The sequence below is a fragment of the Scomber japonicus genome, chromosome 3, assembly GCF_027409825.1.
Source record: "Scomber japonicus isolate fScoJap1 chromosome 3, fScoJap1.pri, whole genome shotgun sequence".
Classification (NCBI taxonomy): Eukaryota; Metazoa; Chordata; class Actinopteri; order Scombriformes; family Scombridae; genus Scomber; species Scomber japonicus.
Window position 1 is genome coordinate 28480002 of NC_070580.1, and position 122655 is coordinate 28602656.

General features: G+C 39.0%; 9 protein-coding genes across 12 annotated transcripts; 5 read left to right on the forward strand and 4 right to left on the reverse strand.

Moving 5' to 3' along the window:
- Positions 1 to 40634: 40634 nt before the first annotated feature.
- Positions 40635 to 41591, reverse strand: LOC128356159 (olfactory receptor class A-like protein 1). The gene has a single exon (XM_053316611.1). The coding sequence runs from the start codon at positions 41589 to 41591 to the stop codon at positions 40635 to 40637; it is 957 nt and encodes a 318-aa protein (XP_053172586.1).
- A 3658-nt stretch (positions 41592 to 45249) lies between these two features.
- LOC128356160 (olfactory receptor class A-like protein 1) lies at positions 45250 to 46191 on the forward strand. Its single transcript, XM_053316612.1, has one exon. It carries the CDS (start codon positions 45250 to 45252, stop codon positions 46189 to 46191), a length of 942 nt encoding a protein of 313 aa, XP_053172587.1.
- Positions 46192 to 48085: 1894 nt separating this feature from the next.
- Positions 48086 to 59685, forward strand: phtf1 (putative homeodomain transcription factor 1). The gene is made up of 17 exons (XM_053316603.1): positions 48086 to 48369; positions 48575 to 48721; positions 50840 to 50896; positions 51012 to 51081; positions 51386 to 51544; positions 52255 to 52438; positions 52699 to 52819; positions 53653 to 53850; positions 54021 to 54260; positions 54496 to 54624; positions 55499 to 55768; positions 56270 to 56401; positions 56534 to 56620; positions 56883 to 57038; positions 57191 to 57286; positions 57914 to 58039; positions 58868 to 59685. The coding sequence occupies exons 2-17, from the start codon at positions 48692 to 48694 to the stop codon at positions 58886 to 58888; spliced, it is 2076 nt and encodes a 691-aa protein (XP_053172578.1). The 5' UTR covers positions 48086 to 48369; positions 48575 to 48691; the 3' UTR covers positions 58889 to 59685.
- Positions 59686 to 60513: 828 nt separating this feature from the next.
- Positions 60514 to 69334, forward strand: pfkfb2b (6-phosphofructo-2-kinase/fructose-2,6-biphosphatase 2b). Its single transcript, XM_053315576.1, has 15 exons — positions 60514 to 60633; positions 61299 to 61424; positions 61904 to 62000; positions 63016 to 63082; positions 63311 to 63385; positions 64065 to 64121; positions 64267 to 64391; positions 64608 to 64815; positions 65084 to 65233; positions 66176 to 66280; positions 66510 to 66639; positions 66755 to 66817; positions 66904 to 66968; positions 67771 to 68013; positions 69269 to 69334. Exons 1-15 carry the CDS (start codon positions 60549 to 60551, stop codon positions 69332 to 69334), a joined length of 1662 nt encoding a protein of 553 aa, XP_053171551.1. The 5' UTR covers positions 60514 to 60548.
- A 2714-nt stretch (positions 69335 to 72048) lies between these two features.
- Positions 72049 to 77854, forward strand: yod1 (YOD1 deubiquitinase). The gene is made up of 3 exons (XM_053316613.1): positions 72049 to 72076; positions 75553 to 75765; positions 76759 to 77854. Exons 2-3 carry the CDS (start codon positions 75558 to 75560, stop codon positions 77454 to 77456), a joined length of 906 nt encoding a protein of 301 aa, XP_053172588.1. The 5' UTR covers positions 72049 to 72076; positions 75553 to 75557; the 3' UTR covers positions 77457 to 77854.
- A 6540-nt stretch (positions 77855 to 84394) lies between these two features.
- On the forward strand, positions 84395 to 86214 carry zgc:158258 (uncharacterized protein LOC791186 homolog). The gene is made up of 3 exons (XM_053316607.1): positions 84395 to 84530; positions 84769 to 84964; positions 85079 to 86214. Exons 1-3 carry the CDS (start codon positions 84426 to 84428, stop codon positions 86212 to 86214), a joined length of 1437 nt encoding a protein of 478 aa, XP_053172582.1. The 5' UTR covers positions 84395 to 84425.
- Positions 86215 to 88773: 2559 nt separating this feature from the next.
- kif17 (kinesin family member 17) lies at positions 88774 to 95849 on the reverse strand. The gene is made up of 14 exons (XM_053315577.1): positions 95619 to 95849; positions 94817 to 94963; positions 94500 to 94601; positions 93670 to 93859; positions 92620 to 93072; positions 92370 to 92464; positions 92119 to 92284; positions 91886 to 91999; positions 91671 to 91803; positions 90435 to 90663; positions 89721 to 89979; positions 89549 to 89610; positions 89344 to 89467; positions 88774 to 88964 (listed from the first exon to the last, which is right to left on the reverse strand). Exons 1-14 carry the CDS (start codon positions 95847 to 95849, stop codon positions 88774 to 88776), a joined length of 2496 nt encoding a protein of 831 aa, XP_053171552.1.
- A 1591-nt stretch (positions 95850 to 97440) lies between these two features.
- Positions 97441 to 105435, reverse strand: sh2d5 (SH2 domain containing 5). 3 transcript variants are annotated; one of them, XM_053316609.1, is made up of 11 exons: positions 105361 to 105408; positions 105235 to 105282; positions 104291 to 104356; positions 104105 to 104185; positions 103951 to 104025; positions 103723 to 103869; positions 102374 to 102574; positions 100788 to 100971; positions 99672 to 99777; positions 99414 to 99573; positions 97441 to 97974 (listed from the first exon to the last, which is right to left on the reverse strand). In XM_053316609.1, exons 3-11 carry the CDS (start codon positions 104339 to 104341, stop codon positions 97765 to 97767), a joined length of 1215 nt encoding a protein of 404 aa, XP_053172584.1. In that variant the 5' UTR covers positions 104342 to 104356; positions 105235 to 105282; positions 105361 to 105408; the 3' UTR covers positions 97441 to 97764. The 3 variants fall into 3 exon arrangements, with proteins under 3 accessions (XP_053172584.1, XP_053172583.1, XP_053172585.1); XM_053316608.1 differs by lacking the exon at positions 105235 to 105282 and having other exon boundaries at positions 105361 to 105435; XM_053316610.1 differs by lacking the exon at positions 105235 to 105282 and having other exon boundaries at positions 105366 to 105431.
- A 2980-nt stretch (positions 105436 to 108415) lies between these two features.
- Positions 108416 to 120291, reverse strand: hp1bp3 (heterochromatin protein 1, binding protein 3). Of its 2 annotated transcripts, XM_053316604.1 has the most exons (13): positions 120207 to 120291; positions 119618 to 119699; positions 118184 to 118376; positions 117323 to 117385; positions 117027 to 117183; positions 116789 to 116932; positions 116601 to 116660; positions 113767 to 113906; positions 113420 to 113510; positions 112423 to 112582; positions 112210 to 112321; positions 110917 to 111063; positions 108416 to 109946 (listed from the first exon to the last, which is right to left on the reverse strand). In XM_053316604.1, exons 2-13 carry the CDS (start codon positions 119679 to 119681, stop codon positions 109418 to 109420), a joined length of 1860 nt encoding a protein of 619 aa, XP_053172579.1. In that variant the 5' UTR covers positions 119682 to 119699; positions 120207 to 120291; the 3' UTR covers positions 108416 to 109417. The 2 variants fall into 2 exon arrangements, with proteins under 2 accessions (XP_053172579.1, XP_053172580.1); XM_053316605.1 differs by lacking the exon at positions 117323 to 117385.
- Between the last annotated feature and the right edge of the window lie 2364 nt (positions 120292 to 122655).

Below are 122655 nucleotides of genomic sequence, written 5' to 3' on the forward strand. Positions count from 1 at the left end.
CCCTGTTTAATTTCATTAGCATATTTTATGTAGATATTTCCAGGGGACAAACAATGTCCCTCAAATACATGATGGACTGAAGGATGGATGAGTTAGACACATGGCAAAGAATGGTTGATGTGCTTTCTGATTTCTTGTTATAGTTATTATGTGATGTATGTTATTTTGTGTAATTCAGGGTACAAAATGTGCTAATTTAGGAAAAAAACAACCTTTTTTAAAAAATCTCAAAATAAAGACACATCTTTAGTGGGGGTAACACAGGCATTGTAGATAAAGTGGCTTCACATACACAGTTGCTTCATCGAAGTCCATTAATGGAGTAATAAAACTGCCTCCATAGGAGGATGGACCATAAATTAAGACACCTACATCACCCTAAATCCTTTCTGTGTCTCACCAGAAGCTTCTCCAATCTGTCTCCTAGTGGCTATAAAAACCCCTTTCTATCTCCCCCTTTGTCCTCGACCAGCAGCTAGCAGTCCCTTCACACTCTTCTGATATCTTTTTTTTTTAATCATTCAACCCCCACCAGAGAAATGCATCTAAATTCTCTAAAGATATCCTGCCAAATGCTAGGAGGCTTTAGTTCAAAGACAACTGTCTTTTTTGGCTGGAGTCAAGTAAACAGGGTGTTTTCACAGTGAGACTTCTTGGTATAAGTAAAGGTTAAATGAAGACAGCCATGTCAGATCCTAATGCGGGGGTCATGATGCGGTGGGTGCTCTCCATTGGCTGACTAACAGGACGTCCGGCTGAGTTGAGCGAGAGCCAGGGATGGAAGCGGATGGACTGACACTGAGCTGGCTGGGATGACTCCAGCTCCACTCCAGCATCTCCTGTCCATCTGTCCCCATCACGCTCACTCCAGAGGAGAAGTCACTGAAGTGTCTCGACCTACTCTGTTCAATTTGGCAGAATGACTGAGAGCAACTCTAACAGTAATTGGCCACCGAAGACTAATATCTGTAACACGCTGTTTTGCTACGTTTAAATCTGAAGTTCAGTGTTTGCTTTTTTTTATTTATAACACATGACATTTACACAGACCCATATGGATCAATCTTAGTCACAGTCTGCTTATCTCTATCTTTATCCCTCCTTTAAATGTTAGATAACAGAAGCTTCCTTTCTTTTCTTGACCATTTTTGCCTGACTGAACATAAAAACCATGTTTGCTTTTATTAGTTCTCAGAATGCGGAGACTTGGCAGGACATGTTGGCAATAATATTTTCAGCTTTTTCATTTTGGGCAAATGGTGTCCAGCAAATTCCTTTCTGTAAAATCCCTCAAATCATCTGCTTTAGAAACTGATGAGTGCCTGAACCATTTTCTGTATTGATGTCACTGTGACTTTCTATCATTTGTGGATACTTGGTGAAAAAAGTTTTGAAATGTCTCAGTGGAAGCAGATTAATTTCTCTATTTTGGTGGCCTATGGGTTAATTATCATTAAGATAAACTCTTTACAGAATTCATGCATTTGTTTTCAGCAAACCAACTTCCCTAAACCTTTACTTTCTGCATTGCAAACCTTTTTGTAAGGCTTTCTTTTGCTTTTTGATGTAGGGTGTTTTGGTGTGAAAGTCGATCTTGGAATGGGACATTATGCAGCAAAGGGCTGTTTGAAAGTGGGCGAGTAAGAACAGAAAAATCTGACTCAGTCCTTTGTGTATGTTGTTGAGCTGCCACAAAAGGGGGCAGAAAAGTAATTTAATGTTTACCTTCCTTGTTTACCAAATTAACTAGGGTGGTCTCTATGTAGAGTCCAACAAAATCCCATTACTTTGAATTTCTTTTGTTCAAATCACACCACAGACTTCCAGGTGGAAGTCTTTGTTATAATCTGCTTGTAATCTCATCAGAACTTCAAACGTTGTCCTTTTTAACTTGACATAATGAATAAGGCAGCACTCTGGAGGTCTGACAGCAAATAGCAGACCAAATGGTATTTGCTTAAGCCAGGTTTGAATCTGGCATGACCTTAAACAACGGACATCAGGAGGTTAATTCAGTGTTGAGAGCCTTCTTTCAAACTCTCGGAAAAATTGCAAAATAGGGAAGAACAACAAGGAGAAAATAGGAAGTTCTGGTGGCAAACGCAGGCAGGCAGGCAGGCAGGCAAGCAGCAGCCTCGTTTCATCCATTTCTGTTCTTCCGGCTTTGGTCACGTCTAAGGCGTGCAGTCATGCTGCTCAGTGTTTACCCTGGATTATAGAGACAGCTCTTCACCCTGCGCAGTCCTCCCTGCTGAATACTCCGCCTCGCCACTCAGACACGCTCCAGCCCAGACGTGACTCATTCACACTCACACACAGAAACACGGTTTGCTGAGGCCCCTGGGGATGAGGCCTCTCAGTGGGCACCAATCACAGCGCAGAGCAGGGAGAAGCCAGCCTCTTGTGCTCTACAAACACGACCCTTTGACCTGGATTGAGATCAGTAGAACCAAATCCATCCTTAGGGTTCAACTTTTATCGGGGTGAAATGCTGTCATAGCTTCTGTAGCACCCTGTTAGGCATGATTCATGGGACAGAAGGGATGGTTATCTTTTTTTCCTTCTTCTTGTTTGTTTGACCCATCTGCCACCAGAGATGAAGTTGAGAAATGAAATGTTCATAAGGGGTATATCTTTGTGAGGCTGCCCATGTGCATAATTTTCACTGCTTGCTCAAGTTTGATAGCTTGAAGCCGTGACTAACAAAAAGTTATTTTTAAGGTACATTCACAGATCGTATCAACTTTAGCATAAATTAAAATGATCTGATGTGAATACTATTACTGATGGTATTTGAAAACTTCACAACATTTTTAAGGTTTTTGATGATTTGCACATTTTCTGTTGTGGTGAAGATGTCAACTTTATTATCAGAAACCTAATTAGTTCATAAAAGCCTGCTAAAGCCCAGAGGATAATTATTAAAAAGCACTATAATTAACTTAAAACTATCTGTATTTCTGAAGCATTTAAATTTGTGTTTTTAAACACCAGCAAGAGGTTTGTATAATATAATCCTTTCTTTTAAAAGGATCTTGTTTAGGTTTTGGATTACAGATTTGTGTGAGATCAGCAGCACTATCGACAGACTGCGCCATGATCTTTCTAAAGGTCAGAAGATGCATCTCAGTTCTCACACTTAGTCAACAATAGGAGTCATTGTCACTGGCATCAAAGGTGATGAAACATTTTTTATTGATGTTTTTTGTGGTCTAGATTAATAAGGCTGCACAAAGCAATAACAGCATAAGACCACTGGGGCAAAAAAAAAAGTGTCTGAACTACAGTAGTCATCAGCTTGTGTCCTCATGATTACAAGCCAGATGGGCAGAAATACACAGGGATTTTTTTTGTGTCAGAAATGTTCTAAGATCTGGTTACTAATGGAAGTTGAAAGTCTTTCTGTAAAGTTATTGCTTTGAAATTAAGTTTTAGCTGAAGCACTTTTTGGTACTGCACTGTCATGATGGCGCCTACACAATACTTACAGTATGTAAACTCACAAGGCCTGATTGGGTACTTTTGTCTGGGGTTTCCTGTAAAACCCACATGGACGAGTCATTGGGGGGAGGGCCAGCGTTGTACACATTACACATGAATGAGCTGGGAGGGCGCCAGCCGCAACAGAACTTGACTTCCAAATGAATAAATGAAGGCAATTAGTAGATCTGTTTACAATGTTGTGGAGACAGAAGTAGGTCAAACGTGGCAGAGACAGGAGGGAGGAGGGAGCCAGCAAGCCAGAGCCAGGGGCTGTCGCTGGTACCTACAGTGATGAGTAGGGGAATTAGGACATGAAAATGCCGTCTTTATTAACGATGACTTTTAAATGAATGTCATATTGAATCACAAGGGACCGGTGGGGTTTATTAGAAAAAGCAGTGTTTTGTGATCAGTCCACCGTGTTTTATCTGTGGCCGCGTTGTGGAGGGGGCAGCCCAGGGCGATGGGCTACCGCCTCATAAGGCCCCATGACAGAAACACAGACTCAGGCCTCAGAAGGCATAATGTGTAGCGTGGATGCTCACACTGCAGATACCCACAGGATATCTTCACTGTGATGCCGCATAGTGAAATTTTGTGACAGTTGGCCTGTGGTTAATTTTCATCATTATGTTCTACAATGTTAATTCAAACAGCAGTGTTTCCCCCAGACATTTCTCTCAGTGAGGGGGGAAAAACCTCTTATAACCAACAATTTGTGGGTATTCTCTGGAAACAATATGAATTGCTGTAAATTCATTTAGTTAAGTCGGGAGCATTCTGGCATGTTTGGGTTTGCTGGCATGATTTTATTTGAACAAAAGCAAACCGTAATTGCCTTTTTCCATACTTGTTTAGTTTATTGGTCAGCATTGATATTGCTGGCTTTAGGACTCTCCAGCCAGCCACTAATCTTGATGGTAGAGCAACGGAGGATGTCTTGTGGGAACAGTAAACCGGCACTATGTCATCGCAACACGCTCTGCTCCTAATAACTGCAGGATGCTGTGAGGGACCTGGGCAAAAGCAAATGTGACATGGGGGACCAATTCCAACACATCACCGCAACACAGTCAGCAGCCTCCTCTGCGATGCATGCCATTATCTCAGGGTGTATGCATTATACATGCAGATACAGTACTATATCTGAAATTGCTGTTAAGAGCAGGGACCAGATCAAGGGCAATGCTGCCACAGTCGGATTTAACCATGCATGCCTTTCTCCTCCCTTCCCTCTTCTCGGTTCTGTCTTCTCTTCCATAAATCTCATTGTCGGCCTTCCTGGTTAATGGTGACCTCAAGCAGGCTCCTCTCAACTGCCGAGGCCCTTATATTGCATATATGATGAGCATAGAAGGGAAAGTCAAAGTGACCTCTGGCGCTGTGATGAAAACCTATGCAGCCAGGGTGCAAAAGAGGGTCTTCTATAATTTAGTGACCGCATAAGAAGACAGAGCGCCTTACGTTTTCTTTGGAGCCACACAACATGTGCGTGTGAGCCGTGCTTCATCGGCTGCCCAGCACCCCTCATCCTTAACATCCCTTAAGTGCAAGAAGAAGAACAAGGAGTAAACAGAGGAGTCTGACCGAGGCCGGGAGTGATCTCTGGACGGTACAGCTGAAGGGAATAGAGAATGAGGGTGGTAAAATGTGAGCTCTAACCACCAGCCTGAAGATAAGTACAGAACAGCTCTCCACTTGTGTTTTTCTTGTACTGTAAGACCTTCTTTCTTGGCCATTTTTATTTAGCTCCATTGCTACCGGTCTGATACTCAGCGGTTTGGCTTTAATTTTATCTTTTAGCTCCCATCATCTGAGTTTCAGCTTCTTTTTTTTTCTTTTTTTGGGTCTAAGTTGACATTGCTCATTCTGTAGAACAACGCTATATTTCTGCTCAGACTGATTCGGTTACAGATGTGGAGGGCTATATTGCTTTTGCATGCATAAATCATTGAGACCTGACAGGGAAAATGCATTACATTTGGCAGAGTCTAGACCCCAGCGAGTGTATGAATGAGAAAAATAATCAAACACGGTGATGCAGAGCATCTATGTGAAGCTGTGAAGCACATATGTCCATAATTCCCACACCATTGCACACAGAAGTCAAAGAACTTATTCCAAGGAAGCCTGTATGTTTCCTCAGCTTCCTCCCTCTTCGCCCATATGGCTTCATGGGGTGGAGGATGCCAAGGTTGGAGGTAGCTGGCACGAATAATTACGATCAAAGAAATTACAATGCAAAAGGAACAGCTGCTACCTCCACTGCTGACAAATCACTGTGAGCAAGAGGAGACAGCGATAGACAGTGAACAAGAAAGAGAGAAACAGGAAAGAGGAGGAGAGACGGCGCATGTTCTACCATTCAACAACTTTCCCTCTAAGTATCTGCTGTTCCAAAACCCATTTAACATTTAATCCACAGTGCAAATAAGGCCTCAGTGGCCATTCACCCAAAAGCTGTACAAATAAAAGCATCTGCCCAGATTATCTCAGCCTGTCTCTATGGGCAGCTCAACCCAGCTTGTCCCCAATTCTAACCTACTATGAAACTCTATCCCTCTTCCCCAGTCCCGGACAGGGATTTTGGGCAAATATGTTGAAATGTCCCCAATATTCGGTAATAGAAATAGCCTGGTTAAGAGTACAGTACCCTAGCAGGCCAGAGGTCTACCAGGATTGCAAACACAGGTGAATTTTACTGATATAGAGACTTGCTGGAGGGCAAATGAGGCGCAGGGTTTTGAAACCTTTTTTTACCAAACCCCATACAGTACAGGGGCAAAATGGTGAAGAATTTACAGCGAATACACAGTGAGAACTTTTCCCATCACTTTAACCTGTCCCACTTGATAGGATTTGATTCTCAAATTAAAATTGAATTCTCCAAGTCTATTAAGTAAGTCCAGTCCCACCTGGTTTGTGGCTGCCAAGGGCTGAACTCTACAGCAGACTCAGATGTAGTTCAGGTGCTTTGGGCTTTTGGGACATGTTGTAGGTAACCTGATGGGGACAAATTTGCAGATACTCCAACTGAGTAACTACACTGGGCGTTTATAATGGAACCAATGACTTACTTTCAGCCCAAGCATCTCATTCAGCTTGTGTTTACGTGCTAAACTGTGACTTTAACATTGTCTCAAAGGCTCTGTGTCACAAGGGGAAAGCAAATTGATGGCTTCTGCAATTCAACACTTTTTCTTTTTCGTCATAATCTCAAACTGTCATAAATGCTATATTCTTGTGTGCTTTGAAGTTGCAGGTTTTGTGTAATAAAAGGGATGGGTGAAGAGATTGTTCAAAAGTTTTTGATGTTATTATTTATTGGGAACTTCAACTATTCTTGCCTACATCCCATTAAAGTACAAAGGTGTCATTTTCTAGAAATGTAAAATTATTGGAGTCTAAGGCATTAGATGAAATTCAAAGAAGTGGATCATTTTAAGTGGAGGGACACAGATTTGCCATGGCTCTACCACATTAAGTCCAATTTCCATACATTTTCTGTGAATATATCATGTCATAAAACACATTTTCCATGACGAATATTTGCATTTCTTTTTCTATATTAAAATGTCACATTTTAATTAATAGCTAATTTGAATGTTCCAAGTCTCATACTTTTTAGCTCCCTCAGCATAAGATGTATGAAATCCAAAATTATATTTTCAAAGGGTGCCACAATCCAAACCTGACACAAGGGTGTAGTTAAAGGGCTACTCCAGAAATTTAGTATTACACTTCCATAAAGTTAGAGACTTACAGGAGATAGATTTTTTTTGAAAAAGCGTGGTCACAATGGATGCAGCAGAGGCAGAAATATTCTGACTTTTGGTCTGTTATACGAGTCAAGCTCCAAAAACACAGCATCCCTCCCTTTTTATTATGCAGCTTAAGGGCATCTTTTTGTTAGATCCTCTCTGCCTGGTAAATTTCCATGTCTTGCAAACTCCACATCTCACATTTGCGAAGCACACATTCTGTTACAAATTTGTAGTCGCCAAGCCCAAGCCGAGGTAACCCTGAGGACAACACTGGGGTTATTTCCACAGACTTTAGAAGTCTACTCCGAGGCCACAGAGAAACATTAACAATGGGCTGAGTAATACTCCTCAAGTTGAGTACACTCATCGCCATGTGTAAAACCACTGGAGTGTCCCTCTAAGAAACTAAGAAATAAATATTACAACATTTTCAAACTTAAAATACATATGTCAATACTTTTTGACTTCCTTCAACTTTGCCATATGCTGCCTGCTTACACTGTGACGCACTAGAGCCAAAGAAAATCAAGCAAAACACACACATCAGCAAAGTTATTGCTCTGTTTGTATCTACAACGGTGTGACAATCTGGAGGCGATGCGCCATATTGCAAGACCGCCATCACTGCATGCTGAGTACTGCCAAAGCTGCCATCTGGCAGGTGAGTTGCACGCTTTCCACTTGTACCTCTCCTCCCTCCCCCTTCTCTCCTCCACTGTTTGTCACCACCTTTCTCCCTCTCTCTCAGTGATCTGTCTGTCTATTCCGGTCTTTATTAGTCTTTCTCACTCCTGCTACATATCTTTTTCCACCTTTATCACCCTGTATATCCGGCTTCCTCCAGGCCTGGATCACATACTGACATACGAGGCAGCCTGAGGATTGAAAGGAGGATGAAGGAGTGAAATAAGTCAGGACAACAGAGTATCAGCAGTGCTCTGCAGTATTTTGCTTTTTCTCTCTGTTTCTTTCTTTCTCTCGTCACTGTTGGTTTCACATTATTGTTTGTGCGTCTCTTCTGTTTTTATCACTTCCACTCCTGCTCCCTAATGTATGCACTCCAATGCTACACGCTACATGCTAGTAAATGCACACATATATAAAAAGCACATGAGTATGGACGCATACATGTACAGTACATGCATGTGCAGGCAAACACGAACACACACAATGCACACACTGGGGGCTCTCCTTCTTCCTCCTCCTCGGGCTGTAGCATCTGAACAGTCGTGTTTAATCAGCGTCTCTGTGGGCAACGGGGTAGCAGTGGGGGGAGGGTGGGAGGGTTGGAGGTTGGGGGGTCTCCAGCTATGGGTAGTTGCAGTGAGCTGCTGTGCACTCACACACCGTGTAATTGTGTTACATACACTAATTTGCCTGATGTATTATTGCGGTGACTGTGCATCGCTTTTGCCCCTGACCCACATCACGCTCCCTGATATTCAAATTACTTCAAAATCAATGTCACAGATTGAACTGGTGGTCATTTAAATCAAAAGCTGTTTTTCGCGGTGTAGTGCTGTGCTCCTGATTCCCTTTTCTTTTCTTTTTTCTATCCTCTCAAACATACAGTATAGCTCATTAATCTCTGTAGAAGTCTGAGATAACACTTAACTCCTGGCTCGTGGGTGAAAATGACAGAGACAGATGTTCTAAATTACTTCACCTACACTGGTCTGGTGTTGGCTCCAGGGTCAAAAGACTCCAAAATGATGCAGTTTCTACTACAATCTTTCTACATTCAAAACTACTGTTACAAAAACTGGTAAAGGTGAGGAAATTACAACCTTCAACAAACAGAAATCAGTGAGCGGTCCAACAGAAACCCATTTTTATGCTCCATGGAGTTGCGTCCTGGTTTATTACAATATACTGTGAATTAGTCTGACTCTGAAGATAGTATACATTTGTGTGATTTTAAAGAGTCTGCTTAGTCAAATTTAAAAAAACATTTCCAACCCCCACTAGTGTAGCTATTAAACTAGTATATCTGCCTCTGAAACCTCAGTCGCAGCCAAAAACAATGAAGGTGAATGTAACTTTGTTTGTGCCCTCAAACCACCAAAAATTACATTCAATGAACTCAACTGCAACGTGCATGTCCAGAAATTAATGTCCAACTTAATTCATAACATTTTTAGAGAATAAGAATCATTTCTTCATAGTTCCTGTGACAACTGGTCATAATGAGGTCTGCAGATAACCCACAGTAAGTGGGGAAATAGTTACTAAAAAGATGTAGATTTTGAGTTTTTCAAGTATAAATAGTCATTCAAACATATTTCCTTGTAATCGACTGATAGCAGAAATATCAGAGAGTATCGCAATGGCTTGAAACCATAAGAAAAAATATATTCTTAGTCTATTTACATACTTATAGACTCCTCAGACGATAAGCAATCATCACAACTAAAACCTCAGTTTCATTTAAAGAATGTTATCAGCTACTGCAAAAGATGGTAAATGGACTGCACTTACATAGCGCCTTTCTAGTCTTTCGACCACTCAAAAATAGAGAAACAGAAGTAATGTGGAGACTCATTTAAATTCTAAAATTAGCAGGCAACTGATAAAGTGCCGGAGCTGATGACTGGCATGAACACACCAAGAGAGAAGCCAATCTTTCTCTCTCTCCATGAGAGGCTTTACCCACTCTGGAGGGGCCTGGAGAATAAAAGCTAGTCCAACTGGCCGGCCAGATAAGCCAGACCAGAGAGAGCATACAGAGAGAATAGGGGTTCATCTGGTTTTCATGAGAGGTGAGAGTCAAAGAGCTGTGAATCCAACAACCAGCCCTCCTCACCCCCTCTACCATCACCCAAACATACACGCAGACGGGGGCTCGAACAAAGATGCACTTGGTCAACAGCATTGTTGAGGTTGGCACTGCTACAGCTGCGTGTGCTTTAGTTCTTTCAGGCTTAGCCTTATCACCATCCCAGTGGCTTCTGCTCTGCCCTGGCTGCCAAGGCTGCACAAGCCCTGGCTGCAGGAGGCAGGACAGCAGCGGAGGACTCACTATCTCCAGGCTAAATCCTTCACTCCACTAGTCTCCTGATGAGACTAGTGGATCTGATGCATTGCCCAGAATAATCCACATGTGTAAAGAGTTCTGGAAAAATCTGCACAAACAGGCTGCTACAGTAGGCTTTCTCTAAAGTATATGGAAATGTATCTCAGTGATAATGCAATTATTTGCACCAAACCTAACAGTGCTGCTCTGCCTCCTGTCCATGAACCTCATTGGTGCTGAAGCTGATGCATTTACAGTATTCTGGGCATCAGTTCGCATTTCTTCGTTATTACAGGTGCCCAGCAGAGACATAATTTAATACTCAACTCATGCAACATCTTAAAACACACCTTGACTCAGCGTGCACAATGTCACTGAACGTCTTTCACTGCGTCCGAGGCGCGCAAAGTCTACCCAACTTTACCTCTCTGCACAGTGCTGTGCTGCACTACAGGCTGCTGCTCAGCCTCAAACAGCGAAGGATAGACTACTCACCTTGAAATAAGAGGAGACTCATTCATGAGTAGCGCAGATCCGATTGTTTCGGTGGGATTTTTGGGGAGGGAACGTCCCGAGTCTCAGTCAGTGAATGTGCGTGAATGCCAAATGTACCGAGATAAACTGCCGGTTAATTTAGTCTATGCTCTGCCTGTGAAGTCATCTGGACAGCAGTGGGCATCTCTCTGTCAGCCGCTGAGAAGGAGACGGTATCAAGTGACCCTCCCGCCTCGTTCAGGGATTGATCGTTTTCTGTAACAGGCTGCCACATAACCTCCCTCTCCCTCTCTCTCTCTCTCTCTCCCTCTCTCTCTCTCTCGGTGTGGATGTGCCGGTGCTACATGAAGTCACACATCAGTTCACTTGCACCTCACGTACAGTGTGCGCTGTTAGACCCAACCTCCGTCACGTCATTCTTTGGCACAACTTAGCGCATTGCAATCACATTTGATGTCTTTTAGACATTAGGTGGATTCATCAAGGTGTTTGTATATTTATGCATGAAGACAGATGGCTATTAATCATTGCCAGTGTGCAGAAATAATCAATTTAACACAAGTAACTGGAATATATTCATAATATATGTAATTGACCTCCTGCCTGTTATCAGCAGCACACAGGATTAAGATAGTGTGTAAAAAAAAAAAAAAAAAAAAAAAATAGATCTATTTGTCAAATTATTCCTATATATATTACGTGCATGTAATCACTGCCTCCCACATGTAGAGATGTGGTCCGTTGTTGAATATTTTGAAACATGTATCTAGGCACCCTCTATGAAGTCAAATGTAAAATATGTTTTGGGGAAAGAAAAAAAACATGTGAAAGGAAATGATGCAGCTGGTTACGCCCACTCGCCAAGTCAGATAGAGAGAGTCTGTCACTCCTATTTCAAAGAAAGAAATACAACAATTCACATGTTTTTTCAATGAATTCAGATGTATTGTAGTTTTATACAGATGTCGGATACATTCGGCAGCTGCACTCTACATAAGTTTGCTTTGAAACACTGCCATCTGTAGGCTGAATAATGTAACCATGTAGCTATATAGACTGACTCCAGTGTCTTTGTTTCACAGGATGACTCATTATTTATTACTTGAGGTAAAAGTTTTAAAGCCCACTGTGATTATAGAGAAATAAGGTGTATTGTATGATAGCCCTGTACACATCCAGGTGAAACCCATTATACCACAAGAGACCCATGCTTACTTTGCTGAAAAGCTCAATAGGCACAGTTTTCATGGTGTTGGTGGGTGGGCAAACAGTGTCCATGGACCAGCTGTCTGCTCCTCATTATCTGCTGTTTGGCGGGTTGGAGATGAGTTGGAGATGTCAGACGGGCTACCTGTCTAGGGCTGAGCAGCTCTGGGTGGCCGGCGGACTCCCCGAGGGCTGACCAGATGGCAACTACTCCTCACTGGCCCCACGTCAGGTGCTGCGGTCATGAGTCCTTGTTACACTAACATATACTGTAACACAAAAAACACACAAGCCTGCAGATATTCAACATATACAAATGATGGAGGTCCATGCTCATTCACTGTGCTGGAAATAGGGATGAGCTCAGAATAAAGACACATTTTTGTGATTATGAGTGTCTCTGTATAGATTTGACTGGAGATTAGTCTGCTGTGTGACAGGTCTGTCAGTAAAAGAGCTGTACATCGTGGTGGAGAGGACATGATGATAGAGTTTAGTAAATACCAAGCTAAGTAGGAGTGATGATTCATTTTTTCTGTGAATGACACACAGGAGTTGTGCTGTTTTTTCAATACTGGTGAAGGCAGCAACATGCAGAGTGAAACTGTGCTGTAGAAGATTGTTATATGCACTCCACTGGTTGAATCACTCACCACTGTCTAATTCAAGGGCAGTTGCTGTGCTGCACAAACTCGTGTATCATTGTTCAAGAAGAGTACTTGTGTGTTCAAGAGTTTGGGGAAGGCTGGAGAGAGAGAGAGAGACAGAGACAGAGACAGAGAGAGACAGAGAGAGAGAGAGACAGAGAAATTGGAAAAGCCACAGGTTAGCCGCTCAAAAGGAGGTACATCTGACGGAGACTGCTGCAGAATTCTCTTTGAAACACCTCATTATATCATTGTTACTGAAAGGTGCCGATCTTGTTTTCCATCAAATTAAGACCATATTTGAATATCGTGTAACATTTGTCACTCACTGCAGCAAAGAGGATGCTTCTGCTCATCTCCATTTCCTCCACGTTGATATAGAAATATGCATTCTAGCATAGTCTTAAAACCAGGCACTTGGAATTGACTGGATTTATTTATTGATCGGTATTCCGATGAATTATTGTAGCTACTGACTTTAACATTCAGTCCTAGAGTCTGACTTTTAAAAAAATTGGCCAGGGGATATATTGATATATTGGGTTATCAGCTACAGGAGGACATCTCGATGACTCTGCAAAACTGGATCATGATTGATGACAACACTTCTTACATCTGGTGCCAACATTTTTTAAATTAAAAGAAAAAAGAATCCCTTTTCTGATTATGGCAGCTTGGGTATGGTTAATGTTAGAGAAAGACTGCAGTTATAGTTGATAAATTACAAGTGACAGCACCCGAACTCCAACCTCATGCATGAAAGTTGGACTTAACACACGCCCCATCCACTACTTTGACCTCTACTTCTTACTTTCCACCTAACAAAGGACACACTACTTCCTGCGTGGGCTCTGAATGTTGGCATTGAACATAAATCCTGACATGCAGCATTGTCCAGTATGAACTTAATTGCTTAGGTAATGGGCTGCGGCTTATTGCTGTTTTTTATTCACAAGAAAGAAAGAAAGAAAGAAAGAAAGACAGAAAGACAGAAAGAAAGACAGAAAGAAAGAAAGAAATAATTATTGGCATTGACCTCAAAACTCAACTCTAGTCATTACATTATATCATTACATTTCATTTACAGTTATTTGGCATACAAATGAGCTATTTTTTTTTGTTATGTGATTATTACACATACAGTATAATGGTGAAAAGCTAACCTTAGAAGTTACCTGCTTTGTGCCATAAGGCAATTCATATGTGCACAAAGTGACCCAGCAGATTTCTATGAGGTCCAATTATGTGACACACAGTAAAAGAAGCAGCGTAGAGGCCAGTTTTTCTTCAGACTTCCCTACTTCAGTCATGCTCTTAACAGTAATTGTTCTGATGTTAAAAAAGGAAAACATTAATGGCTTATTCATGTTAAATTGCTATGTAGCACTTGCACTTTTAGCACTGATCCTCTTGGGCAAAAACAATGGTTTGCTCTGTGATTTGCTCTGGTCGCTTAAGTGCCACTTGCTTTTTAACTTATATTTAGCCAGGATGTGACTGTGGTCTTAATGGGACACCCCCCCATGCTTCGTTTTTACCTTAATGTCGCACAACTGAGGCACCTCCGATAGCCAGAGGAGCATTTTATCGGTTGCCACTCTAAAAATGAACCCTGACTGTAAGCTGGCAAACAGTAGAGATGCAGAGTCTTTGTACGCCAACAGGCAAAAGTGAACTGAGTCAAAGTACAAACTGAGAGAAACAGCACCTGAGGGCAAAGCGAGAAATCTACAGCTTCATCAGGGTTTGTAATTACTTTGTTAACTGCAGTGGTCATTGAAACGGCTCTAGTGTGTCTGGTGCGCGTGGTATTTTGCTGTAGCATTGTTCTGATGTGTTCATTATGATTATTATGCTCTTGCTGCGGGCTTCTCTCACAGACAGGACCCAAGTGGAGCAGCCAGCTAGATGCAATCTACTTCATGAAAATTACCATAACAACACAAAGCTGAGGAAGGAGCCAAAGGGAGGTGCATGCAAATGGAACCGCACTGAAAGAAGACCGCAGGCCCAATCAAGCTGTCATAACACACAGAATAATAACAACTGAAAGCCATTAAAACCTTTCACTCCAAACCGTTACACCTCACTGTGCAAAGAATAGGACTGAGAGGCCCTCGTACCCTTCATTTTGCCTAAACAGTCACATATACATGCACCAGGCTTTACCCAACTCGCATCCATCATCTACAGATTATAATGAGCCATTCATCAAAAAGAGTCTGTGCCGGGAAAAAAAAAAAAAAAAAGAACATCCTGCGCATCCCCTTGTCAGCTGTTCCTGCTTTCTGTTTTCTGGTGTCCATATAAACATTTTCAGTCATCCGAGGGAAAAGAAAGTAAGAGCAGGTGTATTTTACAGGTTAGATGGATGGTCAGCGAACAGGTTAATGTGTCCGTCTGGCAGTTTCACATCCCCAGTGCAGCTTCAAAAGTCTCTATGTTGAAAATTAAAAGTGTTAGTTCCTCATCTGCTTCTGTGGTGCCTCTGATTGTGGATCTGAACTTAATGTTATATTTCTCTTACTGTCAACAAATCCAATGAAAAGATCAAAACCAACAATGAATTGAATCAGTGGCTGAAAATAGTCTGCAGCAAATGCTCAAATAACTCCTGTTTGAGTAACATTTGCTCAGAACTACAGTGACCAGCTATTTAAGGAGATTATTTGGTCTGTTTTTAACATTAAACTATTGTTTATGCATTATTTAAGATTTCCATCTTCAGTAGGAACAAATGGGCTCAGGGTTGAGAGCCATGGCCAGGATGGGGATGTCAGAAAATACTGACAGATGGACCAACACACATGGTTGATTTTGGTCTTTTCATGGGAAATATTTGATATTAACAAAAATTTAAATCCAACGTTACTCTTCAAATAACAAAACACCCTGCAGATAGATAAAGATTTAGAAGTCTGATCATTCGGTGGTCATTTTGGAAGCAAAACTTCTGACTCAAAATGTGTAAAACAAGCTGTGATCACAGACTGAACTGCAGTGTTTCTGAGAAGTGAAACAGAAAATGGTCCATGGGGTCCAGATTTACAAAATATAGAAATGTAGCCAGAATAATAACAGCAACACTAACATTATTAAGCATTAGGCTGATTACCAATTAACCTTCAATTCAGGTAATACAATCTCTACTTTTATGGTGTATGAGGCAACCAATGGTGTCTAAAAGAGGATAAATACAGTTATTACCTGAACTGCAGGTGTATCAGCCACAAAACCTGCTGTGATGCAACAGTGGAAACTGCCATACCCGCTAGACAGGCGGTGTTGCAAACAAGAACAGCAGTCAAAATCCAATGATCACCGACAGCCAGAGAGCCACTCTGATGCTAGCTAAAAAACCCCAAAGGTATACTCTTACTCTATTTGTGTCAACGTTGCTACAAAAGTTATAGCAAGAAGCCAAAAAACACTAACTGTGAGAAATTGGCCAAAGTACAGTGGCTGTTAAATTCATTTTGATCAAGAGAGAAAGCCTTGAGATGCCTTCAAACACTGAACAACGGTGGATCTGTGATTGCCCGAGCAGCCATATGGTGGAGGTCACTGGGTCACATGATCATGTTGTAGCGTTTAAGGATGAAGACCTCATTTTGCAGGGTCAGATGCACCTGAGATTTCAACACAGCTCTCTCATGATATTCCCATGTTTTAAGAAAATAAAGCCCACATTTATGAGGTTAGATGAAAACTCAAATTAACCTTCATCCTATCAACATATTTAACATCCAAGCATGACCAAGTGGGACCCCTGTGGACCCTGAGAATAAACTACTGTAGGAAACAACCATCATAGCAAAACTTATTTTTCTCAAAACATTATCAATTATGCAATAATATATATTTAAAAGCACTAATTAAAACAGAATCAGAAAACAATTATATGAAGTCACTGGAATGATAGAATAAAGCAGGTGCGAGATATGACAAAAAGTCTTCAGTACCTCTGAGATCTGCAGTAGGATTAAGATGCTAGATGCTAGATGTTTGTTGTTTTCTCCACCTCCTGTATATTTCATACTGTTTTCTGATGAAAAAAATGGTAGAAATTATCTTTTTCTGAAGCTGCAGACAACAGTTTCACTCACAGCTGACATCCAGTTCTTTAACAACGTGGCAGACACTTCATACGGAGAAGTGGTGAAGCAATTAACTTAAATTATGTATTTTTAATAATATTAAGTGCTACCATTAAAGATACAGTCTTCTGTTTTGTAGTACTATTAGTTCTGATGTTTGAAATCAAAAATCCTTCACTTTAATTTATAAATAACTCTACCTTTTATTGTTCCCCATGGGAAATTTGTCATGAGAATACAAGCACTGATGCTTTCACACAATCTCATTACATCAATCAGTTTGCCTGTTCAACAACACTGACTTGATACACTTAATTATTTTATTCATAAGTATTGCTCCAACTTCACCCTCCAGCAAATACACAAGCATCAACACACACACACACACACAACAGGTTGTTATCTTTTTGTTTGTTTGCTTTCTTATTTTGCTCATACTTTAAACATATCTTTGTGCTGATTGCTGCGGGTGTTTTTGTATTACACATCTTCAGAAAATTGCAGGAGAATCAAACAATTGATGCTTAGGTTCTATTCATGAAGTCTGAATTTCGGTAAACAACACTGCTGCCGCTTCTCATACAAACTATATTTTTCTTAAAAGTATTGATTATCTTATCTGAATGCAGAGACATATTTTCACATGCAGTAATTCTGGGGAACTTAAGATGTTCTGAAAGATAGTAAACCTGGTTACAAAAAAGAAAACATTATTTAGACTGAACAAGGAGACAATACGAATTAATATATTAAAAGCTTTTATTTTATCGGACATAATGTTTTAAAAGTAGTCCACCGGTTTTAACCTCACATGGTCTTCATTCATCGATTACAGTCGTTATTCTTTATAGACCGTACAATGGAGGTAACATTATAAAAAACAAAATGGTCACTGGTTTCCCTGTTAGATAGATAGACAGTATAGGCAGTAATGATCCATATTACAGCCTGCTTATCCTATACTTACTCTGTGATTACCTTGAACAAACCCTGAAGTTACACTCTATCTGTTATATTCACACCATATTTCAGATGTGCTTGTGATAGTGTACTGTCGATAAAAATTGACAGCAGGCTCAGCTTGAATTACTTTTACATGCCCTTTTAATAAAAGGCAAAACACATATAAAATGTACATTTGTGAGCAATGAATAGCAGAACACACTGCTCTTTATGTTGTCCAACAGACTGCAATGAAGTTTGTATCTGATGATACAAGTAAATAAGTATATGTAAGTTTTTGGTCTAATGATAGGACAAGAAATAAAAGCTCCAGGTTCCTCTCTTAAATCAGTTTTGATGAGATGGATCTTAAATTAGATCCCAAAACTACATTCCTTTCCCTGCCGTATTGTACTATAATTTTAACATAAGTATAGCTACCTGCCATCTAATGACAGCAGCCTTAATTATAATGCACACTAATATTAAACAGGACTTCATGTGAGTGCAAGTGGCTCCATGAGGTTACCGTTTGACACAGTAGTGCCTTGAGCTAAATGTTAACATGCTCACATTGAAATGTTTACCATCTTCACCATCTTAGTTTGGAGTGGCAGTATGGCAGTATGCAGATATGCATACTGCCACTGACTGACTGACTGATTGCACTGGCATTAGTTTTGGAGGTTTTTAAAGTCCTAGTGCAGTAATAGGTGGTCCTAATTGAGAGATTAGGTGAAGTTATTATACTTCATTCTGTGAGGTACATGAATGTCTGTTCTCAAGTTCATGGTGATGTATCCACTGGTAAGACACACAAATATAGACCTGATGGTGACGTCAAAGAAAAACTGCAAAAGACCGTCAGTAGGATACATCCTCTGGGAAGTATAAATGTGTGTGCCAATCCACTTCAATGTTTAAATAGTGACATAATTCCCTGTGTAAGCACCTCTGAAGCACAAAGTCATTACTGTCATTTATTTAACCTCTTGTCTTCTTTTGTTAAACATTAATCCCAGCACATGTTCCCAGTAAGTATTTAAGTAGTACATACAGTAGTAAATATTGTATAAATAAGTACAACTATCACAATGATATCATAGTATGATAATAAAATAAGATAATAACCATACTGATCACATTATGTAGTATGATGCTGTGTCCATCAGTAGGTGTAATTACAAATACTGTTTATGAGGGTTTCTAATTTACTCTGAATTTATACTGCTACTACAAATTGGAAATCATTTAACATTGTGCACCATTGAGTACGTTTTTGATGTTGAAACATCTGTCAGAGACCTAACAACAGTATAAACTGCCATACAGTTTGTAATGACTGGAGGTAAACCAAAGCAGTAAAATTAAATGGAAATACTAATATTTTAAGAGCCTTTGTAAGAAAGCAAATGTCAAGCTTCAGTCCAGACAACGCTCAGGTATCATGCATTTACGGCTTTGTGTTCGGTTCATATTCAGCCCTCAAGTCGCAAATTTAATTAACCTGCAAATTCAGACTAATGACAGAGATCTCTCTCACAGCTTCTTGACAGACTAGAAATAGGAGAAAAGACTCTGAATCTTATAAACAGTCCACCTCTACTGCTGATTGAATTGAAGGTAAATTGACCCTCTCCTCAGATACACCAGTGTGCAAATGAAGTTCTCTGATCTGTTTGTGTGGGCACAGTGTTTATTATCGCTTTATTACCCTCTTTGGCTCTGAAGGTATTTCGCCGGGTGCTGCATCTTGTCGCGGAAAAGGAAGGAGACAGTTGAGAGCAAATTGTGTGTGAATACGATGTGAAAACACACAGTCGGCCCATCAGTCATGCATTTTCATCAGCTGACATTTGCTGACATTTTGTGGCTTCCCATTTATTCCACTGTTTATAATGCTACAAATCAATACTGTAAATATTGAGAAAACGAAGCAGAAGTAGAAGACCAGAATAGTTTTGTAATTATGTTTGGTTCACATTAATCTAGTCTAAACTTTTAAGCGCACAATGTGGAATTAAATACCTCCATCCACATTCAGAGTCACTAGTGTTTATGTTTTCTGATCCCTTAATCATATTAACACTTTCAGGGGGGGAATAAAGCTTTTGACATCAGCTTCAAGTACGGACATATTTCACACTTTCTCAGAATAACCAGACCTATTTGAGAATTAATTTGGTTTTGTATACCATACCATTATTGGACAAGAAAATATGAAGAGAATGAGATGGGAAATTACATTCAACAAAGCAACAAAGGTTTCCCTCAGTGGTTCTCAAATGATTTAGCTTGTGACCCCTCTGACAAAGGAATGTTGCAACCATTATCACTGGTTGTAATCTTTTGTTATTTATGTTTTGATGCCCAAAAAGGTAAAATCATCCTGTAATTCACTAGAAAATAGTAAAGATTAGAGATAAGCAGCCCCACAGGTTTATCATATGATACATGATATTACATACATGTAGAAATTGACTGGAGAAATTCTGTTACAAAAGGGTGAGGGTGTTGAACAAATCATTAAAATCTGTGCAGCAACTGTGGCCTGAAAACATTCAAGTATTAGACACAATAAATAATGCAGGTATTTACTGGTAAGTTAATGAAGTGCAACAAAAGAAATGACTTAAAATAACTACTTAAGTTACATTTTACTAAAGTCCAACCATGTCACTAACCCTCCTGACTTCACAAGAGTCTGAGGTCAACACCTGAAATGTAAAATTTTACAAAAGGGGCTATTATGGGAACTTTTAACAGCTTCTTCGCCCATTAAAGGAAAATGGGACACAACCCAACTTTGATGCCACATGTTTCTTGAATCTCCATAACAACACACAAGGAGGGGCTACAACCAAGAGTGATATAGCTCATTTTGCTCACAACGACCATAATCAACTAATAGGCTAGTGAGAAACACCACTTCATGCACAAGCCTCACTTAAAGAATAGCTTCAAAATTTTTCAAGTGTGTCCTTAAACAGTCACGTGCCTGTATAAACAATGAAGGAGATTTTCCTCACTGTAATCATTCCTCCTGTTATTACTGGGTATTAAAAGATCTCCTTCAAACGTGTAAATGATGGGGGTCAAAAATCCACATTCATTTTGTGCAAAAATGCATTTAAAAGTAGATGTGAAGCTTATATAAGGCTTCAGCAGTCTGAGTTAGTCATATCAAGTGGATGTCTGCCATATTTACAGTCGTTTTAGCATCAAAGTGTGTGTTTCCCTGTTGAGCTGTGGTGGAAGTGCAGTAACAAAAAGAGACTTTGGCACTAAAAAGACTGTAATGTTGACAGATATCTACTTGGTTTGACTCATTTGGATGACAGATGAACTTTTAAATGCATTTTTGAACAGAAGAGAGGCTGTGGAGTTTGGTCCCCCATCACTTACATTGTAAGTATTCACAGGAATGATTATGGCAAAAAAAACTATTTCAATGTTCTGACTATTGTTTGAAGAAAGACTTGAACAATTGTGAACCTGTCCTTTAAACAGAAGGCAGGATACCAACGTCTCATATGCAATCTTCAATGCACATTTTGTCAAAACATGTCATTTCAGCCCAATCTAATTTCCTCAAGGATCTCTGTTATATGGATTATACATTTTACTTCCTAGATTTCACAGTGTTTCTAATCTGCCTCGTTTTTTTCCTCTTACTTAAATTTGAGTCTGATTTCAGGTTACTTCTCTTTTCCACGCTGCCTTTGTAGCTTCATCGACTCGACTGTGCATTACCTGCATGCTTGGCTTGAGTGGGAACTTTCCCTGCTGCGATGTCTACCTGTTCCTGGAGGTCATTCCTTCTGCGAACAGGTGGACAGAAGTTGATTAGCCAACTCAGCATTTCCCCCATATCCTGTAGAGCAGGATGCACTCTTCAAGCCAAATCGCTCTGGTAACCTGCCCACTGCACAAATTTTAGCCCTGTGAATGCAGATCTGAAAAATGTCTTTCTGAAGCAAATGAATTAGAGTTTTATTAATTTATTATAAGGTTAAGAGATCTCATATTTTGTTATTTAGTCAGAAAGTCCAAGGCTATTTAGGAATTTATTACAAACCAGCGCTCAGGGCAGCGTGCTCTTCCATATTTAGACCAACATCAGACCCTTTTCATTAAAGAGAGCTTGAAAAATCTTGAATATGTTTGACCTTATTTAGTGGAATTCATTTGCATTTGGTTTATTGGATGAAAGCAATTTTTGTGTGCCACGTAAATTGGCGTTTTCTTGTCAGAGGACGATACTGCATGTGTAAATATTCAGCAGAAATACACAGAAGCCTTCCCTCGGGCTGCAAATTAATGTGGTGAAATATAAAAATTGGGTTCTTTCGTTGTAAGATGGAGATGGTCGGTGTGGTCAGAAAAGGGGAAGAGGTGTGCTGTCATGAAGTTGAAAGGGAAAAAATGAAGAAGTGTAGAAAATGTCTATGACTGCCATTCAACCACCAGCTCAGCGAGATTTCAGAATTGCCCCTCTGCAGATGTTCCAGGGGTCGCCTATTGAAACCTCAGCACAAATGTCAAAGAAGATTTCGATTTAATTTGCAGCATAAGAAATATACAACAGACCCTGAGTGATAATAATTTTCAAATTGGCTTCTGAAAATAGCTGCTGATGAGCCCGTCTCAGGCCTACATTGGACACTGGCTCAGTACAATGTGTGGCGCTGATTAGATCACTGCAGGGTTTCTCTCACTTTCAGCCTTATTATTGGATTCTTTCACAATGCACCGGGAGGATGAAGCCTGTGCTCGGAATAGAGTTTAATGTGTGGTGGCTCTACCTTGGCACAGGAAATCATTGCACAGTGTTTGAGCAAATAAAAGGAAGCGAGGTAGAGGAAGAAAGTGTGCTTCAGCATCCATCCCTGATCTTGAAAAGGATTTAGGGGAACCATGTTGGCATTATTATCTAAAATAAAAGCTCCCAGTAACTATAAACTATAATAATTTAAAACGAGATATGAGTGAAAAAATTCAGATGAAATGAGGTTTCATAAACATGTTTTCCCCTCATTTGATTAATCATGATAACAATAAAAGGCTCTGATGTGAGAGAGGCATCCAAATGGCATTTTCATTCCTGTAGAAGAGTCCTCATAATATGAGCAAATGCACTCAAATAAAAACCTGTCCTGCAAATCATGAATCTCCTCCTGTATTCTGCAGGAGTAGCATGAATTAAAGAAACTCTAGAGGGGAAAAGGAATAAAAAAATCTATCAAGTGTAGATACATCATGCATACAAACATGTCTCTGTGCACTGATAGAGCTCAAATGAAAAATGATTTCATGAAATACATCAAAAACATAACCACAGATGTTTTTTCATCCTCTAATCTTTATTGAGCACTTTGCCATGAACGTGTGTCAAGATAAAAATGCCTGTGATGGACACGGTGTTGATCAGGCTTTTATTAAAGTCACCTCGGAATAATTATTTTTATTTGACGTAATGTAATGTCAGTTAGTGTCAAACCTATAGATAGGAAAAGCAAACACAAACACATGTCTTAGCACATCAATTTCAGCACCACTGACAGCTGCACTCAGGCATATTCCTCTGTGATGTGTTTCGAAATTGCCAGGCCAAAGCAATCACAAAAGTTTTGATGAGTATATATCTGCCTCCGTGAAGTTCTGATGTGACACATTTACCCACAGAATGTCCACAAAAACAAGAAAACACACACCTGGGGCCAAATCCATATTTCCTCTTGGTAGAAAATAATCACCGCTCTGACAGGCTTGTCCAGCCCTCTTATTACACTATTATCCCTGCAGTTCCTTATCTGCTTTGACGCTTGAATTACGTGGTGAAATGTGCACATTTTTCGGAGGTGAGGCCAGCTTGTGTTTGCTGTCACGCAGAGTCACTACGGGGAGAGATGATGACCCACACACCATGCGCCACTGAAAGCCCTAATAAGCGTAGCCCAGCAGCCGCCCAGAGCAAGATCTGCAATATCAACCATCTGATCAGCCAGACCAGAATCACGCCCGCTGGATCAGCAGGTCAGTTGGAATTTGAAGCCCGGGCCTTGTCTGATGAATGATTCATTTCCCCTCATCTGTCTCTCAAAATACAGTGTCCAAAGGCTGAATTGTGAGGAACATCAAATACAGACAGGGATGTGAAGGGAGGGGAAAAACATAGACACAAGGCTGTCATGAATTTATGAAAAAACCTCTTCAGGGAAAAACATGTTGAGGGAAAGAAAAATGGACTTCAAAGATTTTTTTTTTTTTGTGGGAGGGGATTGATGGAAGCCTACAGACATTATTTCAACTAAAGTGACAATTTAACTTTGTAACAGTGTTCTCTCTTTGTCTTTCGCTCTGCGTCTTTTCCCCCTCTCTGTCTCACTTTTGGGTTAATTTATTTTAATTAGGACCTTGAAGTATGTGCACTTTGTTCCTTGCAAGCTGAGTGATTTTATTTTTTTTGCTTGTGATGATGGCTTCCTGTGAACACGTTGGCTGCAGCTCAAACTGATTTCGCTGCAGTCCTGCTCAATGGGACATCTTATTAGACAAGCCCCCCCTCCTCCTATTCCTTACCCCACCCTGGTTCCCAATTGCTTCTAAATAATCATTACTCAGCTACTGTTGTTGTGGGTGTGGAGATCCAAAACACCCTGTAATATTTTATGACCGCAACTTCTTTATTGTCAAAGATAAGGTGATGTACAGATGGAGGACAAATTAAAGGAAAAAACAACTTGAAGTGTATAGCTTCAGTGCTCCTTGCCAAGTCTCTGGAGGGATGAACATCATTCCTCTACAAGATATCCCTTCATTTATAGATACAACCTTTATTTAATCAGATAATCTCATTGAGATCAAGATGTCTTGTGCAGGAGAGGCCTGAGTACAGCAGATAAAAAGGAAAACAAACATAGCCAGACATAACAAAAGGACATATAACATCAGATACAATCACAGGCATCACTAAACAGATTTGAAGATGAAAGTTTATATTTTATCATTTGGTCTTGTGGAGATTATGGTGGAGAGTACTGTCTTAACACGTTGGTCCAAAATCTTCAGTAGGTGTTCAACTGTGTGGAGATCTGGTGACTGTAAAAGCTCTTGCATTGAATTTCATTCCTCATCATTTTCATTCTCACCAAACTCATTCAGTGAACCCTGGTGCACAGAAGCATCTGCATTTGATATGTTTCTCCTCTATGTCATTCAGATTTTTCCTTTAATTTGTCACCCATCTGCATTTTTCTCACTATCAACAAAACTCATATAAAGACCAAAACCAACTCTGATTGTGTGAAGTATTGTCTGTGTGGCCAAAGCATGATACAATAATTCTCCTGTGTTATAGAGCTCTATCATTGTCCAAAAACTATTAAAAACGTGACAATGAGCCACATTGTCCTGCTGGGTCATTACCATGAACACACAGTTTATTTTAACCCTCACATACTGTTCATATACTGACTCGTAATAATTAGTTTCTACACCAATTCACATTCATAAACTCCCCCATCAGTCATGAATACATTTTTGAATAATCTTATGAAAGAAAGATGATGGATTTACAATCACTGTTTTATGGTCCACGAGAACATTTTATAGAATATGATGAATACAACATGATTGAATGCTGATTTTGGATTTTTTCTAATAAACGCAGGTATACCCTTGTATATTTGCATATATAGAAATGTATATAAGGTGCACAAAAACTTTAAAAAGATGCATTTTATTTCCATTTGTATGTACTGTGACTCACATTATGAAAAGTCTAGGTAAAAGAAATACAGCTCTCAAATGTGAAAAATTGGTCGAATTTGACCCTGAACAGTTTGTACGGGTTAAAGCAATCTCACACTTTCATGCTGCTGTAAAACCCTAGTATTTTCTACCACTTTCTCTATTCCATTTAAAAAAGGTTTCTATTCTTTTGATTGGCTTTATTAATTTCTCTCTTTTAAAAAAAATGTATTTAATGTGTTAATGCATTACATAAAGCACCTTGAATTGCTCTTGTGTACAAATGATGGCATACAAATAAACCTTGCCTAGAACACTAATGTGTATTAATCCGCAGCTGAAAATAGTCCCGAACAAATGCGCTATTTACTCCTACAGTGCCCAGGAGCTTTAAGAGATTACTGAGTGCCCTTATTAAATAAATTATACCATATATTTGAGACCTGTCTATTAGATGTTGGTCCCCAGTGGGAACAAATGTGCTTGTGCCACAGAAACAGAAGTTGGAGAATATTAAGAGATGGTCTTTTGTCTTTTTATAGCATGTAAAGAATAACACCAGAATCATCCTGTAAAGCACATTTGATATGCTTGGTTTGAAATAACAGTACATCCCAGTGAGTGATCACCATTTAAACATATGCAATTCCGTAATTAACATAGGATTACATATTTAATCACAGGATTTCAAGCTTCAACTGTCTGTATCTTGGTGAATTTACATTCATATTCCCCCACCTAAACAATGATCAACTTTTGATGCCGCTTTTCTCCCACAATAGCTTCCATGAGTCGACTAATCCCAGGTTTTCTCTGCTAAGACGTGCCGACATATTATCAAAGGTTAAGCTACCTTACAGACACAGGAGGAGCCCGTAGAATTCAAATTTCAGTTTAAGTTGTGCGTGGGAGCTAATGAGAACAGAGGGATTATCAGAGTTATTGGCCATGATTGGGTCAATTGGGAGGTAGCGAGGCATCAGCAGGCTGAGTTGGGCCATGATGTCTGTCAGAGTGAAGATGGGTGAAGCTGGAGAGGGAGTATGAGGTGGAAACAGCAGCAGAAGCCCCAGACTGTCTCAGTTACAAGCAGACACGCTCTGGGTCATGCACAGTGGTAATTCCCAGAAAGGTCACACAAAATGACACATACCAGCATTAAGCCAGGCCCTGCTTTCTCTCCTATCTCTCTCTTCAGAGCTATAATCTGTCTGATTCGTCTTCCTTGCGCCGATTGTGTCGTCTCTCACACTGCCTTTAGCCCCACTAATGCCACCTCTGACAACGAGAGGGCAAAAAGGGCAATCTCTGTCACATTCTTCAGTTGCAATGTTTCTCCAGCTGCATCCGACTTAAAGGCACAATCTTGGTGGTGTGTGTAACGCCGGGGAAATCAATGAAAATGGATTTCATGGTGAACGTGCATAACTTTCTATTATTTTTTATTACCTGAGGAGGGACTGTATGTCAAGGATTTATTATGGTGTTAGCATTACAATGCTAAAGCAATTTGGTCAACTCCAGCAGTAAATTGGCTTGTCACGTAAGATAGCATTACTGAGATGAACGGAAATGCCAAGGAGCACATTAAATTATGAATGATGGGAATTATATTAACATTTAAATGAGACAGTCATGGTCCAGTGGGATTACAAGTTTTCAGTGTTTATGGTGTGGAATGATGTATCACGAGAAAATCAGGAATGAATTTTAGTGTGTTATTACTCGCCAGTGGTTGTTTACACAACAGCAGTTTACTTCTAACTAGCATCCTGATGAAACTGATATGCTAACTAATCATTATGATAGCCCCATTAACAACTGGTATATTACCAGTGTGGTAAATAAATAAGGGTAAAGAGGAAAGAAGCAGCAGAGAGAGAGACTCCATAAGTTTACATTTCTTGTGTAGTCCATATATCTCCTTCTTATGTGAGAGATGTTGTCATCGTGTGAGTATTTCCCTGAAATCACAGTGCCTGATTCCCCTTGCTGCAGCTCTAGCAGGCTATAAGCAATCACAGCAAAACATGTCCAGAGGGGATGGGGAAGGAAAATGAAAGCAGCAAGTGCAGGCAATGACCTTTGCAGACTCCTAGCATGATAAATGTCAAAGGTTTTCTGTTTTTAATTTGTCAGAGTTTCTAGAGAAGCCTGACCTATGCCTACTTTCAGCCACAGCGTTCCCATCACAGCAGTCGCTGAAGCGGCACCTCAAAACCTATTACTACCCGCCTTTGCTGAGGCTGGCGCTGTCAAAGCTGCAAATTAGCCCATTTGCAACCTTTCATAATCATAATGCACTGTAGCAAGGAACAGCATGTTTTTCTCAGGGAGGGCCGACGCTGAACGATGTAATGTATTGCAAATGTGACACGTTGCAGACAGACCAGAGAATATACTGTACATTCAAATTTGGCAGGTGTCACTTTTGTGCTTTTCTGCAATCCGTTATGCTTTCTTAGCTTATTTTGACCCATTTCTTTGTACAAAATCAGCAGTATTATGAGTTTTGTTTGGCATTCACACATCGTTAAATTCCTTCCCACAACATAATCAATATGAATTTAATGTTGATATCTGACAAGTCTCCTGAAATCTCCTTAAATCTGTACAAAATATTGGTAAGAATACACTGTCTCTATCCACTGTCTGTATGTGTTTCTCCCATGGATGTATTATTAAGAGGGCTTCTATTAAGATAGCTCTTATAACGTGTGTATATATATATATATATATACTCTTATATATAATAAGTTCCTCCTGGTGCGTCTTTACCTTGATTTGACTCCAGGGACAACAGCAAATCCAGAGGTCAAAAAACATGGAAACACTGGCATTTAAGCACACTGGGATACAAATTTTAGGTCAACACCAGAACTGCCCAGTAATCCAGGGGACTTGTTTCCTGTTCAGATCAATAGCTGCTGTGCCGGTGCTGCACCTATACATTCATGTGAAAAACTGAGTTAAGGCAGCCTAATGAAAATGAGTTTTTCTATAATCATTTCACTTGTGCAGTTTCATTAAACTTGGATGATTAACCATTAATGTTAGAGATTAGCTTTTTAGCCACAAGCCTTTTTTTTAATGTCGGAGCAATGACACATGGCAGAAAACAATGAGAGACTGCGAAAATAGGAAAATGAATAAGTTTGCATGTGCTATGATTGAATGAAACAGCCTCGAGCACGTACACTAATACCTTCAAGAACATATTAAAATATAAGTAAACAGGAGAGTTTAAAGGCATGTTAGCAGCGCAATTCTAACATGCTAATGTTTAGCAGGTATAATGTTTGCAATGTTCAACTTCTTAGCATGTTAGCATGTTAGCATGTTAACATTTACTAGTTAGTTCTAACCACAAACTTCAGCCTACGTTTAGTCAAGCAGGTATTTGGTCAAAATTATTGGATAATTTTAAATTTTGACCTAAAGAGGGTGCTAGAGGAAAAAGGAATCCCTAATATTAAAATCTCTGTACAAATATACATAAGTCTTTGCAATTAAACCATAGTTGATGAGATATTTTGGTCTGAACTTGTTTTAATAACAAAATTAACAAAATTTGATGCCAATCCTGGAGAAGCGATATTTTAGTTTGGTCCAAACTGACAGACTGTCTGAAACATTTTAAATAATGTAAATAATGCATCAAATGAATGGTATTTCAAGTATATAAACTGTTAAATGTTTGGACATTTTAAGCCAACAGACATCTTAGGCTCACACTCACAGGTTGTATTACTGATTTCTGAAGTAGAAGCAGAGGGTTCATTCCCCTCAAAGTGTTCTTTGTTCCCGTCTTGGAGAACTTGATCAATGAATGGCTAGTAATCATTAGGCCCTCTGGTCGATTCTGCATTAGACTCCATCTTCCCTATTAATGGACTTTTCTTTTTCTGCCTACGCCTACTCTGTGTTTCAAGAGAGCAGGGTAGTGTTTTCAGATAAAAGTACGAACAGTGGTCATGCTGAGGTCTGCGTTAGCTCCCGGATGGAGTTTCATCGGTACAGCCAGCTACAAACCTTTTCATGTTTCAGAGCATCTCGAGGGAAACGCAACAGCACTCAATGTCACTTTAGATTTTGTATGATATCTCATAAGCAGTCCATAAATTATAAACCTGGGCTGAAGCACGAGCCTGAGAATTACTCTGAAGATTTGAATACAAAAAATGTGACCCATCAGAGCGTCAGGGGGATTCATCAGACGTTACTTTTTTCGTTAAAGATAGAAAGAGACAAACTAGAGAAAACTCATCCTGTCTCGAAAGCTGCAGCAGAGCTCGTCAGCATGCAGTGAGGCTGCGATGCGCTGACCTTCAGCTCATAACCTAAACCTCTTTCTCCTCCTGAGGCCCGATGTGCTGCTGGCTTGGACATTTTCCAAGGTCAGGTGGAGAGCCTCGATCCTGTGGGGAGGTGATGAGGTGATGTGTCCAATGCCCTCTACTGTTAATGAGAATATCTTGAAGGACCATAGGGGGTTAGAGGTAAGGCGGAGAACGTGAGGAAAGAGCATCTCACACCATCCACAAAATGGGCCAGATGTGGATGTGTGTGTGTCTGTGTGTATTAGATGCTGATGGGAGGTCGGTGGTGGAGGGCACATATACAGTAGAGGTTGAATTTTGATGTTATTGTTGTTGCACAGCTGCTAGATACACGTCATTTTAAATAATAATCAAAGACAAAGATCACTTCTCTGTAATTATCTGTTATGACAAACCTGCACACAATTATTGCTGTTTATTGATTTAAACAGAGCGAGATGGACGGGTTATATATTCATAATTTTTTTCATCATCTTCTCCTCTCTAAACTAATCTTCACTTGTCTCAGCTCCCAAGGATAGATCTGTATGTTGTCAACAGAATTAAAGTGAAGGCACAAAGCTGAAATGTGTCAAAAAAATGAAATAGTGGCCCATTTAAAATAAATTGGTATTTGGTGTGGTTGTACAGTATTAAAGGAATAGTTCAGATATTTTGATATTAACCCATGCAACATATCCTTCTTATAGATACACTGAAACTGCAAGAAGCCAAGGTCCCTGCATCAATATCGAGAATAGTCGAGAACCCATAAAAACACAGGAGAATGAGTATTTTGAGTACTTCTGCAAGGTCAGGCAACTTTTTAAATGTCAGTCGGTTTCAAATAGAAAAGTTTATTAGCAACCCCGGCTGGACTGAAATATCTCAACAAAACAAAATTTGAGTGGATGAAATTCCATTAAATTTACTGACATCGCTTTGTTCATCACATAACTTCTTACTGAGTACCACCACGAGGTCAAAATGTCAGTTCCATATTTTATCAAAAACCTGCAACACTAAAGATGCTCCAATCAGTCTCAGCTATACTGCTATATGTATTGATTAGAAAATGTTAGTATGATAACACACTAAACTAAGATCGTGACCTTGGTTAACAGTATACCTGCAAAACATTAGCATGTCTCTGTGAGCATATGTGCATACTGATGTTATCATTTTGTTCAAGGACTGCTGTGTGGGTCTGTTTAGCTATTTTATCAGATAAAGAAAGTTTCATATTTCATTATTATTATTATTTCACATTGCAATAGAAAAAACATCTTCTCCCTTTCCTCATCTGAGATTTATCACGCCAAAAGATTGTGTGTTCTTTACCTCAGAGAAAGTTGCATTATATATTTAGTTTTCCTGATGTTTTGCTATGTTGTAGAAGAGGGATGGAAAACTTTATATTGTTTCAATTCTTCTGATTCTAACCTGTACTAACAAATAAACAGGCTACTAATAATGTAGTAGCAGATATATCCTGCAGATATACAATAGAATTAATCTGCAAGAACAGATGAAAGCTATTCTTAAAACGAATAAACAAATACCTGTTTGATTGATGCTCCCTGCAGCGCACATAAAAAACATGATTTGACAAAAGCATTTCTTTGTTTTCAAACAGGTGTTTGTTTATTCGTTTTTAGGAATGAGACACTGTTAATGATGAGCACCTGCCAGTTCGTCAGCTCCCCACCAGGACATGAATTCATAAATTACTATCAAAACCGTTTTCTAATGCTACGATTAAGAAGACTGCATTGAAGGAAGAAGAAAAAAACACACAGGCAGTTCTTTAAAGATCTGCTGCTGTGCCATTGATTGGCTGGCTTACTGTGGTGCTTCTCCAGACAAATGAGTCAATACATTATTCAGTCCATTGAAAACCCTACAAAACCTGTGACACTAGAGATTTAATGTCCTCAGCTATACTTACCCAAAATGTCTTAATTATCATGAAACTGCATGCACTTCAATGGCCTTCTTACATGTGTCCATTTGCTTACATTTGAAATGGATTGGTTTTACAGATGTGTCCAGGAACATAGATGTCAAACATTAATACACTGTAAACATTTGTTCATAATCCAAGACAGATAGCAATGTGTCTTTCTTAAACCAGGATTTTATTTATATGCGTCTTTTAAACAGTCAAACACACTATACATGTACTGCACACTGTTGGTTAGCTGCCATTATCTTTACTTTAATTAATCTTCTGCAGCCGGTTTCCTTCTTTTCTTCGGATAAGTCATGGACAGCTGTGTACACTAGTTAATAATAATAATATTAATACTAGGTGTGATTTATATAGCGCCTTTCACAAACCCAAGGACATACTGTATATGGTGTCAACATAATAACACAGTGAGACATAATAATGTAAATGTTCAGTTTGCAGGTTTGTAGAAAAAATCTGATGTTCACCACAATCTTTAATATAAGATTCTTAAGTGGTTGATATGACATGACTAGGTTTTTTTGTCTTTTTCTCTTAGAAACATTATCCCTCCAGTCTTACTGAAGGGTGTCAGTGACGAGGCTGCAAGCTATAATTGTGTGACTGGAAGTATTTTAGGGTTTATTTTGATGAGGGAGACCAATTAAAGCAAAGTCCAGTCGTGATCTTAATAAGTGTGAAACTGAATGTCAAAGTATCATAAAAAAAAGAAACTTTGAAACAAGAAAAAGTTTAATTTCCATAAGTAGGGCCACATTAAATGAGTTCCTCAAACTTTTAGGCTCTTCTTAGTAAACCAAATGCAAAATGGGATCTTATTTTATAAAATCTGAGCTGGATATCCAGAATATTGACTTGATTGAGTTAGGCAAAAGTACATAAATTACCAAAATTGACCCAAACTCAACACAGATACACATAATATGACATACTGAGGGCAGATTACCCACTAAACACCGCAGTGGGTGACTGCCTCAAGGTTGTAGACCTCCAGATTTTGGTTAATTAGTGACTTGCAGATTAGCTTGTAAAGTGGCACCATTAAAGTACAATATCAACCTGGTCCTGATCCTTCCTTATCACGTCATCCTGTGGCCCAATCATCTAAAAGAGCAATGCACAAAACCCTGTTCAAAAACCTCTATTATTATATTATTAAATCAAAGTACCAAAACATAACTGGTGTTCTTTCAGCAGTACTGGGGGAAAAAACAGTTCAAGAGTCATAAAAACATCAGATAATGAGGCAAATGAAAGAATCTAATTTGAGAGCAGTTTGCAGTTCATTCCTTATAAAAGGTACATAGTCCCTGAAACCAGCTCTGCCAGGATTAGTGTCTATTTAAATGTATTACTAGTTTTGTCTTTAAAGTTATTTGATACCAGAAAGTCTATGTTGCCTCCTGCACATCGTTGACCTCTTGCTCTCACTTTATTAATGATGTCAAAGTCTTCAGACCCTCATCAGGTAGAACTCGTACAGACAGACAGAGCTAGTATCATAAACATTGCCTGGAGGGAAAAGAGCCAATCAGTGAGCACAGGCAGCATCTCTCTGACATCCATACAAATTAGGGATGCACCAATCCAACCTTTTCTCTTTCAATAGCGATACATCAACTGCATCAAATTCTTTTGTGTAAGGTATGAGATAATTGTCGGTGAAATGCAACTGATAAAAGAGACATTTAATTTTTATAGCGACACAGACAAAGAAGCTGTATTTAATGTGCATCAGTCACCTCATGATTAACACCTAGTCATAAAAATAAGTTCAGTATTGGAGCCAATACCAATGAAGCGTATCAGATCGGTGCATCCAAGTACAAATTACTGTCATTATGATCAGTAGGACTTTTTGTCTTGGGCTATGTTTATAGATATTCTATCAGTGCTGTTTATTTTACCAAATGAAGGTGCTTAGGACTTAAATGTCTTAAATGAGTAAAAGGGATGTGTAGGATTTATTTGGTTCTTTCCAAATCAGCAAATTCAATCAAGTTATATTTAAAAACCCACAATGTTTTCTGCTTTAAAAGATGCTTGTCTCATATTTAGCATAACAGTGCAACACTGTCAACATCAGCTATTTTACCTGTATTTATTCTGCATATTTTGCAAAAAGTTGTAATATCATATTGATTTCATCCATATTCAGATTCCATCTTTTCAACAATGTTTCATGCAAGTTGCCCCATAATTGTAATAACATAATGAATCAACAGGTGGCACTCTCTCCCCCTCCCATTTTCAAAAACCTAAAGATGTAAAGCCTGATTTTGTTGTAGCACAGAACAGTCCTCCCACTCTTAAAATGTCCTCTTCTCAGCACATGATTAATGTTTTAAAAGTTGCCACAAAACTTGAAAGTGAGCTCTGTGGACATTAGAGGGTTAAGGGGCACAATGAAGCAGCTATATCAAAACCATCGAGTGTGTCTTTAATTCGTGAGGTGGTCCATCTCAGCAGACCGTGGAAAGTAAAATCGTCTCAGTCTAAGAGTCAGTGTAATAAGCTTGACTCGTATAAACTCTGATACGGCCGCGTGAGAGCTCTACTCATGTCTTTTGTAATTACTCTGACAGCAGCTGTATGATACACAGAGGATCCATCAGATCTATTATTCAGCTTTAAGTGGGTGGAGTGACACCACTTGTTCTGAAAAAGCACAAGGAGACTCAATTTTTCATAGTTTGTTGAAGTAACGCTCCTTATCCTCACACTCGCATGTCAACAACTCCCCACTCAAGGCAATTTGTCATCTTTCATATATCCCATTAACAGTGAAGGACTGTGTGATTCATCTGAGTGGTCTCTGAATGTATATATGGCATACATAGATTTGGACTCTCAGACATCGTCCTGTTACAATCTGTCAAAGACGAGTATAAGTTTCACTCCAAAGATGCACAGTGTTCTCATAATTTTCTCCACACAAGTTATTATGAACTTCCATCACCTGTGTGAAAGGTGGTAATAGCAAGATGAGATATGTGTGGCAGTTATGTCAGCACATGCCCACGTTGTATAACTTAACAAGGTCTGTTGCTCTGAGGCGCAGATAGCAATCTATGGCTGTTTAATAGAGCAGTCGTAAATGTCTCCAACAGCTTTAAATTTAGAGTTGTGTCAAAGCATCCGGTTGGTTTTAGGGCTTTGGGGGAGTTACTTAGGTGGACAAACATATTGAACTTATTGAATGATGCATTGAAATTATCAGAGGCATCAAACTACTTACAGCAAAATAAAAGATAACAACATTCTGACTATATGAAGTGGTTACAGAGCCAAATCAGAGAATACAGACTCTTGAAATCAGTGGTGATAAACTGGCCCTTTGCATAATCCTCATGACAATCAACTGCAATAGCCAGTTACACCACAGGATAGAGTCATACTTTGAGTAATAACTTGCCCCCTGAAGGGAGAATTAAGGAGATGGACATGATGTGCACAAGCTAAGCATCTCAACATACTGTTACTGCCATGATGCAGTCCTCTGCAGACTTGCTCCATCTTGTCTGCATTCCAGTGAACTCGGGGAAGTGGCTTGTGGAAAATTCCACCTTTGTGGCATTCAGGTGAAAAGATAGGAAAGATAAAGGGCAGGATCCTGACTACTGCTACAGTGTAAGACAGAGCAAGTTACATACATATTTAATGTCTTTTGTCGGATCTGCTGGTTGATTTACAACCAATTCTGGCCAATTCCATCAGTGAGTGTTGGAAATACTAATACTTAAATATACAGCATTTCAGAAAATAACACTGCAGATGTTTGACATTATAAAGCCACAGCTTGACATTTTGGGATATATTCTTATTTGCTGTCAAATGAGGCATTTGAGGAAAAAGTGATACAATATCCGTACAATAAAAATGAATTTACCACCAAACGTCTGTTAGTTTAGCTAAGAACAAGGCGTTGAAAAGGGTCTCCGCTGGTTGCCTGGCGACCTTACAGTGATGACAGGACTTCAGGAAATCACTGCATGTGGCTAAGAAATAGTCAGGCACATAAACGCTCCCAAAACCACACCATGTCTATTTAACACTAAGGTCTTCATGTGGATTAAATAAACAGCAAACTGTCTCCTCCTGTTTACAGTATTCATGCTGAGCTAAGTTAACAAGCTGCTGGTGGTAGCTTTATATTTACCATACAAACTTAAAATCAATCAATAAGCACTTCCCAAAATGTTAAAAGTATTCCTTCAACCTGTTCTCACATGCATTGTTTGTGTTGTATGTTTGCCTCAAGGGCTAAGGTATTTAATCTACTTTCTACATCTGCAACAGTAAGAAGAGATAGCATCCACAAATTAAAAAGACAGTCCATGTATATAATTCAAAATCTATATTTATTCATATATAGGATGCAAGCTAAATATCTGAGCCGTTCTCAGGTAAGTGACAGGCCTTTGTAGAAACCTGGTTTTGATGTCAAAGTGTTGCCTGAGATCCAGGAATGTCACTGGGGTTTTCGAGTGAAATTCATTTGATTCAGTTTTCAGGTTTTTTTTAATTAAAAATGTTAAATGAATAAATAAATAAATAACACAGTGGCAGTTGCAGCAGATACAGCTTCACTATTATTCCTGGAGTTTAATTCAACTCTCAAACCTCCAGTTTGAGCCCCGCCGTGTTAGCTGCCTTTTAACCGCAATCATTTAAAGAGATTAAAATCTGAGCGCTGGGTTTATGCATTCACACAGCATTCAGCATGAATCAGCATCCCTGAGGGACACAGGATTGGCTCATCAAAGGATAAATCTCTGCAAACTGACATGTCAATGAAACCCATTCCTCCCTGATATACATTTATTCCTCCCTTGAAATGTGTCTTTCTATTTAAAAAGAGATCTTGATCTCAGTGAGACTACCTGAATAAAGATAAAACAAAAACTAATTCACCCTTGAGTGATAAATTATAAGCCACATATTGAGCGAAAACTCAAGGCAGGTCTCAACTTTTATTTCAGGCAATTCAAGCTGAAACTCTACCTTTCTGCTGAAAGATTATTATTATTCAATTATTTCTCAGATGTTCATTTGACAATCTCATGACTGTTTAAATAGGTTTTCTCCAACTCAGCAACCCAAACTTTTCTCTTCCACTCTTGCCTTTCTTCATCTTTTTTATTTCCTCATAGTGATACACTTTGGATGCATCTTTGAATGTCTTTCAAGTCTTGGCACAGCAGCGCATATCTTACCTGAAAGTGGTGGAGTTGCAGCAAGCTGCTGCCCCGAGGCCTCGGAGCACACAACCCCACCCTAGCCCCTTCACTGTGGTCTTTATCCTAACTCGTACACCGTAAATAGGCGTAATCTGCCATACAGCCTTCCTGTATAATCTATGTGTGTTATGGATTAAATAAATACTGTAGTGGTTATGTCATAGTTTCACTGTTCATGCTTATTTGCAGATATATGGTTGATTGATCCAGCTTTATCCATGGAGTATTTTTCTTTCTTTTGAGTGTTTTTTCACTTGATTCTGAATTAAAAGAAGCTTTGTTTTGTAGCTTTCCAATAAACCACTCTGATTGTAGATTACATTTACTATGTTGCCACTGGATTGTCTAGTAAAAATAAAGCTGTCAGAACTATAAAGTCAAACATTAAACCCAAGAACTTGCAGATTTACGATATTGGATATAAAATCTGGCATCTCAGAGGCTTTTTGCACAAAATAGCTGATAATCACAATAAATCAAGACTCATTGCTGTGTTTGTCGAGAAAGAGACAGGCCAAACTTTCACCTTAACTCTGTACAATGTCCTCTCACCATCTTGACTCCAGAGCTGCTTGCTTTTGTGCTGTGCAGCATTCCAGACAAGTTGAGACGTGACTGTGTGTGTCTGAGGGAATCAGTTAAACTGGGTGGATGCAAGGAAATGGGTGACACACATACAGCTCTGTAACTTAAGAGTGCAAAAATCTAATAAAAATTGTACTAAGCATGGGTCAACTCTCAGCAGATATTCTGAGGTAGAAGTTCAAGCAGGTTTTTTAATGTATGCCCAGAAGAATACGAAATGGGCACTACGATGAAATAAAACTGCTTTTTTTCCCTCTTTACAATCAGTCATGCTTTAAAACAAATAAATAAATAAATTAGTTGATTTACATTAAAGTAGGCTACAGTTTTTCTATGACATTCTCCATCAGCTGCCTCACTCACACAGGGAATAAATCCTCTAAACAACATGCCTAAAAAAACACACACACATCCCTTTGAAGGAAAGGCAAAGACGGTATCAGCAAAGTTAAAAAGGGCTTATTACGTCTGTCATTTCCATAAAATTTGGGTTTTGAAAGTACTGCAGGATGTGTTTATTACTGATACATTTTCACCGCAGTGATAATCCCCAAAGTTTCCAGTTGTTATAGTCAGTCAGAACTCTTCCTAACTGGAAAAAACACAGATGATTTTGATGGTACCGATAAATGAAAACTTAGAGGTAAAGGTCGATGGGGTTGTTAAAATGATGTCATGCATCATAATGAAATTATTTAGGACTGATTTGAGGATGATAATGTGTTGCTGAGTCATACTTGTGGCCACTTTTCTTCACGTTCTACGACATGATTTGCCGACGTGCCCCTGCATCATTATAACCAGCACAAATTCCTGCATTCTGCACACTGTGATTGTAGAGATTCAGATTTTGATGTCTGTGTAATTTTAAAAAGACTTTCTGTGGGGGAGGAGAAGGGGTTTGGTCGGACACTCAGTTCCTGAGTAAAAAGGCTATATTTGGGTGTGGACTGGCTTTGAGGCGGAAAGGGGGCGAGGTTTAAACCTGTTGCTGCATCGCCATTGGTGGAAACGAGGGACAAAAATGCCTCTACCAGGTGCAGGTAAACAGATTGACATCAGGCACAGCAGGGAAGGATCGACTGGCGGGATTTACTGCAACCCTTCTTTTAACCAACCACTCTAGACAACTCGACAGCTTTTTTGTTTGTGTGGTTTTTGTGCAGGTTTGTATTGTAAAAACTGTCTAACTGCAGACAAAGAAACAGAAATGTTAGCTTCTTTCATTTTGGTTGATTTCTTTGGTAAATAGCAGTTACTGGTGCTTTTTGTGTTATTTTTCCAGAAAGCTTGTGCATTTAATACATTTTGCCTTGTAAGCCAGGTAAGTTAAGGTTGTTGATTGAACAGATGATGATAATGCACATTTATCAGGCTATTCAAGTTCTGTTTTATATGCTGAATACTTTTGGAGGGGAAATGTATTAGCTGAAGGTTGTTGGAGACAGGCGAGTGAGGCAGTAATAGATGGTTACATTTATGTGTGCTTGGTGTCTACGTGTTTAACAACCTGCTTTCAGTGGGCTCAAAAGACTCCAGAAGGATGGAAAACAGTGAAAACAGGTCCTGTCTTGTGCAGGGAGAGGCCTGCCTGGCACACCCTTCACACGCACTCACCCGTGCACATACAGAAAGAGATGTGAACATGTGTACGCATGGAACCTGTTTTTCACGTATTTGCTCCTTTTAACTAATCTGCCACTTCTTTCCAACAGAAAAAGAAAGAGTGGCATCACTGGAAGCATTGAAGGGAATCAGCCGTGTCAACTGCTTCATTCCTAGTGATTCTTCACCAGAGGCGCCAGCACGCTCTCCGCTTAATGAAACCATCCATGTATTCTATCCTTCATTCCACCGGAGTCTGTGTAAAGTGTCAATCAGATTTCAGTGGTTTGAAGAGTAAGACACATGGAATTTGTCATCTGGAGAGAGCTTTGCAAGAAATACAATCACATTATAGAGGGTTTTTAATGGTTGAAACTTTTGCAATAAAGATGAATATTGCTCTGTTAAAAGTTTTTGCATGGCTTTTTAATATCCTTTTTGATGTCAACCTAGTGGTGAATGGTGAACAGTTCTGCACAAGCATAGAAAGAGGACTCCTCCTTACCTGCATTGCGACAGCTGTTGAATAGCACCGCACTGATTGCACTTTAGAGTTATTGCAGGATCACAGAGTGCTGGCAGCCCCACTTTATATCTTTTGGACTGTCACTCACAGAGGTTGTTATGTCCTCACCCTGTCTCTCTGCCCTTGCTTCTCGCAGACATGGCAATTACATAATGACTCCTAAATTCCCATGTTGCCACATTCACAGCAAACTCTCAGGGCTTCTGCCAAGACATAGCTTTGTGTCCCTAAAGTCTCCTCCTTATATGTGCAACAGTAAAACTCAGACATAAATTGTCAGCATCACATTGGCTTTTGTACAAAAGTAATTTAGTGTTGATAATGAACACCTTGTACTTCTTCTTTTTTTGTCTAAAGAATATAGTTTTTCCATCAGGTTTTAACCAATTCACTGTGGGACAATTAACCTGCCTCATTAGCACAAGACATTTCCCAGGTTCTATTCAATGCCTTAATTATAGCTAAATGGGCAGCTGGAAGTCATTTGACAGCTACATTGAGCTCTGAGTCACCCAGGTATAATTCTTCCAACCAATTAAAATGGAGGGAATACAATGAATAAACAAACAAAGCAACATAGTGCCAGATCAGCAGAGTTTCATTGAGACTAGTCTTTAGCAACTGAGCTTTTATGACAGTTTCTCTCTTTGATTATAGACAGTTAGATAGGTATCCCCTGCACACATGTACACCGTCTCATCCAAAGCTACAGCTGTTATTCTACAACATATTTGAAATGTCTCATAAAACAAGATATTTTATAACATACAAAGGGAAAAAGCAATGTAGAACATGTTATCTTTAGAATACATTAAAGCCACTGCAGTTGCAAGAAGAGTCTCTCGCCATTCCTATCACAGAACATAATTCATCCAATATATACAAAGACAGAATGACCCATGCATGACCCAAACTTAAGAAAAATTCAGTCCTCATCATCTCATCTTGCCCTTGATGCCCTGCAAGTAATCAACAATCCCAGCAGGCTTCACATAGTCGAGACACTTGTCGCTTTTTCCTGAACAGGCTTCTCCTGCGCTACACACCTCAATCTGACATTCACCTTCCTGTTTGATGCAATGATAACCACAGGGCTTAGTGCCGCATAGAGTGAGGAGAAGAATATACGCAGGTCAGAGATCAGTGAGGACCTCATGGTCTCTCTCACAGTGAGAGTGTACACCCAAAGCCCATTATCTACCCCGTAGAGAACCACATACAAAGTAACAAGCGCTACCACTGCTTTTGCAGCTCGTTGCTCAGCCCCACCACTGCCACCACTGCTTCTGCGGAGTCCCTTCACCTGCTGGCTGTGCTTGTAAAGAAAGACCAGGATGATCAGACTGGCTAGGGTCATGAGAGCCATGGGTACAACGTCTCTGCCCACCTGGGCTGCCCCGTTGGCTTCTTTGGACAACTTAGAAGGGAAGTACACGTAGCAAAATTGTACATTGATGCCATGATTCGTTAGGCTGGAGTCATTCTGGGTGCTAAAGGAGAAGAGTATGGCTGCTGAGCTCATGCAGGTGTTGAGGACCCAGAGGAAGAGGAACACAAAGCCCAAATAGCGGGCTAACAAGGCACGGCCAGACGCCCAGTGTGATCCAGGAGGGGCAATGCTCAGGCACTGGTAGGCGCTCAGGACAAAGGTGAGCCAAATAGAGAGGGAACGTGATGTTCGGTAGACAAAGATCACAGCTTTGCAGCCAGTGTCTCCAAAGATGTTGGCCAGGTGGAAAGAAGCCAGGGTCTCCAGCAAACAGCGTACACCCACCACCAGCAGGTTGGCACAGGCCAGGTGCAGCACTATGGCATCAGCTGGGAGGAGCTGGTTCTCGTTATAGAGCAAGAGGAGGAATGCCAGAATGACAGCCATGTTACCTGGGACTCCCACAACAGTGAGGGAGAGATAGAGCATCCCACGGACAAACTCCTCAGATGGCATTTCTGCAGGAATAGAAAGCAGCACAAGAAAAATGTATCAATCAAATAAAAAACAAAAGCATTGTTTTGTATTAGCTGTAATGCCCTTCTGAATGTTATGTGATATCTGCTATTTCATAAGCAACTCTTACCTGAGAACAGTCAGAGCTAAGAAGGTCTGAATTGGACCCCCCCTTGGATCTCTCTCTTGAAGTAGTCAGGTTGTTTGTGTTCTTATACTTGCAAACAGTTAATGGTTAGGGTCTGTTTTACATGGTCCACTGAGTCTAGACTTCTCTTACCTCAGCTTCCAATTACTTGAGATCAATTCAGATGACTGCTTCTGTCACTGAGTGTCAAACAGACAGGATAACACAGAGGAAGCTGTGTTAGGATTCATTTACAGGCTACAGCCAGTAGACAGAGAAAATGGTGTTAATGGTGCAGTAATATATATCAGCCTAATGTTTATACTCAAAAAAAGATTAAAACCATTTCTCAATGTCACTATTTAATACTTTTTTCTAATTACTGATACTATGTTTAGATTCCCCTAATCAGACCACTCACATTACTTTTGTGTTTTTCATTTCTGCAATCAATTTTAAAAGCCACTACCTATAAAAGAGACCGATCTTGTGTTGGTTAGTCAGATACCAACACCACAGTGTCCTCCAGTGGAAGAAAGTGAAAAACCAGAGGACGTTTCACCTCAGTCTACATGCTTGATCATCCACACTTTCATTTGTAGAGTGTGACACAGCACCCGATTTATGATTATATAATTCATCCAAAGCAATAAAACGTCTAAAAATAGAATTAAAACTAAACTGTGAGGATGTTGTAAAGGAAAATCACTGCAATGTGATTTAATTGCAACATGTCCCCCAGTAGGGAATTGGTAATGAATATTAAGCCCATTTCTCTTAAGTACATGATGAAATTAAAAGAGAAAACACTAAACCATTAATGAGATTAGCTATATGGACGATATCTTCATCAAATTTATGTTTTTCAAAACCATTTATGAAGTGTGTAGGTATTGATAGGGTTGCATTTTCTTGTTACTTTGTACTTTGTTACTTTTGCAGCCAAGTGAAAGAGAGAACATCAGCAATATTACTTATATGTCTTTCTTTTCTTTTAATTTCTTTGATTTTCATTCATTTATAGTAGTAGTAGTTTGTTTTTTTAGTTTTTTCCCTTATCTGAACCAAGGGTCTAAAGATAGACGGTGTCACAATATCCTCTTAGGCAAATTTTCAATAAGATAGATTTGATGTGATACAGGCAAATTCACTCTGACAGTGAAATAAAAATAGAATTTAAAGCTTGGTTGGCGTTTTTGACAGGGGAATTATGCATGATTCAGTTATTTTGCCTGTATGTTGAATATATATCAGAAATCATGTGTTGCACTGGCCAATCTCATGAGTTTAAGTTTACAAACGGAGACAAATAAAATCCAAGGTCCTCGGAGGTCACTTTTGCTCCCCTCCCCATGCATGCAAATAAGTAGTCTGAGGCCCATCAATATCAGCCTGAGAGACTGCTGAGCCAAAAGCCTCTTAAACCACTTTTTCTTGCTGGAGGAAAGATTAACAGGCAAAGTGAGGAAAAGCACTGAATATTCCCTCAATGCCAACCAAACACTGGTGCTCTCACCAGCATACTTAAATGTCCAATGGGTTAAAAATCTGACATTTATCTGAATTAACCTGAGCAGTAGTACATTATACTGTATATAATGAAGCAACATTAAAACAGTCACCAATTAGATGATGCCTTATACATGACTGTTTAAAATTGGCAAACTATTTCAAACAATGTTATTACCAGTATGAAAATGTTGACTTCCTGTTTCGATAAAGCCAGTATAATGAATAGTATTTTATTATTCCTGCAAAATTAATAAATTATAAGATTTTCACTGTATAGACATTCACCAGAAACACTATGGTGTTGCCTGCAAAGGAAAAACACATTGATAGTAAGACACTGTCCTTGTAGTGTTTGGCATGACCTATTTTAAATTCACCTCTAAGGGTATTATTGTAAAAGAATTAGTTAATTTAAATTTAAAATTGTATCAGTGTAAAAAATATTTACATCAACCAAAACCAAAAAAAACAAATCTCATGTCGGGAGGGGAAAAGCCTGGATTCTTAAACTTGCAATACACTGCACTCTACATGATGCAATCCCCGGGGAAGGACATGCTTGAACTTGCCATTTTAATTAGCTCTCTGAACATGTAAACATGTTTAAAAAAAAAAAAAAAGAAACATAGGGAAATAACACATCTTATGTTGCTTTATTCCAAGGCTTGTTCCCAAGAGAAATCACGCTTCTCAAACAACAGTTTCATCACAAAGACTCAGTCTCAATTTTGCAGTTGAGCCAATTTATCATAAATGACCTATAAAATACTTTAATGTAAGACACATTTGCCATTTGCAGATTATAAAGCAAGTGCTGGTGAACCTTCACAGGTAAGAATTGCAAACTTCTGTTGTAGCATATGTCAGCTCTGAGAGTTAAGATTGTAAATGAATAATGGCTGGTTGTCCCAATGCTGCCAATTAGTACAGACATGCATTGTTATATGGCTAATTGTCTTGCTCCTCTGTGTCTTTTAACATGCTCTCAGGACATGGTGGAGACAAGGAGCACAAATTAAAGCACCAGCTGTGCATGTAAAAGCCTCTTGATGGCTCATTCAAGGCATCATCAGGCTGCTTTTGCATCAACAATAACCACACACTGGTACCTCCACAGGGGTTGTTTAAACTCTGTTTCTTAGCTCCACGGGGAAATGGCGTTGTAAGACTGACATGCAGTCAGTTTCTTCAGAAATTGAAAACTGACATGTGGAATTTAAGTACAGGGAAATACCACTCGAGCTGAGAATACACACAAGAATCCACATATGTTATTCATGTGACCTAAGGCTGCTCAGTTACTATTTATGATGATGGAAAACATCTCAACACTAAAGCCTAAAATTAATCTGTAATGCTGTGTTGATGTGCAGCCTGCAACACCTTCACTCATTAAAAACAACATTGATTTGAAAAAATTACATCACATTCATCTTAAACTTGATGTACAGAAAAATCCGCTCTATGTCTATAGCTCATATAGACCATGGTTATATATAGATACTCCTGCTACAATCATCTTCACTTATTATTTATACATTGAGTTTGAAATCTGTGTGGCACATACATTCCTCCTTTGTTTCTGCTATTGAGGAAAAAGTGGTGAATATTGTGAAGGTGATTAGGATGTTACATTAAATTCAGTGGTATTCCCTGTGCTGTGCTGAGCTTGCCCTCTGAGACTATTATTATTTTGTAGCTTAAATTTTCCAAACTCTAGGCTGAACACAGCAATGGTGGCCAATGATCTCCAAGTGCATCGAAGACTATAAATTATATGAAAGCGGGCTATTAAACCGTTTGTGCGTAACAGACCCTTACGTTTCATCTGCAACTTCAGGTGAGCATCGTTTCCACTGACATCCAAGAAATGAAGGATAACATTTAGGCTATCTGTTCATGTAACTTAATGTGATCAACTTGGAAGATGTTTGTTCTGTGGTGTCTGTTTATTGTATTTATAACAGATTTGATTTTCTGTCTGCTTTGCAAAACATGATCGATGCAGGCCTTGGTGTCATGGATCTGTGTGTGACCATCAAAGGGGTCTCCTTCCTCTTGCAAACAGGTATGGGCATCTTGGGGAACACTGTGGTGCTGATGGCGTATGTCCACATCATTTACACAGAACCCAAGATCCTTCCTGTGGACATGATCCTGTGCCACCTGGCCTTCGCCAACCTGATGCTGCTGCTGACCCGCTGCGTCCCCCAGACCATGACAGTGTTTGGACTGAAGGACCTGCTAAATGATCCAGGCTGCAAGGTGGTGATTTATGCCTACCGTATTGGCCGGGCTTTGTCAGTCTGCATCACCTGTATGCTCAGTGTGTTTCAGGCAGTGACCATCGCCCCTGCTGGGCCCCGTTTGTCCAGGTTGAAACCTGCACTTCCCTCCTTGGTTTTCCCCACCTTTGCAGGACTATGGCTCCTCAACATGGCCATCTGTATCGCAGCCCCTTTTTTCTCTATGGCACCACGTAATGGCACCGTGCCTGCCTTTACCCTCAACCTGGGCTTCTGTCACGTAGACTTCAGAGACAATCTGTCCTACGTTATAAATGGGGTGGCTGTCTCTGGAAGGGATTTTGCCTTTGTTGCCCTGATGGTGGGCTCCAGTGGTTACATCCTGTTGCTTCTCCACCGCCACAGCCGCCAGGTGAGAAGCATCCGCCGCTCTCAGGGTGGTGGGGCAGAGACCAGGGCAGCCAAAACTGTAGTCACCCTGGTTATTCTGTATGTGGTCTTCTTTGGGATTGACAATGTGATCTGGATCTACATGCTCACGGTGGCTAAGGTGTCACCAGTGGTGGCTGATATGAGAGTGTTCTTCTCCTCCTGCTATGCCTCTCTCAGCCCGTACTTTATCATTTCTTCCAACAAGAAGGTCAAGGCAAAGATCGCGTGTGCATCTGAGCAAGACCAACCATCAGCGGACATGCAGGAGTCGAATGACAAATGACTCTTTCACTATCTTGACAGGCTGTCGACTGACGTGCAGAATTATACTCTCAGACCATGGTATCATTTTGAACACTGGCGCACAGATGATTGGCATTTAGCTAGGCAATGAACCCTTCAGAAAGTAGTGATAGAAAGTAGTATTTTGAAATGGTGTTACAGGGATTTTTCTGATACATATATACAGTATATATCCATCAAAACCATAAATATACAGGTATATGGAACTGCTGTGTGGCTTGTGGTCATTTTGTATTAGAGCAACAATACATATCATCTTCATCATTGGCAGAACTGACACAATTAGTCAATTAGTCAATCAAAAAATGAATGCTAATTAATTGATTATGATAATCAAATAACAGGTAAAGTCATACTCCAGCTCCTCAGTTATAGTATTGAATATTTTCACACTTTTGTTTGTCTTTTGTAATTATAAACTGAATATTTGTCAGTCTTTTTGGATTGTTGGTAGCCACAAAACAAGATAAGAAAATAAGTAAGATATGTATCTTCATTGATCCCCTTCATAGAAATGTATATTGAAACAGCAGTACAGTAGAAAAAAGAAGCAGTGAAGGGTGAAAGTGATGACATAAATAAAATAAAACAAATAAATTGCCACAATAAACCATCTCTGTGTAAATAAATCTGCTATATGAAAGTGTGACCTTGGCCTTTAAGCAAATATGATAAGGAGTTGTTTCACTGTATTTTGACTTTTGATCAATTGATCGAGAAAATATTATGGCACATAAATTGATAATAAAGTTAATGATTACTTAAGCTCTGTCATTGTCACTATCTCACCTCTATGCGCTCTCTCACACTGCTCTCTGATTGGCTGCAATGTCACTGACATTATGTCAGCCATATTTGGAAAGGATTATTTTCTACAAAAGGATATTGCTTTCACTTGAAAAAAATATTTAAAAAACTTTTTTTGGAGTATTTTTTTCTGAATTACCGAGATACTAATTGGCTATTAACCTACTGTTGCTGCTCCTCACCTACGAAAACGTATTTCTGTCACGCTAGAAAGAAAATAAAGCATCAAAGCTGAACATCTAATCACATTATAACATGAAAGTCATGGTTAGTCTCAGAGGTTGACTCTGTGATGAACTCTTGTACAACCTGTGCGCTTCTGTGTGTTAGCTTCTGTGCGCTTCTATGGAGGCTCTTCCTACGTCAATGAATGAATGCCACTACCTTAAAAGGGTCGATATGATTTATCCTGCTGTATACAGCTGGATCAATGTGATATTAAAAAAAAGTTTCATGTTATAATGTGATTAGATGTTCAGTCTGATGCTTTCTTTTCCTGGCGTGACAGAAATACGTTTCCGAAGGTAAAGAGCATCAACAGTTTTTAAGTATTTCATTAATCCAGAAAAAAAATTGGTCCGAAAAAGAAATTGAAGAAGAAGAAGAAAAAAAGAAAATGAATCAGAAAAACCAAAAAAACTCACAAAAACAGAAAAGGGAAAAAAAATACTCAGAAAAACAGGAAAAAATTCATCTGAAAAACAGAAAAAGAAAGGAAATTAAATAAAACAGCTTTTTTTATTTTTTTTAAGTGAATGTAATACACTTCTGTACAATACACATTGTAAAGTATTCCCTCAGATTAGCCTGTCAGGCAGCATTTCCCTCTGTTACTGGGCTACAGGCTTTAATATTTAAATGTTCACGAGACAATGTAGAGGGGAAAAAGGTTGAATTCACACTATGAATGATGGTAGCAATTTATTATCTAGCTATTTTAGACGCTTTAGATTAAAGATGCACACAAATTGACCACAACATCAACCTGACAGACATTACTCAGGGAAGTCTACCTTAGTTAAAGAGCACAAACCCCGGAAAAGGGAAGTGGAAGATTGAGCCAAATGTTAAACAAAAGTGAAATTAGTGAAGTATAGAGCAGAAGAAGTAAACACATCAGCAATTAGACATGTTCATATGAAGAAAACAGTCTATAAATGTAAGGTTTGTAAGGAGATGAAATCGCGTTAAAAGTGTCAGATGAAGTGAAGCAGACAGCAGCTAACAGTGTGACAACAAGACGCTGCAACGCCCCTAAAAAACTATTTATTGACCAGTCATCGTTTTTGGGATGATTACTTAAACGTGTCTTCCAGTTTGTGCAAAAACCAGCTATTCATTTTCATTCCAGGTAAGTCAATTAACATTATTTTGTCTATTTTTTGCTAAAAGGGGAAGCTAACTTTACCCTAAACTTTAGTTACTCAATGTTTTTACTTGCCTCACAGCTGTGTTATTGCAGCTATACGTTTAACATGTTAGTTTGTTGAGTGTAGTTTTGCAGTGTTATATGTTTTTTTTCATTTTAATGTGGCTGTGTTTCTCTGTTTTAATAGTGAACACATCTGGATCCCTGCCCAGCCCTTTTCCTCCTCTTCCTTTCCTGTGCTGCTCTCCTTGTGTGAAATGACCTGACTCTTGACTTCTCACTGGTTTCCAGCATCAAACAGACAATGGCCAGAATAGCCTGGTATCAAGAGAAGGTAAGACCAGTTCAACAGGTTAGTAGTTAATGGAAAAACATTATGTGTTGATATTTACTATGCCTGCTGCTGCTTGCCTCAGTGAATTGACTTTATGAGCCCAGCCAAGCGTGCCAGTAAGATCTGATGCCCGACACAAGCCAATACATGTCCTTAAACACAACCTGTAATGATGGGCATGTCTGAAAGGCAGCGGAGTGCAATAAATTAAAAAGTGTTTTTCTCTTGCTGAAGTTGTTGTGATGGGAATTACGTCTGTTTTTAGTGAGCCACATCATTTGGTTCAGTTCAGCAATGAAGAGCTCTTCAGTAATCGCTATAAATCACCCAAATTTAACATTTTTTGACCTATGATTGGTTTGTGTGCACGTACATCACCTAAGTTATTCAGTGTAATTATGCTAGACTTAATCATTTCCAGATTGCCATTATGTTTAGTATAAAAATATTAATGTAAAACACCAGACACTATTACAAGTGTGTTTAACAATTTATTTATATTCAATGTTGTCAATTAAAAAAAAAACTTCCCAAAACAAATCACACTCATTAATTATTAATTAAGACACTTGTTTATATATAATTTTAACCCTTACATACTGTTCATATTCTGACTTGTAATTAGTCTCTACACCAATTCACATTCATAAATTCCCCCATCAGTCATTAATACATGTCTGATTAACCTTGTGGAAAAAAGACTTTCACAATCTCTATTTTATGGTCCAGGTTAACATTGTAAAGAATATAATTAACACAACAACATGTCTGAATGCTGATTTTTGTGATTAACACAGGCAAGATGTGTATATTTGCATATATAAAAATGTGTATCAGCTGCACAAAAATGAAAACAATGAAGCGTTTTATTTCCATTTTTGTAGGTCAAATTAGGAAAGGTCTGGCTAAAAGAAATGTGTATAGGGTGTTTTTACAGTTCACACATGTAAAAATTGGTCAGGATTAACTCAAATGATAGTGAGGCAAAGAGAGAGACTTTCTCTTTGCTTTTGTTGCTTTCAGTTATTTAGGCTGGCCAGCTGTCTGAGTCTATTGGCTGCAAATATTAGTTCTGCCCTACAGCCTACTTTATATCGTTGTGTGCCTTTCTACTTAGATTTGAAGCAATTAAAAAAGCCAAAAAACAAGCAGCTCTCGGTCAGGTAACGGCTCAACCAACACATATTCGTATTAACATTATTTGTTAAAGGGCTATATATATATGTGAGTAAACGTAAACTGTCTCAAGAGGCTCATTTAACTAGATTATTGTTGCAAACAGAGAAGTATGAAATATAAAAGACCTGTCTGAACTGCTTCAATCATACAGAAATTTAGAGGTTTTCAAAGAGGGAGGTGAATAAAATATAACATTATAGTTATTACATCAAGTTAAAAACTACCTTGGCTCAATTGTTGAATATCTGTGGGATCAAATAACATAAATATGATCCTATAGGCGTCCAAGAATTGTGCAAAACCAAGCGAGTAAACTAAAGGGCGCCTTTATTCCAAGCTTTGTCTGAGAGGAGGCCCACACTCTCAGACTTTGAACACCCTTGCTCTAGATTTGACCTACGAGGAGTCATTAAAACTCAGCCAGAATACTCAGGCAGGAGGCGGCTGAGGGAAACAGAGATAAAAGCGTTTACAGCCGTGTGTTGAATGGGTGGCTCTTGTAAAATAACTTTATAATACATCTTTTTAATTCGCTCCAGTAATATTGTGTTTTCATAGCCGAAGTTTCTCTCTCTCTCTCTCTCTCTCTCTCTCTCTCTCTCTCTCTCTCTCTCTCTCTCTCTCTTTCTCTTCCTCTCTCTCAGTGTTTTGACCTTGATAGTCTCATTCCTGCTTTGTGTGTGTGTGTGTGTGTGTGTGTGTGTGTCATTAAACCAGCTTGCAGATTTTGCACCTGCGTTTCTCAGATGTTAAATTTAAAATGCAGTAGTGTTCAGTTATCAGGTGCTGCAGCTATTCATATACACCCCCCCCCCCCCCCATATTTTTGCACAGGAAAACAGTAACAGTTCATATATAGTGGCTGCAGATTCTTTCTAACTATCCTCTGAAGTGCTTATTTAAAGGAAGAAGATTTTAAAAGTGATGTTTTTTCTACAGATCGGGGCCTACGATCAACAAGTCTGGGAGAAGTCACTGGGCCAGGCGGATCTGAATGTAAGATGCCTAAAAGTCTTTGTAAAGAAATAAACCTCTTGATAATTATGTGTATTATTACTAAATTGTTATTATTGCATTATTACTAAATAAGTACTCTTTGTCTTTCACATAGGGTTTGGACAGCAAACCCAAAAAGACGGGTCACATCAAGTCAGACCTCATCGATGTCGATTTAGTAAGAGGTGAGAGTGAATGAAGTTCTCAGTTCTCCACCTGTCGTGACTTGTTTAGTAACACGCACATTTGCCAACATTTGCAAACACAGAAACACACGAAATAGCAAACTGTCTTCTTCCCCTTTTTTGCCCTAAACCACACCCAACACCAACATGAGCTTTATATGCCTATATTACCCACAATGCTCTATTTGTATGCTCAGTTTCATTTACTTCTTTTTCTGCTTTGCTTTAATGAAAGTAAAATATTTTGAGTATTTATATAATAGTTTGAATGAATCTGTTTGTCACCCCCCCCCCCCCCCTGCAGGATCCACATTCAGCAAAGCCAAACCAGAGAGTCCCTGGACGGCTCTGACTCGCAAAGGTCTGGTCAGAGTGCTGCTGTTCCCCTTCTTCTTCCAGTGGTGGATCCACGTGACCTCCAAGGCCATCTCCTCATGTATCCTCGTGCTCTACTTCATGCAAGGTTTGCTTAACTTTTCAAAGTTTCATTCACACTGCTGCTAAAAAAAGTAATTTGACTATAAATATACTATACATAGTTTAAATTAGAGTCATCATTCATGTTCACATTTTTACAAAGATGTCATTATGAAGATTATGAAGAAAAATCATGTCCTAATAAACCTAATCTGTGATGCTTTTAGCCAGCATGTTTAACAACCATGATTTAATAATGGTTTTCAAAGTAATAAAGTAGAAAGAGAAGTTGGACACTTTAAAGACAGTGGCTGCTTAAAAGTACTTTTATTGCAAACAGTGACATTTTGAGTGTGTAGTTCTTCAATTAAAACCATAGACTGAATATAAAGAGATTAAAACATTAGTACTGCTAACACTCTTGCAGTAAAAATCCTCCAAACTGGTGCTAAATGCAGATTGTTCTAAAGGAAACAAATATAACATGGTTCTTGATATCTTAAATGGGCAGGATGCTGTTCACATTCTTTGTTTTTCTGCCATTTGACTTGAATGTAAATAATTCAAATCCTTCATACAGCTTTAATCCTGACTGTGTCTCCATTTGTCAGTTTGCACTCAGTTATATGTGCAGCAATAATCCATCACAGCTGAGCGGCACAGAAAGACCTCATTTAGTAAGCATAAATTCTGGTATAATGTCTCCCCCGAGAGACCGCTTTGTTTGCTGTTGCCAAATGTTTTGCTTCCCTTCAGTGTTAGCAGTGGGGCTGTTCTTGGAGGTCCCTGGGGCGAGTGCCAGCGAGGTGTTTGGGCCCATGTGTCTGATGCTGCTGCTGGGTACCGTGCACTGCCAGATTGTGTCGACTGAGTCCAGCCGGTGGCCCTCAGGCAGTCCAGCTGCCAGCAGCACCTCCACCAGCCCTGCGCGCAGAAGGAGGTGGTTTGCTCATTGTTAGGCACTACACATTTGCTTTTACTAACACGCTCTCACCTCTTGACACATGCTTAAACTCCTACATCACACACATACACACACACACACATACACACAGATAGCCCCAAACACTTTAAATCAACCTAAAGTTGTTAGGTGCTATAACGCTTCTCCAGTGCTCTTAATAATGTTTCCACTCCTGTGGTTTTAGCTGACAGTGTCTGCTGTGTGCCAACCATCTCCTCTCTCTCTGTCTCCTTCAGGCCAAGGAAGGGCAGAGGGCAGAAAAAAAACGAAGACAAGAATGACAGCGGGGACACAGAACAGCAGGGGTCCTGGCAGTTTGACGAAAGCCAACGATTATACCGAAACGAGGAGAGGAGGGTACAGTCAACCGTCTAAATCTCAGCACTGCAGCATGAAACAAAATGATATCAGTCAGCAGCTGTCTGTGAATTGTAGATTTTAAGTCTCATTCTTCATTCAAGTTATTTTTAATATATTTAAATGTATTTATTTTGTTTTGCTGTGTCATTTTTGAAAGACATTGATTTTAAACATTAATGTATCCCAGTTTTGGCTGATAAATGGCACCAATAGAGCACCTGTGTCTTTAATGCAAATAATAACCATCCTTGACTATAATTCAGGTTTATAACAAACATTGGAACTTGAATAAAGATTGTATTTGCTTGGAGCACTTGTGCTGGAATTCAATAGATTGTCGGATAGTTTTGCTTTTTTTTCTTTTTTTTTTTTAGGTCTCCTGTATAACAAAAAATAATATTCAGAGCTGTTCTAGCCTCAAGGTCTTTCCATTTTAACTGCTTGTTTATACCATATTTACATTTCAGCAACATTTTCTATTAACTAGCTCTGTTGGCCTGCTGAGTGATGTGTAGGAGTACAGAAACTTAAAAAAAAATGTTGGACTTGGAAAAAAAAAATGTCATTCAACTTTTGGGAAAGTCATTTTAAGTTCTGAGATGTAATTCACTTATTTTATAAACATTTCTTTTAGATATTACAACTGATTTGAAAAATTGCATAACAAATAAACAGGCTTAAAATGCAGATGTAATTTGTAAAGATTGCATCATATTACACCATTACAGTATAGTCTTAATCTGTCTTAATCTGTCATATTTGTCATATTTGTGCACATGTTTTGGAGTGTGTTTGTAAGAAATATGTGTTGTCTTGATATTCTCTCACAGAGAAGCAGAAGGTCGGGGTTCGGTGCATCCGACGAGCTGTCTAGTGAGGAAGAGGAGGGGGTGCAACCAGTGGAAGTGATTCATCCACTGCTTTATCAAGAGAGACACCCTGCTATAGCCCAGCCAGCATCTCCACCAGCGTCATCTGTTAGAAATAGAAATACAAAGTCTAACCCCAAAGCCACAATAAGACCTCAGGTAGACATTAATGTTTCACTGTATGGTATAAAACGTTCTTCAATTTACATCGAGAATTCAGTTGTTGCAGAAATAAAGATTAAGTACAGACAGGTAAAAGTAGAGTAACATATGTAATTTCTAAATATGTGTGTGTGTGTTTCTTTTTTATGCCATGGCATTTTAAACAGGAAGGAGCTTCCGTCAAGATGAAACCACGTGAAGTGGAGCGTCTCAGGCCGAGCGAGGGCTCTCGTCCAGCCTCCGACACCGATGACACAATGTGGGAGGAGCTTCTCCAAGGACCCGACTCCGGCTCCACAGGGAGCAGTGACAGCGAGGGGAACGGGAGGTACAACTCCAGCATGGCCCTCACACAAGTCATGACTCCGAGTAGCGATGATGAGAGCCTACAGCAAGGAATCACGGGAGTAAAAAATCTTTGATACTCATCTTGAACTTGATTTATTTTTGGATTTATGATCTATTCATCTTTCTATAAAAAAAAGAGAAGATGTTTGTAAGTTTGTGTTTATGATGATGAGATGTAACTTGGTGCTGGCATCATTAATGTGTATGTTGTAATGTCTAGATATAAATGTCTAGATTTTAACTAATTTTCTACACACCAAATAATTGAAAGTTATTTATTGTGTTTGATTGCAGCACCAGCTGTCCTGGCTGCAGGCGTGTCACCCATCCAAGGATCGTGTCAGTGCTATAATATGGGAGCAGGGCGAATGTAAAAAAGCAGACATGTCAGTATTGGAGATCAGTGGGATCATCCTTACACGGGTATACATTTTCTTCTTTATGTCAGTGTAGATTTTATCGATAAAGATAACGTGCTTGGAGTCTTGTGTTAAACAGCTTGTGCAGTATAATACAGATGTTTTAAACCAGACCTTTGAACTGTGAGGACGTAAATCATCCAATATTTACACATTAACACTTGTAGTTTTACCAGTTTGTCAACAACACAATCTCAGATGTCGCACTGCGTTGCCTTTTAAATGCTGTAGTAATATCATAAGTACAAGGTCTACAATCTTGAAAGACAAACTAAAGCAGCAGATAAAAATTGGAAGTCACATTTAAAATGAAAAAGTCACAGCACAGCTTTTAATTATCACACCATACAGCTTTTACCAACTGATAACAGGATGCATGTGAATGCAACTTAATCTCTGCAGTACTGCTTACATTCGCCATGTGATCAGGGTCCAACCTGCTGCGGCCGTCTTCTCGTGTCGCTAAAAGTGCACAGAGTCGCTGTAGGTTAACAAATGGACGGAGATAGAAACTGTTTCATAAAAGGGTTCCTCACTGTCAGCAGTACGGCACTCGTGGGCTCCTGTCTCTACTCTTTGTCTTCATCAGACATCTGCTCTCTGACAGGCTCATTGAAGATAAGACCCACCTTCTTGCTGTTTGGCAGCAAATCAAAATGACAGATGACAACCTGAGACTGTCGCAATAACAAGGATACCAAGTTGTTCTGTGCAATATTCAGTCAGACATAAATAATCACCTGTCAACTGCAAAATCATACACAGTCTGAGTGAGTGAGGTGCCAAGAAAAACTGATACTTCCATCAACATAAAAATAACTGTATAACAAGAAGTCTCCTGTCTATATCTTCGTCTCTTTCTTCTCTCTTGTTGATAGGTGAAGTTGGTGGAGCAGGATATGGGTTACCTTATGTTTGGTGGGCTGGTTACCGCCACACTGGCGCTGCTTCCCTTTGCCTTCCGCTTGGCTCAACGTCTGGACATGTCGAACTTCGGCTCGCTGTCCCCGATGGAGCTGTTAGGACTGGTGGTGGGACCGCGTGATGCCAAGGCCTACACCTTCCTCTTCATCACGACAGTACAAAGAGTCTCTCTCACAGGACTGTTCTTCTTCATGATGTGTGTGGCTGAGAGGACCTACAAGCAGGTGAGCGATGACTTTGTATTGTATGAGGAGCTGATACGAGGAGTTGATTAATCAATTTGCTGATCGACAGAAAACTGAATAGAGAGTGTTGGTTGGACAAAATAAGATATCTCATAGAATAAATAATCTATCTATTAAGTAATAAATATGTCAGTAGGTCTGATAATGAAAATAATTTCATCCCTAATTGAACAAACCATTCTCCTGCTCTGTCACCTCTGATCTTTCAATAAAGTTGTAATGACAATAATCATACAAACTCTAAGAGATATATCTAAATCTATATTCTACTATTAAAACTTATCAAAAATTCACAATGCAAAATACTTAAATAAATCCAGAGAGTCTGTATCTCACTCACACTCATCCATCCATTCATTCACTCACGTTAGCTCATGTCCTCTCCCCTAGTAGCAGTAATGAGCTGCCTCTTTGCAGGACTGATGAACTCTGTCAGGTGTTTTGCATGTCTGATAACGTATGTCCACGTTTTACCAACAGAGACTCTTATTTGCCAAATACTTCAGTCATCTCACTTCAGCTCGCAAGGCCAAGAAATCTGAGATCCCTCATTTCAGACTGAAGAAAGTGCAGAACATAAAGATGTGGTTGTCACTACGCTCCTTTCTCAGGGTGTGTGTATTCTATACTCTAACAAACATTCACCTGTGAATTTATGACTGTACATAGTTTCGCCACTAGAGGGGTGTCATAGACTTGCCTTTGTTTGTAATGGTGTGTCATTGACTCTCTTGTTCATTGCAGAGACGAGGGCCGCAGCGATCCGTTGACGTCATTGTCTCCACTATCTTCCTTTTAGCACTTTCCATTTCGTTCATCATTTGTGCCCAGGTCAGTCATATCTGCTGCAACAGACCTGATCTGTTTAGAAAACATTAAACAATGCTGTGCAAATAGTGTGAGTCATGCATGCAAATACTCTGAGTCTCACGGAAAATAACAGGCAGAAAGTTATTCATAAAACATGCAATCATGTACCCTTATTGTCTTGATCAAGATAAAACGCAAACTCAATTTAAGTATGCTATATGCTCTGTTCATGACAACAAAAGTAATGCGGGAGTATAAACCGGTTGACTTTGCTCGACTTCAGCTTCTACACAGCCACAAGACATTCCTGGAGTCTCTGACAAACTGGGAGCTGATGGTGTGGTGCTCCTCCCTCATGCTGTTTCTGCTGCGGCTGGCCACGCTGGGCTCAGAGACAAACTACAAATACAGTAACTCCTCCGTGCTGCTGACTGAGCAGGTAGGTCTGTAAAACACATGGAGTGATTTTAATGGGTTCCCCTTTGACATGACACTGTCAGCTGATTCATTCATTTGTCAATGCAGGTTTAAATGAATGACGTGGGTCTTTATTCTGCAGTTCACAGTATGTAAAACTCTCCTTGGTTTCAGATCAACTTGTATCTCAAGATGGAGAAAAAGCCCAATAAGAAAGAGGAACTCAATATTGTGAACAATGTTTTGAAACTAGCTACAAAACTGATGAAGGTGAGCAAATTATGTGTCTGAAGTGTTTCTGAGTGTAATATATTGAGCATATAGCGCGTTATAGCAAATTTAAAATGGCCTAAATATGATTAAGCAGTTATTATATCAAGTTTTTATCCAGTCAGGTCATTTAAGTATCAACAGTAGCAAAGTTTTGACACTGTATTTATACTTTACTGCATAATACAGCTGCACAGTGCATGCAATAAACACATTAATGTAAATATAAGATAAGATATTCCTTTATTAGTCCCACAGTGGGAACATTTACATTATTGCAGTAGCACGTGGATAGCAAAAGCACAGAAAGAACATCCATAGAAAGAATAAAAAACAGTAAGTAGTAAGTTAATACACAAGCAATAAAAACACAATAGTAGTAAAAAAAATATAGGAAAATTCAATTAATATTGATGGTGAATAGTAATATATCTGAGTTTATTATTACTTAATTGTTACATAGTACTCCAAATTCAGATTTGTTTGATCTATCAATAAAAATGTCCTCATTAACAGCTGCCCATTTGTAGTTTTAACTTAGATCACCATTCCTCATAAAAATGATGCTTTATCCTGTCATGTGCGAGCTGACTCAGTGTATTCTCTCCTCCCTCATCTCTCCTCCAGGAGCTGGATACTCCGTTCAGACTGCTGGGTCTGACCGTGAACCCTCTGATCTACAACATCACCAGAGTGGTCATCCTCTCCGCTGTGTCTGCTGTGGTCAGCGATTTGCTCGGCTTCAACATCAGAGTGAGTCTTTGTGCCAAACTGGTAAAATTGCTGCGTCTTAAAAAAATAGTGCAAGAAGACAAAGAAATGAATGGAAACAGGAAATCATGGTTTTACACATCTTGTAACTCCTCCAACTTTATGGTATTGCTATAATAAATTGCTTGAGTGGCCCTTAAATGATGCTTATGAGATTTTCCCTTCACAGTTGCATGTTGCCCTCTAGGTTTTGAGGTTGTTCATCTAATTTTCCTGCTTTTGGTCGAGGCCATCTGGCAGTCAAGTAGGTATGATGCATATTGAGACTTAAATGTTTTTTAACAAGTGTATGATGAGCGCTCAAAGGAGAAGATGCATCAACTAATGTGGTAGCCCAAATTACAAGTACTATACACTGATAAGCGTCAAAGTGCCCCGCAGTAAGGGACAGTGAATTCTTAAAGGAATAGTTTGACATTTTGGGAAATGTCACAAAATGTGCTTCCCCCGCTGAGAGTTAGAGGAACGGCAGCGCTTTCATAAAGGTGAAATAAGTATCAGACTCTTATCTCTAGCTTGCTTGACTCTCCCCAAAGTTAAACAATCGACCTCTAAAGCTGACTTATTAATCACAATTTGTAATTCATACATTTCTGATAGAGACAAATAAAACAAAAGAGATATAATTAGTTTATTAGTAAGCTTTAGAGCTGATGGTAGTGGGCTTTTATTATCTTAAATGAGAGATGTGCCACTGTAGGTGATGGTGACCTGTGATTATTATGTGTTGGTGTTCTGTAAAAATGTCCTTGAACTGATGGTAATCTTCTGTCTCTAATTAAAGTTTTATCTCCTCTTTTTGTTTCCCAGCTGTGGAAAATTAAGCCTTAATGTGAATACAGCAAAACCACTAAACAGTCGGACACACATGGAGACCAGAGAGTCCCCCCCCCCGTGTACGCTGCAGACGGCCTCTCATCTACAAAAAAAAAGTGTGCTGACCTACTGACAGTATATTTCATTTGTTTGTGCCTTCCAACTGAGTTTCATCTGTCCGTCACAAGCCTGAGGTGCTCTGACAATCGCTCACATTGCACACACAAACACAAACACACACCACTACCGGCTGCTCGGCTGGTGTGGCAGCACACAGTTTCCAACAGCCACTAACCCAGTGCCTAACCTTTGACCCCTGAATGTTCCTCAGTGTGTGGTTAAATAGTGGTGAGGCTTCTGTGGCATCCTGATTCCTAAGTGTGTCTTGTACAGATGTTTTGGACACAAAGTGAGATGTAAAATAGTGAATTAACATTAATGTAGATATAAGTTCGTTTTAGTCTGATTCACTGAGGTTTCTCATCAGTGTAGTACAATCAACTGTAAAACAAACAACGTGTTATCAAAGCCAGTAAATCAAAAATGAGTGACAGGCTGTGTTTTAAATTAAATTAATTTCCATAGGACTGAAGTTTTTTTTTTTTGTACAATTTAAAAGAGAAAACCTTGTAAGATTGTAAGTGGGCTTTATTTATTTGGGGTTCTGTTTTAGCGCTTAAACTTGTATCATGACTCTATGACCACTATCTGCCTTTTTTTGTATTGCAGACCATTGTTGAATAAAATAACTATGCAAAGAGGAGTGTAGTTATGCTTAAATGAAATATTTGATAGAGGTGAATAAAATGTTTTTCATCCATACATGTTTTGGATCATTTTTAATTTATTTGTATCATGCTTGAACAACTTCTTCTACACAGCTCTTTGTGTATTCTGTTGTGTACTCCTTTTCAAGTAAGTGATAGTGGGTAGTGCTTTGACGTGTGCTATCGTATGTCTATTATCAACGTTACGGTAAAGGGAACAAATGTGACGTAGAGGCACACCTCCAACTTGGAAGGACACCAGCCGGCTGAGGCACCTCCGCTCCAAGGACAGGCCGAGCACACTGCCTCCTTCGGCCGCAGAGACGGACGCAAACACCCGGTCCGGCTCATCTGGAGACCGCTCTGTGCACGCTGATCACCGGCGTCTGCTGAGGCATTGCTGGCTGGGAAGACTCATTTTTTTTAATCTACCGACTGGGTAAAAAAAAAATGTAATGAAGTAGACAGATGAATGCGATGCTGTGAAAATGCATGCTGCAATGGATTATATGTGTAATTGTCATCTCTGATCTGATTTAGTGTCGCATGGTTATGGAGAGGAAATTATCACCTATCTTGCTCATTGTCATATGCGGCTTTTGTAAATATAGTGCATTGTGCCAATGTGTTGTGTTTTTTTTTTAATGGATAGATGATGTGGCAGCGTATTTTCTCCTCATTGCAGGAGTTGCAGTGTTGCTAGGGACACATATCTATATCCATAACACGTTTTCAGGAAAAACAACTGCTTTGTGCGCAGGATTCACAATGGAGTCAGACGCATGTGGAGATATAACACGTTGCATGCATGTCTCATGTCTCTGTTTCAGAGCAGTTTGGACAATGCCCCTCTGAGAGAAAGAAAGAGAGAGTTGATTTTGACTTAAAGGCTTAAACAAGGCTTCAACATGTCCAGCACTCAGAGAGACAATGGTTCTGCAAACTCAGCAGAAGCCAAGAAAACAGACCTGAGAATGAATGAGAAGAAATGCTGTAAGTAAAGTACAAGCCTCCCATAATTAGATTTGTCCTTCTGCATGGCTGCTTTAACACTTCACAGGTGCACATGTAACAAGATCTGGCTTTGTTCACTTTGTACTGAGTTTACAAGTTTTTTGGTGGTAAATCACATCTGTAAGTGACAGCGCTCAGGAGTGAATCTCTGTAGGGGAAAAAATATTATAAGTTATGATGGCCAGTGATATAAAAATACACTGTGTGATCCCTTCTGTGGTTTGCCACTTTCATTGTTACTAAGAAAATGACTCTTTCCTCCCTGGACGTTTCCTCTTATTCTCATTATCACTTTGATCCCAGTACACAGATTATTTTTGTTCAAAAATGAGAATTATTTTTGTCCAGCTCACACATGACCCAGTTGCGATGTTGTCTTGATGTCAAAATGAACTTCTGATGCAGTGGTTATACTGAAATACAGCCTGACTTTGTACTGAGATTGCACAAGATGCAATAAATTTACATTTACTTAATTTTACTAGTTTTCACACAATTTATTATTTAATTTCTGTGCCTTGTAGACAACATTTTTTTCCACTATCTTTTTTTAATTCAGCTGTTTGACACAAGGGCCACTCAGACATACTTTTATAATACTTTTAGCAATGTGTATAACTAATATAAGTCTGTCTCCTGTGCAGCATGGGCATCCTATATGACAAACTCTCCAACAGTGATCGTAATGATTGGTCTGCCTGCGAGAGGGAAGACCTACATGTCAAAGAAACTCACACGTTACCTCAACTGGATAGGCGTCCCAACCAAAGGTAGAACATGACACCTTTCCTTCTCAGTGTCCTTCAGTTTATCCTGACTGTACATTCAGAAAATATTTAGGGGGAAGGAAAGATTACTCAGAGGGTTACTTGAGGTTGTCTTATTTGAAATGAGAGTACAATATATTGTGGTCTACAAATGGTAGTACTTTATTTAGCAGTTTATCTTTAGGACATTCAAATAAGCTTATAGATATCTGGAGGAGAATCTGTGGTTATATTTAGAGCTTGAGTTTGGTCCAAAACAAATACATTGCCAATCATTTATTACTGTTGGCTTTAACCTGCTTGGAGTATGAGATGGATAAGAGTTATGATTTCCAGAGCTGTTATAGTGGATATGTATATTTTACTGTATGTTAGAGTATCTCAGAAAAGGAGACTTGATTCAGGAGCACTTGAATTATAGCCGTTATAAGATCTTTATAAACTTACGTGACAAGTTTTAATTTCATTTGGTCATTTTGCAGTGTTTAATTTGGGTGTGTATCGCAGAGAGGCCGTCAGAGCTTATAAGTCCTATGATTTCTTCCGCCACGACAATGAGGAGGCCATGAAAATAAGGAAGTAAGTTCCGCTTGTCAGTCATAATATAGGATGTTCACATATCATTTATCTTGTAGGGTAGCAGGGTAAGGGAAACAGGCGCGTCCCCTCTGTATGAGTATCCCATTTCTCCCAGTCAACATGAATCTGTTTGGTATTCTGCAGCCTCCGCTGCTGCATCAGTGACAAAGCTGTTTTTGGGCCAGCAGTCGATACTCAGCCTGGGTCAGCAGAGAGTTTATCCTACCTTAGTCTGTCATTGATCTGTAGTTAATATGCACACACGGAGAACTGTTACCACCAAATCCTTGAGGTTATTAGTTTGCATTCAGAAGTGTAAATCAGTACTGAGCTCTTCAAAAAGATGAACAAAGAAAATAACTGTCTCTTAACTTCATATCTTGTGGTAGTAATTAAAATGTTGCTTGTGTTGGACTGCTATGATGAAATCATGACAGGCTTTTGACAGCTTCACAGCGCCAAATTCTGACCTAGATATCAAACAAGCTGCCACTGTCACTCTGAAGTTGGCTCGAGCCCTCCAGGGTGTTGCATCGCTGTCCAACCTGGGTCAAACACAGGCTGTAAATAGTCTTTAAAAGTTTGTCGTCTCACTTTTTGAAGTGGCAGCTGGGACGGTTTTAAGAGAATAGATTGCCATTTTGTGAAATACACATACATGCTTTCTAGCTCAAAAAGAGTGATATCAATCTTATTATCTAACCATTGGCAAGAATGCAAGCAAGCTTATTCAGTATGCAATTTAGACTTGGAACAATGTTGTGTCATTCTGTTTAGTAAATCCCACTCATCTGCCCATTAGCTACATCAAAACAACCTAAATATATTACTGTTTTACTCTACCAAAGAAAAAGTCCTAATCAGGTCTATGGATTATTGTAATCACTGCCATCAGAATCTTATACTATAACTATAACTTAAAACTTGCATATACAGTCATCACATACAATATACACGTGATGTAAATTTCAATGAGGCTGTAAGACCGTTGCTATGTTTCCTTTCTCTCTTGCAGGCAGTGCGCTCTGGTAGCTCTGCAGGATGTGAAGGCGTACCTGGCGGTGGAGGGAGGTCAGATTGCAGTGAGTCTTCTCTCTCTGCCTTTCCATCCATCTGTCTCTCTGTCTGTGCCTGTATCTCTGTGTTGGCTCATTCCCAACAGCTTTCAAATATCCAGATCAGAAACACATCTGGCATCGGGACAGTCTTAATCCGAAACTGTCCTAAAAGCATTTAATCATAGATCACGACGTATTACACGTCAGGAATGTTTTTCTTTATGTTTTCTGCTATTGTGTTCCTTTGCTTAGGTTTTTGATGCCACAAACACAACGAGAGAGCGTAGAGACCTTATTCAAGGTTTTGTTAAAGAGAATGCATTCAAGGTGAGCCTTTCAAAATTTATGTCATCATATTTTATTTTATTTCTCTTGGGCTTTGGTGGAAATTGGATTATGATATTTAAACACACTTCACCTAAAGCGAGATTGTGGTCACAAGTGGTACTTTCAACATAACAGCACATTGAATTGGCCTTCATTTCCCAAAATTCACTCAAGTCAATTACTTTGCTTCTGTGTCTTTGAAGTACATTTTGAGTACGTTAAAGAAATGGGTCATAAAGTCAGTGAACATACTCATTAATGTCAGTTATAAAGCTTCAGTCTAAAATTTGCTGACCTACTAACCCGTGAAACTGGATCAATCATGACTGTGGTGGCAAAATATTGCGATGTATTAGAAAATAATGCACTTATTCTGTTACTGACATCAAGGGTTTTTTGTATGGAGTTGATTTACTTCAGCAGAAAGTTAATTATTTTTGCTTGTTTTTGAATATTTTTCATACAAAAGTAGATTTAGATGTACATTCCCGCTGACAGTGGCATACTGTTCTACTGGATTGGTCGACTCTTTATTTCCAGTAAATGCCAAGAAAAGCAGCATTGTATCAGAAAACTGCATTGCATCTGAAACATGTAAACATTGCAGGTTTCATAAGTAAGAAAATGAAGCAGCAGGTTTTGTATGTTTTTCTATAACTGAGCTGCGCTCTTTCAACAGGTGTTCTTTGTGGAGTCCGTGTGTGACGACCCAGAGGTCATTGCTGCCAATATACTGGTATGACCTTATGTCACCCATGGGGCATTATGACTTCATGTCTGGGTCAAACCCATAATCTATTAATATTCACACTCTTGAAAGTGTTATATAAGAATAGCAATGCTTGCTTACATTGTTTGCATGTGTTGAATAACTGTGACAGGAAGTAAAAGTGTCAAGTCCAGATTACCCAGAGAGGCACAGAGAGAGAGTCATGGATGATTTCCTCAAACGAATCGAGTGCTACAAGGTTACTTATCAACCACTAGATCCTGATGATTACGACAAGTAAGACTCCATAAAATCTTATTACTTTCTTCATTTTTCATCTTACAGCTAGAAAATTGCCATTATTAGTTTAATTTATTACTGGATCACTCAATTATTTGTTAACCAAGAAGTAAAATTAGTGTCACATAATGTTCTTTTGGAGATTTACACCTTGCAGTTCAGTAAATGAACACTAGATGGTGACAGTGAACAACCATTTGTTGGCACCTGCAGGGACCTGTCTTTTATCAAGGTGATGAATGTGGGCCGGCGTTTTTTGGTGAACCGGGTGCAGGACTACATCCAGAGCAAGATTGTCTACTACCTCATGAACATCCATGTGCACTCTCACTCCATCTACCTGTGTCGGCACGGAGAGAGCAACCACAACATCGAAGGCCGCATCGGAGGAGACTCTGAACTGTCTCCTCGCGGGAAGCAGGTATTCATAGTCCTCATTTTATTAACTGCATAGTCAGCATCTTTTTAACCCAATTATGAACCTCTCTCAGGGAAATGGCTCAGTGGGATAAGGTGTACTTAACTGCAATATAATGAACCCCCCAGTGATGACTTTTAACACATTTAATCTCCCCTGTCTCCCATTTACCTGCCTCTGTCCACTGAGCATGAAAGTTGGAATACCATGAAAATGATGAATACATGAATGATGAACAGAAACCACTCTCTGTCTCTCTCTCACATCCCAGTTTGCACATGCCCTGCGCAATTTCATTGAGGAGCACACTGAGCTATCAGATTTGAAAGTATGGACAAGCCAGCTGAGAAGAACCATCCAGACAGCGGAGGAGCTTGGCGTTCCTTATGAGCAGTGGAAGATACTCAACGAGATCGATGCTGTCAGTACCCTGACTCACCTCCCGCATTTCACCTGCAGTTAGACCGAAAAAAAAGGGGATGAAAAGTTCATGAGCACAGATTTAATACTAAGTTGCACCCCAGCAGGTCCTCAGTTTCTCTCCATGTGTCACAGCACTGCTTGATTGCAATTAGCCAGTGTCATGGTGACAACAGTGCAGCAGAGCAGTAGATCTGACCTTTTTCCCTAGAAATGTTCTCCAGATGATTCTGGAGGAAGTCCATGCTCTCTCAAGGACATCTGGGCAACATGTGTTGAATAATGTGATATAACTTTGAGATGAGGCGGTTAAGTTTCATTTCGTCCTCTAAAGGGCAGTTTAGTGGGAAAAGTGGAAATTAACTATAATTGTTTAATCACAAAACTACTGGCTTCTATCTAAAACTAATTAAATTATGAAATGTTTTTCGTTTTTTTACCAAAATAAATAAAGGTGATGCCTACACTGAAACCAAATTATTACAGAATTCTGAACCATAGGACTGATTAGATAAATATTGAAATTAATCAGTAAGAAGAAGCAAATCAAGGAAATACGTGAGGTTGGCAAGTTTGAGTGTAGCACCAGACAACCTTCACCCTCCTGAAATATGGATATCCAAATTGGCAATTCAACAATATTTGCCATCTAGTGATAATGTCATCATCAATCGTCTCAAAGTTGGATTTGTGGATTAGTGCAGCTTTTGTGTTCAAAGTCAAAGCAGATATCAATTTATCAAGTAGCTTGGAAAAAAGATATGACTGGAAAAATGGAAGAAGAAAAGACACAACTGCTGGTGTTATGGCTGTAACTCTATATAACTCCATGCTGGCTATAGCCAAATTATGCACTCATGTTTTATTCAAAAGTAATGTTAAATTTTATGGCACTAGAAGCATTTCTTCACATGTAGGATGAACATTTTGTTTCCTTTTCCAGGGTGTGTGTGAGGAGATGAGCTATGACATGATCCAAAAGACATTCCCTGAAGAGTTTGCTTTGAGGGACCAGGACAAATACCACTATCGCTACCCGGGGGGAGAGGTGACCCCACCCACACTGCCCATTTTGCACAATTACCTCTTTTTTGGTCTAGTCAGGTTAAAACCTGACAATTAATCTCATCAGAGCAGCAGTTTTCTCTGTGTAACAGCAATTATTTCACCCTTCCTTCAGTGTCGTTTCCTTTTAGCTACTTATACAAGTTATAAAATTTCATGGATAAGCATAGCCCTCTGCAGCGAGGCTCAAACCATCTCTCATGGTTCTCTAGTCTTACCAGGATCTTGTTCAGCGTTTGGAGCCAGTTATTATGGAGTTAGAGCGTCAAGGCAACGTGTTAGTCATCTGCCACCAGGCTGTGATGCGCTGTCTGCTTGCTTACTTCCTCGACAAAAGTGCAGGTATAAAAAGAAGATGTACAAGATGTATTCACACAGCTCAAGGTTATGACTACTGTGCGTTCATACACACAGATGTTGATTTGTTATATTCTCTTTTTTTTCTGTCTTACCCCAGAAGATCTACCTTACATGAAGTGTCCGCTTCACACAGTGCTCAAACTTACTCCTGTTGCATATGGTAGGTCCTTACCTCACAGAAAGCTTGATATTTACACTGTCTCATAATTTCTTTTAAAAATGCTTGTGTCTTTTTTTTTTCTTTAGGTTGTAAAGTGGAAATGTTTTATCTTAATGTGGAGGCAGTAAACACACATCGAGACCGACCTCTTGTAAGTTGATCTGAATTGTGTTGAAAAAAAACAAATTATTGCATATATGTGCATTCAGCATTGTTCAGTTAAAGCCTCAGATCTGATTGTATGTGCAAAATATGTGTTTATTGTTTACTTACATCGTTATAACCCAAAAATGAATGAGAAGATTTGCAATGTCTAATCTAAAGTCTGTTGAGCTGTTGTTTGTTGTGTCTGCTTGTTCAAGCTAATTGTGATGCAATCACTGTTCACCCCCCTCCCTGTATGTGAGGCTTTGCTCTCTTGACTCCTCTCCTTATATCCCTATTTTCTGTTATATTAACCTTAATTAATCAGCTAAGCTTGACCTCTGAGCTACTGAATGTTAAGTGAGTTTTGTTTTTTTCTTTAATATGTTTACTTTGATGGAAGCCGTGGCTGATCATGCTACCTTGCTTGGCTGATATAATCATTACCATCACTCTGGTTGCATCTTGATATTATGCTCAATGATAATGTACACACTCTATGAAAGGAAATTTAGCACACCTAATCATTTTCCTGTCACAAAGTTCACTATCTTGATTGAAGCAGGTGCTAATCTGTGTGTCCTGTGCGATCAGGGTCGAAGTGTCACTGTTCATTACTGCTGTGTGTCGTGTGGTGAAGTAACATTGGGTTGGAAAAAGGCTTCAGTTGTCTTAACCTGCTGCTGTGGATCCACGTGGAAAAGACAGCAAGTTTGCTTGGCTGTGTTTTGGTCAGGTGTCCCAGCTGTTGTCTGCTTGCAGATCTTTTTTTTCCTTAACACTTGCGGTATTTCCCCATCTCCTACCAGGGTAAAATCACGATGGACTCTGCTCTCATACTGCGGCGGAATAGTTACACTCCCTTGTCCAGTCACGACCAGTTCAAGCGTCCCAGGCTCTACAGCGCGGGCAACCAGCCCTGGTTACCGCTTGCCCCCACCCCATCGGCTCTGATGCCAGAGGGACGGCAAAGCCAAGTTAGTGACAGAATAATAGGCTCCCTCTCTAAATCAGTCACTGTCAGCTACAATCAGTCACCTCCCACCCCAGCTGTAAACCTGTGTGTGGCATTCCCTCGCCTCAGTTTTGGATCCTCTCGATGATTTAGTGTCTGTGTTGAAAATGACGTACATGGAGTACATCTCTTTCTCTCTTTCTCTATCTCTACCAGGGCATGTTTTGAGTTTTGAATTGGGGACTTCCCTCTTTTAACATTGTGGCTTTCTGTCCTCAAAAAGCCAGGTGTTTGTTTTGCATGTCCTCTGCTTCACCACTGGGCTGTCTCCAGCTTGAATATGCAGAACAGCATGCCTTTAATACTCTTTTTTCCCCCCGAGGAAAGCTCCTTATGAGTTGTCTTCATGGGATACAAAAGACACACAATCATCAAACATATCTCAAATGTACACATATAGTAGTCATCATAATCTGCACATAACCATTATAAACTAAAAATGATGATTCCTTTTAATAAAGTTAAAACCAGAAAGAGAAAAATTTACCCTCCTAACAAAGCAAGTATTGTCATTATTCAGATCTAGAATTTTTTCAAATGCATATTCATATTTGTATGTGTTGTGTGTTTGTTGGCCTTGTCTTGTGGGTACATTGCTTCAGCCCTTCTCCACATTTCTATCTATCTCTTTCTCCACTTCCTCCAAACCTGTCTTACAGCCTCGGATAGGAAGCGGTTTTCTGTGAGTATTTTGGAGACTTTAATGTAGCCAGCCCTTCATTTTCTTAACCACAATTCAACTCATGTCATGTGTTATCAACGTGGTGTTTTGTTTTTATTTTTATTTTTTTATGGTTTTCGGTCTTTGGGTTTCTCTAACTTTCCATTACCTTTGCACTTTGAAGTTTAGAGCGGCTGTGTCAGCATTGTTTCATCTCAGCGGCCTTATCAAGAACTTTATCATGACCTGATTCTTTGGTAATATAAAAAGCTGCAGCAATAAAATACTGTTTGATGACGGTATTTGTCAGACACCTAGATACGGAGGAAGTAGTTAAACTGTTAAACTAGAAACTATTGATCTTATTATCGCATAAAATTGAATGTACTAGATTAAACTTCATAGATGGGGTCAGAATGTGATTAATAAGTAATCACCTCATGAGAGTTTGCCAAAGAAGAGTCTCCACTGCTGTGGCTGTTTTACCACACTTCACATAATGACCTAATTGTTCAAATAGGCTGTTAAGACTCCTGGGCCGTCTGGGATGCTATTAGTTTCCTCGAATAGGATTTGCTGTTATAAGACGTTAATTTGTGAATGTCAGTGAGATTCTCCTTTTTTCTTGAAGGAGTCCCTGTGCGAAGGAATCGACTATGACAGCCCCGAAGAAACTAGTGGCTGTGTCCGCTTCTGAGTGAAGATGAAAAGCCTCTTTCTTCATGGCACAGTGAAAAGTGAGCAACAGCTCTAAAGAATCAAAAGATCGAAAAAGAAAGGGTTTTTTTGGGGGATTTTGGATTTTTTTTTTTAAACCGGTTTAAATTTAGGATGAAGTCCAACTGTTTTTGGACACAAGGTCACTTTTTTGTCCTATTTATCTCAACCTCTCTTTTTTTCTCTGCATGCTGAGGCTTTTAAGTGAAAGCCTTATCATTAGTGTCAACCACTGAACAAACTGTATTTCAGTGCTGGCAATGGATCCTCATTGTGAATAGTACAATGCCTTACTGACCTTCATATATATTGATAGAATTAGGTCCTCTGTATGCCACTGAATGTAATACGAACAAGTAATGCATTGTTATGATAAAAATCAGTTTTCACTATTCATAGAATAAATAGTTATAAAGTAGATGCAGTAAAAATATTTTTATAATATAAATCCATTAATATGCACTATCTGTACTTGTGATTCTTATCAAATGTATTCATAAGCCATCATCTGTTATGTTGTATATAAGCGGTTTGGTTCAGGTTTGAAAGAAGGGTGCTGTAAATGATCATGGAGTGAGGAATGTTAAAATAATGTATGAACTTCCTTTGTACTATTTCAGAAGCATTTTATATGTCATGTGTTGTTAAGAAATACACTCCATGTTGCTGGATTTACTGCATATCAACAAAAGACAATACAACCACAAACAAACACAAGCTGTGTTAAGGCGGTGTTTAACAGTCACCTGTGTTAATTTTACTCATACTGCCTAAACATTTGTGTCAATTACTTCATGCAAATGTGTGTTTTTTTGTTCCATTACATTCTCATTACTTTAATTTCTGACTCACAGGATCCTTTTTTCATAGAGTACTGAAATGGACAATAGTACGACAATGTGATGTTTGACTGCTGATGAGTTCATGTCCTGCTTAAAGCCTATTTGTGCCTTTTTAGCAGACAGTAAAGGTGAAGTGACATGATTTTTAAAAAGTTTTCATTATAAATATACTGTAGGCACAAGACACAAGTTGTCGCAGCATGTTTTCCAACAGAGTGAACTCTGTGATCCAAACCTGTTACAAGGTATTTGTGACCTTAATTTAACTGTCTGTTGTTTAATGCACAAATGTCTCAAATACTATTAAAGAATTAAAAAAAACACATAGTTGCTTGATCAATACTGCATTGTTTTTTGTTGCTGTTTGTTCTGAAGGATATAGCTTAATTAGTTTGATTATAATATTAGTATTATTTTTGTTAATTTGAGTACTAGTTAATTCTCTTGTTTTGGAGGTACTAAGCAACTTGGGGCATAGAGGTGAATTTATGTCTATAGGTAGACCAATATAGGACCAGCAGGCACTGGGATGGGTTTATAGGTTGTTGTTGTTTTTTTACTAGGGCAAGAGAGGCAGCATACATCATTGTTCTTTGTCTGTTTGCTTGTAAAAATGGTAAAAATAAACCAAAAGAAATGCCATTGTTCCCTGGACAATGCACTTCTTTTTTTCTTTTTTCTTTTTTTAACCCTGCGTAAGATTCACTCCTGAGGTGCCTCAGTGGCTGTTTGATTTTGAGTTTATTTTTTTATTTTTTTACTTTGGTTTTTTTATTCAAGTTAAAGACAAATCTGCACTACAAACAGTGTAAAATGTTAGTTAAGGTCATCTACAGTTTGTTTAGGAAACGCTTCAAAGACAGAGGGTGGGCAATAACTTAATCTGCCCTGTCTTTAGGCAAGGCAGCTTTATTCATATAGCACATTTCAAACACGGGCAACTCAATGTGCTTTACATAAAAACAAATCTTTAACAGTAAGAAATGAAAGCATAAACCTACAATTAAAAAAAAACAATTATGGTAAAAAATCGGAAACATTAAAACATGGAATTTAAAAATAAAATGTAGTAAATGTAGTACTTTAAATGTAGTTTGTGCCTACTCATGGAATAATTATGTTTTGTCTATGTGTGCATAAGAAAAACATGCACACATGCACAGATTATAGTAACTTTCACACGCAGTTACTGTACATCTATTAGAGAATTTACGGTTTCTTTTTCCTTTTTCTTTTTTTATTTATTTTCAGAGCATTGCATACAGTAATGTCATTGCCAGTTGCTTAAGACCAATATATATATAGTACAGTCTTGGCATTATTGATACACTTTTAACATTAATACCTTTTTTTTCTTCACTTCCCTTCCTCCCCTTAAACATGTATATACAATATATCTCAATACAAAACATATAGTATTAAAACATTATTATGATGTATACTTGTCTAAAAAATATACATACATATAAGAAGAATAAAAATAGTAGAGAATATATAAAAAAAATAAAAAAGTAAGAAAATTAATGAGTTAATTAAATAAAGAAATACAACAACTAATAATAAATAAATACATAAATAAAAACATTAAATTAAAATTAAAAAAGAAATAAAAGAAGGAAAAGAAAAGAAAGAAATAATAATAATAATAAATATATATATATTTATATACATGTGCATACATACATACATACATACACATACATATATATAGCCATATCTATATCTCTATTTCTATACACGTACAGTTTCATACGTGAGAATTTACGTTTTCAGTGGACTGGGAGCGTCATGAGGTCATAGAGACGTCACGTGACGCTCTACTCACATCAGTCTTCTCACTGGATGTTTATTGTTTGATGAAGAGCTGCAGTCACCAGCAGGTAAGAAACCTCAAATAGTTCGTTGTCAGGTCAGTCAGTGTATCTTGTCGTGTGTAGATTAGTCAGTAGACAGGTAACATAATTTATTAAAGTTAACCTTCATGTGAAACACTTTTTAAACAGCTAAAAAGCTGTCCAGTTAACACAAAGTAGATTAGCATGCTAACGTTAGCAGATGATGTGGGTTAGCAACGCGTAAAAAGGCGATTTGTGAATGAATTCGAGCAAAAGTAAACATGTTTTGTTTTTATATATATATATATATGTTCCGGATTACTGCCAATAATCTATGACAAGTTATATGCCCATTTTAAAACATGTGATCCTGCATTTTCTCTCTAGCTCGACAGGGAGTTCCTAGCTTAGCCTCTGACTGGCTTGCTATGTTCACATGAATATAAGATAAGATATTCCTTTATTAGTCCCACAACAGGGATATTTTCTTTGTTACAGCAGCAAAGTGGACAGCAAGATAGAATATAAGAGCAGCAATAAGAAAAGTATAAAGAACAATAAATAATAATTACAAAAACAATCAGAACAATAATATTAAAAATATGTAATAAAGATAATCGTGACATTATTTACAAGAGTAATATTGGTATTGAGTGGTAATATACCAGAGGTGATATTTGTATTGCACAGATTAAAGTGAAATAAATATATATGTATATTATATGAATATTGCACACAATTGAAATTATTAGTATTTTCTGTGTACATGAAATACCAATATAGTATTTGACATTAAAGTGCAGTGGTTTACTGGGAGCAGTGCTGATTGTATAGTCTGAAGTTTTTGATTAGTTTAGTTTATTTTCTCAAAAATAAAAGTCAGAAAAAAAAATAATAATAGAAATTTAAACATGTGCCGATGAGGTAGAAACCCACTATGGGCTTATCTTATGACCTCACCTATATAAGATAATATACAATAACTCCAGCCAGGCATGTGTTGCTATGAGTATAGTTTTAACAGGAGGGGGACATTATTTGAGGGGGGGACACACTTCCATAACACCGGCAGTCTTATATCACAACATGCTGAAAGTAGTGTCATAATATTGCTATGCATCCAGATGAAGACCACATAACAATAAAAAGTGCTGATGAATAGCAATAAAGGAGGAGAAAAACACCTGACTGCGACGTTGCTTTGTTTTACTTGTCTTTGTTCTGGTGGTGTTATGAGGAAGTCTGCCCCCCTCGAATAACACAGGAGGGACATGCACCCCCACCTTCAAAAGACTTTGGCCTCTCTGAATTAATGCAGTCCCGATTTTACCAGTCTAGGTAGGTGCCACTATACTTTCTGGAGGAATATTATGACCAACTTAATTATTTCCTGGATTTTGTATCACCAGTCCCTAAATGTATGTAGAAAATACAGGAAATTGGATTCAAATTGAAAACTTTTTTTTTTATAGCAGAGGAACCCCCAGACCCATGGTTTTGTGCCCCCCCCCCCCCCCCCCCCCCACTTCTCAAACCAAAGTTACACCCTTGGTTGTAACAGGAGGGGGACATTATTTGAGGGGGGGACAGACTTCCACATAACACCACCAGAACAAAGACAAGTAAAACAAAGCAACGTCGCTGTCAGGTGTTTTTTTCCTCCTCTGTTGTTATTCATCAGCACTTTTTATTGTTACGTGGTGTTCATCTGGATGCATAGCAATATTATGACACTACTTTCAGCATGTTGTGATATAAGAGTGGCTAACAATTTTACTTTAGCCTGAGTCAGCTAATATAGCTTTATAGTAACATCCACAAAGTTTTGAGCTAACTTCACCAACAGTAAAGGACTACAGTAAGATTTGAATAAAACTAAGTTCATCACCAGCTCCACCAAACAACATTTTGGACTACTTTAACCTACTTTAACTGTCTACAGGTCGTTTAAAAGTCTCAATCTTACCCCATAAACTTATTAATCAGTTATTTAAGGTGCTACATTATAGGCCTAGATTGTGCCTCATTATCTTAGACTTCTGCTTTGAGAGTTAAATTCGAGTTGAGTGACAGATTCACAGTTCTTCAAGTCCGCTTTAAAACAGCAGCTAGGTCCTCATATTAGGAGTGAAACAGGTTTTTCCTCGCTGTAATCATTCCTCCTGTTCATACTGCCTATTAAAAGACTCCCTTTTGTGCCAAAATGCATTTCAATTTAGATCTGCAGCTTATATGAGGCTTCAGTAGTCTGAGTTAGTCATGTCAAGTACATATTTACAGTCTTTTTAGCATCAACCCAAACCCTCACCCTTAAAAAAAGAAGCCCATTTCAATGTTCATTTGGACTCCTGACTAGTGTTTACATGAGCAGTTGTGAACCTGTCCTTTAACGCTTTACTTAGTGACAAATATATGATAGGAACATGGAGAAGCTAAGCAGATTGGTAAATAAACCTTGTGTTGTTAATCACACTGGTAATCCTATAGACACTGCTGTTACAAAAGGAGATATAAACTCTCTTTACAGTGAAATGGATTATCAGTTTCATTTCTTGTCCCAAATAAAGATGGAAAGCAGAAGTTGTGACTGTACTGCTTTCTTGTCTGGTTGTTTTTCTGTTTGAGTATTTGAGACACTTCAATGTTGTAAAAAGAAGTTGTTTGTTTTAAAGCCTGTCTCAGATAAAGGCTACTCCTCTAATTTAAATAATACTGACATACTGCTTTTCTGTTTGCATTTGGACTAACAGTAACAGTTTATCTTATCTTATGGTAAACTGGAAACCTTTCTGTTGAACCATAAAAATGTGGACTCAAACTCACTTTTTGCTCCTTTGAAGCAGCCATTGTGGGCAGGCATTAATGTGTGTGTGCCCTCCATCCCATTTTACATTGAACATCAAACAGTTTTGCTTTTCATATATATAAGTTAACCATGAGCCATAAATATCTTCAGGTTTGCTTTGAAGAAGCCACATAGACCAAAGGTTATTCAAACAGTTTAATGGTGAAAGTGACTGATACAAACGGTTCTGTTATCTGTTTTACATATTTACTGTTAAGGATCAGATTAGAAGATGCAGACACATTAATAAGATCTCTCATATAGATTTTCATTATTAAAGTCAAACTTGATTACAAAGATGAAACTTAATGTAACTTTTTATCTTTTGCTCTGATGTTTGAGTAAAAGTTTATACCAAATATTTGCACTGTTGAACATTTGAGTTAAAGGACCAGTATGTAGGATTTAGTGGCATTTAGCAGTGAGGTTGGAGACCCACTGAAAACATGTAGGAGAACTTACAGTAGCTGTTTGGTTTGTCCATTCTGGGCTACTGTAGAAACATGGCAGGCTCCGTGAAACTATTTCTTATTTTCAGGTAATTATACACTAATAATTTGATAGCATGCTTATGAAGATTATATTAGCCTCATCCATTACGCTATATCCCACTAAATCTTACACACTGCGCCTTTAAGCTCAACTTGCTGATTCACATGTTTGTTTTTTCTTGCAGGCAGAATGTTGCGGCTTCGCTGTAAGACCAAAAATGGGAGCCACATAATGCAAGGCTTGACTCATCAGTCCTGTGTGCAAGAGCTCAAGAGGAAGGTGGAGGAGCTGACGGGGATCCCATGTGATGTGCAGAAAATCATGGTCGGTTACCCTCCCTCCAGTCTCGATCTTCGAAACGGAGAAGCTCACCTCAAGGACTACCCCATCAAATCAGGTATGATAGACGTCAGAAAATGTGCAGATAACGTGGAGCTAGTTCACATCTTTTATTGTTTAGATGACTATCGTTGTTTTTATCGCATGTTACAAGTTACAAGGCAGCTTTATAAAAATGAAATTTGAAACAGTACAAATTGGAAACATAAAAACATCCAATTAAAAACAAGAAACCCCAATTACAATAATAAGAAAAAGTACAGAAAGAGAGAAAGAAAACAAAATATTAGACTAAAACAGAGCATAGAATAATGATTTGCTTTAAAATTATGAAATCACATTATAATTACATTGACTGAGCCAACATTTAAGTAGCTTTAAGACAAGTCTGAACAATATGTGGAGCAACTGTGATACTGTTTTTCTTTCTTTAATACTGTGAGGACACCGCCTTAAGTATTTTGGTGGAGTCAGAAATACCTGATGTAATCTAATAACCTCAACAAACCTGTTTTTTAATTAAGATGAACTGCACACATGTAACTACACCTAATTGGCATGTACACATTTAAAATATACATACTCAGTTGTATCTCTAAGTTCATCTTTTTACCAAAATCAGTTTTACTATTTGAATTTGATTTAAATCCCTGTTTTTATTTACTGAATTACATGCCTGGGTTTCATATAGATAATAACAAATGCAGACTTTTAATAATTACATCATACTTTGCCAAAAAAATGTTTACTTTGGAGAAACTGACAAATGAGAAATATGTTTTTTTTTGTTATTATTTCGTTTTCACCTGGATTTTGTCAATATTGAGCAGGACTTATAAAAACAACCATTTGTGTTGCTTTGCAGAAGTGGATATTTATTCTACATTTTATTTCATATATATTTTCCTGTATAATCAGATTTTTATGAAAAAGTACCGGTTACACCAATTGACACTGGGTCGCATCACGTCATTGACCTGTAAATATACATAAATAAAAAAGAATAATATACACAACATTCATTTGATAACTGCATGTGATCCTCTTACAGGTGACACACTCATTGTTGAGGAAGAGAAAAACAAGCCAAAGCCTCAGGATCATTCCACTGTGACTAAAGCACCGCGCCTGGAAGCCTTGCCCATCCTGGCACGTCGAGTCGTCCCAGCTGACAACTCCTGCCTCTTCACCAGTGTGTATTATGTGGTGGAAGGCGGCGTGTACGATCTCGCTTGTGCCCCCGAAATGCGAGGCCTCATCGCTCAAATCGTGTCGAGCGACCCGGCGGCGTACTCCGAAGCGGTGCTGGGAAAGACCAACGAGGAGTATTGCTCTTGGATAAGACGCGACGACACCTGGGGGGGAGCCATCGAGGTGTCCATCCTGTCCAAGTTTTACCAGTGTGAGATCTGCGTGGTGGACACTCAGACGGTCCGAGTGGATCGATTCGGGGAGGACGCCGGATACCACAAACGCGTGCTGCTCATCTACGACGGCATCCACTACGACCCACTGCAGAAAGAGACCCCCGGTTCTGACGCCCCGCCCCAGACTATCTTCTCCACCACGGATGATGTAATCCTGGCTCAGGCCCTCGAGTTGGCAGACGAGGCTCGCCGCAAGCGGCAGTTCACGGACGTTAACCGCTTTGCGTTGCGCTGCATGGTGTGCCAGACGGGCCTGGTGGGACAAAAGGAAGCCAGAGAGCACGCCAAGGATACGGGCCACACCAATTTTGGCGAAGTGTGAAAGTCGTTTCCCCTCTCTCACAAAAAACAACCACCAACCCCGTGCCCCACATCTGGCGACTCTGTTGGTCTACTTGTCTGCTTGTGTGATCCTCTACCTCACATTGTCCAGTGACATCTATGGAGAATCTGCAGACTGCGTGTTAAGTCTCTAACCTGTTCAGTATTACCTTTTTTAAACTGCTGTCAGTTCTCAAAAATCAGAAACACTACTGCAAACGCTCCGATGTCATTAAACCATCGTTTTAGTCTAATCTAGGGATGGTTTCAACTCCGTTAAACTGGGTCAAGTACAATTTGCAAAAGAAGTTCTTAGGATTTGTTTTAAACAGTAAAGATTTCTCTGTGTGTGAGACAAAGCTAATAGTGGCTAATGTGTCTTCAATTAGAAAAATGAATCAACTTTCCAAAAATGACACCACTATTTGGCTCTATGAAGAGTTTAAAACAAACCACTAAGAATTATTTTCACAATGACGTGACCATATTCACTGTTGTCTTAAGCGCAGTACACCAAGTTTGACTGTTATTCACGATGAAGGTTATGTACATGTTATTTTTTTGTTATTTTTTTATTTCCCTCGTCGTCAGATGTCAGAAACTCTTCCAATACTAAAAAAACAAAAAACGGATCATTTGGCCAAATTTTAGATGTCTGATTGTTCATCGCAGTTAGACTGTGTGACTGCTGGATTCATCTAATGTGCTGTTTAGGTTTACTGTGCAAAGGCAATTGAGATTGAGGTTATGCATTTTGAAATACAATATCATATCGCAAATTGTGATCCACAATGAGCCTAATTGTTTGGGGGGGGGGGGGGGTCTTTATGTTTTTTGTGACGTCGCAACATCGTCTATCAGTTTGCTTGTTTTAAATTAGACAAAAAATAAATAATGGTGCTGAAAACAAAACATTTTACAAAATCTGTAGCTGTTCTTTTTTTTTTTTTTTTTTTTTTCCTCTTTCATGGGTACGACAGTTTCTTCAGGAGTGCAATTTATTCATTCTAGTGTGTCCTTTACAAATGTCACCATGCTGTGAGAACAAATCTTTTTAAAAAGAAAGACAGTTTTGTTTTATATTGCTATGTATTTTTCTGAGAAACGCTTCAAGGTGTGACGAAGTGTTTTAAAGCATTTATTTCACAACACGTGTGTGTGTGTGTGTGGTGGGGGGAGGGGGTGTGTATGACTAGAAATCATGAGTAAGACATGCTGTATGAGATAAAAGCCTTCTTACTTAATGCATTTACTGTTTCAGGTATAGTTCTTACATTATGTGCTTTACTAAACAACATTAACAGCTTTCCTTTTTAAGGTTATTTTTCACCTCACATCAGCAGAGACCAAGACTAACTCCAGTCAGGGTTAAAAGGCCTGTTTCGGTTTCACATGTAGTGCACGTTGTAGAAAAGAAATTGCCACTTTGTTCCACTGTATGTTTCGCACAACTGGAGCATGTTCTCACATTTTCTGCAGAGGTCAGGTACCATCTCTAAGCTAATTCCTTTTAATAGTCACTGCTTTTAAGGACGAAGCATGCACTTACATATATTTATGTTCAATATCAGCTCAACAAGTTTTTCAGGTGGAGGTCACGAAGCTAAACGTGGAAGCCGAGTTCATTGTGGCCTCATCTTGTGCAGCATCAGTATTTCTATTTCACGGTCCTTGTGATGGCAATATTGGTTTTAAGTTGTTGCCAAAAAATTTAAGTTTAACAATGGAGGAGGATTTGTTTCTGGGTATTTCTTTCAGATTTATTATCTTTATTCTGAGTTTGTGTTTGGGGTTAAGGATAGGCAAAGCAAAAATGTCATTATTTCTTTGTTTGAATGTGAATTACTAAGATTTTTCTTTTTCTTCCTCATGTTACCTTTTTTAGTTATTTTAACAGTGGTTATGGTTTTAATCAGCTTGCATAAAAGTGAAACTATGAAATGGCTTTGTTGTATTTTGTATTTTACTAAGTTCTCATGACTCTTCAAGGACAATAACAATGAATGTTGCACACAAAGCACTACAGAATAACTGGATTTACTTGATTTTTTTCAGTGTTGTGTCACAATTAAAAAGCTATTGCCAGCAGTCTTGTGTGTGTGAGTCATTGTTCAAGTGAAGTAATTATTATAATTCACCATTACAGAACTGGGTGGTAAATATTTAGACATAATTGTTTTGTCAGAAGTCATATTGAGTTGATAATTCACAGTTCTCATGCCTACAGAAAAACTGAAATCTTTAAAAACTGTAATTAAGTAGTGTTAAATACTTTATACTGAATACAAACAAGTAGAAACATAGATATTAATAATGCTCTGATGAATCCTATGGTGCTAATTTGGTATTTTTCACCCATCTCTATTTATAATCCTGATTGAAATGACCATGACCACTGGAGATAAACTCCAGTTGGCAAAACACTGTTGAATCTGTGCCATCATAGTGGGATTACACTACCTACAGTATGTTATTTTAAGGAACATCTACCCTTTCTTAATAGGATCTATCAAGATTTGTCCACTGACTGTTTGACCAACTGTAGGAGCTATTGATGCAAATAGAGCTAGGTCACTGAACTAAGTCTACTGACCTAAACATGGCAAATGCACATGTAAAAAAATAAAATACAGAGAAAGCAAATAGTCTCAAATTAAATACTTCTTTTTTTGTTTTCTCCAGATCTTTCTGTGGCTTTCTCATCAACTTCTGCAAGTAATGTTTGCTTTTTGCAGCTGTGACGTGTTCCTTAGTTTCATTTGTGGGATATTGCAACTTACTCAAAAAATATTAGAAAAAAAAGGTATACATGTATTTTTCATGTTTGAATATACTTTTTAGTTACTTTCTAGTATGAATACTCCATACTAAAATCTGTTTAAAATTAGTATCTACTATATATAGAATTAACACCGCTTTAAGCAAAATTACTAAGAAAAAAGATAAGAGCAATGACGGGTAAACCTGAGCTGCATTTACAGTGGTGGAAGAAGTATTCAGATTAAAAAGTTAAAGTTTAAAGAAAAGAAAAGGGAAAAAGTTTAAGATTAGGAAAAGAAAACTAAATTAAAAGATTAAAAGAAATATTAAAAAGCAGTTAAATTAGAAACACTGTCAACTAAAAATACTCCATTACACATAAAAGTCCTGAATTCAAAATATAACTTAAGTAGATTATTAGTAATAGTATTATGCACACTAGCTTCTATTAGGGTGTTATATTATTATATTGTTTGTTTTTATCATGTAAGAGGGTTAATGATGTAGTTTATTCTTGTAAAGCAAATTTTGGATAGCCTACTTAAAGTGGCAAATAAATGTTGTGGAGTAAAATGTACCTAAAATGGAAATAACCCTAACCCTAACCCAACTCAAGTAAAGTACAAGTACCTTATACACTTACTGGCCACTTCATTAGGCACAGTTGTGCAATGTAATTCAATACAGCTCTTAAAATCAATAGGCTGCTTGAATAAATGCAATTAGTAACATATTAAACCTCTATGCACTTGTGACTGTATTTATACTTAGGTACAGTAGGCTGCTTGAATAAATGTACTTAGTTACATATTAAACCTCTTCCTCACTTTCACTTTAGAAAGTTTGTCCCTTTTTTTGAAACGTCATTAAATGCATCATTAACGCAAGTAACGTTGGTGTAATGGAAATAGACTACTGCTCCTATATATAGGCTACTAGCTGCAAGTAATTATCCAGGGAGTAATGTTCAAAAATTATTTTTAAATTAAATTAGTTAACTTTAACTTTTACAGTGACAAACCTGGACTAATTTAGACGATCTGGTAACATTATGTGTAGTCTGAAGCAGAGAGACACTCAGCCGTTAATGATTAGCAGATTATTGGAGTTGTAGGAACTGTGCTGCTATGACAACCGGGGCTCGCGCGTCTTAAGGAGAATACTGCTCTCTGATTGGCCGAAAGCTTAGAGCACAAAGTCCTTCATACAGGTATCACTGCGCGGCTCACAGGTGTCTTCTTCCACTTGCACTGCAGCCACAGGATGGATAACTAAGATACGGAGATTCAAACAGGTATGTGGTCAACCAATGCAAGTTTGTTTTTATCCATGGTCAGCTAAATCTACTTAAAGTTTGTTTTAAACACGCATTTATGTTGTATTGATCTAATTTTAATCGTGTATTTCTCTTCTGACGTTAATATAAGATGAAACTGTTGCATAATAAATAGTACATATGAATATGATCATAAATTATCTTACTTTAGATTAACTACTCTACTTTCCAAATTAAAAAAAATGTGTTTAGTTTTTGAGAGTGTCTGTTGCTATAATGATGATGTTGTCTCATAATGAGATGATTAAATTATAACCTTAGATATCTTTCTTAATAGTATTTAATCAGCCTTTGCACGCTTTTCAGGCAGGGGTGAAAGAAAAGGGAAGTTTTTTCAGTGGATGTTTGCATGTGTGTTAAATGTTATTTATAAAGGATATAAAACCAATTGAACTTGGACCCTGTTGATATTGAATGCAGAGAGTTGAAGGACAGGGAGGGAGGAATAAAACAAACTTGAAAAAAAAGAAGAGTCATAATTTGACCTTGTTGCATAATCCCCATTATACAATCCATTATGGATAATATAATCTTGGCAAGGCCCTCTGTCTTTTTATATACGATCAAATCAAGACGTCAATTGCACCAGAGATTGTTGTTTCAAGGAGTTCGACATGGCAATTATAGTTATTGCCCTCTTTCTTACCTGTGCATCATACTATTTTGTGACTGCTAAGCTCATCTTGGTTTTTGTGGCCGTTGCTACTGTGTTGATAGGCGTATCTAAATGAAGATAACATTTAGATGTACTTTCACAGGAAATTGTCTATTGCGGTTAATGGCTAACTACAGTCTGGGTTTTGTTATGACACAGACTAACCCCAAGTCAAACATCACACTGAAACAGTACATCAGCTATTTTATACTTGATAGGGGAGTGCAAATGTCATTACAAGAAATAGCTTTAGAGTTTGAAACACTCTTTTGACATCCAGGCAACAGCAGCTGCTCTGGTTATTTGCATATGATCAAGCCAGATTGTGTCAGGTGAAAACACAATAAACGCTATCTCAGAGTTTCCGCTTTTCAGATTCATATCCTCACTTGCATGCAACAGGACAGATGGGGACATTTACATGCTGGCCCGGGGAAGTGGGTTTTAAATTTTTACAGGGATGAGATGACATGCATGAACTGTGAACAGGAGTGCTTTTGTGCCTTCGTTGGCCTATCTCACAGCCCTTCCGTCTCAGGTGGTGAAACTAATCCAGAAGTGAATTTTCTTTTCACTGGGATCAGACAAGGATTCATTTATACTAAACTTCCAGCTATATTTCTACAATTTCACTAGAGAAAGTAAACTATTTATTCTCTAAAATTTGATTTGGAGTAAATCCTATGCTCAAATAGCCCTTAAAACAACTGTTCATTCAATTTGTAACAGCCATATACAAATAAACGTACCATTATGAAAATGCTTATAACCACAGTGCCGTAATGTTGCACATATTTTAGTACTCCCAGGAGGAAAATAATGATGTCTTCTGAGTAAGCACATACACGCCAAATAAAAAATGTCCTAATATAAGTATGTTACAGTGGTCAAGCTGGATATCATATAGCTTTCGGGAGATCATTCCTGCTGCCTTACACTCCCTCTGAAACTGATCCGGTTGAGGAAGATTAGGAGTGGCATGTGGGCTGTAATCTGAGTCACATGCAGTAAGAGGACTAGTTAGATATCTGTCAGAAACACGCTAAACTATGATACCCTGGCTGTCACTCTCTACTGGTGAGGCCGTGTAGTCATCAGTTCACTACACACCACAGGGTCACATAGCATGCTACATGTTGATGAGATGACATGAGAGTAATGTTCATGCATTACTTTTTCAACCAAACACGTCACTTCTAAGGACAGTTGCAGTTATATTATTGTAAACCGTTTAGCGAAATCAGAACCAAACAAAAGACTTGCTTGAGATAGACCTTCAATCACAATTAACATCAAATTGCCTTTAAGTATTTTTCTTTGTGAGCAGGACTGTTTTAAGAACTCCTTAGATTTGCTAAGATTTAAGAGCCAACTGCTGAAAACACAAATCAGGAAATCAGACCTTGATGAACACTAAGGAAATACGGATGTTGTGAAAATGATAATGTAAATTTCTTATTGTCTTGCAAATGGAGGTGAGCTAGATTTTTTTTGATGTAATTTCCCAGTCTTGTCCAAGTCATGCTTGGATATTATAAACATGATATGACCTCACAGATAAAGTAAAAGTGTAAATGTGTAGGGCACTTTTTGCACACCGGGTACTTCATTATTATTTATTACATGTAAATTTGTTTTATTATTATAACATTAAAGTAACCCAGGGGTTTATTTTGATCTTGTGTTGACAGAACCTCGGGTTATTTATTCTAGTGATGTTTGACCAACACAGTGTATATTTAAACCTGAGATAATAGCAAACATGGATCAGCCTGATACGGAGCTGTCCAGGCCCCCGTGGTGCTGATTGCTATTCATACACAGCAGCAAATTTTCCTTTTTCTCCATGCCTGCATGCATTTGTGGGAACCAAATGTACAGCTTGCTTAACTCCAAGCCAATTATAGAGGGGCAAGCTAAAGTCTATTATTAATTATTTTACAACCTTCAGCAGTTAAATCAAAGCCGTGGAATTTAGTGACCTGGTCAATGTTTTTACAGAAAGTCCACTGAAGAATAACACAATGTAACAGGTCATTCTGTTACTGAATGTTACAGTCTGGTACAATTCAACAGTTGTCTGGTTATATATGATCAGTGCTTTGAGTGTGTTTTCAAAACTAAATTAAATTGTAATTTTAACTCACTATTTATCCTCCCTTTCACAGAGTGTGTAACAACAATCTGTGCCGCTAACTTTGGATAAGTAGGGCAGTAAGATGCCCAAAAGCGATACCTGGCCAGGTGGCATTGGATTGGAGACGATGACCGGCATGGACAGCGCTGGCAGCTGTGACAGTGTTGTCAGTGCCAATTCTGGCTTTGTAAGTAACTTCCTTAATAAATAACATCAAATGATAACAAAACCAAGCTAGTTTTTGATTGTAAGACGAATCCAACTGGTTTGGTAGTTGTGTTTCTGTTTAGAAGAAAATATTTAAATAGCTACTAGAAAGTAAAGTCAGTTGTGCTGTCAATCATTTTCTAACAGTTAATGCTATGTACTGTTTGTGATATTTCATTATGGAATTACATTTCTAAATGTCTGCTTTATTTATACAGAGTGATGACAGTCTGGAGTACTTGTCTGCTGAAGAGAAGGCCTGTCTCATGTTTTTGGAGGAGACTATTGAGTCTTTGGATACTGAGGATGATAGCGGACTGTCCAATGACGAACCTGACCAACTGTCCAACCCTGGCAACCTTGCTACCATAATGGCTGACCTGTCAGCCTCCATGAGCAAAAGCAAGCTCAGTGGTGAGTTAATCTCTGGGGACAGATGCAGAATTAGCTGTGATGTAGTCAATAAAATGTTTTGAAAAGAGATTAGTTGTATCTCTAGTGACAAACATGTGCTTCTTTGTCTTTCAGGCTCACCAACACAGTTCTCTGAGAAACCCTTCAAGGAAAAGGCTGACACCAAACCTATGCAGAGCTACTTGGTTCCTACACCTTTTGCTATGGCAAACAGCAATACTGCATTCAATGCTAAATCAGGTGTTTCCCCAGATACCAACTTCTGCTCTAAACCTCAGATCCCTTCTTCAACCAACAAATCCGGTCACCAATACAACCAGAATTCTCCTCGCGTACCTTTAGAGGTTAAGGTTGTGATACCTCCTCAGACCAAACCCAGAGACTACTCAGTTAGGACACCTGAGGGTCCTTTACCTAGAGGGCCTCTGTCCTACGATGCACTTGTTCATCTGCGGAGGAATGCCTCCACAAAGAAAACCCCATTATGTCCCAAAGTTGATCATACTATAGAGTGGGAGAAGCACCCTCGTGTCATAGTGGAAGGCCCAAACCTTGGAGATCTGTCAAGATCTGACAAATCACACTCAGAGGCTTCCAAGTCTAAGATGGGTCCCCCAGTTTTGGCACCCAAACCCAAAAGAATTCCTGCCAATATATCTGTGATGACACAAAATGAAGCACCCATAAACTCAGAATCTCCACACGATGTCAAGCATGCAACAGATCCAAAGTTGGTGAGACTGGAAGCTTTGCAGAAGCTGGGCCTCCTGAAGGACGAACAGCCAGAAAATGAGGCAGTGGTACACCCTAAACATGAACCCTCTTCAGATCCAACTCCCAACAGATTTGTAAAAGGTCCTGCTAACATTAACACATCAAGAACCCCATCTTTTTGTTATTCTCAAATGGCCACCGAACCGAAGAACAAGCCAAGTCTTCAGAGCAGTGCCAGTTTCCACTACTGCTCCAGACCTGACCAACAGTCTGAGTCTGCATCATATCCCCCCCAACCCAATGCATCGAAGGCACCTGCTCGAGAACGCTCTACCACCCTGGACAACCCTAGAAACGGTGGATACTGTCCTGAACCACAACGCACCACAGCAGCTGAACCAGTGAAAACGACCACTGCAGCAAAGCCTGTACCCCAAAAACCCTCAAGCCCTGTTGGATACACTGTGATGATGGTGCCTGGGATGGGAGCTGATCGGAAAGAGGCTCTCAGAAAGCTGGGGCTGCTCAAAGACTAAAACAAGTAAATAACAGAAGTCTTCCTGCATAAACACCGTTCAAGAGTACCATCAGCTTAAAGAGAGTTAGAGCATTAAGCAGTGACTTGGCACTTGGCACTTTGGCAAAGCAAAGCAGAAGGAGAGGATGAAGAAGAAGAGCAAGAATTTAAAGGGCAATAGAGCACTTTTATTTCTAGGTTCCATTTTGGTCTGTTGAGGGCAAATAGACATTAAGCAATTTAAAACATCAATATTGTGTTTAAGTACATCTCCAAATTAGATGCATTATGGGGTTGTTGAATGTTTAAGACACATTTTTATGTTTATGTTTATTCTATATCCAAATTCAATAAGAGAAAAAGATATAGTTATAAATCTTGGTGTGCATAAACATCACATTTCAAAATGATGGTAATATTTTGAATCTCAAAATGGCTTTCCATTACTCATACTTGTTATTCTTTTTAATTACAAGCATACTGTACATAACATGCAGCTCCATTGTACTTCTACTTAAAGGAAACATCAACCCAAATCAACAGGATTTTTACATTACTTGTCAGATTCATACATAGCTCACAGTTGTGCCTATAAGTGGATTGTTGAGTACATTTCCTGGAGCAAAGCCTCAAGTCAGAAGAAACATTTATGCAGCTCGTAATTATTGTAAGACAAAAGTGTTTGGAGGTGATTTTCTTTCAGTGTTTTCTAAACTTTAGTAGCTATCAGCAGTACACAATGTTAAAATCTGAAGTATCAATAGATCACCCATTTATTTTTACCATTTTATAACTATTGTTTAGATTGTTTCAAAAAATGTATGACAAACTGTGTTTATGTAACTGCCTTCAGTCAAAATACTGGGAATGTTTATTCAGAATGAAAGCAACCACAATGTGACTATTTTTACCTTCTCTTTACAATTTACATTAATATAATTGACAATAAAAAACTATGCATTTAATACATTGTGTAGTTATCTTTATCCTCACATCATTTAAACAAGCCAACATTTTTAAAGTGTGTAGGCTTACTGTCTGAGACTGGAACACGTTAATGAAGACTTGTTGACTTATGATTTGAAATGTGATTAGCTTGAGCTTTTAATGGTTTGCCTTTTCAGACTGAGCTGTTGAATTACATCCCACAGAATGAGTTTAACACAAAGAAGCAAAGAGCCTTCAATTCAGTTAAACCTTCATCCCTGTAAACCTGCACAGTGGCTTAGCCTCTCTGGTTCATCCAGCAATTCACTTACAGAATGACCATCAGTCATACTACTCATCTTACATGCCACTCAAGTGATGAGAAAGCCTGCTCAGCTGTTCTTTCATTATCCGATTATCTTGAGCCCCACCCCCGTGTGAACTTAGGACACCAATGCGCTCCTTTCTCTGCTTTCTCCCTGTCCTTTGCAAGACTTTTAATTCCTCCCACTGACTTATTTGAATAGCTTGACATTTCGTTATGTAACAGCCTTGAAGCTGCTGAGTTAGTATGCGGTTGATTGTTGCTAGAGACGATTACAGCTGCCTTCTGTACTGTTATCTCACATCAGGGTAAAGGGCTCAACTAATGGGCCAGGATCTGTGTCTACTGTGTCTGTGCACACGTAAATAAATGGTGTCAAGTTTTGAAACTGACACGGCTCTCTGCCGGTCAAGTAATATTAAACAATGGTTGAAGAAATCAGGCCATAGCCAAAATTAGAAATGTGATACTCAGACAGAAAAATGATCTGTAGAAAGGATTGAGTTTATCTGTATGGACACACAAAGGCATTTGAGTTGAGCTGCCTAGGGGAAAAAAAACATGTTACATTTGATGTATATTGTGTAATTTTAAAAACCTGACACTTACAGTACACATAGAGACTCTCTTTATTAATTCACAGATTTGTTTTTGGCTCATGCTCATCAACCTGTGAATAAAGACGTTGACCCCAAAGGTCAACTGTAACATGAGATCACTACCTGTCAGTGCTCTGCTGCCAAGACAACAGCCCCCCCTGCAAACATTTGTGATGGCCAGGTCATGTACCTGCACTGACACGTCTGACATAAATATTACTGTCTATAGCACTCTACACCAGCCAACTTACAATAGATGTTGGTGGTGTCAATTAAATTAATCAAAAACATAACAAAAACAAAAAAAACAAAACAAAACAAAAACATTTTTAACACATTTTATTTCTATTCAGCAGCATGTCCAGAATTTCAAATGTTGGAAATGGAAAAAGTTAAAACAGGTTTACAAACAGTGACAGTTAAATACATAAGAAGAGAAATATATAGAAGCTGGACTTTGAGTCTCACAGTACATTAATCACATTTGTTTTAAATTCAGTGCAACAGTTACAAAGGTAGTATGCTACTATAGGTAGATTTTTGTTCAAAATTAACATTCAAATGTAATTTAAAAAATGTCACAGCTGGATTGATTTGTTTACTACTGTAAATACAAATCTCTGTTAGAAGTAGTCATTTCATTCAATATTGGATCAATCACAGTGTATAAAATTGCTGTCAAAAACAAAAGACAGTGAGATGTGGAAGGCATGTGAATTCAGTCCTTTCAGTAACCCTCATTATTGATGTGAGACTTGCTTTTTTTGCGCTTCACCTTACCATTGGACATCGGGAAACCCAACGACTCGAGGCGGAAGGGGCGTGGCAGGACGGAGTCTGAGCTGACAGGCGGGTTCATGTTGGAACCGCTCACAGTTAGGTGGGACGCCCCATTAACGAGGGGAGGAGAGTGGACAACTGTAAGAGAAGAGCTTCATCAGTTGGGTTAAAACCAGAATATGAGAGAAAATGCCAAAATGTAAATTGGCTTGGTACTGTGACTGCTGCAGATGGTTGATGCTTTAAGAATTAATATCTTGTAAATGGAAAGGTTAAATATTAGCATTTACACTGACCTGAACTGTAGTCAAAAGTAAATATTTTAACTTTGAGATGTTCTAAACTTTCTCCAATATATAAAAAAAATATATTTTATGCCTGATTTAAGTTATTCCATTGAGGCTTAATTAATTTCTCCCTAACAAAAAAAGACAAACCAGAGACACAGAATGATGACAACCTCCATGTTTACCATAATCAGAAGTACAGCTAATTTACTGTCAGGTCCTGGTCTTACCGTGTCCCCTGGTGGCTTCACCTCCCAGTAGTTGGCTCGCCCTCTTTGACTTGAAGTAGGTGCTGGCAATATTTTCGCTGTCGCTACGGTCCAGCATTTCCTTATACCTGTCCTCTTCCGCTTGCTAAAAACAGACAGGGGTAAGACTCTATGGCAGTGTTTCAGTGTGTGTAAGTTAAAGATGATGTGTGGAACATAAACAGACCGAAAATGGTTCTCCAATATCAGCGACTGAGCCTCTGTGAGCTGGAAGTTTTGGAGCCACTGCTGTAAGAGAGAAAGAAAACGAGATAATATTTAAGGAAAGTAACCTGTAAGAAATGTAGGATTTACAGTATCACTAGCTGCTTTCTATATGCCCTCTTCATACATCCCACCTGAAGGCAGTGTTGTTTTCTGCACCATCACGTCTGGCAGTCTCCAAGTGGCGCTGTCCTCGTCCCAGACAGCTTCTTTCTTCAGGCGGTCCAGGTTGCTGTAGTTGCAGTCACGTCGCACCAGGGGCACCATACGCTCCAGCAGGCTGTGGAGTAACTGGCCTTCCCTCTCCAGCCGACGGATTGTTGCCAGATAATCGTCCCTTTCCACTTCAAACTCTGCCTGCAGGTCACGGATCTCCAGTTTGGCTGCTTTCAGCTGCCACAAGGAGGTTAATGTAGTTTTATGGTTGAACAGTAGAACATGTGATTCAACACTGAAAGTTTAAAGACTCCATATTATCCAGTATCAGTTTAAGCAAAGGCCTTTGGTACAAAGTGAGTGTCATTTGATGTGATTTCTTTGGTGTTACATTATAAAATCCAAATCAGAAAATCCAAGAGGAGACAAAAGTATCTATCACTGAATAAAAAAAAGAAAAAACATCTATTAAGTAATGAAATTTGGTAGTGAACCAGACAATGAATGTAATATTTTCATAGTAACAAAAGGTATTTCAGAGTGGAGCAATTATATCAATTATTAAAAAAAAGCTTTACAGAAGACCCAAAACATAGATTCCTCTTTTTGTAATAAGTTAGTTCTATTTTTGCAAATTAACTCAAAATAAACTATATGTATCCCATATTTATCGTACAGCTGCTGTGACAGACCTTGCCTTGGACTTTGACCAACATCTGATTTTTGGCATGGACCTCTTCCTGGATGGAGTTGTAGACATTTAAGAGCACATTTTCACTATCCTCGCTGTTCTCCGACAAGGCCGTGATGAGCTGGACTTTTCTCTGATCTGCGAGGGTCTTCCTCTGTCGGTGTCTCTGCTGTAACTCTTTGTTCCTGGCTTGTTCTCCTCCTACCACCTCCTGCTCCAGCTGCTGCAGCCTGGGGAGCAGATGTGGATGAATGGGAACACTTCATGGATGGGAGGTAAGTAGAATAATGACATCAAACTACGTAACAAGAGGCAATGGAGCTGTAATGGGTGTCAGGTATGAAAACAGACTGCTTTTCGAAATAGGCATTTATAAATACTGTCAAATGTATATCTTAAAAGTTAAAGATGTTATAGTAGTTTAACCCTCCTGTTGTCCTCGAGTCAAGGAAGGGAGGAAGAAGGAAGGAAAGGAAGGAAGGGAGGAAGGAAAGGAGGGAGGCAGGAAGAGAGGAAGGAAAGGAAAGAAGGGAGGAAGGTAGGAAGGAAAGAAGGAGGGAGGGCGGAAAGAAGGACAGAAGGACGGGAGGAAGGGAGGAAGGGAAGGAGGAAAGTAGGAAGGAAAGAAGGAGGGAGGGAGGCAGGAAGAGAGGAAGGAAGGTGAGAAGGGAGGGGAGAGAGGAAGGAAGGGAGGAAAGAAGGAAGGAAGGAAAGAAGGAAGGAAGGAGGCAGGAAGAGAGGAAGGAAGGTAGGAGGAAGGGAAGGGAGGGAGGAAAGGAAGGAAGGTAGGAAGGAAGGAAGGAGGGAGGGAGGAAAGAAAAACAGAAGGAAGGAAGGAAGAAAGGAAGGAAGGAAGGAAGGAAGGAAGGAAGGAAGGAAGGAAGGAAGGAAAGAAGGACAGGAGGAAGGAAGGAAGGAAGGAAGGAAGGAAGGAAGGAAGGAAGGAAGGAAGGAAGGAAGGAAAGAAGGACAGAAGGAAGGGAGGAAGGAATGCAATCCAATTGTAAAAGGAAAGCAATGGTGTAAGCATACAGTATCATCATGTATTTTTCTTCATATGGTTCCATCACAACATATTTCACATCCTCTTCAGAATAATGGCACAAGATATAATGAAGAAAAAAGCATCACAGTACAAGCAGTGCTCATAGTAAGGATCACATGTTTGGTTCCTGACTGTGACAGTTCCTGAGGATGTATATAAAATGTGTGTTGTTTACCACTGAAGCCCACAAACCTTTCCAGGACATGTTTCTGATCCAGAGACCCTGCTGTGGTGACATCAGGTGAATCTCTGAGCCCATCTCCATCTGGACCTTTTTGGACACTGACAGCTGCACACGGTACAGCGGACTGGCTCACCAACATGAGAAAATAACATCCAGTAAATTTCTAATGATCCATAGTTTTATTTCTTAGGTGGTAGATGTTATGGATGATAAATGAAAATACCAGTGGCGGACAGTACCTCAGTCAGGGAAGTTTCCTCAATTGTACTGCTGCACAAGGGATCGGTAGTGAGACGCAGCTCCTCCTCAGCGACCTGTGTCATGCAACTGGAGCTCACTGATGTTGGGAAACAAAACAATGCAAAGCAGTTAACAGAATACGGGTGTTTTGGACACAACTTGAATCAATTTAGTGTTAGTTGGTTTCTTGTTTCAAGGCCAATGACTTTCTGTTACCATTCCTTGTGATAGAGCTCCCCCTGCTGGCTCGTGCCTCCTCCAGATCAGACAGCTTCAATTCATAGGAGGAACGCAGGGTAGCGATGTCCTCCTGCAGCTTTGCCTTGGATTCCTGCTCTGCATTATACTCAGCCTGCAACTTGGCAAGCCTCGCCTCGTACTCCTGTGGAGAGAGCAATAAATCACCTGGATCTTATACTGCGAGTGATGTGAAGTGATATATTAGTGTGGGAACACTCTGGAGTTACCTCTTTAATCTTCTCCTTTTCTGCTTCTGTGGTGCTAGATTGTGGCCTTGAAGGGACAGCAGAAGAAGTCTCAGACGACTGACCAGACAGTAGAGCTGTAAAAAAAAAAAGAAAAAGAAAAAGAAAAGAATAGAAAAAGCAAGACAGGTGATAAAAATGATTTTTTACCAGTAGATTCAAATAAAACATCACTCTTATAAAATTCACAATCAATCAAGAAAGAAGCCTAGCCACAAAATAAGTCACTTACATGAAAGGTTAGCAGTGCCCAGCTGGCCTGAGATGAGGGCCCGCAGGTTCTTGATCTCTTCCTGATACTCTCGGAGCAGAGCATCCTTAGGGTCCTCATTGATACGAGGCCTGTTCTGGATGCTCTTGGCCCGGTTGGCATAGCGCAGAGTGCTCAAGCTTTCCTCGTAGTTGTTGTCAGCAGGGGAGAGACAGGCAATCATCAAGGTTCGCGTGTTCCCTCCCAGGGAGTCCTGCAGCAGCCTGGTCAGCTTGGAGTCCCGGTAGGGGATGTATTTGGAGCGTCCGTCCACCAGAGCAGAGATGACGTTGCCCAGAGCAGAGAGGGACAGGTTGATCTTGGTGGCCTCCCTGAGTCGCTCTCCAGTTGCGCCGGTTTTAGACTGACGCTCACTTCCTGCCAGGTCCACAAGGTTGAGCTTACCTGCTCGTATATGGTCCTCACCATCTCCATCTGAGAATGTAGAGTAAATACAACTTTAAAGTTTGTATCTTAATGTTGCATTATACAAATAATCCACTCTTAGATGCAGTTAAAGAAACTAGCTATTTCCATCCATTACCATTTTTTGTCTATTAAATAGTTTGCTGCCATTTTTGCTTATTTTCTGGATAACCAATTCACCTTTTGTACCAACATTCAACTCATGCAAGGGAAAATCATCCTAGAGGAGACAAAGATTAAAACTTCTCCATCTTAAGTGGCAAATAAACCAGGATCTAATTGTTTCCAGTGTCCACTTTTGATTCCAATCTGAGATGACTGTGAACACATCAAAATTTAACTCTAGACCTACTTAAACTTTTCAATATTTAATCGATTACATAGTAGCAGATGATGTCGGTTGAGAGGAAATTCGCTGAACCTAATAAACTGATGATGCGATTGTGGAATTTTCCTTTAATGTTGATCTGATGGTGACGTTATGAGACATAATAGGGCCACATGCTCCCACAAGCACAAGTTAATGCAAACAAAAACATATTTATCACTAAACAGATTAAAGATTAAAGATTAAATGGTATTGTATAATTGTGTGTTTGTGTTCACCAGTGTTGCAAATCTCCAGGTGGATGGTGAAGATGGAGTGGGAACGAGAGGAGTCTTTGTTCATCAGCGTGTAGCCCACTGCCCGATTCCTCCAGCCTTGCTCTATGATCCTCTCACACTCCCCCACACTGTGCACAGTGTGCATGGAGAGGTCCCGCACATACACTCCATGCTCTGGGTGCTCCTTCAACTGGGGGGCACGCACGCACACACACACACACACACACACACACACACACACACACACACACACACACACACCAAATCTAACACCTTGTTGAAACACCTTGACCTTCAATGGGTCATGTAATAACTGTGCTTTCAAGTCACCATGGTAACATTTACAGTATTGAGCACAAAGCAAAAGGCAATGTGTTTGCTGTTAGAGAACAGTTTAAAGAAACAGGTTTCATAATCAACACTTTGCCTTCTTATGTTACACAATAATGTCTGATTATTTGCCTGATTTCTTTAGTCCAGCTTTTATTAAACTTCTTTTATTTGACTTTTCTTTTGTCTTTTTAATCTATTTTAACCTTTTTTTTTAACTCTAACTTTTAATAGTCCTTTTCTCTTATTTTACTTCTTTAATTATTTATTTTCACTTATTTCAATTACATTTTTAAGCATTTTTATTTTTCTCTTGTGTGTATTGGTCTCAATTTTTGTCTTTAATTTGTTCTTTGTTTTTATTCCTTTTTTTATTTTGTCAGCTTGTCAATCAACTAACTGTAAAGCACTTTGAACTACGCTAATCTGTATGAAAGATGCTATATAAATAAAGTTTGATTTATTGATAGATTCAAACTATAGTGTTTTAAGAAACTTACCTCTAATCTCTGCTTGGTGTCATTTCCCAAAAGGTCTCTGATTTCCTCATTGTAAATCTCCAAATAGGAAGCCCTCACCAGGAATTTGGTATTTTCAGCACACTAGCTTGCAAACAAACACATAAAAAAGTTTCTTTCTGAGCACACAAAGCAGTAGATAAGCCAGGAAAGAACAAGAACTAGCACGTTGAAGCAAGTATGTATTTTATATTGTATACAACTAGGTGACACTGCTTGTTTACATTTTTTTCATGGACTCATTGAATGAATGTCTACAATGGATTCATTACACAGTTGACAACAGCTGCCCAGCCTACCTGAATGCTCTCAAAGACATGCTCAAAGGCTCGTGGAATAACCCCCCTCTGGGCTGCAGGCTCGGTGACTCCCTGCATGGTGAAAGACTTACCGCTTCCAGTTTGACCATAGGCAAAAATTGTGCCATTGTACCCCTCAGTGACACCCTGTAAAAAGTGAAAAATATAGGATTAGTGACCTTTGGCTCATTTCTTTAAAGAAAAACATCCGGCTGACCTTTACAAGTGACTGACAGCAGACTGTTAAGTAAATAATGAGGACTAAAGTCATTAGCAATAAGATATAGGCTACTGATGTTGCTACAACTAAGGGTGTCTAGTAACCAATGCAATGTGAATGCCTGGATCTCCACACTGTCGTTTTTCTAAAATAAAGGTTGGCAATTCAAATATATCTTTAAAAATAGTTTTGAAATGATATTTGCACAATTTTTTAACCAAAAGTAACAGAGTGTTCCTGAAAATGTCAAATGGTGTAACCACAAAAGAATGATAAATATTAAAAATGTGTTCCACCTATAGTGTATGTAAGTGTACTTTTTATTAAATAATTACTTCATTTTAAAACATCAAATGAAAATAAATATTTTTGGAGTATTTAAATTGTAAAGCAAAGTAAGTTTTGACAAATGTGTGTTGCATTCAAAAGTGGATTATAATTATTCCACATTGTAGTTCACATGTATCTTGCTGTATATAATTAGATTTCTATGAAAGAAATTCTGGTTACACTAATTGTTTTGGGTTGCATCACATCAATGACCCATATAAAACAGAAATGTTACACTGTTTCCAGGCTTACCTCTACTAGAGGATATGCAATCTCGTTGTACATCTGCTCAGTGTTTTGATCAATGAAGTAGGTCCCATCAAAGGTGAACTGTTTGGGTGGCTCATCCAGTGCCCTGGGCTTCTCTATGAAGCACTGGCAGCGGCGCAGGTCCATGCACAGCACCATCTTACAGCCCAGAGCATGCTCCCTGTCATTCAGAGGCCTGCACCTTACCACCACCTTCACTGACTCTGACCCCATCTCTCGACATTCAGATCTACACAAACTATGCAGGCAGCTGTCTCGTATAAAAAAAAGATCAGACCTTGGCAGCTTTAAACATGGTATAGCCGCCTAGTCAGAGGACATGCTCTGCAGACAAATAGGTTAAATAACAGCACATCTCCAGGTTAAAGTTCACAAAGAGAAGCTGATGACCAAATAAAAATCAAACAACAAGTGCAAGAAAAAATGTTCAAAAGAAGAGATGAAGAGGAAAACAAGCTGAGTAGATGCCCTTTTCAGGTCCACTGCAATTCCGCTCCTCTTCCCACGGCGTTTCCAAGTTGCCTAGCAACACTACAACAACCGTGGAGGGATGACCTTAACCCGGCGCAGCGGCCATTTTGGTGAGGGCAGAGTGAGGTCTATATGTTTAAGCTAACAAACAATTTAGTTCTTCACATTTTGTTTCTATTTGACTATGAAACGTTTCCAAAAAACCCTAGAATTTGTCCTATAAGTCACTTCATTATAATGCAGTGTCATTCCTTTAAACTTGAAGGTGAGTCATACTTTATTTACTCTAATGTTACATTAACTTTAACTCTTGGTAACTATGTTGGTCACCTTGTCAAAATTACTTTTGGTCAGCACTTTGAAACTCTGTCAGTGCATGTGAACAACTTCTTATGTATTTTCATTATATTTTTTAGGTATTTGGTGACAGGAAAGCTAGACAGTGCAATGGTTAGTCAAATAAGGTTTTTAACAACATAATAGGCTATTTAGGATATGGGTAATGGTGGTTTTGTACTGTGTAGTTTGTCAAATAGGTAATTTTCTGCAGGTAAGTATTTTTGCAATAATTTCATCTGAAACTAACTAGTAAACCAATATGAAATATATTTACATAGCACAATGTAGAAAGATGGTACAGACACTAAATGTATATAACATGCATGAATCGATAGTAAGTCAGGCTGGCAACAGCACACAGGTCCTCTGTTCTCATGTAAATGTCACATAGGCTACTAGTCACCTTCAATAGATAATTATGGCACTATCCACTCAAGATACAGGAGTCGGGCTACTAGCAGCTGAGATGACTTTGGTCTCAACCTGCCAGTGGCTCGTCACACCACCGAAAACAATAGAGCACATTTCCAAATAGGTATTATTTGGATAAACTGACCACATTAGGCAAGAACAACAGCTTAATCTCCACCATCACTGCAAAATGCATCCTGGGATACTTACTAGCTTCAGCTGCCTTAAGTCGACCAATGGTGTAACTTCATGACTCAGTCAGCGACAGACATTCGTGTTTGTAAGTGGCAGTGGTATATACATAATGTTCAACCTAAGGTGTCCTGATAAAGAAAAGAATAGGCGAATTTGTCTATTATTTTCTCACATTAGGACACATTGATGTGTATTTTGAATTATATACCGTAGTCCACTGTAATAACAAGCAAAAAAGGACAACAAGCAAAAAAGAAAAATCCATCAAATATTAAAGTTTTAGCAAATATATTTGCATAATATCTCTACAAAGAAGGTTAAAAAATACAGTTATGGCTTTGCCATTAGGTGCAACAAAATCTGGGCCCCAAACCAAATATTGATTAAGTAAATACTGTCAAACTCCAAAGTTTAACGTCTTAAAAACATGAATAGCTCATCTGATGCCTTACAGGCACATATATAAAAACATACTGAAAAAACATAAAAGCAGCAAGTTTAAAATATTACATATTTGACAAACAAGTACCCTTACCCTGACGAAAAGACTTGTATACTATGTACATTAGGTGCCAACACACTAATAGGTGCATTGTGTTTTACCTTTAAAACTTTAAAGCTCCCCACAACATCAAATGTGATTCAAAATGTAAGATATGTGCAAAAAAAAAGAAAGTGTCACTTATGTTATAATCTTAGAGGTTGGCAGGGTTTAAACCCATTCCTTCCTTTTCTGGGTACTTTTAATTTTGCCTTTGTTCAGGTTCTTGTGTAGCTTCACAGATGGTAGTTTTCTGGTATTTTCCTCCCACTCGTAGCAGTGGTTTACTCGGGCGCAGTTCAGCAGGCACGGCAGCTCGTCCTGGTTCTCTGTGTAGTGTTCAATCATTTCTGCTAACGAACTGAATTCAGTCTTGCATTTCTGCCACAAAGATAAAACAAAGGAACACAGAGAGTTACTAAAAATACACATAGAAGTTACAACAAGGACTACTCTCATTTACTTTATTCATTCTTTTATCTTTGACAACATTTATTATTTAAAAAGGTTCAAAGTTAACTTTATTGTCATTCTAAAACTGTATCCTCTAGAGATGCAATTGGCTGGCTCACATAGACAACCACCAATGAACATAAAGCTATAATTATTAGTAATATTAAACATAAATAAGATGGTGTAGCTGGTGCCACACAGGGTGATCTGATAGACCCTGAGGTCATTTAAAATTTATTATTATTATTTAAATGTAAACACGTCAGAGTTATCCAAAAGACTCATTTTAATTTGTAGGTTTGCTAATACATTAATAATCAAATGGCAAAAGCTATTTTAATAGACTTTTCTTGTTTACATCTGTGTGACATGGTTAATCTGTGCTTTTCTGCACAATGAATGAGTCAAAATACACATTTTTCAAATACTTTTGACATGAGAACTGAACATTTTCCCCCAATTGTTAGCTCCATTATCAACTTTTGCAACGTCCCAATAATGACTGAAGTCTAGGCTACGTCTCACAATTTACACTGAATAACAGCAAAATATGTTTCAAATTGTCAGAGATAATGAGAGTGAGACATCAGATGTAGTCCTGTCACAATAATTACGTTATTATCAACATCATCATGTCTATATATCGACTTATCATTTTTTCGAATGCGTGACAAAAAACAAAACAAAAACAGCACATAAAAAATGAAAGCACAGTGTTCTCACCAAAAATAGTGAACCTACACCCGACAGAAAATATAATGCACTGTCAACAACATTCGAAATGGAGTGGGAAGAAGTCAAAACTTATTGAATCCCACCCCCACCTCTCAAATCAGTGCTTGCCAGTTCCCAATCAAATCACCCTTTCACAAAATCCTACAATTTCCTACCAACACCATATGCAATGTCAACATTCACATCCATACCCACTGTTATCAACACCACAAATCATTGCCACATTTCTCAACCTCCTCCACCAAAAATACCCACATACAAATTATTATGCTATTATGTTATCATCATATCAGTGGTATAAAATTATCTTCAAATGACAATAATATTGCGATTACTTCTGAGACAATATATCGTCCAGTTGTTGGTATCATCCTTGGACAAAAGTTACAATATTATACTAAAATTTTATAAAACTATATAATCAAAATGTATTGATATTCACGACGTCAGTTGTGGAAAAGAACGAAAAGTCTAAACATACAATTAAGGTAAGTTTCTTCTCTGTAGTTTCGGAGTCTACAACATCTAATGTTTTTGTTTCCACTACAAATCTGAGCAAATATTCGCCTCAAAAGCCTCAATATTTACGAAAAGTATGTGCAAGTGTCTACCTGTTCTGACAAGATAATTACCTCCAACAGGAATTTCCCTTTACGAGTGTTTTCTATGAGATGTGTGATCAGACCAGAGGGGAAGCGAATGATGAGAGAGCCACACTTTGGTTTCTTTGGATGAGGGCAAAGGAGGAATGATCCCAGAACGTCGTCTACAAGCAGGGAGTAGCTGTTGTCACTGCAATAAAGACAAAAAGACACTCTTAGAAACCCACTAACATTTTAAAAGGGAAATCAAAGGCGAGGAGATGTGAGGTAAGTTGGAGTGACGCTCACGTTGCGATACCAGCCCAACACCACACTGCCTGAGCCAGAGCTTCTTCTGTCTCGGCCAAACTCGGAGCTCGGGACCTCCTCGCTGGTGTCTTGTCTTGCTCCTTTCCTGTTTCACATATTTAAGAAAAAACAGGAAAAAGGAGGAGGAAATCATTATGAATTTAGGATCATCTGTTTACATTCCAAGATCTCCCAAAAGTTGAGATGTTCCACCAGCCGTGTTTGCTCGGGAAAACGTCCAAAGTAATCCCGACTCGGTGAAGGGAGTGTTTGATTTATAACATAACAGGGATGAGATGAACAAAACAATCTGTGATGAAATAAGCTATAAAAACAAAGCTCGTGTTGCAGCTCGCTCAAACTGAGAGACAAATGTACGTCAAAGAGAGACTCTAAACCAGGGGTGTCAAACATACAGCCTGGGGACCAGAACCGGCCCGCCAAGGGGTCCAATCCGGCCCCCTTCTGTAATGAAGATTACAGAAAAATAATTTCACCACAAATTTCATACTTTGTATAAGTGCTACAAATTTTTGTTAAATTAATAGTTTTAATAAGATTGCTATGTTATAAAAAGTTTTCTAAAGTAGTTATGAAGATCTATTTATATGGTTTCATAAAGTTCTTGTAATATTCAGTTTCAATAAAATACATTCAAATAATTATTATGCATTATATTTTCATAATTAACTAAACTAGAACATGATATTGTGCAAAAGTATCTGAGAAAACAGAATTATAATATTGTTGAATCTGCTCATTTTTCACCGTAACTGATGGTAGATATTACATCATTACATATATTATATCTTATTTGTTGGTTACTATGTGATGGTTCGGCCCACTTGAGATCAAATTGGGCTGTATGTGGCCCTGAATTAAAATGTGTTTGACACCCCTGCTCTAAATTGTGAGGAGCTTTCAATGTGTAACCCGAGTGAGACCAGATAATTATCCACCACCTTATGTAACGTTGAATATCACGCTATACTCCAGTGGACCGTGACACCAGAACAGACAGTGAGTGGCTGCCCATCACCTGACAACTGAGAGGTTTTTTGTTTTACCTAATCAACTCTTTGACCCTTGAAAGCGCTCTGTGAACACTCGGCCCACCTTGTGACGCGCTCAGTCGCTCCTGAACATTTCGTTGTTTGAGCGGCGTGAAAGTGAAGGAGCGGTACGCCCCAGAGCGCAGTACTTTGTTGCGGATGGCTTTCTTGCGCGTCAGGGACGGGGACGACGTTGGGAAGACTTCATCTTGGCTGCTGTGCTGGTCATCAGAAGACTTTTGACTTTTCTACAGATGGAGAAAAGAAAATATAATTAAATCTCTTTAATTCATTAAAACTAGTGGAGCTCGTTAAATTTTGTTTTTATTTGAATTAAACAGTAGCACATCCTCTTAATTAAGCATTTTTTACCGTGTGGGCCCTTTGGTAAATCTATAATCTGTAACTACAAGCAACCCATTTTTTATACATACACACAGAGTCAAGTGAGCAATTCTGAATATAAAAATATAGATTATAGATGCTTTAACCCTTACATACAGTTCAGGGTCAAATATGACCCATTTTTACATTTGAGTGCTGTAAAAACATCCTACACCCATTTCTTCTGGCTGGACTTTTCCTAATGTGACCCCAAATATACAAGCATGGAAATTATGTATTTATGAAAAACAAAAAATTATGCAGCTGATACACATTTTTGTATATGCAAATGTACAAATTTGACCTGTGTATGTGTGTGTGTATTACAAAATTCAAAAATCAACATTCAATCACGTGGGGTTTAAGAAACTGCCCTTAAGTTTGCTGTTAATTTGTTATGAAGTACGATTTGAAAAATAAAGTAACAAAAAAGCTGTTTCAGGGTAAATTGTGACTAGAAGGGAAGTACTTGGGTTCAAGAGGGTAAAGCAATAATATTAATGGGTCAGTGACAAATAAGGTTTGGCAAAATGAGCAATTCAAATATATCTTAAAAAATAGTTTTAAAAGCAGCATCAGGTTTGTTAAAATGTATATTTTGCATTTTTGTTGGTTTTATGTTATTTGAAATGACATTTGCACCATTTATTAATGTAAGTAAGACTGAATGCTCCTGAAAATGTCAAATGGTGTAACCACAAAAGAATGATAAATACTAAATATTTTATCAATCTACAGTGTATTTAAGTGTACTTATACAAATAATTACTTCATTTAAAAACATCAAATGAAAAGAATATTTCTGGAGTACTTCTACTTTTAAAATTTAAAGCATTTTGTCAATATTGGGCAGGACATATCCTAAAAACAGACATTTTTTCTAAATGAGTTTTGACGAATAATGTAAAACAAATGTTATTTTCCTGAATAAAATCAGATCTTTATGAAAAAATACCGGTTACACCAATTTACCCTGATTCAGTTTAATTTTATTTGTATAGCCTAAATCACAACAAAAGTTATCTCATATAGCAGGTCTAGACTGTACTCTTTAATTTAATTTAAAGAGACCCAAAGTTTCCCTATGAGCAAGCACTTGGCGATAGCGGCAAGGAAAAACTCCCCTTTAAACAACAAGAAACCTCAAGCAGAACTAGGCTGTACGTGGGCGGCCTTCTGCCTTGACCGGTTGGGTTGAAAGAGAGAGAGAGAGGGGGGAGAGACTTGTAATGATTAAATGGAGGAAGAAGATGTTAAAGTCCAAACCTTTGTCCCTGGCAACCACCCCCTAAAAGGGGCTCTTCTGAAGGACACCAGGGCACTGACGCTGAGAGGGAAGCCGTGGTTGAGCAGGGAGGGGCTGCGATGAGGCAATTCGCCAACAGAGTCTCCCTGAGCTTCCTCTGGGTGCTTCTCTAAGTAAGACAACTGGAAACATCGGCAAAGCAGCAGGTTCAAGAACTGGGCCTAAAGCAGAGACAAAAAGAACCAATAGTCCATTTTAGAAGATTATCGTAACTCTAAGAAGTTTAAATTCAAATAATGATACTTTTCATACTATAATGCTCTGAAGAAAATGATGTTTATTTCTAAAATGAGATATAAACCCATTACAATGTGTGGTAGTCAAGTTTGTTGCGTTTCTGCACTTGGCCCCCACTCATCCAAAAACATCATTAAACGTCAATAGGTTGAAACTTTTCTTCAAAATGTAAATATTAATGTACTTTCTATCATCCACTATCCTTGGCAGGTAAAGAGAATACGCTGTGAAGACGATAATACAATGCCTCCTCTAATAAAAAGTCCTCACACTGCAGCTTATGCTCTTCTTCAGACTAGGACTTAGATCTAGACCTAGTCTGAAGATATCTGGTGCAGACTTTTTTCTGCTGTTACAGATTTAGTTATTTGGTCCAGCACCTGCTTTCTTACTCTGGATGAGCTCGTCTACTAAACAACGTCCTCCTCCAGTTTGGGCCATGAAAAGTTCACATCACAATCTCTGGATAGATCCAACGAGGGCACAGATGTAAAATGGTTATGTTTTATTCGCTGAATTTGAATATCATCTGTTATATCTCATGTTCTTGTGTTCACTGAAGTTCATTTCAAAACTTAAAGATTGTTAATATGTGTGGTTACATCGGTTATTGTCAGAGCTGTGAGTTATGTTGTTGTGGTAGCGTCTCAGAGTCCGTCAAAGCTTTTTGGGTACATTTACACTGGACATAAATCAATGACGTTTAGCTGTGCTCAAAGACTGAAGTAAATTCAACTTTGATGGTCATACTGCTTTAAAAAAGGTATTAAACTGTCAATCTGTGTCATATGTTGATCCAAAGATTTCGATGCAGGACAATAATAAAGCCATGTCAAACTCCCGCACTGATTTCCTCAATGGGATTATAAAACCCTCAAGTTTAGTGCAAGTAATCTTTTGTAACCAGATCTGTAATTTTCTAAATAATAGTCAAGTTATTTTGTACCAAAGCATGAAAGTCAAGAGTCAAATCTTTTCCTTAACTTAGGTGTAATGAAACAAACACTGATACAGGTCAAAGTGAAAATGAAAAGAATTTGTTTGCTCTATATGTTTGTGATTCATTCCTTACAGCTCGGGCGTGCCTCGCCTTAAAGACATGGCAGTACAGCTGTGCGTCCATGCTGCCGGGGTTGTGGGAGACGAAGGCAAACTGGGCATCGACGGGCCGAGCGGTGGACAGAGAGACTCTCCGCAGAGCGTGGGCCATGAGGAGGGTCTGCAGACATCAAGTTAGAAGGTTAAAACACGCTCATCGGATCAACCCGTCAATATATTCTCATAAAACAACCCTCCTTACCGTTTCATCCTCATTGTACATTTTCACACCTTTAACGGAGAACTTCAGGGATACAGACCTTCTTCTCTTGCATACCTGATTGAAGACAAACAATATGATAGTGATTATATCCTCCGTAAACTTCTCAAGAAACCTCGGATGTCTCAGGACTCACTTTAAGGGACTTCAGCTGCGTGTGTAGTTGCTCCATCTGGTCATCCAAACAGCAGTCGTCCACAGGAAATGAGCCCACATACTTCAGAGGAAAAACAAAACTTAAGGAAAAACACACACACACGGAAAAAAAAGAAGAAGAAACTAATGCATATAAAAAGATAAAAATCACATTTTCTGAAATTACCTCTGCTGATCGTGTCACTATGCCATCTTCTGTGGTTGGTGCCTCACCCATGTTGCCTGTTTATCTCTGTAGAAACCAAACACAACATACCAGCATGCTAAATCAAGGATGATAAAAACAAGAGCACAAAACACACAAATGTAAGTAACATAAAAAAAGTTAAGAAATTACAATAGTTGGTTAAGAAATTAAATAAAATATAGGAAAGACATTGTAGATTAGACGCAGGGTTCCCACTCGTCCTGGAAAACCTGGAAAATGAGAGAAACAGTGAAAATGTCCTGGAAAACCTTGAGTTGTCCTGGAAAATTGTCCTCTCTGCCTTTTGAGGGAATGCAAACATTTTAGCAGGTTTGTGCTCAGTCTGTTCTAACGCTGCCTTCAATGGGAAACATTAAGGCACAGCTCTTCTCTGCTTCTATCTATATATAACCTCTTAATGTTGCTCTCAGAGTGAAACCACAATGATGCATTTGGGGTCTCAGTCCAACCCCATAGAGGGTCGGACTGAGATCCCATCACCATATTCTCTCAGTGGGACACACTGATTAGTGAATAGCTTGATCAGATCAGTTGTCTGTCAAACTGTAGCAGCTGAAAAAGTCCTGGGAAATGATTTCAAGAAAAGAGTGGGAACCCTGGGTCATATTTCAGGAAGAAAGAAGTCACATTTAAGACTATTAAATGTGATTTTGAGCAGAAAAAAAAGAAGTTAAAAGAGTAAAACAAGCTACAGAGTGTCAGTGAAATGCCAGATTTAAGTTAGTATTGCTGTCTTGGTATAAAACTCGCTCCTTAAACAACACATTTTAAACGCGTCACATGGGACATTTTTGATTTGTTTTCACTCAGTTTACCGTCCAGACATTTCCCGACCTGAGTGACTGAGTGACTAAGTGAGTGAGTGAGTGTAAAAACAATGACAGAAACACCGCCAGACAAACCTTTTAGCTCCGTCTCCGCCTCGCGCACACCGTCTCAACCTGAGCTCACTATTAACAATGTCATGAATGAAGCTTTTAAATCAGAATATCTCACTTTATAAAACACACAGTGCGGTCCTTCCTCACCTTACCTGCCGCGTCCTCTTGAACCAGGTGTGCTGCTGGCTCGAGGCGGAGCCCAAAGGAGAGAAACACGGGAGAGAGGAGGAAGAGGAGGAGGAGGAGGAGGAGGAAGAAGCACTCGAGCAGTTCTCTTCCTATAATGTGAAACTCAGCGGAAGATAACGCGTTGAATCACTCCCCTCCTCTTTTCTCTCTATCCAAACATTTTTTTTTTGTTCCCAGCTCCTCAAATTCCTGCTGATTGCACAATTTCCCCCTCTGACGTCACGCACCCAGAAGTGGGAAGAGATAGGCTATTTACTCAAATTAAAGTGCCAAAACAAACACGTTTTTTTATTATGTACATTATTTAATGGATATACTCCAAATTCAATACTCCAATGATGTATAAATAGTCATACTTACTCACCCCCCCCCCCCCCAATAATTTTACATAAGAAAGAAGCATATAATGAATATACTCTAAATTGTTCTTAAATATCCCCCTAAAGAAATGTTTTAAGGTGCCTATAAATAGTCCACTCATACTTACTTAATAATTGTCTCTAAAAAGTAAATTGCAGTTATTTTCATGATCATTACATAATTGTGTATTTGGTTATTTATAATGATTTGGTGATCCTAAGATATTAAAGATCCTCTCAGATGTGTAATAAAACATAAAAATAGTCTGCTTAGAAACATAGTGTGTGTCTGATATGTATAATTAGCACTTTAAAATCCTTAAAATAACATCAACTAACTCCTCTCTCATAAAAATAAACCCAGAATCTAAAAATGTTCAAATATTTTTAATTTCAGAGCTTTAACAGCAGGACACTAAATGTCTCATACCTCACTGTGAAGTCTGTTGTCAGCGTTTGTGCACTGAAGGCTTCAAGTTTCTACTTCACACTTCAGTACATTACATTTTGGACCATGATCAGCTCCAAAGTCATTATGTCAATATTGTTCTCATAGGTACTCTTGTTAAAGTCACTCCACTTCCTGGTTAAATTATAAAAGACAGGACAAGGGTGTCCCTCAAGGCTCAATTTGAAAGTTTGGAAAAGACTTACAAACCCCTAACGCAGATGACACAGTAACATACTCTGTTGCCTCTTCTCTGAGCCAAACCTGTAATGAGCTTCAGTCAGTATTTTAGCAGCTTTAAGCCTCACTACATGGACTCAAGGGTAGTGTAGTGTCTTAATGCAAAGAAAACCTAGTTAATGACCTTTTCTAGGGCTCATTCCCAGTCCCCAGTTAACACAAATCTGTACACTATAAATAAGAACTCAATCTAAAAAGTGACATCTTGTAAGTATTTAGGTATCTGGTTGGATGATGAAGTTCCTTTCAGAGTACATACTGAAATTCTTGAGAAGTCAACACTAATCTTCTCCTTCACACCATCAGAGTATCCACACCAGGAGGATCAGAGGCCCTCGTGGAGGTGGAGGAGTACGACCCCTTTGGACCTGTCACCACTCAGTTCACCACCACCACTGAGTCCCACTATGCAGAGCAGGACACCAGGACCAGGGAGGTAGGCCTGCAGAAGGTTGAAGGTCCTCAAAACAAGGTTTGGTTTAACATGTTAGCCATGTAAAAACCTGAGCAGGCCATATCTTAGTATTTTGGACGATGGTGATGTTGTTTTACACGATGCCTCTTGTACACTCTGACTTTAAGATCCTGTGAAACAACCAACTCTGGTTCCCATACTCTTCATTGTACGCTTTATAAATTGGTAGATGGGTTGTCACTAAATCTATAGACACACCTTCATATGTATATTTTTGTGTATGCTGGTAGGGCTGAGTATCGTTTAAAAAATTACGATACCAGTAGGCTACCAATCCAAGCACCTTTAAAATGATACTTCATTTGATACCCATTACACATTTTGTACATTTATTTATCTTATTTCTCTCTATATTTGGTATTATATCCAGTGTAATGTGTGTAGTGTAGCCACACCTTAAAGCATTTAGGTGGCATCTCGGCTGCTGAACTGCTAACTCAAATCCTTGCATTGATTGGCTGTGAGGGAGTCCATACAAATAGTCATATTCTCTAACTCTGGGTGCAGAAAAGATCGATTGCAGGTATCGTTTGACGGGAGCCATGTCGATACTACTTATTGATTAGGTATCAGTAGGTTTTTCGGCCGATATCTTAAGAGTATCAAGTACCGATACCCAGACCTAATGCTGGGTAAACTCCCCTCACATATACAGCACTGTGCAACAGTATTGGGCCACCATTAGATTTGTTGTTTAAGCAATGCTGTAATGATCATATATGATTATTTTGGGCACATATTGCTTGTATGCTCTGTATGTATCTTAATGAAGAGACCAAAAATGATAAATAAATGTGGATGGTCATTAAAACTTAAAGCTAGTGTTGGCCTAAGCCTTTAGCACAGTACTGTATGTGATCACCTGATGCAGACCTCCAGCAGTCTTCAGCTTCATTACCAGATTCAAGTGATTTGCAATGAGCTGGAAATAAAAGATCCTCCTACTTTAGTCCCTGAAAGTAATCTGCAAAGCATTATATATTTTAATAATGTAATCCTCTTATAAAACTTAAAGCCATTTTTAAAAGTACATTTAACTGAGACATGCAACTGCTTGAGTAACTCCCCTCCATATGCGTGTTAGTTTGTACTCTCCATCTATTGTGTTTTATTTCTGTTTAACATAACTGGTGTGACGTGTTGGTCAGGTCTCTTGCAAAAGAGTTTTTAATCTCAAGGGACTTCCTGGATAAACTATAAAAGAAAGGAACGTGGTTTTCTGGCTAGTTACCTTCAGGAAGTGACACAGATCAATCAGATTAACTTGGATGTTAATTTCCTAATTTGGAAATTCCTGCAAAGAGACTAACAGGAAACCTTTAACATCATTACACAACACTATGACGAGTATGAAGAAACCCACATATTCATAATCATCAAGTTAATTTAAGTATTTAATAATGCCTTCTGCTCTGGAATCAGTGTACTTTTTAAAAATCTAATATCCCCCCCCATACACTAAATTAAATGATAATTAAAAAACAAAGACTCTACAAATATAGCCATTTTATTAATGACTTGGAAAAAAAGCTTAACAACACAAGGAATACATGCATGCAGGGTATGTATGAGCTATTTATCCTCCTGTTTCTTATTCACAACACACATTTCTGAGTCTGGTACTGAATTACAGCTGTGAAGCAATAAAAGTGATGTATGTATATGCTTGTTAAACACACACACATACACACACGCACGCACACACACACATATCAGAAGACAGTTTGACTGTATTTCGAATGAATACTAAACAGTGTTTTATCCTCTGTTGAGTCCTCGACCCGTCACCTGCAGACCTAATTTTTTCACGGGGCAGTTTTTTTTTTTTCTTCAATGGATTATATAAAAAGACAAATGTGGAGAACAATTCAATTTCTAATGCATAACCGCAATGGCAAAAATATGGTAACCTATACCCAGAACACACAGGACAACACCCTTAAAATCTGTGTTTCATAAAATATTAATTATATTAGTATCAGTTCAAACTTTTAAACCCCACATTTTTAAACTTAAAAAGGTCTTTTTCTTCTTTTCAACCCTCCAAAAAAACCACCGACATCTCACTTCATTTGATATTAGGAATGTGTGCTGCCAACACCTAAAGAGTGGATGAGGAAGAGATATAAAAACAGAAGTTACTACATGGCTCTAAATTACAGTATGTTGGATCTGGGTTTCACAGATCTGTTTTAAACGGCAACACTAACTGAGCTTTTTTTCTACACATTGTGTTTGAAAAGGAAAATTCAGATACTTTCAAATGTACAGTAAACTTAACTGGTAGGATAATGTTCTTATTTCTACAATAGAAATAATAAAAAAAATAAAACAAACTACTTGCCCCGTTAAAAAGGGAGAATAAAATGATAAAAAGAAAGAAAGAAAGAAAGGAAGAGAGAGAGAGATAGAGAGAGAGGGGGGCGCTGAAACAAAGCGGCAAGACTTGCTGCATATTCAGAGCGACCCAGTTTATGGAAGACGCTCCTGGGCTCATTTTTTCCCTCTCTTGGACTTGCGAGTGGACTGCTTGCTTTTCTTCCCCCCCCTTGTGGCTGCAGGCTCGTCGGAGGAGGACTCTTCAGGCTCAGGCTCCGGTCGCCTGGATCCACCTTTGGTCGCTTGTTTTTTTTTAGATGCGGGCTCCTCTGGGGTCAACTCCTCAGGCTTTGATCTCTTGGAGGCACTCCTCGACGTTTCCCTGGCGGGCTCCTCCGGGGAAGACCCTCGGGATGCCGCCCGCTTGGGCGCGCCTCTACTCAGCTTCTTCACCACTGGCGTTTTGGGCTTTCTCGCAGGAGCTCCTCTCTTGACGGGTGTGGCTTTAGACGGCGGCGTGGATTCCTTCTTGGGGGCCGGCTGTTTCCTTCCCGTTGTCTTGGCCGAAGACGCGGCTTTCTTGGCTGGAGATTTCTTTGCGAGGGCTCGTCCCTTGCCTCTGGCTTTTGACTGACTAACGCTCCGAGATTTCTTGGTTGGTGGAGGACGGCGAGCCTTGGGTGGAGGCCTCTTCTGAGCTTTCCTGAGAATGATTTGAGAAGACAGCAGTTAGTTGAGTAGAAAGAGCGTAATTATACCGATCATCACATGCAGGTGAAATGATTTTAGGAAACAACCACCGACTTATTTAGATCTCTGTTGCAGCTTCATCGGGTCAAAATGCTTAAAAATGGTTAGACGTTAATACTGTTCTCCTCTAAAGTAAGAGTACATCTTTACCCCTTACATTTTTTTTTATTTTTTGGGCCTTTCCTTCCTTTATTGGACAGTTTGTGGATGAGAGGAAACAAGGGGAGAGATAGGAAAGGGTCTCTTGCTGGACTTGACCCAGGGACGTGAGTACTCGGCTATGAGGGCGAGAATTTATCTTTATTTATTTTCTAGTATTGTATTTCTTCATGGCTGTACCAAGTCTCAACCACAACATATGTTTATGTTTGTGTGTTCACAAAAAAAATGGGTGTCAAGAGTAGACTTTTATGTATAAAACATTTTTTGAACTTTTTAGCTTTTAAAAAAAAAAAGAAAAGAAAAAAAAGCGCCTTTTTTGATATATTTGAGATATTACTCTCTGTAATTCCCACTTTTTGGGATCAATGTACATCTGGGTGCCGAGTAAATGTGCAGGCTTTACTCTTTTCAGTCGAGCTGGTACTTCAGTGCTAGGATGGGAACATTACTTTGGATATCTTTACTAGTTATCGTATTTAAAATGTAGTTCATGTAGATTTTGGAATATAAAATAAAGATATTTTATGATAAAAGTCAAAAATCGAGCATGTGTTTAATTGGTACTGTGACACCATTTAAGCCATGTGTGCTCCAAATAAGATCCACATCATTCTTTCATTTATATATTAAATTACATTACACTGTTACATGTAACTAGTTACTCCCAACAGTGCTTTAGTGCAACCATAAATGATGAAGACTGCAGCTTACTGTGTTAATAAATACAAACTAACAGATCCAATCACAACTTTTACACCCACCTCTTGCGGGCAGGAGCTTCGTCTTCGGACTCTTCCTCTTCTTCAGACTCTTCTTCCTCGTCAGAAGATGCAACCGTATGTCTCCGCTTCGGTGGGGGGTTTGTCTTCGGAGGCTCTTTGAACTTGTCGGGATACAGGATGGTGGGACTGAAGAGAAAGATTCAAATGAAAAGATCTGAGAAAACATGCAAGACAAGCACGTCAGTTGTGTGTGCGTCTGTGCCTGAACCTCTGCAGCATCACACGACAACTTACTGATTACTAAAAAACTGGAGACATGACCGCAAGACATTTTGTTCTTTGGTTGGCTATCAAAGTTAATAACACGTTAATGCAAAGTAATTTTATCAGCACTATTTGTTTGATCCTTGTCCCAGCCCGTAGTTTGGAGATGAGGCGGCGATGCAGCAGTAACGATTTGGATAACAAGCAGAAATGGATAAAGCAAAGGGTCTTATGAACGGCAAATTCAGCTCCAAAGCCCCGCCAGATGTTGTATCCACAAGACCAAAGTTATTTGCATTTATTGTCGATGTGAACTGAGTTACCACCGGAGTATGTCGAGTCTCAAACACCACCTGCTGGCTGAGCATACAGCTGATACACAGAGCCTTCCTCCTGCTCGCCAAAGGCAGACCGTCGTCCTCCACAATGGCCTTCATGCTGTAGCCACCAATTCACCTATTTAGCTATCGCTGTTGAAAGTTTGTTGCATGTAGGGTCATTCATGCGTCTCTGTGGTCTGCCTTTGCTGAGCGGGAAGAGGGCTCTCTGTATCAGCTGCTTGGCCAGCAGGAGGTTTGTCATGTTATGCTTTCAGCATGCAGTATTTCATTGTTCTCAATTGTTTCAATACTAATACTAATAATAATACTAATAATAATACTAATACTAATAATAATAATAATAATAATAATAATGCATTTGCATAAAGCAAGCATATGTGTCCTCTCCCATGTTGATAAGAGTATTAAAAACTTAAATATCCCTTTAAAAGTACATTTTGAACAAATAAAAAATGATTGACAGCCCTAGTTCAAACAGAAAATATATTTAAACTTTAAACTAGTAGATTCACAGAGGAAAGAAAATGGACACCTTTTCTTTTAATCATTACTTACATATCTAAAAGGATAGAGGAGGTTGTATGTGGTACAGATAATTAAGATGTTATAATAATCCTTATGAGTAGGAGAACAGTGTTATTTCTGGGCATTTGTATGTTGAATATTGTGTTTCTCTGTATAAAAATGTAATTAGTGGATCTACTTTCTCTACATGTGGTTGATATACCTCGGGTAGAAGGGGAACGAGAGCTGGTAGGTCCCTGTGAAGCCGTGACCGGTGATCTGGTCCATCCAGCCGAGTACTTTACACTTTGTCAGCGTCCTCCTCAGGTTGGCCACTGAAGAAACAGAGCAGGTGTGGTTTTAGCTTCATCAATGTCAGTCTGTCAGTCTGTCAGTCTGTCGTTGGGTCTTTTGTTGTGGGATTATCTTCACTTACCTAACTGGTACTCCTTTCTATCCTTGTTAGCGTCTACTAGGTATTTGCGTAATGTAGTAGTGCTGCAGGTTTTAGGCTCATTCATGGCTGTGATGGCGGCTGTGATAGCGTCCTCCAACGTGCTGCCTTTCAGCAGGACCTGGTTGCCGGAACGTTTGAGCTGTGACAGACAGACGGAAAGACACGTGGTTTGGTTTGAAGTTCATTCACTCGCCTGTCATTCCTAAGCTGCTCAAGTGAGAAAGAGAGAGTAGGTCGATCATATTTATGTGCTAGTATTTGACACTTTTTTCTGTTTTCCTCCTGGTTTCCATAAAGAATACTTGCCTGGTATTATCTTTAGCTCTTGTAATATCTAAACTTCACTGAAATACTAAAATACAACTATACCCAAGCAGGAAGATTGATCCTGAGGCGATTCAGTGTGGGTGCTTCCCATTTTTCAGACTGACCGAGTTACCATGCAAGATGTTACCAGATGTTGGCACCTGCATGAGACAGGACTTGTGTAAACTGAACAAGTTTTACCTGACCGACTTAACTTTAGAAAAAATACAAAAAATAATACCCAGGAATTGGTTTTTAGTCTATCATAGTTTTTTAAAGCTTACAAATACACAAATGATCGATAAGAGGAGATTGTGTGACATGAGCTAGTGGTGGATGACAAACATTACATCTTTGTCCGCCGTAGTGGCTTTGATTTAATGTTGCCAAGATTTGAGCATTTTATGTGCTGCCTGTTATTTGTGACAAGAAGTCACTCATTTTAGAAAAAATAATGATTAAAATGTTGTTGTTTTTTTATTTAACTAGGCCTGTAAAGCCCACTGAGATCGAGGATCTCTTTCACAAAGGTGACATAGCCAAGAAGGCAGCAACACGCATCATAATATAAATAACAAGATTAAAAAAAAAAAAAAAAAAAACAGTGTACAAAACAACATGTAAAAACACAAAGCAGCAATAAGACGTATCCATAATAAAAGAGCTTTACCTGGAAAGTCCCTCTCGCTCCTTTCCCAGTGATTTGCTCCAGCTGTCCTTTCTCTACTGCCTTCACCAGAGCCGTCTTCAGGACATCCGGCCTGACGACAAATCAGAGTCAATAAACCATTCATAATTTCAATAATCTCAGCTAATGACACAATGTTAAAGACCACAGTACGTTTCAGAGACACTGATACTGTCACTGGTAACACTGTATGTGCTTCAAGAGCTCACCAACAGTTTAAGTTAAAGCTCTGAAGGCTCATCCACTTCAGAGCAAATCATTGATATACTTTAAATTCATGTCTGCAACTTAAACCAACAGCCAACATGGAAACAGGCGTTGTAATGTACCTGCTCTCAATGTTGAAATTGGGGAAGTGCTGCTCCAGGTATTTCTTGATCAGGTTGTAGGAGGCCTCTTTGGGCTCACAGAGCCGAGTGATGATCAGAGGCAGCGCGTCTCCCAGAGACTCCTGTTTCTGACCAGCTTTCTGAAACACCATCAACAGACATGACGATTAAAACCAGACATCTCTATCTCGTAGGGAGAAATGGGAAAAGGAAGCCGTTGACACAGCCTCTAACATAATGATTAGACTTATAGTGTACTGCCGTTTCCTCCTGAATATTTTGTGGTACTCGTCTATGAGTCGGGACATTGTAGGAAACTCCTCAGTGAGAAGAAGCTGACTGAGGCCGTTTGTCTGAGTTCTGCAGCTTTAAATCAGTACTAGTACTAGGACTGTAAAACCTCAGAGTATCTTAATGGTTCAAACTGAAGGAAAATCAACACAGTAAAATAAAAACTATATGGATTTAAGGTTTTTCTTTCACTGAATGCAACATCATTACTAACCAGGCTAATATATTAAATATAAAAATAACTTAATTAATATACAAGAAATAGCATCAGTTATAGGTTTGTGACAAGCTATCTAGCTTGTACGAGAAGCCTTAAGTAAGTTTGATACGAATGTGTTGGACGACAATAATTTAGAGCTGCTGAGGCCGTCTGCTGTCATGGCTGCCTGGACCATGATGTTATGAGTTATGTTTGTAGTTGTTTATTTTGAATGGGGAGAATAGTTTAATTCAACACCGGCCCCGACAATAGCATGTTATTGATTGTTTGTAAAGTTACTTCCAGCCTGTTCCCAGTCTTTTACAGTTGACCAACCCTTAAAGTATGTTGGTAACCAGGTTGAACCTTCAACATGAATTTACTTTTCTGAAAGTTTAGGAAGTTTAAAAAGAAACATTTTCCTCGTGGGTTTAAAAAGGTAAAGTCAGTGATTCTACTCTAGTGTTCATACACAGCGCCGGTTTTGTAAATTGACTTGTAAACAAAGTGAATCGGAGCGAGTCACATAACACTACTGGCCAATCAGCAGCAGGGTGCGAGTGTACGTGTGCACAGGATCGGGAGAAGCCATAGGAGCAGCTGTCTGTGTGAGGACATGACGGTGACCCGTCTCCAGCACCTGTTGAATGGTGGAGGAGGGCTGCTGAACTGGAGAGAGGTCAGCTCACATGGAAAGTGTTTTCTCAAGGAGCAGATATGATTTTTATTAAATGTGTCAATCCAAACTTAATTAATGACAGTCTCGCAGAGACTGCAGCGACTCCGTTTCTGTGGTTTTTAGTCAAATGAAATCAGAGCAGGAAGCTGCTTAAATCACACAAATATTCCGCTTAATATGTGTTTTTTACGTATAAACTGTACCAACAAAATCCAAGCCTGGCGGGCCTATAGTTGATTATTACAGTCATTTTTTTCAAATTTCCAGTCAACTTTTAACAGTGATTTAATGCAAGGCAGTATGGATTCTACTACGTCATGAATCTGTTACCTATAGGACACTGCCATCAGTCAGTTGCTGGCCTGTGTTAAGCCCCTGTCACAAAAAAAAAAAAAAAGAAGCTTTGCCACCGGTGGGCCGCCCTTCCAACTACCACCAGGCTTAGCAAGTTTTCTGGGGGAAACTCTGAATTAGCCATTCAGTAATATAGAAAATTGAGGATGTGATACATAGAGATGCTTCAACATGCATCATAAAATCGAATCGAACCGATGAAAGGAGAATCGTAATCTAATCAGGTTGTGAGGACAGTGAGGATTCACGCCAATACCGGTGAAGACAGTTTGTCCAACCGGCGGCCGCTGTCCTGTCAGCTCCCTGAGAGCTGCAGCTGACATGCGTCTGCTTCAAGTCGAGTGAGAGGTGGAGAAGCGGAGTGTTTCTGTTTGAGTGTTTAGTTCATATACAGGGCTTTTCCGTGCCCCGGGAGGTGGGGAGGGGAGTGGAAGGGTGCTATGTATGAGGAACCATTTTAACACATAACATTTGTAACATTATTTGAAAATAACCCTTTTAACTATCTCACCACTTTTACTGATACTCTGACTACAGATCATACTACAGCAATACAAAGAAAGGTGTTTCTTGATTTTAGGCTGCCAACTCACACCTGGCCAGGGACAACAGATGAAAACTATTTCTGGCATATTTACAGATGATGTTTATTACTATGCACTGTCCCTGACAAATAAACTAATAATAATAATTAAAAAAAGAAGTAGGTGGCGATAGTACTCCACAGTAGAAAAAGATTTCATTAGTAGCCTAACCATTGACTAAAGGGCATGAACAAGGACACCGACTAACTTTTCTAAACATAAGTGCAAAATATGCACCATTTATTTTAAAGTGCAACTGTGAACTGTAGATAATATTGTAATCCTAAAGTTGTTTCTTCAAACAACTTAAGTTAAGTAAATGACAGGAAATCTATAAATATCTAAAAATGAATGACGGACAGCGGATTGGCTAGTAGGCCTATTGTTAGTGTGGTTGAGAGTGAAAGCGCCACTTCTCTTGGATCCAGAGAAATGTCTGTTAGATCTGGGTGAACCCTCTTCTTTTTTTTTTTCGCAGTCATGCTGGTACACCGGAGATCCAGCACGGTGCCAGAATACTATCAACCATGCATATATCAACAATCTTTCTGCAGAATGACTGACTCTATGTTTAAAAGATGAAGTTTGAGAGTTTTAGGGTCCTATCTCCTACTTCTGAAAAGCTTGAGAAATACCAGCTCTGATCTACTGACATTCAGTCTCCCCAAAAAACAGGAAGTACTCTGAAGTTTATAGTACATCACTTCCTTCTTCTGTTGTAACATACCTTTAACCAGTTGGACTTATTCCCGATGGTGAAGGTTCCTGAGAGGCCTTTACCCTTCAACTGAAGGAGAGAAAAGGCAAAAATAAGAAGAAGTAGACAGACATCCTTACTACGTACCTACATTATAATTGACACGACATGAGAGAAAGCACGCAAAGTATTATACAAACTATCCCTGCGTCCTTTACCTGTTTGATGGTACCCTTCTCCAAATGTTTCTTCATTGATTTCTTGATGAGAAACTTCTTCTTGTCAAGTTCCATTCCAGGGTAGTTTTTCACAATATATTTCATGACGGACTGGTACGAAACTCCAGTTCTGTCATTGCAAACCTGCAAAGAAAATGGAGAAAAAGAAATTCATAAAAAAAAGGACAAAAAGAAAAACACAAGACTGACTTGTGTTGAGAGGCGGATTTGTACACACCGATATAGCTTCGATGAGGATATTATCCACTTTGTTCTGAGTTCCTGCAAAGTTGGTAACTGGAAGCTTTTTGCTCGCGGCGACGCTAGCCCACGCAGGAATAGTCCTTTTAACCTTCTTCCCTTTGGCTTTCTCATACTTGTAGCCATCCTTCAACCTGTCACCAACAACAAAACAACGAAAAAAAAACAAACAAAACACAAGCGAGACACAAGTTTAGTGACACGGGGTTGTTTTCTTTAGGAGCGATATTTCACTGTGATCGTTACCACCCTTATCCTTTATCACATCCTCACCTTAGTAGGAGAACATAGCAGTGTGTTGCGCACTGTCCAGCCGCGCAGTCCTTGCATTTGTCACTTTGTCCGTTTGACACCGACGGGAAAGACAAAATGAAGTTTGAGAACATCTGTCTTTAATGAGCACCATAGGATATCTGTGACGCTAATAACTGGAGTTGCTAATGCAGCTAGTGTACTGTGTGTGCAGAGAGTTTATGTGTCGGATCATGTTTTCCCCACTCAGTTAACCTTCATCCTGACTACTTGCTTTGTCAAGGTCTAGGAGAAGAAAAGGAGGAGAAATTACTGGAGTTATTAACTTGGGAGAGCATAGTAAGATCTAATTATATTTCTCCTTACATTAGCTGGGTTCCCACACATATTCTTTACAACTAGTCTCAAGAAAAGTCACAAAAGAAAAAAGAGTTTATCCGCGTTTAAAAGTGCCCAAAGAATCTGGTCATTTAAAGCTAAATTTGAGGACTTTTTCTAAAATTCAGAACATGTTTTGTTTAACTTTTATTATTGTCTAAATGGGCAAAATATAAATATCTGGTTATTACATTTAACGTATTATGTTCGTAGCAGATGAAGCTGCTCGCCAGACTTTCATGATGCTAACGTCCTCTCCTCCTGGACTCCTCTGAGACCGCGTCCACATCCACTGGGACTGCTACATGCGTCTGATGACTATGTCAAAAGTGGGAGTGAATATGGCTGTGACAGGTCACATCTTTGGGCAATGCAACACTGCAACCCAGAGAGAGGCGCAGTACTGTCATCCAGCAGAGGTAAGGATCATATAAGCAGATAAAAGTGCTATCAAAGTGAAATATCGCTGTCAGAGTTGCAGCCTAGCTCTCTGGTGAAACTCACTCTTTCTTCTCTGTTCCCTCTCCATCTTTGTCCGCCGTGGCTCCTTCGTCTGCCTTCTCGCCATTCTCCGTGGGCGCCTCCTCGGCTGCCGCCTCATCTGCCTCCTCTCCCTCCTCGCCCTCAGCCGTCGCAGCTGAAGATGCGGCCGGCTCCTCGTCAGCAGAAGGCGACTCCTCTGAGGTGGCTTCAGGCTCTGAGGAGGAGATTCAGAAAAGAGGAGAAAGATGAATGCCAATTTCATGCCAATTGAGGGGGGCATTTTCCAATCTGTTTATAGTTGATAATGTAGAGACATCCATGAAACATGAGAGACACAGAAAGAGGTAAAGCGCACATCTTAAATCAACAGCATATACATGATGTGCACCGTAACCACTCGGCAGGCTGTTTAATGTGTATGTTGTTCATGTTGATTTTCTGGATTAACTAGTTTGTCTTTTGTTGAAAAGAATATGACCATAAAACTTTCAAATATGTCCTGACTAACAGTCCAAAACACAAAGATATCCAGTTTACTGTAAAGAAATCTAAATGTTTGGTGGTTAAGCGTATGTAGATTACGTTTAAAAAAAGGTATCGACCCAAATGAATCAATACCAAGAAGTATCGAAACATCTCCCATCACCAATAACTGCAATTGATCCCTTTATGCACCCAAAGCTAGAAAATATGACTATTTGTATGGACTTAGCCAATCAACACAAGCATTCTTCAATTAACAAATTTTAATTTGAAAGAATCAAAATCATTTAAATGTGGAGTAGTGGTGACATTTAGTGCAATTAGTACTCAATTGGTATCACTTTAAAAAAGGTACTCAAGTTGATACGGTTGATACTGGTATTGTAGACATTTAAACGATACACAGCCTTCATGTTTATTCACTCATCACAGCAAATTCATGCAGCATTTCCTTCTAAACATTGATTTCTGGGGACTTTTCAGTGTCTGTGCAACCTGGGTAACGTTTACGCTTTCCAGCATGCGACTGCCCTGGTGTTTTGTCTTGATTCTCCAGCTGTAGCGCACATTTGACCTTGTCAGAAGCAAAACATCCCATTAACTTGCTGTTAAGTGTCTGAGAGGCATTTTCCCCCCATAAAGACATCAATGTTTTGATGATGTGTTGATAAGTTTTTCACAACCCAAACACTGCTTTACATATGTTGCTCGTGTAAAAATGCTGCATTTCACAACAGTAATTAAGGGCCATCTTTTCAAATGAATTGTATCACCTAAATGTGCTTGCATTTAAGCACCAATAATCATGTGATCATGGTGTTTGATGTTGTGGTATTCATGTCAGCAGGCTGGTTTCTGTGGTGGACATTTGTATAAACAAACACAGACACTTCTGAGTGCAGCATGGACTCCCAAATCACGGTGGTGGTTGCATGTGGCTTTAGTTCAGGTTCAGGTGATGGACGTCCTCACCTTTCTCTGCTGCAGAGGGGGGCTTCTCCGGAGTGGGAGTCGCTGCTGCTCTGCGAATCGGCATCACACAGAGGAGATTTACCTGCAAGAGGGAGAAAACAACACTAATCTAAGAGGCGCAAGAGTGTGTGCGTGGTTGAAAAGGGCGACTCTGCCAAACCCACTTCATTCATTGAGGCCCCATCCCCCCCCTCCTCCTCCCCCTTCTCTCAAAACAGGAGCAAAAGGTGCGCTTGTTAATCAATGTGGAAAACGCAGCAGAGCACCTTGGAGCCGGAGCACAGCGCTGCAGACCCTCCAGCCTCTGCTAATAATAAACCCTGCTCACTCTCACACGGGGCCAAAAGATGAGTTGCCAGAAATTTTTTCGGCAATTCGGCCATTTTGTCGGTCGGGTTTTACACACACACACACATACACTCACACACACACACATACAGTGATGGCGTCGCACAAGGCAGAGATAATTTCACTTGCATGGGATAAAAAAAAAGCCCCAAAAAACGTCGGTCTGCACTTGTTTCCCGGCAACGCATTCGTGCACCCGCACATTTATCTAACGACGTGTCACAACTCGAGGCACACTTACCTTTTACTTATCGAGAAAGAGTGGGACACTTTGGAGTAAATTTCTGCACGATCCTTTATTTAGATTTCTGTTTACGAGCCCCGCCCCATTGACGACGCCGCTGACGTCAGCACGTCGTGAAGAAATGCCGTCAACGGCTCCCCGCCTTCTCCGGTCTTTGTCCCGAACTGTCATGGCCGCCGTCAACCGTCAAAATACCTTTGAATTTTACTCTGTAATGTTTGGTAACTTATGTGATGAAAACAAACTTTATTATGAGAAACTATATAAATAATGACTTAGTAACTCAAAATTATGACTAATTCAAAATAATGATTTAGTATCTCAAAATAATGAAAAACTAGCTCAAAATATACTAACTCAAAATAATGACGTACTAACTCAAATTAATGAGAAACTATCAAAAATGACTAGTAACTCAAAATGACATTATTTTGAGAAAGCATCTCATTGACTTACAGTATTTTGTTTTCATCACATTGGCAGAAATGGGCTTCGATATTAATGTTGTAAACTACGAAAAGTACAAATATAAACACTTTACCGGCCGATAACTAATAAATGAGCTGTTTTGGCTAGCCTAAAAAAAGCTAACTACAATTCACAAACTTTGTGTATGTTTGTCAAATTTCTTTCCAAATAGCTCAAAATATGAATTATTTTGTCCATCCACTTGATACTTACTGTCTTTCTGGTCAATAAAAATCAAAATAATCTATTTTAACCAAGATAAACCAATTATTGCCCAATGAGCATTGAAAAACTACAGCTCTGATGTCGTTTTCAAAGGGGGTCTATAGCTCAGACTCATGGGAGTTGTAGTTCTCTAATGCTACTGAGGGTAAAATAATTAAATCTTGGTTAAAATTGAGATATGTTTGGAGCTTTAAAGTAGTAGACACATTTTATACTTTTAATATTGACAGGAAATTCCTCTATTATGATTCAGAACAACCAAAAAATTATGAAGGAAATGCTGAACAGGAAATAACTACAGGAACTGAAAGCTAGCGGAGCAAAGCTAACCTAGAAATGGGGAAGGAATGCCCTGTAGTATGGTGAAGGCAAGTCTGAAAACATTTTTTTTGAGCTCAAGATGACTTCTTCAAATTGATTTAGTCCAAACTGCAAAGATAAAATGATATAAAAACAGAGAAAAACCCCACAATTAAGAAGCTGGCGTCCAATTAATGTTTGGCATTTTGTTTAGAGAAGTACTTAAAATGATAAATTGATTATCAAATTAGTTGCTTCATTATTTTTCCATGGATCAACTAGTTCATTAATTGCTTCAGCTCTAGTGTCTAAAATGCTTTTTGGGTGCTCTAAACAGCATTAAAGACGTGCAAATACATCAGAGACCAACGGCGATCCAATCGCTCGAGTCACAGTTGGTGATCTGATAAACGAGTGACCACAGACACTGAACTTTAAACACAATGACAAACTATACACAATCAAAATGACATAAAAAAATGTGGCACTGATTGTGAGTTGAAATAACAATTCTTCAAGCTTGAATGCCTCAGCGGACCAAATATGAGGCTCTAGGTGACTCCCAGGGTCGGGGGTCCAGTTCAACCCTTCAGCTCTTCTTCTCCGTCCGATGATGTTGAGTTGTGGTCCAAAATAGAAAAACTGAAACTCTGTCTGTGTCCAAAATCACTCCCTACTTACTGTACAGTTCACTCTATTGACCCTCTGGGGCTGGGTATCGTGTACAACACTACGATACCAGTACCAATCCATGTACCCTTAAAGTGATACCAAACTGAGTACTTCATTTGATACCCATTACACATTTAGTGCTCTTGTTTTTATCCAGTGTAACAGGTGTGAAGTGTAACCACACTTTAGAGGGTGTAGGTGGCATCTCGGCTGCTTGTACTGCTGAGAGCGCTAACTCAAATTCACCACGACTTCACCGCCACGTCATATTAAACTGAAGAAGACTTGTGTTAATTGGCTGTGAGGGAGTCCATACAAATAGTAATTTTTTCTAGCTCTTGGTGCAGAAAAAGATGGATTGCAGGTATCGTGACGCTAGACATTTTGATACTACTTGGTAGAGCTAGGCGATATGGTCACAATCAAATATCTATAACTATATTTTTGACCAAATACCTCAATGTTTATGATTTTTGACAATATTGTAGGGATGACTATCGGTGCTTTCAAAAAATATTTACACAATGAGATTCTTGATAATCATCCGTAATATATATATATAGATATAATGACAGTGGATGAAGGCAGATATAATAGAACGGTCTGTTACATTTGTAATTGTACTGTAACGCAGCCTTTAAAAGCAGGAAAAGACGACATGTATTCCATTTAACGATCATGATAATCTAAGACGATAAATATAATTGTAAATAAAATATATGATATCACAATATCAATATATTGATATACTGCCCAGCCCTAGTACTTGGTACGGATTTAT

Bases quoted from the DNA above. Each gene is read 5' to 3' on its own strand.
- LOC128356159 (XM_053316611.1), bottom strand. From the start codon at position 41,591: ATGCCATCTGAGGAGTTTGTCCGTGGGATGCTCTATCTCTCCCTCACT.
- LOC128356160 (XM_053316612.1), top strand. From the start codon at position 45,250: ATGGATCTGTGTGTGACCATCAAAGGGGTCTCCTTCCTCTTGCAAACA.
- phtf1 (XM_053316603.1), top strand. From the start codon at position 48,692: ATGGCCAGAATAGCCTGGTATCAAGAGAAG. The intron at 48,722-50,839 runs GTAAGACCAGTT...TTTTTTCTACAG, and splicing joins TAGCCTGGTATCAAGAGAAG to ATCGGGGCCTACGATCAACA. The intron at 56,402-56,533 runs GTGTGTGTATTC...TGTTCATTGCAG, and splicing joins CACTACGCTCCTTTCTCAGG to AGACGAGGGCCGCAGCGATC.
- pfkfb2b (XM_053315576.1), top strand. From the start codon at position 60,549: ATGTCCAGCACTCAGAGAGACAATGGTTCTGCAAACTCAGCAGAAGCC. The intron at 63,386-64,064 runs GTGAGCCTTTCA...CTCTTTCAACAG, and splicing joins TTAAAGAGAATGCATTCAAG to GTGTTCTTTGTGGAGTCCGT. The intron at 65,234-66,175 runs GTCAGTACCCTG...TTCCTTTTCCAG, and splicing joins TACTCAACGAGATCGATGCT to GGTGTGTGTGAGGAGATGAG.
- yod1 (XM_053316613.1), top strand. From the start codon at position 75,558: ATGTTGCGGCTTCGCTGTAAGACCAAAAATGGGAGCCACATAATGCAA. The intron at 75,766-76,758 runs GTATGATAGACG...ATCCTCTTACAG, and splicing joins GGACTACCCCATCAAATCAG to GTGACACACTCATTGTTGAG.
- zgc:158258 (XM_053316607.1), top strand. From the start codon at position 84,426: ATGCCCAAAAGCGATACCTGGCCAGGTGGCATTGGATTGGAGACGATG. The intron at 84,531-84,768 runs GTAAGTAACTTC...TTATTTATACAG, and splicing joins TCAGTGCCAATTCTGGCTTT to AGTGATGACAGTCTGGAGTA. The intron at 84,965-85,078 runs GTGAGTTAATCT...TTTGTCTTTCAG, and splicing joins GAGCAAAAGCAAGCTCAGTG to GCTCACCAACACAGTTCTCT.
- kif17 (XM_053315577.1), bottom strand. From the start codon at position 95,849: ATGGGGTCAGAGTCAGTGAAGGTGGTGGTAAGGTGCAGGCCTCTGAAT. The intron at 92,285-92,369 runs GTAACTCCAGAG...CTCTCTCCACAG, and splicing joins AAAAGGAGAAGATTAAAGAG to GAGTACGAGGCGAGGCTTGC. The intron at 89,980-90,434 runs GTCTGTCACAGC...TCCTTGTGGCAG, and splicing joins TGGTCAAAGTCCAAGGCAAG to CTGAAAGCAGCCAAACTGGA.
- sh2d5 (XM_053316608.1), bottom strand. From the start codon at position 104,341: ATGGGTGAGGCACCAACCACAGAAGATGGCATAGTGACACGATCAGCA. The intron at 104,026-104,104 runs GTGAGTCCTGAG...GTCTTCAATCAG, and splicing joins CGCAGCTGAAGTCCCTTAAA to GTATGCAAGAGAAGAAGGTC. The intron at 100,972-102,373 runs GTTTGGACTTTA...CTCCATCTGTAG, and splicing joins GGTGGTTGCCAGGGACAAAG to AAAAGTCAAAAGTCTTCTGA.
- hp1bp3 (XM_053316604.1), bottom strand. From the start codon at position 119,681: ATGCCGATTCGCAGAGCAGCAGCGACTCCCACTCCGGAGAAGCCCCCC. The intron at 117,386-118,183 runs GTGAGTTTCACC...AAACGGACAAAG, and splicing joins GAGGGAACAGAGAAGAAAGA to TGACAAATGCAAGGACTGCG. The intron at 112,583-113,419 runs GTAAAGCTCTTT...TGTCTGTCACAG, and splicing joins GAGCGAGAGGGACTTTCCAG to CTCAAACGTTCCGGCAACCA.